Below are 144,179 nucleotides of genomic sequence, written 5' to 3' on the forward strand. Positions count from 1 at the left end.
CATGGTAGTGGACTTGATTATCCTGTAGGTGGCGGTAATACACCAGTTGGTGTCTAATCTGCCATATTAAACTCCGAAGAAGAAGAAGAAGAAGGAAGTGCGAGTTCTTCAGCCAGTATCTCACTGGGCTGCGACAGTCTGCGACTAGTTGGAGACACAGCAATGGCGATAAAATATGTGAATATCAATTCAGTGTGATTCCAAGTGAAAATTGTCGCTAATTCATATATTTTATCACAATTGTTGTGTCTCCAACTAGTCGCAGCCCAGTGAGATACTGACTTAACCCTCACACACTTCTACTAATAACAATTATAATGTAATTTTAAAAAGTGTAATGTTGCATGCCTGGAACCATTTGGTTGTTCTGAACATGTCTGGATTGTTTTTTTGTTTGTTTGTTTGCTTGTTTGTTTTCTGCCAGAAGCTAAAATTCTGTGGGGCTGGAATAATAAAGACTCCTCTGGGGCACATAAAGCCAGCATCTTTTTTTTTTTTTTTTTTTTTTGTCACAATATATAAATACAGTTACAATAAAATGAAACAAGAAACAGGTAATGATAAAATTTCTAAAACTAAATCTTGTGACAGGTGGAAGCTACAGGACTTTCGTCCCAATTGATAAACTTTTCTCCTATATATATATATATATATATATATATAGGCAAGGCAAATTTATTTATATAGCGCATTTCATACACAGTGGCAGTTCAATGTGCTTTACAGAGGTAAAAGCAAAACAGTAAACAATAGAAAATAAAATTACATAAAATAAAGGGGGAAGAAGAGAGAAAAAATAAGAATTAAACAATAGTAGAAATAAAATAATGAAATGAAGTAAAAGTTCAGTAAAAACAGCAGAATAAAAGTTAACTAAAGTTTAAAACATGCAGAGACTGTAAAAGTTAAGTAAAGTTTAAAATGTAAAGATGATATTTATCAGTTAGCAGAAAGCATCTGAGAACAGCTTGGTCTTTAGTCTAGGTTTGAAGCTGCCAACAGCAGGAGCATTTTTGATGTCCTCTGGGAGTTGGTTCCATAGCTGTACTGCATAGTAGCTAAAAGCTGCTTCACCACACTTTGTTTTAACAACAGGTTTTACCAGTAAATTTTGCTGCTGCGATCTGGTAGATCTGATTGGGTTAGGCCGCTGCAACATATCAGAGAGGTAATTGGGCCCTGTACCATTTAGAGATTTGTACACCAGCAGCAATGCTTTAAAGTCAATTCTGTAGCTTACTGGAAGCCAGTGAAGGGACCTTAAAATTGGAGTAATGTGCTCTGTTCTTTTTGTTCGTGTGAGAACCCTAGCCGCTGCATTTTGAATCACCTGAAGTCGTTTGATGGTCTTTTTTGGCAGGCCTGTGAAAAGGCCATTGCAGTAATCAACCCTACTAGAGATGAAGGCATGTATAAGTTTTTCCAGATCATTTTTTGACATAAGTCCTCTTAGTTTGGAAATGTTTTTTAGGTGATAAAATGCCGATTTAGTGATTGCTTTCATGTGACTGTCAAAGTTTAGCTCACTGTCAATGAAAACACCAAGATTTTTAACCATATCTTTTGTTTTAATCCCCTTTGTGTCAAATATAGTGGTAATCCTGAGTCTTTCATCTTTTTTCCCAAATAGAATTACTTCTGTTTTATCTGTGTTCAGCTGAAGAAAATTTTGTGACATCCAGTTGTTGATTTGGTCGATACACTGATAGAGACATTCAAGGGGGGCATAATCATTAGGTGATAAAGCAAAATAAATTTGGGTGTCATCTGTATAGCAGTGATACAAAATTGAGTTGTTCTTAATAATTTGTCCAAGTGGGAGCATAGAAAGGTTGAATAGTAATGGTCCAAGGATCGACCCCTGGGGGACACCACAGGTCAAAGACATTGATGTTGAGGTACAATTTCCCAGGGTAACAAAGAAGCTTCTAAGTATGATTTTAACCAACTGATAACTTTACCAGTCAACCCAAACAAGTGTTCAAGTCGATATAGCAGTATGTTGTGATCAACAGTATCAAAAGCTGCACTGAGGTCCAGTAACACCAGGACCGATGTTTTGCCTGCATCAGTATTAAGACGTATGTCATTTATAACTTTAATCAGCGCTGTTTCAGTGCTATGATTGGCATGAAATCCTGACTGAAAGTTATCAAAACAGCTGTTTGATATCAAGAAGGCAATTAATTGATTGAAGACAATTTTTTCAAGGATTTTCCCGATGAATGGTAGATTTGATATTGGCCTGTTGTTGTTTAATACTGAAGCATCCAGATTATTCTTTTTAAGTAGGGGCTTTACAACGGCTTTTTTCAGGGACACAGGAACAATGGCAGTCTCTAGGGATGCATTTATGATCTGAAGCACATCTGTAATTATGAGGTGAAGAACAGACTTAAAAAAGTTGGTGGGCAGAATGTCCAATTCAGATGTTGAGGAACTGAGATTTTGTACAGTTTTTTCAAGAGTCTCATAATCAATCAAACAAAATTCTGACATTGTGTTGAAATTGTCTGTCTGTGTCACTGGTGATTGCAGCTTTTCAGTTATTTGCAACTGAGATATATTATGAGCAATATTCTGCCATATTTTATCAATTTTACCTTTGAAGAAGGATGCAAACTCATTGCATTTATTAACTGAGAGAAGTTCAGGTGCTAATTGTGGTGGGGGATTAGTTAGCTTCTCTACTGTTGAAAATAGCACACGGGCATTGTTCATATTCCTGTTGATGATGTTGGAGAAGAAAGACTGTCTTGCTTTATTAATTTCATAATTATATTTACAAAGCATCTCTTTATGGATTTGATAATGGATGTGAAGTTTAGATTTGCACCATTTTCTTTCAGTCTTCCTACATTCTCTCTTTAGCAATTTAACAGCTGGGTATTGCTTCCATGGTGCTTTCTGCTTGTCATTGACTCTTTTGATTTTGAATGGAGCAATATCATCCATAATTTGGGTCATATTTAAATTAAAAATTTCCAGTAAGTCGTCTACAGAGTCTGGCATTTTAGTTGAGATCCGAGAGAGAGCTTGCTCAAAGAGAACACGTGTTGTCGTTTATGACTCTCCTACCCATAGTTGTTGAACTGTTCTGAATGTGAGGGGACATAGAAACATCAGAGAAAACACAGAAATGATCAGATAAGGCCAGGTCAACAACAGTAGTAGAAACAGTAAGACCCTTTGTGATAACGAGGTCAAGGGTATGACCACGAGAGTAGGTCGGCCCCTGTACATGTTGTACTAGGTTGAAGTTGTCAATAAGTGCAAGTAGTTCTCTGGCATAAGTGTTTTCAGGATTATCTACATGCAAGTTAAAATCCCCAGATATAATAAGACAGTCAAACTCTAAGCAAATGACTGACAACAGTTCACCAAACTCTTCCAGAAAAACTTTGGCTGAATGTCTCGGAGGCCTGTAAATAGTTAATAAAAATATGTTAGGAGAGCATGTAACAAGTGCACATAAGTGTTCAAAGGATGTAAAATCACCAAGTGAGGACTGTTTACATTGAAAAGAGGCTTTGAATATATTTGCGATCCCTCCACCTTTCCCATATCGGGTAGCACTCATGAAATTAAAATTTGGGGGAGCTGCTTCAATAAGGGTGGTAGCACTCTTTGCTTGATCCAGCCATGTTTCAGTTAGAAGCAAAAAAATCAAGATTGTGTTTGCAAATAAGATCATTAATTAAAAATGACTTGTTTGAAAGTGATCTAATGTTCAGAAGAGCTAGCTTTACAGAAAGTCTAGAAGTAATATCCGCTTGGGCACTCTGATGTTGTTTTGAAACAGGAAGGAGACTAGACTGGTTTACCCCCTGGGTTAAATATGCTCTATGTTTTCTATTTCTTCTCAACACAGGAATAGAGAATGGCATAGGCATACTGGGTCCCAGCTTGTTTTCAAAACTACACCCAATGCAGGGACCCACAGCACATCATACAAGACTCTTTGTATATTCCATGAGGTTGGGAGGGGGAAGGATTGGAGATGTCATGTATTTTTTAGATGGTGAAAAAGATTGGTAGCCAGCTGAAAGTCCTGGGTGAACACAATTCAGTCTGTTGGTTGATTTTCGATGAACTGGATACACTGCTTGTTGCGAATGATTTGGGCTGGAAAAAGAGAGTGCAGCCATTGGCAGCAGTCTCTGCATACTTTTAGGGAAATCCATGCAGGGGGGAGATGGAACAACAAAGTCAGAAGAGCAAGACTGAGATTGGGACTTTGGTGAGGTCTTTGTGAGTGTCTCCATGACTGTCTCTGTGGTGACTGTCTCCCGGACAGTCTCTGTGATACTTGTATGGGGTTGAGATGTGGATGATGCAGCCTTGGCATGATTGTCTTTGGTCAGGTCCTCAATCTGGATGGGTGATGCAGATATCTGTGGCTGCCCATTGTTAACAACATGCTCACATTTTCCATGTGATTGTTGATGTCCTTGGCAGTCTGCCCCAGATGGTTCTTGGCAGTCTGCCCCAGATGGCTCTTGGCAGTCTGCCCCAGATGGCTGTGTGTCCTTGTTGAAGCATCTCTGCTGTGCTTGCAGTTGTTTTGACTTTGCAGAGGTATTGTTGATATCTGTAACTGGGTCAGTATGTGAGCACTTATCAGCAGTTCTGCTCAATGTTGGCTGAGAAAAGAATGCATGCTGGAGAGAGAGGCTGTAGTGATCAGCTAAAACTTTGGTCCCAATCTGGCTGAGTTCAGTGGTATTTGGCTTGAAGAATTCTCTGCGATTCCAGAAAAGGTTAAAATTGTCTATGAAGTTCATACCAAATAAAAAACAAGTTTTTCCAAGCCAGGTGTTAAGACTGAAGAGTCTAGAAGAGTCTTCCTTGCAGGGAGTGGGCCACTGATAAAAGATTGTATTCTAGTCTTATAGAGATCAGAAAAAAAGTTTTCTGAAATCATCTTGGACAAACAGCTGTTCTCTGAAAACATCATTTGCTCCCACATGCACAACAATTCGTTTGATAGTTTTATGCTCGGACATGAGTTTCAAAATGCTGTCTTTGGTGTCAGAGATGGATGCATTTGGAAGGCAGCAAATAATCATCCCATGTCCTTTTAAATGTCTTACAGTGGAATCACCAAGAACAAGGGTTGTGGGATCAGGTGGTGCTACGAGCTGCTTTTTGCCTCTTCCCACAGCTCTTTGGTTGTGGTGCGATCTCTTTCTATGATGTGCTTGTCCACCTGAAAATTCCGCTTCCACATCCCTGAGGCATTCAAATTTGTTCTGAAGCCTTATGGGCTGTGGATTTTCCATAGGATTGTAAATCCAATTGTAGTTTGTAGACCTGGCTCTATTTCTAATAGCATGGCTGTGGAGCATGGGTTGCATAGTATCAGAACGAACTGGTGTTGAGGTAATTACTCTTCTGTTTCTATTGTTGGGCCTGCCACCCATCGTGTGCCAGTTTTCTGTACTCACATTTTGCTCTGTTAGATCGATGTATTCATCCACTCGATCTGCAATGCCATCGGCCTGTCGGGGTGCAATCTCTGCATTCTCAGCCACTGTTTCTGTACTCCTTTCGTGAGATATCACTCTTAGTTCGTCCGTCTTTGGCAGAGCATCAATCTTTGATTCCAGGATAGAAATCCTCTGTTCTAGTTCTGTGCATTTTCTGCAGGATCTCCTGGATTTTTTGCCCCCTGGCATTTTGTTTTAAAAGCTAACTTATCTTGTAAAGGTGAAAAATAAAATGAAGAAATAGTGGAAATTAAGTGAAAAAGTAAAATAAAATAAAGATCAAGCAGGAGCAAAGCAAAGAAGCGTCCTACTCGCTTGAGTAGGCGGAGCAAAAAAAAAGACTTTATATACAAGTCTTTATATAATTTGATCTTATTCTTCAAAATTATCAAAGTTTATGGGATATAAAATAGGGTTCAATAGTCAAGTAAAGAGTTAATGAGGTTTGTACTGTGACAGTTGATTATGATAGTAGCTAATTGTATGTTTCTTAAATTGTGATAGTCTCAATTTCGTTGACTTAGCTTCATTTAGAAGCTTATTCCAGAGACCAACTGTTCTTGGGAGGAAGGTGGCTCTGTAGTAGGTTTGCTTGTGGTGCTGAGGCTGAATATAGTTATTTCTGTCAAAGTTCCTTGTGTTGTAGGAGGATGCAGAAGGTAGGAGGTGCTGTTTGAGGTCAGTGTCAATTACGTTGTTTCTTATCTTGTATAGGAGAATAAGCTCAGTGATGTTCCTTCTATGCTCCAATGGTTGAAGCTCAAGTACACGGAGTCTTTCAGTGTAGCACATGTCTTCTGGATAGTTCAGAATAAACTTTGTTGCCCTACGTTGAATATCTTCAATTAGCTTGATATGTTTCACAGTGTATGGTGACCATACACCGGAGGCGTACTCAAGCTGCCGTCTTTCCAGCAAGCAATATAAAGTCTTCCTCATTGCCACCTCTTTAATGTGTCTTCCACAAGTTCTCTTCACCAGTCCTAGGGTCTTATTTGCCTTCGCACACTTATCCTCGATGTGCTTGTTCCATTTTAAGTCACTTGACACAGTAACACCAAGGTCTTTTGTTTCAGTTGCATATTCAAGGACCTGATTCAAGATGTTTGTCATATACACAATAACAGACACAGCGGTTTATTATTGGGTAATGAAATTCTTATTTTGCAACTGCCCGACCAAACTATGCTTACCAATATAAAAAGAAATATATAAAGTGCATATGGAATGCAAAATATAAAAGTAGAATGAAAATGAAGATGATAAAAAAAGGAGAGGCAAACAAACAATGTGCAAATATAGAGGTAGATATACTGTGCAATGTCTTGTGCAAAATTGCTAATATAATCCATGGTTCAAAGCCTGATGGAAATATAGAGGTAGATGGTGATTATAATCCGTGGTTCAAAAGCCTGATGGCCTGGGGGTAAAAACTGTTTGTCAGTCTAGTAGTCCTTGCTTTCACACTCCTATAGCATCTGCCAGATGGTAGGAGCGTGAATAGTCTGTGTTGTGGGTGTGTTTGGTCCCTGATGATGCTCTGTGCCCTTTTTGTAACCCGGGTGTTGTAAATGTCCTGTAGTGCAGGGAGGACAGCTCCACAGATGAACTGTGCCATTTTAATGACACGCTGGAGAGCCTTTCTGTCCTGAGTTGTGCAGTTCCCATACCACACAGTGATGGAATTTGTCAGGACACTCTCCACTGTGCACCTGTAGAAGTTGCTGAGGAGTTTGGTGGACAGTCCAAATTTCCTCAGCTTCCTCAGGAAGAAGAGTCTCTGTTGAGCCTTCTTGATGGTCTGTTGTGTGTTGTGTGTCCAGGTGAGATCCTCACTAATGTGAGTTCCGAGGAATTTAAATGTTTTCACCCTCTCCACCTGTGTCCCATTGATGTGCAGCGAAGCGTGCTGGTCTCTCCTCCTCTTCCTCGGGTCAATAATCATCTCCTTGGTCTTCTCAGCATTCAAGGAGAGATTATTTTCCTGGCACCAGGAGACCAGCTGAGCCACCTCCTCCCTGTAGGCTGTCTCATCTCCGCCGGTGATCAGCCCAATGACAGTGGTGTCGTCAGCGAACTTGATGATGGAAGTGTTGCTCTGGGTGGGGGTGCAGTCGTAGGTGAAGAGGGTGTACAGGAGTGGACTGAGCACACAGCTTTGGGGGGTCCCTGTGCTCACTGTCTTGGTGCCGGATGTTCTGGTACCGACTCTGACAGCCTGGGGTCTGTTTGTGAGAAAGTCCAGGACCCAGCAGCAGAGGGAGGATGTCAGTCCAAAGGTGGAGAGCTTCTCTGTCAGTCTGCTGGGGATGACGGTGTTGAAGGCTGAACTGTAGTCCACAAACAGCATTCGAACATAGGTGTCCCTGTGTTCCAGGTGTGACAAGGCTGTGTGGCTGGCTGCATTGACGGCATCATCAGGTGAACGGTTCTGACGATATGCAAATTGAAGGGGGTCTATTGTGTCTGGGATGCCCTTTTTGATGTATGACATGACTATCCTCTCAAAACACTTCATTACAACTGAAGTGAGTTCAATTGGGCGATAGTCATTCAGGCATGTTATATTGTTTTTCTTTGGGAGGGGCACTATGGTGGTGGTCTTGAAGCATGTGGGCACAGAAGACATGGAGAGGGACAGGTTGAAAATGTCTGAAGACCTCTGCTAACTGTGTGGAGCAGGCCCTCAAAGCACAGCCAGGGATGTTGTCAGGGCTGGCTGCCTTTTGGGGGTTAGTCCTCCTGAAGACCTTGCTCACCTCGGTTATGGTCACAATAGGTGAAGAGCTCTGTGCTGCCTCTGTTGGTAGAATCCCTCTGTGTTGGTTGGTGTTGAGGGTGTCGAAGCGAGCATAGAACTCGTTCAGCTCATCTGGTGATGTGTTGTGGTTGGCTGTGACCCTGCTGTTTATTCAGCTTTTCCGCTCGCTCGCGAAGAGAGAACTGGCTTTTATTCAGCTTTTCCGCTCACTCGCTCACACCAGTCATCTGGTTGGGAAGAGAGCCCCCTCTGCTCTCGCGCTCTCTCCTTAAATAGGGCACGGTCACTAGGAAGACACACAAACACATTAATTGACGACAGGTGTAGTGATTCTGCCACTTACCTTCCCTGACTCTGCCCTCCTGTCCCAGACCGATGCTTGACCATGCCCCCGCTGCCACAGTAGGTTATTATGCGCACGCGTGGCTCATTGGAGTTGCCTATGGATAATGTGGTAGATTCCCCCCCAAAAAAAAACGAATTTGCATGATTCACGAGGGTCGCATTTTTATGCCTGAAAATCCGGAATTCCGGAAAAATCCGGAAGAATCACATCCTCGTTCAATTTCTTCATTTATTTTTTTTGCTTTGTAATTAAGTCCCTGTTGAATAAATGTGGCTACTCCCCCACCTGTTCCTAGGCTTCTATCTTTGCGTACTGCTACATATCCGGATATAATCGATTATAAAGTAAAGTGATGGCTTTAACCATGTTTCTTGAAAACAAATATTAGGTTTAACCTGCTGTTCTTCAAGGTCCCATGGCATCGTTTTTTTCATTAATTGTGCGGTGGTCTCTAGTATGAATGAATGCCCTGTGAGCCGGTTTTGGTGAACAAAATGCTGTGGTTCTCCTGTTTCAGGCTGTTCTAGTTTGGTGGAGGAGTGGGTGGCGGGAGAACGACAGGATTTCAGCTCTTATCATTAATATTCATGACATGTAAACTTGTTACCTCTGATTGGCTAACAGCACTGTGACGCTACCTCCAGTGGGTCAGAACAAGCGGATGTGGGTGTCTTACTATGGCGAGAGAGAAGGAACAAACCGCGAAGGGAAAAATACCACTCGCTGACGTCATTAAGGTGCGACGCGAGGAAATAAAAAAATTCAACAAATGTTTGGGTTTTTACTGAACAAACAAATAAAATGAACAAGTGACTTAAAAAAAAAAAGAATGTGGGTGTCTTTGTAAAAACTGTTTTGATTGGCTATTATAACCGAGCATGCTGCATGCTTTTTGGTTTTGTAGCGCAGAGTACCTGGCTAACTGCAGGAAGCGGTTAGCTGCACAGCTAATGTAGCCATTGCAAGGCTAACGCACCGATTTTAAAACACGGCAAAACGACTTAACAGTTATACACTTACTTGTTCACTGTTTGTGGCTGATGCGGCAGGGATGCTTGGTACGAACCCAGGCTTCAGTGACAGTTGATGTGCAAAACCTGCCCTGTACTGTCCCAAGTTGTGGAAACATTCATCAGGAAAATGCTTCCGACAAACATACACCGTCTTAGGTAGACTCGACGGCGTATTATTGGAGTAAATAAAATTAAGCCACTGCGTCTTCAGGGGCTCTCCTGTCGGCAGTAAAAAAAGACTCCTTTCTGTGTTGTCACATCCATGTACAGCGCAACTTCCATGTTTGGTGGCAACTTTTGAGCTGGGCGGGCAATCCATACAGTGGGTGGGAATCATCTCCCTTGCTGACGTAGTAAAGGGAAGAGCTTATCAATGCGCCGTTTTGACGCGCCATTTTCAAATGTTGGGCATAGTTTGGTTTACACATTATGAAATTTCTAGCCACTGGGGTGACTTAAGAAGGTCAGAGGAACTCATTTTAACGTTAAAAAACCTCAGAAAGTGAAAATTTCATGCCATGGGACCCTTCAATAAACTGTTTAAATTCTTGCCCATTGGCAATTAGACTCCTGGCATTCCACTGTAATATGGACAGTACCATTATAAAACACCACTACATGACTGCTGACTTTCAGACACTCTGGTTGCTTATACTGCATTTACAGACTCGACGGATAATTCCCCTATATCCAGGTACTTTTCTGCTGCTCTTGTGATAATCTTTATTCTCTCTGTTCTGCTATCTGTCTGAGCTGAGCAACTGATAACTTCCACTATGAAGGCAACAAACTTTTTCTTCTCCACAATCGAGGTGTCTTCAGAAACTTTATAATTCAAAGATTGTGCAGCTCTTTGAGTAGGAGGTTGAGACACAGGTTGAGACACAGACACTGCTTTAGCATCAGATCGTACTTTGCTATCTATCTTTTTGATTGCATCAGCATAGGTAAGCTTCTCCTTCACCCTTATGTTTTGAATCTGTACTGCTCTTTTATGGACCTCACATCCTTTATAAGCAGCGCTGTGCTCCCCTCCACAGTTACAACACTTTTAGTTCCTACAGCACACTTTCCATATTCATGTTCCCCCCCACACTTGGCAAACCTGGCTTTAGCCCTACAGGCTGCAGCAATATGCCCAAACCTTTGGCATTTAAAGCACCTTGTTGGTGGCGGAATGTATGCTCATACTGCATAACTGACATACCCAATCTTAACTCTTTCCGGTAATCGCTCTTCGTCCAGAGCTATCATAACTGACAAACTAGGACTTGTAACTGCATCTCTTGTAATAGGCAAACGTTTCACCTTGGTTACTCTAACCCCTTTCATGTTAACTCGGATCTGTTCCTCTGTCAACTCAGTAGATACTCCAGATATCACACCTATACACTTCCCCTTTTCCTCCCACACTTGCGGCTTTATCGCTTTCCCCAATAGTGTTTTACACTTCATTAACCCCCTGCTGCTGGTCTCTATCTCTACACACAATCATCAAATTGCCATCTCTTAAAGTTTTGACTGTTTGTACTGCACCTACTAACTTGTATACTGCCTCACTAACTTTTAAAGGATTTAAAGTACACGGGGATTGGAATCGAAGGATAACTTGAATTTCATTCCTTTTACCTTCCTCTCTCCATCGGGTTCTATTTCTTTCCTTACTTCCTCGATTGACTCTCTGCCATTCTCCTGAGTATATATTTCTCTCATTGTAGTCGCTTGACGCTAGATCACCACCTTCATCTGCCTCCTCAATCCCCTCCATCTCACTCACTTCCTGCAAATCCTGGATCACACCTCCAGCCCCCCAAAAATCCACTCAGCCGAAATCTCGAAGATTTAAATTCGGCTGTCGCAGCCCAGTGAGATACTGGCTGAAGAACTCGCACTTCCTTCTTCTTCTTCAGGATATAATGGCGGATTGGACACCATCCGGTGTATTACCGCCACCTACAGGATAATTAAGTCCGCTACTAGTCCATCAGTCTCTTAGACAGGGCTGCCAACTTTTCGAAATTCCTTGGAGTGAGATTTTTTTTTGGGGGGGGTCGACGGCAAAATTTTTCCGCACACCATGCAGTAAGTGGGAATTTTGTATTCAGTTTGATATTCACTTGTCCCCCTGCATTCTGGTGTTTTGTTTGTGGGTCGTCCAGCTGGAGATGGACAATGGGGGGGGGGGGGGGGTTGAGATTTTGGATTTAGTAGATGTTCCTGCATTCTGGTGGATTTTTGGAGTGGCCTGCTGTGCCATACCTACATTCTTACACACCCTGACTTGCCAGGCCTTCAGCTTGTGGCCAACAAAAGCACCAAGTTTTGGCTTAAAAGCCCCCACACTAGAAAACTACAGATGACTGCCAATGTTCCTGTAGCCCTATAGACCTGTGTTTCAGATTTAAAGGCAAGTTCATGTTTGAAAATATTTCATCAGCTAAGCCTAAACACCTTCTGAATTGAAACTAAATGTTAAGTTTTTAATAACTGTTGCAAAAAATAAGATTGTCCCTCACTGACTATTCATTATGCATTTAAGGGCTTTCCCCACCACTGGGTTCAGCAGAAGATTGGCATGGGGAAAAATATCAACAGCAAAAGAACAAATAAAATGCTTAAACAGTAAGCAAAATGTGCATGTGGTACAAGAAACTAGTCTGGCTAACGCGACTTCAAAGCTCTACGAGCTATTGGTCTGGCCAAGATATTAAGCCCAACCGTTTCCCAGAGCCTGTGGTTGACCCGCCTCCCTGAAATGCCTCAGTTTGCTACTGGTTGAAGCCAGAAAAGGCTGTGACAAAGCTTAAACCAATCACATCACTCTTTCCTCTGACGTATGTGACGTGACGGGGCTAACTGGTAGATTAAACTCTTACCGAAGCCGGTCGGGAGCAAGGCGAAAACGTCCTTCCTTTCAATAAATACCTCCAGGGCTGTTCTTTGCTCCGTTTTCAATGAGAACTTCCCGTTGAATGCTTTCAATACAGCATCTACCGCTGTGTTAAAGGCTTGCCGCTGCTCCATGTTCGTGATGTGAATGAAGCGCTTCCGGCATAGATTCTGTAAACAATCTATGGCTTCCGGTCGCAGTTCTACTACGTCACTGCCTTGAACACGCCTCTACCCAGGGCCGTTGGAGATGCTCAAAGTTGATTGGTTCCTGATTTTTCGGGAGCTTGGAAGAGCTGTAGATAGCTTGCCTGGCCAGACTTAGCTCGCAACAGGCCCTCGTGTTGCGTCACGCTTAGCATGGGCGGGCCCAGGCTAACAAGAAACATTAAAATGATTAAGTTTGAACAGTATTGAAACACAAAAAGCTGAACCTTGGCCATAGGTGGGAATGTGCACACAAAGTTGGGCTTAAAAAATTGTCATACTTAAATAAGCTATATTAATATATTTCTTATTAATTTATTTCTATGTTTCTTATTAGTAATAGAGCATTCGTCAGGGCCTGTTATCTGACAAATATTCTCTACCTGTCTTGCCCCCTTTGAAACCCTGTCTCCTCAGTATATTGTTCCCGGTCTTTTTTTTTTTTTTTAATTATTCACAAGTTCAAGTTCTTTGATATTACAGGTGACCATGCTTTATTTACTTTAACTGAGCAATTACATACATCATAAATAATTAACCACCCACAGAGGTAGCAGTAGGGGTTTGGTGCAGTGTGGATTGGGTGGCAGTCGAAGGCAGGGGCCTCGACGACCTGATCCCCGGACACAGCGGCTGGCTGTTGGGACATGGAATGTCACTTCGCTGGGGGGGAAGGAGCCTGAGCTTGTGCGGGAGGTTGAGAGGTACCGGCTAGAGATAGTCGGGCTCACCTCCACGCACAGCTTGGGCTCTGGAACCCAGCTCCTCGAGAGGGGCTGGACTTTCCACTTCTCTGGAGTCGCCCGTGGTGAGCGGCGGCGGGCTGGTGTGGGCTTCCTTATAGCTCCCCAGCTCAGCCGCCATGTGTTGGAGTTTACCCCAGTGAACGAGAGGGTCGCCTCTCTGCGCCTTCGGATTGGGGAGAGGGCTCTTGCTGTTGTTTGTGCCTACGGGCCAAATAGCAGTATAGAGTATCCGGCCTTCTTGGAGTCCCTGGGAGAGGTACTGAGGGGTGCTCAGACTGGGGACTCCATTGTGCTACTGGGGGACTTCAATGCTCACGTGGGCGATGACAGTGACACCTGGAGGGGGATCTCCGTTGGGAGGAACGGCCTCCCCGATCTGAACCCGAGTGGTGTTTTGTTATTGGACTTCTGTGCTAGTCACAGTTTGTCCATAACGAACACCATGTTCGAGCATAGGGGTGTCCATAAGTGCACGTGGCACCAGGACACCTTAGGTCGGAGGTCGATGATCGACTTTGTAGTCGTGTCATCTGATCTCCGACCCTATGTCTTGGACACTCGGGTGAAGAGAGGGGCTGAGTTGTCAACTGATCACCACCTGGTGGTGAGTTGGATCCGCTGGCGGAGGAGGAAGCTGGACAGACCTGGCAGGCCCAAACGTATGGTGAGGGTCTGCTGGGAACGTCTGGCCGAGCACTCTGTTGGGGAGGTCTTTAACTCCCACCTCCGGGAGAGCTTTTCCCAGCTTCCGAGGGAGGCGGGGGACATTGAGTCTGAGTGGACCATGTTCTCTACCTCCATTGTGGACGCAGCTGTTCGGAGCTGTGGCCGCAAGGTCTCCGGTGCCTGTCGTGGCGGCAATCCCCGAACCCGGTGGTGGACACCGGAAGTAAGGGATGCCGTCAAGCTGAAGAAGGAGTCCTATCGGGCCATGTTGACCTCCGGGACTCCTGAGGCAGCCGACGGGTATCGGCAGGCCAGGCGTGCTGCAGCTCGGGCAGTTGCAGAGGCAAAAACTCGGAACTGGGAGGAGTTCGGGGAGGCCATGGAGAAGGACTATCGGTCGGCCTCGAAGAAATTCTGGCAAACCGTCCGGCGCCTCAGGAGGGGGAAGCAATACTCTGCCAACACTGTTTACAGTGCGGGTGGGGAGCTGTTGACCTCGACTGGGGACATTGTCGGGCGGTGGAAGGAATACTTTGAGGATCTCCTCAATCCCACCGTCATGTCTTCCACTGAGGAGACTGAGGCTGATGACTCAGAGGTGGACTCGTCCATTACCCAAGCCGAAGTCACTGAGGTGGTTTGCAAGCTCCTCGGTGGCAAGGCACCGGGGGTGGATGAGATCCGCCCTGAGTATCTCAAGTCTCTGGATGTTGTGGGGCTGTCTTGGTTGACACGCCTCTGCAACATCGCGTGGCGGTCGGGGACAGTGCCTCTGGAGTGGCAGACTGGGGTGGTGGTCCCTCTTTTTAAGAAAGGGGACCGGAGAGTGTGCTCCAATTATAGGGGAATCACACTTCTCAGCCTCCCAGGGAAAGTTTACTCCAGGGTACTGGAGAGGAGAATTCGACCAATAGTCGAACCTCGGATCCAGGAGGAACAATGCGGTTTTCGTCCTGGTCGCGGAACACTGGACCAGCTCTATACCCTTCATAGGGTGCTCGAGGGTTCATGGGAGTTTGCCCAACCAGTCCACATGTGCTTTGTGGATCTGGAGAAGGCATTCGACCGTGTCCCCCGTGGTATTCAGTGGGGGGTGCTTCGTGAGTATGGGGTTCGGGGCTCTTTGCTAAGGGCTGTCCGGTCCCTGTACGAACGGAGCAGGAGTCTGGTTCGCATTGCCGGCAGTAAGTCAGACCTGTTCCCAGTGCATGTTGGACTCCGTCAGGGCTGCCCTTTGTCACCGGTTCTGTTCATAATTTTTATGGACAGAATTTCTAGGCGCAGCCAGGGGCCGGAAGGAATCCTGTTTGGGAACCACAGGGTTTCATCTCTGCTTTTTGCGGATGATGTTGTCCTGTTGGCTTCTTCAAACCAGGACCTTCAGCATGCACTGGGGCGGTTTGCAGTCGAGTGTGAAGCGGCTGGGATGAGAATCAGCACCTCCAAGTCCGAGGCCATGGTTCTTGACCGGAAAAGGGTGGCTTGCCCTCTCCAGGTTGGTGGAGAAGTCCTGCCTCAAGTGGAGGAGTTTAAGTATCTCGGGATCTTGTTCACGAGTGAGGGAAGGATGGAGCGTGAGATCGACAGGCGGATCGGTGCAGCCTCCGCAGTGATGCGGTCGCTTTACCGGTCCGTCGTGGTGAAGAAGGAGCTGAGCCAAAAGGCGAAGCTCTCAATTTACCGGTCGATCTACGTTCCGACTCTCACCTATGGTCATGAGCTTTGGGTAATGACAGAAAGAACAAGATCGCGGATACAAGCGGCTGAAATGAGTTTCCTTCGCAGGGTGGCTGGGCGCTCCCTTAGAGATAGGGTGAGAAGCACAGTCACTCGGGAGGAGCTCGGAGTAGAGCCGCTGCTCCTCCACATCGAGAGGAACCAGCTGAGGTGGCTCGGGCATCTTTTTCGGATGCCTCCTGGACGCCTCCCTGGGGAGGTGTTCCAGGCATGTCCCCCTGGGAGGAGGCCCCGGGGAAGACCCAGGACACGCTGGAGGGACTATGTCTCTCGGCTGGCCTGGGAACGCCTCGGTGTTCTTCCCGAGGAGCTGGCCGAGGTGTCTGGGGAAAGGGAAGTTTGGGCTTCCATGCTTAGACTGCTGCCTCCGCGACCCGGTCCTGGATAAGCGGAAGAAGACGAGACGAGACGAGATAAATAATTAAAAATAAATACCCTGTAAATAAACAATAGGTATGGTGGCTAATGGCTCTTCTTGCATTTGTAATATCTCTTACTTGCTTTATTTTACAACATTTCCAGTATGGCTTCAAATAAAGTCATAAAGTATGATAACATACAGTAAACAAACTAAAAATGCGCCTTAATAACCGTGTGCTAAGGAGGTGCTCTCCCGTGCTGCTTGTTGGGGAAGATAGAGGCTGTGGCACGGCAGGAGGCCTATAATGATTTAGCATGCCTAGTACCAGGGGCGCCACTAGAAATCTTGGGCCCTATGAAAGATTACAATTTAGGGGCCCCCCCCGGTAAAATTTTCAAGCTCAAGCAACTGAATTTGAAGTCTGTTTTTGGCTGGCACTTCTACTTTACTATGCATGTGATCAGCTACCTAGCAAGTTTAGGTGATACAATTATTTGGTATATGAACATTTTAAATGCAGAACCGTCAGAATTAGACTGAATAGACTGTTGCCTTAAAATGAAAATTCCATGATATATATGGAAGATATATTATATTTCTTTTATGAGCAACTATTATTAGGCCACTCAGTAGCCTATGGAGTTCATTCAATCCAAATGTTTGTGTTGAGAGAAACTGCATGCATCACTGTATCAGTATGGATTTATAACATTCTGTATGCACATTATGGATACTCCAGAGCCCTCCAGCAAACATCAATAATCAGGATTACAAAATGTATTCCTTTGTTTCCTCCATTTATTGACTTATTGTATGTGATCAAATGTATGCCTTGATGAATAACTACACTAGTTTTTTGATACAATTACAGAGTGCACTGCAAGAAATCCACTAAGTGTTTTTGGTTTCTTTTAGGCATCACGCATTTATTAGAAAACACAGCAAATGCTCGAATATTTAAGTTAAATACTTAGCAACAGTATCAATAAATCCACACATGAACAATGGCAAAACATCTAGACTTAATTATACAATAAAGATACCTATGAAAAAAGGTGATTTTTTTTCACACACAGTGTGACATCCGGACTTCATAATTCATCACACCTGCTCCTGCTTAGCAACTTCTAGAATGTTCACCTCTGTTGCGCACATAGAAAAACTGACAGCTGATCTAAGCTGAGCTAATAGCTCTGTGCACACACGGAGCTACACATTTCACGTGTCCCGCGCCCAGAATCAGACTGTGCCATTAGTAAAAAGGGTGGAGGGGTGAAATGACAATATCATAAATAATTCAAGAAAAATGTTATAGCAAGTCATAACCATGTATAATTTGCTTATTTTAACAGATGAAATGAAGTTTTATTTCAAAAACTTACACAAGGCAATAATATTAAAATAATATTGATATCCCTCACAGGCCCCCCTGTCAGTGCCAGGCCCTTAGAATCGTCCTAACTTTTCCCCCCTAGCGGCGCCCCTGCCTAGTACACAGCTCTCGATATGGCATTCAATATTCTCACAACACTTATAGGCTAAAACGATTAAGAAACTTTATACAAGTTCATAATTACACCAGTAACACCACACATTGGCGTGCCTATGTACAAACCTGTCTGAGACACCCGTCTTCAACTCAGATACTGTAAGAATATAATCCTGAATACTCCTAAACCTACTCTTGTAAATGCGCGGCCCAAGGGTGACTGTCGTTTAGTGTAGCAGTTTAGGGTTTACTTTAGGCCAGCTACAATACAGTACGTGCTGCTCTGTACATTTTGCATTTCCACATGTTCTGTTCCCGTTTCATATCCTGATTTTGTCTATGTTTTTGTGTGAAACATCCTGTTGAACTGTGCATAACTCTTGTGACCTTGATACTGAGTGTGCAAAGCACATTCCGTAACTTTCCACTGCTGATACTCCCTACGAAGAGTGTATATATAAAGCCCCGACGCAGCTGCGCGTTGGGGCACGACTGAGAATAAACCAGATTGATTTAACTCATGTGGTTTGCTCTCTTTTTGTCCTCGGAGTACTCCTTGTAACGCATCTGAACAGCACGCAGCACAATCCTAACAATTTGGTGACCCCGACGTGATACTCTCAATCAGGTAAGACATGTTTGATTGACTACCTGGTTGGAAGTAGCTCCGTAGTGCCCTAAGGAGGGCTTTGTTTTCCCTGGTTCGAGTCCAGGAAGAGCGCGCTATAGAAATTTGTGTAGCGCCCTAAGGAGGGCTTGGTTTTCCCTGGTTCGAGTCCAGGAAGAGCGCGCTATAGAAATTTAGATAAATATCTGCTGTTTGTTTCTGTTCAGATCCATTTGCTTTACTGTACGATGGGGGGCTCGTATCCTAAACCTGAGGTCACAGACACCCCGGCGGAATGGATGAATAAGTGCGGTTTAGGCTATTACGTTACGCCGTGGCTGGACAATTTGGCTGGGTGGACGGAGGCAAATCCTCAGATTCCATCGTATCCCCGTGATGGGACGTTTAATCCAGGCTTCCTTGCTTCAGCGCACCGTATGATTTACGAAAGCAATGGTTTGACATGAAGAAGGTATGGGATAAATCAAAGGGTGTTTACACCCCGAGACCTGTTTTAAAGGCTATTCCAAAACCAAAACTTTCTCAGTCAACCTCCCATGTAAAAGCGAGGGAGGAATAGTTACGTCCCACTCATTCCTCATCTCATATACATGTCCAGTAAATTTGTTAGCACATGATTTAATGTGCAAATTAGAAGTAAATCTCACATCCACTCCAGATGGACTAACTATTGAAGTAAGTGAAATGTGCGGTGTGCAGTATGGGTTTGGAAGCCCTCTGTATGTGTATGTCTGGCAGCTCTGTTCAGATCAGCTCACACAAACTCCAAAACACCTTGTACAGCTCGCACACTTGAACACCTCATCAGTTGACACAGATTATATGATGAGGAGCGTTTGCTCGAAATAGTCGATGTGTTGCAACCTAGAAATGACGTCGCTGTGAATATAAAGGAAGAAATAGCTCCGGCTCAGGAAGGTGGCCGTCCGCGTCAGCGCACCGTGTCGACATTTTTTTTTTTTTGGAGGGACACACCGAATGCTTTGCAGCTCCTGCGTGAGCAGTTAACTAGGTATTTCTCCGCCTGATGTTTTTGCCCTATCCAGTTCTGTGCTGCCACATAACATTCTGAACGCTGCTTGTACGTCCCAAGCTCTTTCCCCTGTTCTCTCTGCTCTTCCTAACACCCTGTGGGCGGATCATAAGGACGATGTGGGCTCTGTGAGCTGCTCTCCGTATGAAGCTGTTATTAAACACTCTACACCTGTTTATGTTAAACAATACCCTCTGTCTCCTAGTAAGCTCAATGGTATTGACAATATTCTAAAATCTCTTTTGCAGCAAGGTGTCGTGGTTCCTTGTGTCAGCCCGTATAACACCCCAGTGAACCCGGTCCCAAAACCGGATGGCACATGGCGCCTCACTCAAGACCTACGTAAAATAAATGAACTCATCGTTCCCGTGGCTCCAGTGGTCCCTGACGTTCCTTCTCTTATGTCTTCTATTCCGTGTGACCATGCTTATTTCTCTGTGATTGATTTGTGCTCTGCCTTTTACAGTGTTCCTGTGGGCCATGAGACTCAGCCCCTGTTTGCTTTCACACACAGGGGAAGACAATACACGTGGACACGGTTGCCACAGGGTTTCATTGACTCACCGGCGGTCTTCACTGCCGTATTGCGGGACGCGCTGGCTGATCTCTGTCTTCCCCGGGGCTCCACGGTGCTCCAGTACGCGGATGATCTCCTGGTAACGGCGGAGGATCAAGACGCTTGTGCTGCCGCCACATTGTCTCTCCTCACACTCCTGGCGCAGAAGGGTTTCAAGGTCTCCCGCACGAGGTTGCAGTTTTGCCTCACAACTGTTCGCTACTTGGGACATGACCTCTCTCAGGGTTCCAGGAGGCTTAGCCCGGAACGCGTTCAAGTCATTATGGACACTCAGGTGCCTGCAACCAAGCACGCTCTCATGGCATTTCTGGGCCTCATCAATTACTGTCGTCAATGGATCCCTGACTGTTCAATCTATGACAAGTGTTTGCGTTCAGCTATAAGTCACTCAGATCCTTTGACTCAGCCCCTGGTCTGGACTGAGGACAGGCTAACGGCCTTCAAGGCTCTGAAGCAAGCTTTGTGCTCCGCCCCTGCTCTCGGGCTGCCGAACTATCGTTTGCCGTTTCACTTGTATGTGTGCAATCAGAAGGGGACCGCCTCTGGAGTGCTGGCTCAGGAGCACGGGGGGGGCATGCGACCTTGCGCGTTTCTGTCTAAAACTCTTGACGCTGTGGCACAAGGGCTTCCTGGCTGTCTTAGGGCTGTTGCTGCGTGTGCTCTCATGGTCACGGACGCTGAAAAACTTGTTTTGTCGCATCCGCTCATTTTACACACTTCACATGACGTCGTGTACATTCTGCAGAATCTTAGCACTCAGCATTTGTCTGCTCAGCGTCGCTCTGGCTATGAGTTTATTCTTTTGGCCACAGAGCATCTCACTGTTAAGCCCTCCTCGTCGTTTGATTCTGTCGCCCACGCTCTTCAGCGTCTTCTTAACTCACAGGATGACGATGTTGCGTTTGACTCACATGACTGTCTTTCTAATATCGTTTTTGAGACTAGCATCCGCCCAGACTTACACTCCACCCCTCTTTCCACAGGCGATTCTCTTTTTGTAGATGGTTCCTGTTCCCGCCCTGCGGATGGTGTGTTCCTGTGTGGTTACTCTGTTTGTCGCCTCCCTGATGAAATTGTTGAAGCTCATTCTTTGCCTTTTTCTTCTGCTCAGGCTGCGGAGCTCTATGCTTTGACTCGCGCGTGTATTTTGGCTCAAGACACAGACGTTACTATTTACACCGACTCACGCTACGCTTTCGGTGTGGCGCACAACTTCGGCCGCATTTGGGCGTCTCGGGGGTTTACGACAGCCGACGGTAAGCCCATTTCTCATTCTTCACTTGTTACTGATTTAATCACCGCCTGTCTCCTTCCGTGCACGTTGGCCATTGTTAAGACATGCGCGCACACAAGAGGGGACTCATTTGAAGTAAAGGGCAATTCATTCGCTGATCGAGTCGCTAAAGCTGCAGCCGCATCCGGTGTCCTGCCTCCAGGCTTTAATTGCGCTTTAGTTTCTACTGATCGCATGGTTAGCGCTGTCTTACCTGACATAGATCTCATTTCTATCCAGGCCTCGGCCTCTGTGGCAGATACGCAGTTCTGGGACGCCCAGGGCGCGACAGAGAAGAGTGGCGTTTTGCTTGACGCACAGGGCCGTCTTTGTTTACCTCGTCACTGTACTCCCTTTCTCGTCCGCGAGTTCCATGGTCCCACTCATCGCGGCCGAAGAGGGGTAGTGGAAGATATGAACAGAACATTTTGCATCAATAATTTGCACACAGACGCACACAACATTCTGGACAAGTGTTTAACGTGCGCCCAGAATAATCTATCTAAACCAGGCGCGGTACATCAGCACCTTCCCATACCCGACACGCCTTTCCAAGAATGGCAGATCGACTTCACTCACATGCCAAAGCAGGGCCCGTTCAAATACCTTTTGGTCATGATTGACAAATTTTCACGGTGGATTGAGGCTTTCCCGTGTAGCAAAGAGAACGCCCGAACAGCAGTGAACAAACTTACACAGGAAATTATCCCACGTTACGGTCTTCCGGTAGGAATTGACTCTGATAAGGGAACGCCGTTCACCTCTAAGGTAACGCAGGAGCTATGTAAAGACCTCAAGATCAATTGGCGTTTTCATATCCCATACCATCCACAGTCCTCTGGCATTGTGGAGCGCGCGAATAGAACAATTAAGGGTAAGTTGCGTAAGGCTATGCAAGACGCAGGCACGAAAAATTGGGTCCAAGTTTTACCGTTGGTCCTCGCTGATATGCGCATGACTGCTCAGGTCGCTCTCGACAATTTATCTCCGTACGAGCTCGTCATGGGACGCCCCTTTCCTGTCCCTTGGCGTAGAGGCATGCAGGTTATAGGAACGGGTGATCTTGAAGTACATCTCAGCGAGTACGCGGTGGGTCTCATGCGGGTGCTGGATGAGTATTGGGCGAGAGTAAATTCCAAAAAGCCTCCCATTCCAGAGGCACACACTCACCCCTTTGAGGTAGGGGACAGAGTTTTAGTAAAGAGATTCGGTAAACTAAACGCTCCCATGGAGGAGTCACCCTACAGTGGGCCCACCGATGTACTCGCTGTAACTCGCACGGCTGTGCTAACGGACCTTTTTCCACAGTGGATCCATGCCAGCAGAATAAAGAAGGCTCCAATGTAATAGAAATCTATATTGTTGATGCTTAACAGACTTTTGTGTTTCAGAAAGTTGCTGTGACAATAGCTGACGGCCTTTTCAGGGATCCCCTTCCAGCATCTGGAGCAATCCAGTTTCGGCTGATCTACAAAGAGGGGATGGTTGGTGAGTCTTGCAAAGTTCTGGGCTGAAGAGTCTGAAAAGCACGGGAGCCTGTGACATTTTTCGCCGTCTGCACCCTGTGAGCATTAGAGAACAAAGTCAGTGACCAGTATGACTTTCTTCATCATCGTGCTGATCTCAACGCTTGGGGCAGGGTTACCCGCACAAGCAATACACCGGGACCCAAGGGATAACGAGTTTTAGAAATATGTAAACTTCACTGTAAAAACATCAATGAATATGAGTAAACCCTGTTATGTGTGTTCTTTGTTACCCCATGACAGCAGCGCTCCTTTTCCGGTCCGAATAGCCCCGTCTAACTACTCTAAGGTTAATATGACATGGCTCAGCCTGTGGCCCGTTTCTTTTCCGTTGTTGCATGGATCGTATATATAATATGATGATCTCGCACACAGGTTATGTCCCTGTGTCGGCCACGACTGGGGTGTGAATAATACTCTGGGCTTGCGTCAGAGTATTAAAGAGGGGATTGTAAGAATATAATCCTGAATACTCCTAAACCTACTCTTGTAAATGCGCGGCCCAAGGGTGACTGTCGTTTAGTGTAGCAGTTTAGGGTTTACTTTAGGCCAGCTACAATACAGTACGTGCTGCTCTGTACATTTTGCATTTCCACATGTTCTGTTCCCGTTTCATATCCTGATTTTGTCTATGTTTTTGTGTGAAACATCCTGTTGAACTGTGCATAACTCTTGTGACCTTGATACTGAGTGTGCAAAGCACATTCCGTAACTTTCCACTGCTGATACTCCCTACGAAGAGTGTATATATAAAGCCCCGACGCAGCTGCGCGTTGGGGCACGACTGAGAATAAACCAGATTGATTTAACTCATGTGGTTTGCTCTCTTTTTGTCCTCGGAGTACTCCTTGTAACGCATCTGAACAGCACGCAGCACAATCCTAACAGATACCTTCTCTCTCCTCTTCCTCTTCTTTGGAGTTTTACGGCAGCCGGCATCCAAATAATTGCATTGCTGCCATCTACAGGATTGATGCCTAATTAAGGCCCAATTACACTATTGAGGTATTTCACTCACGTGACCAAGTCATGTGATGCTGCCATTTTGGACGTCACGGCTCGAATCAGTTTGAATGCGAGGAAGGTGACAAACGAAAAACATAAAAGAAAAAGGAGCGAGATGCAGAAAACACCTTCACTATCCAGCGACGTAGGGCATTTACAGGGCGAGCAGAGGGAGAGGTATTTGCAAAAATTGAGGTTAGCAGGCTTAGAGAATGACGTTTACCTGCTTCCACCAGGATTGTTCACTGACGTACGGAAGTACACGAAGCCCTCGTCTTTACCTGACTTCGGCCCACATGATCTGTATACCTATGTCGTTAAAAACCCATCGCCATACACAGGTATTGATCTGAAAGTGTATAAGAGTTTGGATGCCTACAAATATTTTGTGTCAGGCTGGGTAACATGCCTACATCAGCGGGTCGTCCCTGGAGCCGGTGGTCGCCATCTTATTATAGCTAAGGTTTGTTCACATTTTCATTTACTTTCGGTCCTCAGGATAAACAAAATGTTATTAAATGTCATTGAAATAACTTCTTAGTCTGTTGAGACATGGCCCGTTATAAATTTGCTGTTACCAGGCAATGACCAAGAACTGTATTATTAGGGTCGGTGTCTGTGTTGTAGCAGTGTACTAGCAGCTAGCTGTTAGCATTAGCTAATGTCAACAACATAGTAGCTAGTATGTTACTGTAGCAATGTTTACGTTCAGTCATTTGGATGACTGTTAAAACCTTTCAGTCTCAAGTTTTTCCTTTACTGTATTTACTAGTTTACTGTAATTACGATCCGGCAGCTATTTACACCGGATCCAGTGTAAATAGCTGCCGGAGCGCGCTCCGGCTTGCTCCCCCTCAAATTAAGCAGCGCACTCCCGGAGTGCTCCGGCCGAGGTTCCGGAGCGCGCTCCGGCTTGCTCCCCCTCAAATTAAGCAGCACGCTCCGGCTTGCTCCCGGAGTGCTCCGGCCGAGGTTCCGGAGAGCGCTCCGGCTTGCTCCCCCTCAAATTAAGCAGCGCGCTCCGGCTTGTTCCTGGAGCGCTCCAGGAGCAAGCTGGAGCGCGCTGCTTAATTTGAGGGGGAGCAAGCCGCAGCGCGCTCCAGCAGCTATTTACACTGGATCCGGTGTAAATAGCTGCCGGATCATAATTACAGTAAACTAGTAAATACCAGTACAGTAAAGGAAAAACTTGAGACTGAAAGGTTTTAACAGTCATCCAAATGACTGTACGTAAACATTGCTACAGTAACATACTAGCTACTATGTTGTTGACATTAGCTAGCTTGACCTTCAAAATGGCGGACACCAGGGCATCACGTGACAAGAACACAGACCATTCTGATGTTTTCCCAATAAAAACAAAGTGCTATTTAAAAATGTATGCCCAATTCTCAACCTTGCAAAAATAACTTCCTCCTTTCGATTACTCCCTCAGCGCTCGAAACTAACGGTGTCCCGACGTCCCGGGGACCATAAAAAATGTCATCGGGACACAAAATTATCATATCTGGGACAATCCCGGGACAATGGAAAAAAATAGATCTAGAAAAAAAGTTCTACATTAATATTGTTTACAAAGTCGTAACACATACGTAGACATTCACCTAATTTGTCAATTTTAATTTTAAAACGTTAACAGCGAAAAATACATAGTAGCTACACTTTCGATGCACCTGCATCAGTAGGCTACAGAGCAACGCATTCTGTTCGAGAATCTTCGGCTGGAGTCCGCATTATATGGGCTTGGAATGGAATTGCTAGCGCACACGCTGCGCCGACTCTTGCCAGAACAAAAATGCTGAAGTGGTTGAAGCGGACCGACCGCGGGGAAGAAACTGAAAGCCCAGACATAACGTCTCCAGGACCTTCAGGATCCAAAGTGTCATCGCCTGGTCTGCAGGCAACGCTAGCAACTGAATGAACTGAATGAACACTGTTAGACACGTTATAAAATACAACAGGAATGATGTGGATGATATTGACGGAAGATACCGTTCAACAGAATAAGTGAGTTTTCTTGGTGTCTTTCTAGTTCAGAAAGTTTAGTCAGTCAGCAGCACAACTAGGCTCGGACCTGCTGCCACTATGCTGATGTTGCTAATTTGCACCCACGTTTCGGCAGCGAAAGTTCATAAAATGGATAACGGAAAGTTCATAAAAATGGATAACGGAAAGGTCATAAAAATGGATAACGGTAATGGTGAAAATTATAAGTTGGCCTTATAAGTGCCAACAGATATTCAAGGTATAAGTAGATGAAATGAACATAAAAGGGGTCTTATTTTCAACTAAAGTGTACTGCAGATGTAGGGAGTTGAAACATTTTCTGAATGAGCTAGTTGGCCCCTTTAAATAAACGGGTATCTATTCATACAGTGAGATCGCCAAAGTTTAATAAACTGAAAATGCAATAACTGTAATTTTGAAGTGGATGATGTATAGGACATGTGTCGCTTGTGTCTTGTGACTTATTGTAAAAATAATAGGGTTCAAAATCACAGTTACAAATATAATAGTAACTTCATATGATAATATTAACCACTGGTTATTTCAGAGAGGAAAAAAATGGGGACACTATTGCTTCCATTCGGGACAATACAACACAGAATTCGGGACCACTGGGGGACACAAAGAAAAAAAGTTAATTTCGAGCCCTGTACTCCCTCTTTTACAGCCAACTGAGTCAGTTACTCTACTAGAAATTGAGAATAGATGCCTACCCTTTGTTTCTTGTTGCCAACTCTGTTGCCATTTTAAAATTGTTTCTTGCCACACAATACTTTTGCCCTCTGATTTTGATAACTTTATATTTACATCTATGGACTCTCTTTGACAAGCTTTCTTGGCTAATTTATCCACTTTTTCATTAGATGTGACACCTACATGAGCTGGGACCCATATAAACGACACCTCTATCCCGCTTCTTTTCACACCACTAATTATCAGTAAAATCTCATAAATGAGATCCTGTCTGCTTTTTGACGAACCTTTTCCAATGCAACTAATAGCTGACACAGAGTCACTACATATCAGTACTTTCTGACTCTGTATCTGTTCAACCCACTGTATTGCCATTAGGATTGCATAGAGCTCCACAGTAAATACACTTAAAAAATCTGAAGTTCTTTTAAAAGCTTGAAAATTAAAACTCTGAACAAAAAAGGCTGACCCTGTAGCTCCTGTGTCTTGATCTTTTGACCCATCAGTAAAAATTAGTATATGGTTCTTATTAGTGCTGTCAAAAATGTCGCGTTATTATCGCGTTAACTTGACTCAATTTTAACGGCAATAATTTTTTTATCGCGAGATTAACGCTCTGTGACATGATGTAGGTTTTTCATAAGCTTTTGAAACTGCCAGGAACTTGGAACAGAGACTTTGCTTAGAAAAACGATAGCAGCTAGACTGTAATGCCACGCCCCGCACAGCCAGAGTCCTCTGCCCCCCCCAAAGAACCAGCGCGGGCAGGGCGCGCTAGCCCCGCGCCTCGGGACGAAGAGCCACGGTGCTCGGCTTCGGTTTCGTTTTCCCATCGGCGGCTCCAGCCCGACTTTGCAGTGGCTGTGACAAGACGTGTTATGCTCTGCAGTAAAAAAAAAAACATTGGTACAAAGCAAGCCCATTCACTTTTTTATGCTGATAAGAGAATTAGAATGGTTTTTCATGTGACAAAAATGTGTGATTAAATTGCGATTAATCGTGAGTTAACTATGACAGTCGCGACATTAATCGCGATTAAATATTTTAATCGCTTGACAGCACTAGTTCTTATATCTTTCTCTTACATGACACTGAAATTCAAATGCCAAGTCTACCTCAGGATTTTCCATCTTAATTTCAAGCAACTTCAAGTCAGTCTCTGGACCCTCCAATTGCCATACAGGAATTAAAGGCCACATTACTACTGAACAAAAGCTCTTATTAAGAATGTTCAATTCCTGTGCTACAATTTCTCCAGACCACCCAAAACTTGAGAGTCTTGCCACCTCCCTCTCCCATGATGGTTCAATTACACATTTTACAGGGTGATCACATCTCTGACCCATCAAATTGACCCAATAGTTAGCTTGAAGCTGCCTTCTTCTTAACCCAAGTGGCATTTCACCTGTTTCCACTTGTAGCGAGCACACTGGAGAAGATCGTACAGCTCCCGTGCATATTCTCAATGCCTTAGCTTGAACTACATCTAACCCAGCTAAAATGGATTTGGCTGCAGAACCATACACTAAACACCCATAGTCAATTCTTGACCTGATTAAATAAACATAAATCTGCTTCAAGGATGCTACATCTGCTCCCCATTCTGTTCCAGCAAGACATCTCATTAAGTTCATGACTCTTTTACTTTTGTCTATTATTTTTGAAATATGATCTCTCCAGGTAAGTCTTACATCAAAAATAACACCAAGAAATTTGAAACTCTTAACCCTTTCCAATGGTCTACCATACAGCTGTAGTTGCATATTTTCAGGTACCTTCTTTCTAGTAAAAAACATTACTTTAGTCTTTTCAATAGAGAATCTAAAACCCCATCTCTTACCCCAGTCTTCTACTAAGGTTAAAGCTTCCTGAACCTTCTTCAGGGTGTACTTCACATTTTTCCCCCTTTTCCACCAACTACTATCATCAGCAAATAGAGATCTCCCTTTCCCTGGCTGAACATTAGAAAAAAATATCATTAATCATTATATTAAATAACAATGGGCTAATAACACTTCCTTGTGGAGTTCCATTCTCAACCAAACATCTTCTTGACATATCTTTCCCTATTTTCACCTGGATGCTTCTATTAGTTAAAAAGTCCATTACCCAATTAAACATGTTTCCCCCAATCCCTAATATATGCATTTTAATTAAAAGTCCCTCCACCCAAAGCATATCATAGGCCTTTTCTACATCTAAAAACACTGCCACAACAGTTTCTTTCTTTACTTGTGCTTTCCTTATTTCATCCTCAAGACATACGATTGAGTCAACAGTACTTCTCCCCCTCCTAAAACCACTCTGACAGCTCACCATCAAACCCCTTTCTTCAATAAAGTGCATTAACCTACATTTAACCATTCTTTCCATCAATTTACCTAAGTGAGAAGTTAAAGCTATAGGCCTATAATTTGCCGGATTACTAGCATCTTTTCCTGGTTTTCTAATTGGAACAATAACAGCCTCCTTCCATCCTGCAGGAATCTTTCCTTGCTCCCAAACTTTATTAAACATCTTTAAAACAACCTCAATTCCCTTATCACTTAAATATCTTAACATATTATAGCACACTTCATCTTTACCAGGAGCTGAGTTCTTACACCCATCCAGGGCATTTCTTAACTCTCTTATTGTAAAAGGAACATTATATTTATCCTCTAATTTTCCTTTCTTTTGTATAACCCCAGCATAAATACTCCTTGCTTGTTCCCTTCCCCTTCTTTCTTCTGATAAATTGATAGAACTATGTATCTTACTCAGAGTATTAACCATCATTTCTGCTTTTTCCAGGTTTGATATAGTCAACTGAACTCCATCTGTAAGAACGGGATAATTCCACTCCCTCCTATTACCCTGCATTTTTTTAATCATTCCCCATGCATCATTAATACTAACATTACTTCCAATTGAACTACAGTACTCTCTCCAATATGTTCTTTTCCTCTGTCTTATCGTCCTTTTAACTACTGCCTGAGACTTCTTATACTGAATTAGATGCTGAAAGTTATGCGTTCTTTTTAACTTCCTGAAGGCTCTGTTCCTATCCCTCACAACCTCTTCACACTCAGCATTCCACCATGGAACTGCTCTTTTTATAAATTTTCCTGAGCTTTTTGGTATTGCAGTCACTGAAGCCATATAAATACTCTGACGCACCTCTATTTCATTCCTTTCTATATCATCTGTTAACTGGACTGAACTCATGTGCAAATCACTAGTTTCCATAAACTTCTCCCAGTTTGCCTTTTTAAAAATCCACCTCCCATGACTGTCGTCTGTACTCATCCTTACATCAATGTCTAGCTTACATATAATTGGGTAGTGATCACTTCCCATAGTACTTCCTCCATGTACTTCCCACTCACATTTTGATGCCAGTCTGCTAGATAAAATTGTCAGGTCTAGTACTGACTCTTTCCCAGTTCTAATATCAAACCTTTACCATCATTCAAACAAACTAAATCTTTTTCATCCATTAACTCCTCAATCACCTGCCCATTATTATCTATCCTATCTCCCCCCCACAATGTATTATGAGCATTAAAATCACCACACCAAATATTATCTCTATCCTGCCCTTCTATTTCTTCTAACTCTTTTAACTGTATTTGCCTACATGGGTTATAGTAATTAATTACTACTATTTTCATATTGTCTGCCCATATTTCAACTACCACATATTCTTGTTCCTTCCCTATACCCAACACCCTATATGGCATATCCTGTTTTACAAGGGTAATACAGCCCCCACCACTCCCTTCCTCTCTATCCCTCCTAATAGCTATATAGTTAGAAATACCAAAATCAAACCTAGGTTTTAACCATGTTTCCTGGATACATATTATGTCTGGAACCACACTCCTGTTATCTATAAACTGTTTAAACTCTTGGCCATTTGCTAACAAACTCCTTGCATTCCACTGTAAAAGTAACATAACCGGTATGGTCATCCCACACTACTTCCCTCCTGGCCTGCTGATGCCACACTAAGGCCATCATCTTCTTCTTCTTCTTCTTTGTGGTTTTAAGGCAGCCGGCATCCAAAAAGTTGCATTGCTGCCACCTATAGAACTAAAACGCCATTGGTCTAGATCCTTCCGTACAGTCCAGTGTCCAGTAAAAACTTGAAGAAGTGACGTTTGCACTTCACACTTGTCCCCATATCCAACACGCTTTTCAAAGACACCTCTGTCATGCCATTCTGTCTCAAGTGACTGAACTATTCTTGTCTATAGCTGTCATAATTCCTACAAAACAGCAAAACATGCTGAACTGTCTCCATCTCCTGGCAAGAGCATAAGCCGTCTTGATGTTTTCCTAAAATAAATAAAAGTACTGTTTAGGCCAGTATGACCTATTCTCAATCTAGCAATGATTACATCTTCCTTATGTCTACCACTACTGCAAACTTTAACTGAGTCAGTAACACTACTAGTGATTGAGAACAGAGGTCTTCCCTTTGTGTCATTCTCCCACAGTTGTTGCCATCTCAAAAGAGACTCCTGCCACACAATACTCTTGCCTTCTGATTTTGATAGGCTCACACTGACATCGATGGATTCCCTTTGAGTTGCCTCCTTAGCTAACTTATCCACCTTTTCATTCAGTCTGATTCCTACATGGGCAGGTACCCATAAAAATGATACCTTCACTCCATGTCTTCCAACATCTCTAATCGCCAGTAAAATGTCATGTATCAAATCTTGTCTTGCCTTGGACATTCCCTTCCCAAGACTTCTAATAGCTGACACTGAATCACTGCATATTAATACCTTCTTATTCTGTAGTTGTTCAGTCCACCTCACAGCCATCAGGATGGCATATAACTCTACTGAAAACACACTTAAAAAATCAGAAGTTCTCTTCAAGGCCTGCACATTCATTCCCTGAACAATAAAAGCTGCCCCAGTAGCACCTGTGCCCTGATCCTTTGACCCATCAGTAAATATTAAGACATAGTCTTGATACCTATTTTCTACATGACAATAAAAGTTATATACCAGCTCTGCTTCAGGATCCCTTTCCTTAATTTTTAGCAACATTAAGTCAGTGTCTGGGACCCCCAGCTGCCACACAGGAATCAACGGCCACAATACTCCTGGGCAAAAGGTACTATGGTACATGGTTTTCATGTCCTGGGCCACAGATTCTACCGTCCATCCAAAGCTTGACAGATTTGCCACCTCTTTCTCCCAGCTTGGCTCAATTATTCCCCTAACAGGGTGATCAGGTCCTTGTCCCATCAGATTTACCCAATAATTGGCCTGCAGCTGTTTTCTCCTCAAACCAAGAGGCATTTCTCCTACCACAACTTGCAAGGAACATACTGGGGAAGAACATATGGCTCCGGTACACAATCTCAAAGCAACAGCTTGGACTACATCCAGCCTGGCCAGTACAGTCGCCACTGCATATGCATAGGCCAAACACCCATAGTCAATTCTTGCTCTAATTAGGTAAATATAAATCTGTTTTAAAGACGTCAAATCTGCCCCCCATTCCTTTCCAGTAAGACACCTCATTAAGTTCAGTACAGTTTTACATTTATCTACCACTCTGGAGATATGTGCTCTCCATGTAAGTCTTGTGTCAAAAAACACACCTAGGAATTTAAAACAAGGAACTCTCTCCAAGGGATGGTTGTAAAATTGTAGTTCCAGACTGTCACATATCTTCTTCCTGGTAAGAAACATTACTTTGGTTTTCTCAACTGAAAATCTAAAACCCAACTTCCTACTCCAATTCCCCACAATGGTTAGGGCTTCCTGAATCCTCTTCAAAGTGTGTCTTACATTTTTCCCCCTTTTCCACAAACTACCATCGTCTGCAAACAGAGACTGGCCAATGTCTGGTTGAACATTACAAAAAACATCATTGATCATAATATTAAATAACAGTGGACTGATCACGCTCCCTTGTGGAGTTCCATTTTCAACTAGACATTGTCTTGATATGTCTGTCCCTATTTTGACCTGAATGCTTCTGCCACCCCAAAAATTCATTACCCAGTTAAAGATATTTCCCCCAATGCCCAACAAATGCATCTTAATTAAAAGTCCCTCCACCCAAAGCATATCATACGCTTTTTCAATATCTAAAAACACTGCCACAACAGCTTCTTTCTTTACCTGTGCTTTTCTAATTGCATCTTCAAGACATAGAATAGAGTCAGTTGTATTCCGCCCCTTCCTGAAACCACTCTGATACTTTGTCATCAACCCCTTCTCCTCAATTAAGTGCATTAATCTCCCATTAACTAATCTTTCCATCAATTTACCCAACTGGGATGTCAAAGCTATCGGCCGGTAATTGGCAGGGTTACTTGCATCTTTTCCTGGTTTTCTAATCGGAATAATGACAGCCTCTTTCCAGCCTGCAGGAATCCGTCCCTCCTCCCACACCCTATTATATAATTTTAGGACTGTCTTCAAACTCTCATCACTCAGATGACACAGCATTTTATAACAGACTTCATCACGGCCGGGGGCTGAATTTCTACACCTTTCTAAAGCATTTTTAAGTTCCAACAGTGTGAAAGGAACATTATACTTGTCCTCAGAGTTATCTTTTCTTTGAACAGCCTCACCATAAACCCTCATTGTCTCTTCCCTACCCTGTCTTTCCTCTTCTGACAGATTATCAGAGCTATGAACCTTGCTCAAAGTCTTCACAAACATTTCTGCTTTTTCCATGTTAGATACGGCCAACTGGTCTCCATCTGAAAGAATTGGATAGTTCCATTCTCTTCTGTTACCCTCCATTTTTTTAATCATGCCCCATACTTCATTTATATCAACACTGTTACCTACTGAGCTGCAGTAATCTCTCCAGTAGGTCTTTTTCCTTTGTCTGATAACCCTCCTGACTATTGCTTGCGACTGTTTATATTCAATTAAATGTTTAAAATTGTGTTCTTTTCAGCCTTCTAAAAGCCCTGTTTCTACCTTTCACAGCCTTCTCACACTCATCATTCCACCATGGTACTGTACTCCTAACCAATTTCCCTGAACTTTTGGGAATTGTTTCCATCGCAGCCATACAAATCCTCTGGCGCACCTCCATTTAATGTCCCTCAATATCATCTGTGTCTGAAACTGACCTAAGATATATTAAATCACTAATTTCCACGAACCTTACCCAATCTGCCTTTTCGAATGTCCACCTCCCTGACCTCACTCCTGGTCTTAATCTTATCTCAACATCCAAGGTACAAACAATAGGATAATGATCGCTCCCTAAAGTATGTCCACACACTTCCCATTCACATCTTGGGGCTAATCTATTTGATAAGAGTGTGAGATCTAGCACTGACTCACGGCCCGTCCTCACATCAAACCTAGTTCCCCTACCATCATTTAAACAAACTAGGTGCCTATCATTTACCAAATCTTCAATTACCTGACCATTGCTGTCAGTTCTATCTCCACCCCATAATGTGCTGTGGGCATTAAAATCCCCAACCCACATCACATTTCCTCTATCCTGTCCTTCTATTCCCTCTAGATCAGTTAGTCCCAACTGTTTGCAAGGATTATAATAATTTATAATTACTATATTTCTATTACCTGCCCAAATTTCCACCACCACATATTCCTGCTCTTGCCCTACACCCAATACCCTATATGGCATCCCCTGCCTCACAAAGGTAGCACATCCCCGTCCATTTCCTCCCATTCTGTCCCTCCTTACAGTTATATAATTAACCAAAACAAAGTCAAACCTGGGTTGAAGCCATGTTTCTTGGACACAAATAACATCTGGTTTTATGATCATACCATCTATATACTTTTTAAACTCTTGCCCATTTGCAAGCAAACTCCTTGCATTCCATTGAAGAATTAACATAATGTAAAAGATCAACCTGCGCCTCCCTCTGGATTTGCTGGTACTATACTAAGACCATCCCTCACCTCCTCCCATTTCAAGCCCACCATACCCAGATGCTGGATTGCTGCCTTTGTAATAATCTGAATTCTTTCAGTCTTCGATTTGACCTCCGCTGTTGCATTTATCACACCTGCAATAAATATGACCAGGTCTCTTTTCTCCTTCCATTCATATTCCTTTGTTTTAACAGATGCTAGCCCAACCCCCCTATCTTTAGCTGCAGCCAAGTCCCCTCTGACATTTCTTCCGTCCTTTCTAGCCTGATCCACCTTTTTAACTGCTTCCGCATACATTATTTTGTTTTTCAACTTTACATTATGAATTTCAATCTCCCTTCTCATGACTTCGCATCCCCAATATGCTGCACTGTGCGCTCCTCCACAATTACAACACTTAGGACTCGTTCCCACATCACACTTCCGTATTCGTGAGCTCCCCCACATTTTGCGCATGTTTGCCCCCCCTTTACAAACTTTGGCAATATGATTGAATTTTTTGACATTTAAAGCATCTCATAGGCTTATGAATGAACTCCCTCACCTTATACCTCATGTACCCAAGATAAAGCTCAGTTGGTACTTCTCTAGTGCTAAACTGAATCAGAATTGATTCAGTCTCCTTTTTCTCAACTCCCCTGGTCAATCGAGTTGCACTCTGAACACTTTTCACACTTTTCTTTTAGATTCTTTACCAAATTGCTCATCTGCACTGACAGAGGAATGCCATATATCACACCTTTACTTCCCTCACTACCAACTCTCACCACTCGCACAACTTTTGCCTTCCCAACAACTTGCAACCTTTCAGCCTTCGCTATCTGTTCCTCAGACACACATCCAATTAATAAATTACCATCATCCAATATTCTGGCATTATTTATTGTCCCAACCTGGTTTTTAAGTATATTCGTCAGTTTTATTGGGTCCATATTTTTAACACCACCTCCTTCAAACCTCACAACAACAAAATAGCATTTCTCTCTCTCTCCCCCCTTGTCTCTAGTCATAGCCAATCTAAACCTTTTCCTCGATTGCCAGCTACCATCATCATCATCAATGCCATCCATACTAAAACACTCATCTCCCTGACTCTCCGCCATGGCAGAGCACTCATACAGGCCGTCGGCCGACACCCTCACAGAGTTCTCCAAACACAACCTAGCCCTAACCTAAACAAACAATCAATCGAACAAACAGAAAACAAAATCCGCCTTTCTCTCTCTCTCTCGCCTCACTTCACCCCGGATCAATGAGTTGGCCGGTGAGTCCACTAAGGCCATCTCTGATCTCCTCCCATTTTAAACCCAACATACCCAGATGTTGAGTCGGTGCTTTGGCAATAATTTGAATTCTCTCTGTTTTGGACTTGACTTCAGCTGTTGCATTAATCACCCCTGCAATAAAGATAACTAGATCTCTCTTTTCCACCCATTCCTTTTTCTCCTTCTCTAACAATTTCTTGTCTCATCAACCATTCTTTATTTGTGGCTAATTCCCCTCTAATGCTTCTTCCATTAGTCCTTGACTGTTCCACCCTTTTAACTGCTTCTGCATAGATAACTTTGCTTTTCATTTTCACATTCTGAATTTCTGTCTCCCTTCTCATTACTTCACACCCCCAATAAGCTGCACTATGACGTCCTCCACAACTACAACATTTAGGAGTAGTTCCTTCTACACACTCTCCATAATCATGAGCCCCACCACATTTTGCACATCTTTTCTCCCCTTTACACATTTTAGCAACATGACCAAATTTTTGACACTTGAAACATCTCATTGGCTTGTGAGTGAATTCTCTCACACTGTATCTCATGTATCCAAAATAAAGCTCTGTAGGCATCTCTTTAGTACTAAACTGAATTAAAATCGACTCAGTTTCCACTTTCTCAAATCCCCTAGTTAACCGCTTTGCACTCTGAACAGCGTCACACCTTTCTTTTAGATGCCAAACTAGCTCCTTGATCTCCACTGACAAGGGAATCCCATAGATCACACCTTTACTCCCTTGATCACCAACTCTAACCACCTTCACTACCTTTGCTTTTCCAATAGCTTGCAACTTTTCAGCCCTCCCAGCTTGCTCTTCAGACGTACATCCTAGTAATAAATTGCCATCATTTAGAATCCTAGCATATTTAACCTCTCCAACCTGATTCGTAATTATTTTTGTCAGCTTTATTGGATCCATGTTTTTAACTCCACCATCTTCAAACCTCACAACAACATTCCATCTCTCCTCAGAACCTTTAACTCTCAGTCGTTTAGCTTTATGCATTTTCCTTAATTGCCAACTACAGGGATGTGATTTGGGGCTGGTGAAATTATCTGAAAATTTTAGCCGGGGGTCTGGGGGCCACAGGCCCCCAGCTGGTCCAGGGCAGCGGCCTGGTGGGGGGACAAGGGGGGGAAGCCCCCCGAAGCTCCTGGGTTCTGGGGTTTTCTGACTTAAAAATTGTACTAAAATGGCAAGCAAACACACAAGAAAAAAACTTGTCATGATTAACAAATTCAAGCCAATTTAATGGTCAACATGCAACTCTGACACACACACACACACACACACACACGCGCACTCTCTCGCTCTCTCTCACACACACACGCGCACCCCAAAGAACCAGCGCGAGCAGGGCCCGCTAGCCCCGCGCCTTGTGACGTAATTCGCCCCGAGGCGAGCCGCGGTTTTTCTCCAACCATTCCCAGCGGAACTTTTTTTTCACTATTCTGTCGATTTCTTTAACTCGATTTGCATCTTTACGCTCGATCATGGAGGCTGCCATCTTTCAACTCTTTGTTTGAAGCGAGCATCTTTGCATCTTTCAACTCTTTGTACAGCTATCTAACAAGCGCGTTCATTGGTTGTTACAGAGCGATGAGCCAATCACGTACCTCGTTTCATCTCAATGACGTAAATGACGTAATTACGTCAATGAGATGAAACGAGGTACGTGATTGGCTCATCGCTCTGTAACAACCAATGAACGCGCTTGTTAGATAGCTGTACGTAAGCTCGCTTCAAACAAAGAGTTGAAAGATGGCAGCCTCCGTGATCGAGGCGTAAAGATGCAAATCCGAGGCTGCCATCTTTCAAACAAAGTTGGAACGAATAGGATACGAATGTGGATGAGGGAAAAATCGGAAAAAAAAATTTTTCTTCAAGTTTTGAGGTGAAAAAAGCGGAATTCCGCGAATTCGCGGAAAAATCACATCCCTGCAACTACCATCATCCCCATCTAAATCATCCATGCTCCAGCAATCCTCCTCTTCCTGACTACACGCCATGGTAGAGAATATTGTGCAAGTGTATCGTCTACCGGACCTATACAGGCCATCGGCCGATACTCCCACAAAATACCCCCTCCACTCAAACTACTATAATCCTAATAAGCAAAGAAAAGGAAAATAGAATGATACTGTATTATGTAACACCACAAACTTTCCAAGAACTGCGATTGACACCAACCACCGCCCCGTCGAAGCAGCTCTCCAACCAGGAGGAAGCTTTCTGTATCTCGCCCTCCTCTTCCTCTAAATTGACGGTAGGCAATTATCCAACTTCCAGCGAGTGCAGCATCATTAGATGTGCCACCTACCATAGGGGAGTGTGTACAGAAGGGAACGCCTCTCTGCCTGTTTAGCCGTGCGTAAGGCGTAATTGATCGATCGCAAGTGGTTGGCGCGACGCAATGGGTAGCCTAGATCAGATAGATAAACTAGATTTTTTTTTTCTAGCGTGAGAAATCGGAGGTATGGCGTGTGAAGACAATCAAATGCGTGTGTTTCACGCTCATTGCATGAGGGTTGGCAGTCCAGTCTTAGATTCTGGCGTAAAGGCCAGAGGATTTTAAAAATCTAACTAGACTGGATGCAACTTTAGAATCCTTCAGTTGAAGCAGAACAGGGAGGGAAACAGTAGTAACACCCAAGCCGGACAAGTCGTTAAAAAACGTACATCTAGACTCACAAACTCGCACTTCCTGTCTCACGGAAACTGACTTGAGAAGGGTTCGTGATGGCTTTGCGACACCAGCGATGCATTTGCGGCTATTTTGAGAGAAATTTTGTCGCACTAATTTCTTGAACATGTTCAAAATATCAGTGATGAAGGAGCGACAATTTGCGACTCATGCGAGGAAATTGAGAAGCCCCGCGAATGTTTCAAGACACTTTTGAAACTCTCTCGCGCATGACGTTCGCAATTTGTCGCAGCCCAGTGAGATCCTGGCTTTTGGGTTGAGCTGGGATAGGCGTCCTCCACCCTGAAACTCCACTCCAGTCCAGGTGGTGGCGGTAACGCGTCCAGTAGCTGCTTCTCCAACCGCCAGAAAACACTGGAGAAGAAAAAACCGCTGCTCGTCTGAGCCGCTTTAGCCCCTCGAGTTATAAAAATAAAAACACGTTATTGTGTCTGGCTCTGAGGATTTAAAACCCTGAGGTAAGTTAAACTGAACGTGTGTGGTCGAATCCCAAATATATCTCCACTTTACTGTTTCAGGAACTCCGTTCAGTATGAAATAATGCCGTGTGCACCCTAGATAGTGCACTATTTATCCACTCAGGAGAGAGTTGTAGTTTGGCTAACCTGTTTAGTTGTATATTGAAAGTATTTAAATCTTCACTTCAAGTTTATTTCCATCACGGGTTGTTTTTTTTCCTCTTTCTCTAAATTGCGACTTCCTCGCAATTCCAAGTTTTTATTTCTCAAAATTTCAACTTGATTTCTCACAGACTTTTTTTTTTCCCTCGGGGTTTTTATTTATTTTTTAAAATTATTATTATTGTTAAGCTAATCAGGCAGCCTCACCCCCTCTGTAGTGTGTTGAGAAGAAAGCTTTACACACTGAAAATGAAAATGGATGAAATCATAGGGGACTGTTTTAGGCATGGTTTCCCGAACCGGGAGGTCTGGTTAACACCAGCCATATCACAAGTGAAATATGGTCTAGAATCCGCCTATTGAATTTCTCGTAGGGGAGGTGTGGTGTACGATTGTCAACGGCCGTTTATTGGACGTTGTGAATGTCTCTCATTTGGCGTATATGTAGCCCATGGCCAATCATGGCAGTTGTACCCGGTGATGTAGTTAGAGCGACGAAGAGGCAACTCTTGATAGCATTTTCCTGCTCTGGACCAAGTTGTGCCGCAGAAATCCCGAGATCGCCTGCCTCCTTTACCTGGTCTTCCACCAAGGCAGTCAGTGGCGAGACTACCGCAACGACCAGGGTTTGGCTAAACCCCATCTGCTTAGCCACTAAGGGGGCTAGTTGGTAAATGAGACTTTTACCAAACCCTGTCGGTAGCAAGGCAAAGGCATCTGTCTTCGTGTCAACGAAAGACTGTAACGCCAAATGCTGTTCTTTTTTTTTTAAAACAAACTTTCGCTCTAAACTATTCAGAACAGTGTCTAAAGCTTGATCGAAAGTTTGGTTCGTATCGCTCGCCGCGATGTTAAATGTGATCCGTAAACAGTCCCAAATAAACTACAAGCTTCCGTTTGTCGAGTAATACGCGTCACTGTCTTTCCACCCCTCCCCACTCTCTGATTGGCTCCCTAACTCAGGCGAGCCTTTAGACCATAGTTTCTATGCTGTCTTTTCAGATCGGAACGATTGTGCAAAGCAGCATGGGATTTCCCAGGCTACGAACCGGGAGGTCTTGTTGTTGGAAGAATCGTATGGTGTTGAGCTCGAAGCCTCTGATCCCTGGAGAGAGAGAACTGTGTCTAACAATTAGCTCTGGCAGCAATGAAACCTCTTACTTTAACTCAGGGCTGGTTTTATACGCAGGGCTTTATTAGGCACTGCAAACTCTTCTTCTGCGTGTTTCTTCTTCTTAAACTTGTTCATCTTCCGTACAAATTTCGATTTCGAATAACCCAATAACTGTACATCGCACACAGACAAACAATACATCAAAATGTGTGGCTCGATTGGACTCGCTGTGCTATTACTTTGTTCAGCATTCTATGATTTTTTTTTTTCGACGTAGTCGCGAAAAAATCACGCAAAATTTCCCATTCATTTCAATGGGAATAAATGAAGAAAAAATAGCACATTTTCAACGTTTTTCAAACATCCGCTGCTCTGGCATGCTTTCACCTAGAGACATGATTCAAACTTTAAAACGGAGACAAACTTCTCCTGTGTGGATCTGGCATTCAACTTTTTTGCTAGGTTCTATACTTTTTGATCAGTCACAGATCAATCCCCATGATAAATTCTGGAGAAATTCAGACTTTGTAATGGGTGTCTATGCAGTCGAGTTAGAGTGTACACAGCTTTTTAAAAAAAATGCTCTACATTTCTCATTAAAACTGTGTTTTCAGCCACAAATTTCACTCTACCAGAGCATTTTTTAACATAGTTACTGTGAGACCAAATGGTCTCCCAGTGGCCAGATTTGGTCTCCGAGTCAATGCCAAACCAGCTTCACAGGGAGACCAAATTTTAAACCAAGTTATGTCTTATCATTTGGTTCAATCAGTTGCAATTAATTAACCAAGTACCATGTAAGTATACATTTAACAAGGAAAACGAAGATCTATGTTATAAGATATACACACAAGATCATGTTGGTTAAGAAAAACAAAACTAAAATTTGGTTACTGAGATGGCTGATGTCAGAATCCGATGTCATTACTGTGTAACTTTGAGTGTGTTTGACATAACACAAGGGCAAATACAGCCCCAATTACATACCATATAACGGTGCCCAAATTACGGGCTTGTCAAAAGGCCCAAAATAGAAGAAAATATCCTGTTTCATAAGGGTGGAGAATCCAAAATATTTTTAAATTGTCATTTTTTTGGCATATATATTTCAATTTGTTGTTCAGTCGCTTCATAACATGAAGTGAACATGAAATGCGTCTAGCGATTACCGTAAACCGTGTCTGTCTCTCTGACGTCTGAATGTCATAAAATATACTTCCTTTGTTTATGTTGTGAAATTCTCAACGATTCATGATAACGTGTGGCTGTCGGTTTGTGATACTGTTGATAGTATAGATTGACAAGTGGTCGTCATGCCGGGTCGTGGTAGACCTAAGACAACTGGTAAATCACATAATAAGAACAGCAGCTCATGTATTCATGGAAAACGCACAATCGATGGCATTATTAAGTCTACAGGCGGGGGAATGGGGAGGTTTATCACACGACAGAACAGTCAGAAGACATCAGACGATATTGTTGACAAGGTCGAGGTCATTGGCTTGTTGTCTGCAACAGCTGCCTTACAGTTGCCAGGTATGCTATGGATTTTTATTACATATTTTATGTGAGACTTTTATGTAATCTGCTTTGTACCAGCTTATTTTTAAACTTAAGTGAAAATTATTTTTATCCCATTTATGCCCAAATTAATTTATACCAAATTATATTGGAAGTTTAATTGAAATAGATGTGCGCCCAAATAGATGCTGTGATCATAATTAGGCTTACAAAATATTTTTATCTTTTTTATTTATTCAGAATGTTGGAGAAAACTTTTGACTTTTTAGATACAGCACGACTTTATACTTGCACATGATTATGTAATTTATATTATTTTTATTGCTCGATATATTTATAATTGGTTAAAAAAATTACTAAAAATGATACGTCAAAAATTTTCGGCACGCTACGCGCGAAAATAGTAAAAAAAAAAAAAAACATGTTTAAGCTCGCCATGGTGCCCAAATTAAAAACCTGTCTTTGCCCCTGTAACATTTGTGCTTGGTAATTGCTCTTGATAGCTGTGTAGTCACTCACTACGTTTACATGCACATAGAGAGAATCGAATTTCTGCCGTTGCTCGACTGAAATCGAAGTTCAAAATGCCATGTATACACCTTAATTCGGCTGAAATTGAACCGAACTTGATTTCTCGGAATCGAGCTACACGACCTAGTTTATGCGATTTCTGCCGAGCTACTTTGTGCATGTATACCCTATTGAGCTAGTTGTCGAGCTACTTCCGGAAGTGACGAGTGACGAGACCACAAGCGGGAAACACAACAGCCTCGGTCGGCATGACAACAGTGGTAGCGAGCAGCAGAAGAGGTCAGGAGGAACAAATGAAGAGAAAATGTGGATGTAGAGCTCTCTGAAGTGTGGGTGGAGCACAGAGGACGGCAGGACAAAGCTTCTGGTACTAATAGGCTTTTTATTGTCAGACTTTTCAGTTTAACAGCCTACTTTTATTCTTGAGAGAAGCACGCACGCGCGCAGTGTTCTAGTCCTGGGATGAGCTTTCCCCTCTGCTCTCCCTCTGCCTCCTTAAATAGGGCGTGGTTACTGGGAAGACACACAAACACAGGTTAATTACCGTCGGGTGTACCGTTATTCTGCCACTCACCTTCCCTGGCTCCGCCCTCCTGTCACAGACCGGCGCTTGACCACGCCCCCACCGCCACAGGCAAGCAGAAACGTGCACTTCTGGAGCAATGAGGAGAAAGAGTTCATGCTCATTCAGCTTAAGGAGTTGAATATATTAAAATTCATGGACGGGAGAAAAACGCGCAATGGAGAACACAGAACTGATAACTTTGTTTACACTCTTGAATAGCTCTTCTTCATGACGACAACTGGAAGTGTATCAACACGATGGGGCGTGTAGCGCCACCTGTGGCTTGGGTGCACAATGCACCTCACACAATAGCCCGATTTCATTGTGTGCATGTAGGATTGGATTTCTCTGGCACCCTGCTGGGACCTTCAGCTCGATTACCGACAGCAGCTCGATTTGGATGTGCATGTAAACGTAGTCACTGTAGTGTGTTTGTCTGTATGGTGATAGGTGAACCATTTTGCATCACAGAATATGCTGCAGCGGTGCAGCCGCATGGACTCTGGGGCCTGTGATTGTATTGCCCAGACCAGTTGGTCTCCTAGTGGAAAATCCTTAAAAAATGCTCTGCACTCTACACACACAATTTTCTCAGAAGTTGGAGTCACACTTGTCTTGATTCACACGATGTGTCTACCTAAACGATAGGATTTACAGTTTTCGCACAAGAAGCCTCAAAGTGACAGGTTCACAGCCCAACTGCTCCATTGACTCCCATTATAATCCCGACAGTGCTTTTACTACAAAATCAGAAATGTCAGTTGTTTTCAACTCGCTCTGTTGTCCACATTTTTTACACTAGGGACAAAAAATTACATCAATGTGTTCATGAGAGCCTTGTAGCGCTCAATATGAAAGAATTTTGTGAATACCTCCTTTCATTTTCATGTAAATCGTTGTTGTTCGAGAAGAAGGAAATCTGAGAAAAAGCTCTCTCTGCCTGTAATCTTATGTCTCTGCTTCCACCTGTGCACCGTCACCAAGGCAACCAGCTCCAGTCAGGGAGCAGATGGGGGAGGGGCTGCTCTCTCTCTCTCTCTCTCTCTGTCTCTCAAACACACGCATGATCATAGCATCGGAGCGTCATAGCAAGTCACACATTCACACAGTACAGTACAACTCCTGCAATAGCGACTGCTACGCCCACTGCATCACTCTCACGATTTCCCGAAGGGGAATTGTCTAGTTAAACTTTTTCATTCAGGGATGTGTTCTCTCTCCCTTACTTTTTATCGTTTATACAGATGTGTGTAAGATTGTCTATGAAAACGGGCACATTTTAAAATTTGCAGATGATACCGTCATTGTAAGTTTGTTACACAATAATGAATACAGCCATGGTCCAGTCTTGGAGGATTTTATTAGGTGGTGTGATCTTTCGTTCTTGGTGCTTAATACATCCAAAACAAAGGACATGATTGATTATTGATTTTAGAAATCAGGCTCCAAACCATGATCTCACAGTCATCAAGGGCCAATCTGTTGAACGCGTGGATAATTACAAGCATCTTGGGATTGTTGTTGATGATAAATTGACTTTTAACAAGAACTGCAAAGCAGTATGCAAGAGGGGACATCAGCGGTTGTTTTATCTTTGGAAATTGTTCCGTTTTAACATTGATAAAACTATGCTGACCCTATTTTATCGTGCTTTTACTGAGTCATTGTTATCTTTTGCCTTCGTGTCTTGGTTTGGTAATCTGTCACTACAGGACAAAAACTCCCTGAACCAAATAAATGGGCTGGGTGGCTAATTGGGAAGCCTCAACCCACCATGTCTTCTCTTTATGACATAGTTACAACGTAAAGCTACCTGTATTCTTAAAGATGGCTCACACCCTTTGCATGGTGAGTTCCAGCTCCTTCGCTCTGGTCGTCATTTTGGGGTCCCTAAGGGAAGGACAAAACGGTACAGAAAGAGCTTTGTACCAACAGCAATTGTATTGCTGAACAGTAAGGCCCAGAGGTAAATAATTTTGTTCATACTGAACAATTGATGAAGCACTTTTTAAATATCACACTTTTAAGGATGGTATATGTTAGGATGTGTGTACTGTTGTTGTCTTGTCTGTTACAATGTATTTTACGTAGCTGTTATTTTGTATTGGGATTGCTGAATTCCTGCCTACACAATGAATTTACCAGTACTATGGTATGGTACAAATAAAGAAACCTTGGACCCGCCCTCCATTCTCAAACTGCCGCTAGGCCATGTCCCCACTGCCATATACCCCCACCGGTCGACTCGGGCCGGGGAGCCATCCATCCTGCAGTGGACTCCCCCTTCAATGGAACAGGAAGTCTGCCACCACCGTCTGTGCCCTGGCCTGTGGACCACCTCAAATGTAACCATGTAACCTCCTGGAGGGTGAGATACCAATGGGTGATCCGCACATGGGCATCCGTCATGCGGTGGAGTCACTGGAGGGGCACGTGGTCCGAACAGAGTGTGAAAGGGCACCCCAGCAGGTAGTATTGGAAGGTGAGGACCGCCCACTTGATGGCCAGGCACTCCTTTTTAATGGTGCTGTACATACTTTCATGCATCGAGAGCTTGCAGCTGATTTACAGTTCCTTGCTCTGCACCTTCTGGTACAAAACGGCCTCCAGCCTTCTGTCCGATGCGTCTGTCTGTAAAATGAAGGGGAGAGAGAAGTCAGGGGAGTGTAAAAGTCCTCCCCACACACACACTGCAGCTTTTACCTTGGTGAAAGCCTGTTGGCACTGCTCCGTCCATTGGACCGGATCTGATGCTCCCTTTTTAGTGAGATCAGTCAGTGGGCTGGTGACATCTGAATAATTAGGTATGAACCTAGGATAGTAGCCAGCCAGCCCCAGGAACTGCCTCACCCCCTTTTTGGTCTTGGGCCTCAGGCAAGCCGCAATTGCAGCAGTTTTGTCAATTTTGGGATACACCTGCCCATGACCCAGATACCGTACTTCCACCCACCCAATTGCACATTTTTTTGGGGTTAGCTGTGAGACCCACATGCTTCAGTGACTCTAGGACAGCCCTAAGGTGTTCAAGGTGCCGAGGCCAATCATTGCTGTACGCGATAATGTCGTCAAGGTACATTGCCACATAGGCAGTGTGGGGATTGAGGATATTCTCCATGAGCTGCTGGACTGTGGCGGGAGCCCCAAATAACCCAGAAAGAAGCGTGACAAACTGGTGTAATCCAAACGGTGTGGAAAAGGCCATTTTCTCTCAGGATAGAGGAGTCAAGGGGATCTGCCAATTGAGGTATTTCACCTGACGTCTCAGGGTCACGTGACGCCCCGGTGTCCGCCATTTTGAAGGTCAAGCTAGCTAATGTCAACAACATAGTAGCTAGTATATTACTGTAGCAATGTTTACGTTCAGTCATTTGGATGACTGTTAAAACTTTTCAGTCTCAAGTTTTTCCTTTACTGTATTTACGAGTTTACTGTAATTATGATCCGGCAGCTAATTACACTGGATCCAGTGTAAATAGCTGCCGGAGCGTGCTCCAGCTTGCTCCCCCTCAAATTAAGCAGCGCACTCCAGCTTGCTCCCGGAGTGCTCCGGCCGAGGTTCCGGAGCGCGCTCCGGCTCGCTCCCGGAGTGCTCCGGCCGAGGTTCCGGAGCGCGCTCCGGCTTGCTCCCCCTCAAATTAAGCAGCGCGCTCTGGTTTGCTCCCAGGGTGCTCCGGGAGCAAGCCGGAGCGCGCTGCTTAATTTGAGGGGGAGCAAGCCGGAGCGCACTCCGGCAGCTATTTACACTGGATCCGGTGTAAATAGCTGCCGGATCATAATTACAGTAAACTAGTAAATACAGTAAAGGAAAAACTTGAGACTGAAAGGTTTTAACAGTCATCCAAATGACTGAATGTAAACATTGCTACAGTAACATACTAGCTACTATGTTGTTGACATTAGCTAGTGCTAACAGCTAGCTGCTAGTACACTGCTACAACACAGACACCGACCCTAATAATACAGTTCTTGGTCATTGCCTGGTAACAGCAAATTTATAACGGGCCATGTCTCAACAGACTAAGAAGTTATTTCAATGACATTTAATAACATTTTGTTTATCCTGAGGACCGAAAGTAAATGAAAATGTGAACAAACCTTAGCTGTAATAAGATGGCGACCATCGGCTCCAGGGATGACCCACTGATGTAGGCATGTTACCCAGCCTGACACAAAATATTTGTAGGCATCCAAACTCTTATACACTTTCAGATCAATACCTGTGTATGGCGATGGGTTTTTAACGACATAGGTATACAGATCATGTGGGCCGAAGTCAGGTAAAGACGAGGGCTTCGTGTCCTTCCGTACGTCAGTGAACAATCCTGGTGGAAGCAGGTAAACGTCGTTCTCTAAGCCTGCTAACCTCAATTTTTGCAAATACCTCTCCCTCTGCTCGCGCTGTAAATGCCCTACGTCGCTGGATAGTGAAGGTGTTTTCTGCATCTCGCTCCTTTTTCTTTTATGTTTTTCGTTTGTCGCCTTCCTCGCATTCAAACTGATTCGAGCTGTGACGTCCAAAATGGCAGCCTAATGATGCATGAGGGTCTAATTCATGCCGTGGCGGCACTTTTTTCCCACTAGTTCCATATCATGCGAATTTCCTTTACTGTCTATCTGCGCATCTCAGAATGACACAGGACAATGGGCGAACTAGATTTTTTTTTTTTTTTTTCCCCCAGCCACGGTACGCCGGAAATCCGGCGCGGTGCCGGAACGCTATCACCCCTAGGTCACGTGGGTGAAAAACCTCAATATCCCTTTGTTAAATCCAGTGTTGAATAAAAGTGAGCAGCATCTAACCGATCAAGCAACTTATCAATGCAAGGCATTGGGTATGTGTCGAATTTAGACACCACGTTGACTTTTTTCTATAGTTTACAAAGAACCGGACCGATCTATCAGTCTTGGGTACCAGGACCGCCGGGCTGCTCCAGTCACTGTGTGACTCCTCAATCACAGACGCGGAAGGAGAATACAGGAGGACACCACTGGTGCGGTGGGCCAGCTGTGGGGAGCCGGCCAGCTGTGGGGAGCCAGCCCCCTTCTCTGTCGTGGGGGAATGGGGTGGGGACGGGAAGAGAAGGGAGAAGAGGCGACCCATCCGCCTGCTGTCGGAACCGGCATCAGATGGCCCTCCACCAACCTGATGGCTTGCTCCAGGGACGCTGAGCGATGATGCTGGACCCAGTCTGCCGTTCCTTCCGGAAGTTGAGCGATAAACTGTTCCAGTGTCACCAGATCGATGATCCTGTTGGTGTCATGGTCTTCCACCCTCAGCCGCTATTGGTCGAATGCTGGCAGTTTGGCTGGCTGACCTCTTCCAACGTCCGTGTCCAGAAGCACTGGCTATGTTGTTCCGGAGAGTGGCCGACACACTGCAGGATGACTCTCTTCAGGTCGGTGTATATGAGCTGGCTGCCGGCAGCGAGCTGCTGTGTGGCTGGCTGTGCCTCGCCAGTCAGGAGTGGAAGTAGGCATGCTGCGCGCTGCTCAACTGGCCACCCCCACACTTTGGCTGCTGGCTCGAAGTGAGCAATTAAAGCCTTCCGGATCGTTGTACGGGCCCATCTTTGTGAGGGTGCTGTGGGGAGGGTCCGCTGCGGTCGAGGTCCCCGACAACACAAGCAGATGCCGGAACGCTTGGCGATCTTCCTGCTGGGCCAGTATCAAGGCTTCAAAGCATTGCTCTTGTTCCTTCCGGAGGGCGGTCAGCGCTTGATTCTGGTTCTGCTGGGCAGTAGCGAGGGCATGGATGAGATCCTTCAATGGGGAAGACTTCATGTCGTGGTTCCCTTCTGTACTCCCGGGTTTCGGCACCACTCTAATACGTCCCTCATGTGGGTGGAGTACAGAAGCATGGCAGGCGAGAGATGACGCTCACACACACCTTTTTTGTGTTGTTTTTCAGCTTTAACGTCCATTTAGGTACACAGACGTGTGCGTACACAGAGTTGTGTTTTGGTCTGGGGAAATCTCTTCTCTCTGCTCTCTCCCTCTTTTTCTGTTCTCCACAGTAGAGGTCTGCGGGGGTCGGATTTTTCAGTCCCGCTCGCTAGAGCTGTGGTCAAAAAATCGATCCACGATTTGATATCGATTCACGCGAAAAAAAAAACACGATATCGATCCAACAACATGTGAATCGATTTCTTCCAGGTGCCTATAACACTATTTTCTCGAACGCGCAAGGGACTATTTTCTCCAACGCGCAAGGAGCACTATAAAAGCGGGTGCCGGCAAAACGAAACTTATAAAGAAAACAAGAAGATGGACGAAGCTGCCCGGTTAAAAACACCGCCGGGGATGAAGTCGGATGTGTGGAAACACTTCGGCTTCAAACGGTATGAGGACAGAGACGAACTGGACAAAACGAATGCAGTTTGCAAGTTGTGCCAAATAGAAGTAAAATATCTGGGCAATACCACCAATCTAAAGAAACCATTTATCCAGGCACCACCCCGAGACAGCTAGTGCTAAACCTGACGCGAAGCAGACGGCACTTGAAAATGCATTTGGTGTGAAATTTCCCCCACAGTCTAATGCCGCTTTTCCACTACAAACGCGGCTGAGCCGTGCCGTGCCGAGTCGAGCTGAGCGGGGCTGTTGGAGTTGCATTTCGACTACAACCGTGCTGAACCGTGCTGGCTGGAAGTGGGTGGACACATTGGGTGGAGTTAGCGAAAGTGGGTGGACGTCATGTGATGTCGTTAAGCAGCGCAAACAGTGACATCAGTGACAGTGGCGGAACAAGTCAGAGCCGGGCCGGGGGCGGGGCAAATGACCGGGCCCTTTATTAAAGCTTATCATAACATCATTTTAGGCTACAAAATGTCCACAACTGCGGTGTTTACCAATTTCAACACTACCGGGTGCAACTATGTTATTTAGTACATTAAGTCCTTCAAACGAACATGTAACTCAGAAACAAAAAACATTAGGATACTGTACATGGCTCATAATAAAACATCAATAGCCTATACTGCGCACATTATTTGAAGGGCATACGAATGAGCGCTCAGAGGTTGCAACGGTGACAGGAAGAGTCAGAAATAAAAGGAGGGCGGTGCAAACCTCACTGAATGCACTGTGTTTACCAATTTCAACACTACGGGGTGCAACTATGTTATTTTGTACATTAAGTCCTTCAAACGAACATGTAACTCAGAAACAAAAAAACATTCGGCGACATACTGTACATGGCTCATAATAAAACATCAATAGCCTACTGCGCGCATTATTTGAAGGGCATACGACGAGCCTTGCGCTCCGCGAACTCGTCCACGATGCTCTGTATGTCACTGATTCAGTGATCTTTTAAGCAGTAGTCTCACGACCCGAATAGTAAACAATAAACATGGAGTCGTTAGTGTTGCTGGTCTTGGTGCTGTGGCTTGTTGTCACCGACAACGCGGACAGATACTGGCAAGAGCGTATAGATGAGGCGAGGCGCATAAGGCTTCAGGAATTCTCGTAATTCGTAATTATTCTTCTTCCGGGTTTGCGGTGTTTACAGATCCCAGCGCGCTCATGGGGCGTGTGTGGGCATGTGAGGACACGCCTCCTCACCAATCAGTGCACAGGGGAGTGTCTGCTCACGCCCCCAACCTCACTCGGCACGGCTTGGCTCGCTTCAGCCCCACTCCAAAACGGTGCGAGTTTTAGGGGCTAAGCAGGGCTGAAACGAGCTGAGTCGTGCTGGTTTTTGGTAGTCGAAACGCGAGCCGTGTCGGGCTGAAGCGAGCTGAAGTGAGCTGAAAAAGGGTAGTGGAAAAGGGCCATATGCGTGCTATGAGCCTTACAGAGGGAGTCGGGATCTTTATTTGTAAAGACCTCCGCCCCTACAGCGTAGTCGAAAATGCTGGGTTTAGGCTACTAGTAAAGAGGTTAGAGCCACGCTACGTCTTGCCCAGCCGAAAACATCTAAGCGAGACAGTAATTTCTTGACTGATGAGCTATTTTTTTTTTTTTTGTGTTCAGAAACCCAGACCTGGGTATGTTATTTAACTAAAAGAGGGCCACCAAATGTCATAGTTTGTTACACTCTGAGACTTATCAGTCAAACATAATTTCTTGACTGATGAGCTATTTTTTTTGTGGTCAGAAACCCAGACCTGGGTATGTTATTTAACTAAAAGAGGGCCACCAAATGTCATAATTTTGATTTAGACTTCAAATAAAACCTGGATATGTTTCATTCCAAAATAAATAAGCTTTCTTTCAAACTTGAACTCTTGTCTCTCTGTGTGTCCCTCTTACACATACACAGATACAAGCACAAACAGACATGGAGCTGTTTGTCAATAGGGTCAGTTTTTATTTAAAAGTTTTAAAGTGACAATACAGCAATATGTACATGAATCGATATCTGATCGAATCGGATCGTGACCTAATGAATCGAAATCGAATCGATCCAGGAAATCCCGAACGATTCCCAGCCCTACCGCCCGCGCCCGCATTGTGCAGTCCCACTCCCGCCCGCGCCCGCAAAGAATTATGATTTTCAGTCCCGCTCCTGCCCGCGCCTGCCATATTTTGTCCCGCTCCCGCCCGCAAATCCCGCATGATGCAGATGTTCGCGTTATTTCTCAGGAAAGTTCTTGTCTTGACACAGCGTGATGGTGCCCCGCCCCCTACTTTGAGTGGATTTGAGCATAAATATCTACAGCTCACGTTTGTTATTTACCTTGTTTCTGAATTCAGCATGTAGTGTCTCTAATAATAATAATTAGTGCTGTCAAGTAATTAAAATATTTAATAGCAAATCGCACATTTGTCACATGAGAAACCATTGTAATTCTCTGATCAGCATAAAGTGAATGGGCTTGCTTTGTACCAATGTTTTTTTTTTTTTTTTTATATTGCAAAGCAGAGCTAGCAAGAGAACCATGAGTGAACAACTCTAATCAGAGAGACAGGTTACACAGTGACGGTAGGCTTGACTCAATGCTATCCAAGAAATCCTTCCTGTAATATGCAAATTTGGCCGCCTCTGATTGGACAGCCAAATTTGCATATTACAGGAAGAATTTCTGGGATAGCATTGAGTCAAGCCTACCGTCACTGTGTAACCTGTCTCTCTGATTAGAGTTGTAGACTAACTCAAACAGTAAATCACTTTACTCATGGTTCTCTTGCTAGCTGGGTGTGAACGGCGAGTCATTAGAGTTATCAAAGGATTTCCCGTTAGCGTGATCAATGGCAAATTTAGGCATCTTAAAATGTTTTTATTAATGCCAAATAAAATATCCAGCACAAATTATATATGATAGATATAAATTAATAATTTATAAATTTTATTTCAAACACATTTTTAGTTAGCGGGACTGCAGCTTATCACCGCTCCCGCCCGTGCCCGCATATGTGCGCTCCCGCCCGTGCCCGCATATGTGCACTCCCGCTCCCGCCCATGTGCACTCCCGCTCCCACCCGTGCCCGCATATGTGCACTTCCGGTCCCGCCCGCGCCTGCAATGAGCTTTCAAAATTTGTCCCGCGCCGCATTGCTTTGCGGTGGGTCCCGCGAGTCCCGCGGGAGTGCAGGGCTCTACTCCACAGTCACTGCAACAAACACACACACACTTAATTGGCAACAGGTGCATTGACTTTGCCACTCACCTTCCCTGGCCCCGCCCTACATTCACAAACTGACATTAAGCCACGCCCCCACTGCCACAAATGCATTTGAAGTTCTTCATACTAACTGTCCAGGTTTTTGTGTCATACTGAGATAATCATTATAAAGAATCGCGATGCCTTCTCTGCCAGTTAGACGAGGCTGGTGTATATAACTGCAACCAGGAGGACTAGTTTCATTTAATGCTACAGACTCCTTTGGTTTAATCCATGTTTCTGTTTAAACACAGTACATTAAACTGCTGATCAGTAAGAAGTTCATTAACAGTTCGTGCTTCAGACATAAGAGAGTACATATTTAAGTCTTAGCTTTTACAGTAGGTCAAAGGTGCTGGCAGCGGCTGTACAGTCAGTATGATCTAATTTTATATTAATTAGATTATTAGAACAAACTGAGTATTTCTACTTTTTTGTATAGCTCGGGGAACAGGCACAGTCTCAATGTAATGAAACCTGTGTGATGACTCTGTGCAGGTAGCAGACACAGTTTAGCCTGTCCGTCTGCTCCCTGGCCTTGGCTCTGGATTGTCGTGGATTAACTAGGCCTGTTCTGAGACTATGAGCTATGCTGCGAGAAATGAGAGCAGCATCTTCCTGAATGGGATGGATACCGTCCTGCCCTAACAGATTTGTTTGATTTTTAGCTGTGTGAGGACATGAAAACAGAGACATCCATGGATGGAGAGACCTCAGAAGCCTGTGTGAAGAAAGAGGAGACGCTGGAGCTGAATATCTACAGCTATGGAGACGATCTCGACAACCCACCTGAAGGTCTCTCCATTAAAGTGGAAGATCCTGATGATAAAGACTATCTCTGTAAGACATTAGGCCACTCTGGCGCTCAGTAACACTCGCTGTTTATTCTACCCTGCACACTATCTGGTGCACTAAAAGTTCAATACAGTACATTTGGCATGTAGCCTCAGTCTCTCTTATAATTTTAATCAACAAATTGACATTGAAATTTAGATTTTTTATTGATTAAAGTATGAACTTTGTTTACAGAGCGTGTAACATGGTAGCGAGGAGTGAGAGAAACTTTATTTGTTTATTTATTTAAAATACTTTAGTCGTTATAAACCGAGGATGTTAACCTGAACAAAAAAAGCATGGAATATCACATGATGGGTGTGTATTAAAAAAATCTATGCTGCATGGTTTTATTTTCATGTTACAGCATGGCCCAAAATGTATGATTCCCCTCAAACCATAGTGATTTGCTTGTTATTGCAATTTTGAATTTATTAATGAATGACACATTCAATGTTTAATTTGTTTCTGTTTACATTTAATGTGGCATAATGTCTGTCATTCTCTCCAGCCACTCCTGTGTTTTATTCTGAGACAAAAAAATATATGTGGGATGTCGTGTGACTGAGAAACCAGAAAGCACAAAGTCCTCTGTCCTGAAGACTCTTCCATCTTGGGAAACTTACTGACTGATACCTGGGTCTCCTTCCATAAATGTTAAATAAATGTGTCGTAACGTCTTCACCACATTAGAAGATTATAGGTTTTTCCCCCCTCTTTCTTCCACCCATTTGTCGTCCAGTGTGGTCACCTGCTAGTATCCACCCACTAGCCAGGTCTCTCTAACCATGTGAGTGAAGGCTAACACGTACTTCCTCCAAGACATGTAAAGCCATCAAACTCCTCTTTTTCAATTGCAGCTCATGCTGTGTCACATGATAGCAAAATACACCTGGAGGACAGTGTTATGTGCTCTGTTCCCCACATGCATAAGCTCGCAGAAGATCCCAACCAGCTGTGATTTAATAGGGGACAGAAAGTATGCCCCTCATTACGCCTCTGGAATGGAATGTTCAATAAGAGACAGTGGCTGTGAGAGACAGGAGTCCAAATATACGGATTTTGGGGCATCACAGTGGTGCAGCTCCGGGGTCCTGGATTCGATTTTAAGCTCTGGTTGCTGTCTGTGTGAAGTTTTGCAAGTTCTCCTCCCCGTTGGACTATTTATTTATTTACTTTCTTACTTGCTGTGTGGACAGAAGAAGAAGAAACTTTTTATTTGTCACATGCACACTTCAAGTACAGTGAAATTCATCCTCTGCATTTAACCCATCTGAAGCAGTGAACACACACGCGTGCGCACACACCCAGAGCAGTGGGCAGCCACACCAGAGTGCCCGGGGAGCAGTCAGGGGTGATTTTCATAACAAATTTGGGAAATTCTGTTCCCCAGAAGATAAGCAAACAAGTAGCTGAATTTAAAACAACCCTGCCCAGGCAAGTCCTATGAGAATACTGTAAATACGTCATGCAGTGCCACAGTCATATGAACATTCGTTTTATTTTGCCCTGCAAGCTTCGTATCTGACCATTTGTTTACTCCCACAAGGAAGTAAAAAAAAAAAAAACCTCATACTCGTATACAGTGCTGGCACAAAATAAGGCAATGCCTAGGAAAAGATCGATTTTGCATACTTAATCCGTGCAAATGACATCAGAATCTGCACTGAAGGCAACTGAAATACATTATGAAGATACAGAGACACATTTTAACCACAATTTTATACTTTACCCATGAAAATACTAGCAGTTTTGGCCATCGTTGTGTGATAAACATCATAAAAATATTGGAAATAGTATCTCTTTTTGTTTAGTTTAGCCCCAAAAACCACCTTAATCACTCCTTGTTGGGCAATCCTACCATGATATGCTAATTATTCCACAGGTGAAAACCATTAACTAAATCATGTGGTCTCTACAAATAATTCATTAGAAAAAGTATTTATCCTCTGACTACAGCCAGGCAACAGGCAGAAATGGCATCAGAGAGAGAAACTACAGAAGAGCAGCGTATTAGGATGAAAGTTTTGCGGGAGGAGGGCCATTCATAATGAGCCATAGCAAAGAAACTGCATGTGACCCACAGTGCTGTCTGGAAATGCCTCAAGCATCACCAGAAGACTGGGAACTTCAAGAACATTTCAGGCAGAGGAAGGAAGAAAAAGTTGACTAAAGCTGATGTCCAGTACCTCAAGACTCCATCCCTACGAGAGAGGAAGAAATCCAGCAAGGAACTGGCACAGGACCTCCAAGATGCTACAGGCAAGGATGTCTCCCCACACCTGGTTAGGAAGACACTCTCAGCAGAAGGCCTCAAAGGTCATGTGTCAGTGTGCAAAACTTTTGTTGAGAGGTGGAAATAAGCAGAAGAGATTTAACTGGGCAAAAATTCACAGGAGTTGGACTTCTGAGCAGTGGACAACGGTCATGTTCTCAGATGAGAAGAAATTTAGAATTATTTGGCAACGCTATGCAACAGTAAGTCAGGTGCAGAAAGGGAGAAAGATGCAAGGCAAACTGTATTTCTCCCACAGTAAAACATGGCGGAGGGGTCCTGCAAGTATGGGGAGCCATCACCTACAATGGAGCTGGTCATCTCTACAAACTAGATGGGACCCTCACTGCTGACAAGTACAGACAAATCCTTATCCATCATGCTGTGCCTTCTGGAAGAGCTCTCATTGGCAACAACTTTATCTTCCAGTAAGATAATGACCCAAAACACACAGCTGGGATGGTTAAACAGTATTTACAAAACAAAGAACAAGATGTCAGCTTGACAATTCTTGATTGGCCAGCCCAAAGTCCTGACATGAATATAATTGAGCAAGTCTGGAACTACATGGAGCGAGAGAAGGTGAAAAGGGCTCCTTTAAACCTGCCACAGCTCTGGGAAATGTTGCAAGACATATGGAGATCAATTCCACTTGATTTTATTCATAAACTTTATGATGGCATGCCTGATCGTGTCAGTGCACTTCAGTGTCAAGGGGTTCCATACCAAATATTGATAATATTTTAGAATGATTTACTCTGGTTACTTGTAACATTTGTTTGTTATGATGAAAATGTTTAGTTTATTAAGAGAACTTGAGAACAAAAGGTCAAATTGTGGTGTTTTGTCATTTTGGTAGGTGTTTCCATATTTTTTGCCAATACTGGTACTTTGTTGTGTCCTGTTTGATCCCAGTCCTGATGGACACCTCTAGTCTCAACCAGATGCTCAGTGAACCTTACTGGCAAGCTTTCTTAGGATAATCTTTATACAGTACTAATGTACCGTATATGGTCTTAGAGAGACACACACAGATTGCACACACATTTGGGCCTCATTTCTTCCTGTTGTGTTTTCTCTACTCCTAGACTGTGAAGTTTGCAAATCCTTTTTCCTCAACAAATGCGAGGTTCATGGACCACCCCTCTTCATCCCCGATACTCCTGTTCCCATGGGAGTCCCTGACCGAGCCAGACAAACCCTTCCTCCTGGGCTAGAAATCCAGAAGTCCAGTATTCCTGATGCAGGCCTGGGAGTGTTTAATAAGGGGGAGACTGTTCCAGTAGGTGCACACTTCGGCCCCTGCCAGGGAGAGCTGGTGAACCGAGAGGAAGCCAAGAACAGTGGAGACTCCTTGGTTGTGAGTTTGTCATAAATTTTATTATAAAGATTGTATATTTTTATGTAACAAAATATGATGACTAGATGAAGGTAGCTCCAATTAATATCAATTTCTTCTTGCAGATGATATGTGGAGTAGTGGTGTAAATCGCAAGTTTGAGCACAATGCGGTCCGACATCGGTTCTTTTAGCCAATGTGGTGGAACTTGTCTGTTAATAAAAATACTAGTAACACCTCAGTGCTCAAGTTGTCTGTGTCTATGCGTCAGCCCTGTGATGACCTGGCGACTTGTCCAGGGTGTACCCCGCCTTTCGCCCGTAGTCAGCTGGGATAGGCTCCAGCTTGCCTGCGACCCTATAGAACAGGATAAAGCGGCTAGAGATGATGAGATGAGACAGTATATACCCGGTGTGCTGTGAGAGAAAGTGAAGTGTGCTGTGGAATTTTGAGCAACCCCATGCATTTTCATGCAGGCTCATGAAATAATATATTTTTTAAATACAACAATGACTGTACTTTTTCATTAAAAATGTTTGTAGGTAGTCACTTTTTTTTTTAATGTAAATGGCCTTTAATTCCATTTTGAAAATAAATTTGGCTCCAGGGAGGAGGATTATTCATGTAGCGACCAGAAAAGGCAGTCGCTTTAGTTGTTGCCAGTTCCACGGAGCCTTGCCAGAGTGCAAAGGCTCATGGGGCTGTTAATGTTAAAGCTTGGAGAACATTAGGGGCTAAATAGCAATGAGCCACCTTGACCAAGACTCCTGCAGTAATTGACCACCTCTGTCCAGTATTTCTGATAGGCATGTATCTTGTAGTAAAATAAAACAACATCTAGAACCATGTTATGTACAGAGCATAGGATGTCACATAAGTCAATCAGTCCCTATACCAGTCCACCATCCCACCCTGCCTGAAGTCCTCTACCATCTTCCATTGCCAAAAAAAGACCATTAGCAGCCTGAATGACCACTAACCAGTGGCACTTACTTCCGTCATCATGAAGCACTTTGAGCAACTGGTTCAGACTTGCATCATCTCAAGTCCCCCACCCATGTTAGACACCAGTATACTTGTAGAGCTAATGGGTCTACAGAGGACGCCATAGCAACAACTCTCCACACTGCCCTCACTCACCTTGAGCAGCAGAAGAGCTATGCTAGGCTTTTCTTTGTGGACTTTAGCTCAGCATTCAACACCATTCTCCCTCACAGACTGGTGTCCAACCTGACAGACCTGAGACTGTCTTAATCCATCTGCCTCTGGATAAAGGACTTCCTGTCTGATGGCCTCAGCAATGGCTCCCCACTCTTCACCCTCTAGTCAAGTCAAGTTTATTTGAATAGCGCTTTTAACAATAGATATTGTCGCAAAGCAGCTTTACAGAATTTGAACGACTTAAAACATGAGCTAATTTTATCCCTAATCTATCCCCAATGAGCAAACCTGTGGCAAGGAAAAACTCCCTCAGATGACATGAGAGAGAAACCTCGAGAGGAACCAGACTCAAAAGGGAATCCATCCTCATTTGGGTGATAAGAGACAATGTGATTCTAACATTTTTAACATGAAATCAGTTTTGTTGATGTTCTAACTCTTCATTGATGGAAACTTGAGTGCAAAACTGTTCATGACAACTGCAGTCCTAAAGTTAGCAAGTCAGATGTAGTCCTCAGCCATAAAAGCATTACTGTAAGAGTCCAGAGCATCTTCCGAGTGTGACTTTCAACTGTCCATATGGGGCCATCCTCCACAGGAGCGACGTGATGAGACTCCAACCAGATGTAGGGCATCAGAATGGATCAGGCAGGTCTGGGGAGCAGAAGAGGTCAGGATTGCCGTGTAACTCAGAGGGACAGATGGGGGGAGAGAAAGAGAGAAAACGCAGGTTGTTGGGTATGCCCAATGTCACCTGATGAGTAGGAACAGTATACATTTTGCACTCAGTACAAACAGGGACTCCGGCAACTAACTATGACAGCATAACTAAAAGGGGAGAGCCAGAAGGTAGCACAGGCATGAGGGAGCCCCGGGACATAAAGCAGCAGCCACTACAGGATCAACAAACTCGAGCGAGCAAGTGAGTGGGGGACTGACAGCATCCATACATCCCAGTTTACCAAAACACTCTGTCTGAGGACCCTCCAGATCTACTCCTTTACCTCATAAACACCATTAATAAAAGGCTTGACTAAACAGATATGTTTTCAGCCTAGACTTAAACACTGAGACTGTGTCTGATTCCTGAACACTACTTGGAAGGCTATTCCATAACTGTGGGGCTTTGTAAGAAAAAACTCTGCCCCCTGATGTAGCCTTCACTATGGGAGGTACCAGCAGATAGCCTGCACCTTTTGATCCAAGTAGGCGTGGCGGGTCATAGAGGAGCAGAAGTTCACTCAGGTACTGTGATGTGAGACCATTCAGTGCTTTAAAGGTCAATAGTAGTACATTATAATGAATACGATAATATACGATAATACGATATAATGAATCTACACCTTTACCTCATAAACACTCTTAACAAAAAGCTTGGCTAAACAGATATGCGCTCAGCCTTGACTTCAACATGGAATGTTTCTGATTCCCGAACACTATTTGGGAGGCTGTTCCATAACTGTGGAGCTTTGTAAGAAACGGCTCTGCCCCCTGATGTAGCCTTCACTATAGGAGGTACCAGCAGATAGTCAGTCAAGTTTATTTGTATAGCGCTTTTAACAATAAACATTGTCGCAAAGCAGCTTTACAGAATTTGAACGACTTAAAACATGAGCTAATTTTATCCCTAATCTATCACCAATGAGCAAGCCTGTGGCGACGGTGGCAAGGAAAAACTCCCTCAGACGACATGAGGAAGAAACCTCGAGAGGAACTAGACTCAAAAGGGAACCCATCCTCATTTGGGCAACAACAGACAGCCTGACTATAATATTAACAGTTTTAACATGAGGACAGTTTCATTGATGTTATAACTCTTCATTGATGGAAACTTGAGTGCAAAACTGTTCATGATAACTGCAGTCCTAAAGTTAGCAAGACAACTGTAGTCCTCAGCCATAAAAGCATTACTATAAGAGTCCAGAGCATCCTCCAGGTATAACCCTCAACTGTCCTCATGGGGCCGTCCTTCACAGGAGCGGTGCGATAAAACTCCGACCAGACACAGGGCACCAGGATGGATCAAGCAGGTCCGAGGGGCAGAAGAGGCCAGCATCTCAATCACAGGACCAACATGTAACTCAGAGGGACAGATTGGGGGGGGGGAGAGAGAGAGAAAGAAAACACGTTGTTAGGTATGCCCTAAAAATGACAAGTATTCAATCTGTGTGGTAGGCTCGCAGAGACGAGAGTCTTTACATCAGGCATAACACACAACAATGGCATGTTAATATGGTAAAAAATATATCATGACCTGCTCTGGCTTGATGCTTGATTGGGTGATGGGAGCACACTCCTCAGCAATGATGAGATGCAGATGGGACCCTTAGGGCTGGCCAAGACAATTCAGTTACATTTCACCGGGTCTGGGACATGCGACAGAAAGTCTGACGGCCGATTCCCTGCAGGCTACGATAGCCAGTCGAGGTCTCCACCAAAAGATTTCCTGTTGACTCCATGTAACTCAGAGGGACAGATTTGGGGTGGGGGGGGAAGAAAACACAGGTTGTTAGGTATGCCCAATGTCACCTGAATAAGTAGGAGCAGTATACATATTGCACCGAGTACAAGCAGGGACTCCGGCAACTAACTATGACAGCATAACTAAAAGGAGAGAGCCAGAAGGTAACACGGGCATGAGGGAGCCCCGGGACATAAAGCAGCCAGCCACTACACCGTCAACAAACTCGAGTGAGCAAGCGAGTGGGGACTGACAGCATCCATACATCCCAGTTTACCAAAACACTATGTCTGAGGACCCTCTAGATCTACACCTTTACCTCATAAACACCATTGACAAAAGGCTTGACTAAACAGATATGTTTTCAGCCTAGACTTAAATGCTGAGACTGTGTCTGATTCCCGAACATTACTTGGAAGGCTGTTCCATAACTGTGGGGCTTTGTAAGAAAAGGCTCTGCCCCCTGATGTAGCCTTCACTATACGAGGTACCAGCAGATAGCCTGCACCTTTTGATCTAAGTAGGCGTGGCGGGTCATAGAGGAGCAGAAGTTCACTCAGGTACTGTGGTGTGAGACCATTTAGTGCTTTAAAGGTCAATAGTAGTATTTTATAATCAATACAAAATTTGATTGGGAGCCAATGCAGTGTGGATAAGACAGGCGTGATGTGGTCATATTTTCTAGTTCTAGTAAGGACACTTGCTGCTGCATTTTGAACTCACTGGAGCTTGATTATGCACTTATTGGAACATCCAGACAGTAAGGCATTACAATAATCCAACCTGGAGGTAACAAAAGCATGGACTAGTTTTTCTGCGTCACGCAATGACATTAAATTTCTTATCTTTGCAATATTTCTGAGATGAAAGAAAGCTATCCGGGTGATGTTATCAATGTGAGTTTCAAATGAAAGACCGGGGTCAATAATCACTCCGAGGTCTTTTACTGCTGCACGTGAAGAAACAGAAAGGCCATCCAGAGTCACTGTGTAATCAGAAAACTTACTTCTAGCTGTATGTGGTCCTAGCACAAGTACTTCAGTCTTGTCAGAGTTAAGCAGAAGGAAATTAATAAGCATCCAGTGTCTAATGTCCTTAACACATTCCTCAATTCTATTAAGCTGGTGTCTCTCATCAGGTTTTGCAGAGGGGCAATTCCAGCGTTATGGACGTGACACTTGAACTCAAAATGGCAACAAATGACCCAGTGCATGTTTTATTGTCTCCCAGTATTTAAACAGGTGTTGCATATTTTAAGGCTGTACCATACTGGAGAAGTGATAGAACAAGAACAATTCCCATAGTACATCTAGGGCATGCCAGAAAACGCCAATAAAAGATGCGTTATGGATGTGACAGAAAAAGTATCACTTTTCTTGGGTGACTGTACATTTTTATCGAACTCTGTGAAATTGTAAACCTAATGTCGAAATGGAGATATCCATTTGATAGAGGGGTCCAAGGTGAATATTAAAAAACCTTTGTTTAAAATATTTTGTATTTCATGCAGAGTTTTGGAAGGAAAAGTCAGCGTTATGGATGTGACGAAATTCCGTTATGGATGTGACGCGTCTGAAATAGACATGGCATATGTTTAGAAAATCAGCAATTTAACCACCATAACCCTTTGAAAAACTCTCTAAATATCAGCTAAAACTATCAAAGTTCTTAAATAATATTTAGGATGGCTATTGTTTTGCTGTTTTGTGGATTTTAGCATACGTTTCTGTGGCTTGTGGCAATAATATAGAATTGTACATGATCAAAGTTGATTTTAGCTTGGGGTTTACATTATAAGAAAGACTGACAGTGACATATTAGGTTGGTTACAAATTGGTTCAACTTATTCACATCTGTAAAATACAGGCCTAGGTGATATCTCTGGGAGTGGTTTTGATGCATTACATGTTGCTTTATTTTTGCATGGTGAGGTTGACATTTACATGGAATTGCCCACAGACATACAACTGTGTGTCATCAGCATAACAGTGGAAACTAATACAATGTTTATGAATAATATTACCCAGAGGGAACATATATAAAGAAAAAAGCAGTGGACCCAAGACAGAACCTTGTGGAACACCAAAATTTACCTTGGTACGTCTAGAAATATCACCATTTATATCAACATACTGATAACGATCAGTTAGATAAGACCTGAGCCAGGAGAGGGCCATTCCCTTAACTCCCACACCATTTTCTAGTCTATCCAGAAGAATGGAATGATCAATGGTATCAAATGCTGCACTAAGGTCAAGCAACACAAGTAGTGAGACACAGCCCTGATCAGACGCCAACAGTAGGTCGTTTACTACTTTAACCAGTGCTGTCTCTGTGCTATGATGAGGTCTAAATCCTGACTGATACATTTCATGGATGTTATTCCTATGTAAATATGAGCATAACTGCTGTGCCACAGCTTTTTCAAGGATCTTGGAGATAAAGGGGAGGTTTGATATTGGCCGATAATTGGACAGCTGACAGGGATCAAGGTCAGGTTTTTTACTCAGGGGTTTGATAACTGCTAGTTTAAAGGATTTGGGTACATAGCCAATCATAAGAGAAGAATTTATTATTTTTAGAAGCAGTTCAATTACTCCAGGCATTATCTGTTTGAATAGACGTGTAGGTAAGGGATCTAGTACGCAAGTTGAGGCTTTTGATGTAGAGACTAATGAAAGTAATTCCGTTTCTTTAAGGGGAGTAAAACATTCTAACTGATGATCTGATACAGTTATATAGTTAACTACAAGGTCACTTTGATTGTCTGACCTTAAATTAGTAGTTTGAATTTTTTGTTGGATATTCTCAATTTTGTCATTAAAAAAAATTCATGAAGTCGTTGCTACTACATACTGCAGGTGTGCATGTGTCTATAGTGGACTTATTCCTGGTTAATTTTGCTACAGTATTAAATAGGAATCTAGGATTATTTTTGTTATCTTCTATTAGGGAGGAGAAATATGTTGATCTCGCAGCACTAAGAACTTTTCTATACTTCAGGAAGCTCTCCTTCCAAGCTAATTTGAACACTACCAATTTTGTTTGATGCCATTTATGTTCCAATTTTCGAGTGGTCTGTTTTAATGTGCGAGTGTCATCATTATACCAGGGTGCTAATTTTTTGTCTCTGACCATTTTCCTTTTTAGAGGAGCTATATTATCTAAAGTATGGCGGAATGTTGACTCTAAGCATTCAGTTGCCTGATCAAGTTCTGCAGGGGCTGACAGTGACCCAATCAAAGTTGACAACTCTGGGAGATCATATATAAAGCTCTGTGTAGTAGTTGACGTGAAAGTACGTTTAATACAGTAGCGTGGTGAGGTGCATATATTATTACTCAGACATAGTTTGAATGAGATGAGATAATGATCTGAGATAACTTCAGACTGTGGAAGTATGACTATATTGTCTACGTTTAATCTGAATGTTAGTATTAGATCAAGGGTGTGACCACCATTATGGGTCGGTCCTATGACATTCTGCTTAATCCCGACTGAATCTAAGATGGACACAAACGCTGTTTTTAAAGGGTCTTCTGGGTTATCGAAGTGAATATTAAAATCTCCGACAACTAAAGCTTTGTCGAAGGAAATAACCAGATCTGAGATAAAATCTGCAAAATCAGAAAGAAACTCAGAATATGGCCCCGGGGGCCTGTAAATAATAAGCAATGGAATTAACTGGGTAGACTTATTTTTTGAGGCTACATACATTATATGAGTATGAAGAACTTCAAATGTATTAAATTTATAACCAGGTTTGTGTGTTACACCTAGATAATCGTTATAAATAACCGCAACGCCTCCTCCTCTGCCAGTTAGACGAGGCTGGTGTATATAACTGTATCCAGGAGGACTCGCTTCATTTAATGCTATATATTCATTTGGCTTAATCCATGTTTCAGTTAAACAAAGTACATTAAACTCCTGATCAGTAATGAGTTCATTAACCATTAGCGCTTTAGATGTAAGAGATCTAATATTTAATAGCCCCACCTTTAGATCAAAGGTGCTGGCAGCAGCTGTACAGTCAGTATGATCTAATTTTATATTGATTAGGTTACTGGAACAAACTCTCTGAACATTTTTTACCTTTTTGTTGAGCTCGAGGAACAGACACAGTCTCGATGTAGTGGACCCTGAGTGACGACTCTGTGCAGCTAGCAGACAGTCGGTTTAGCCTGTTCGTCTGCTCCCTGGCCTTGGCTCTGGATTGTCAGAAATTCACTAGGCCTGTTCTGAGACTATGACCTATGCTGCAGGAAATGAGAGCAGCACCTTCCCGAGTGGGATGCAGCCCACTCGGGATAGCCTGCACCTTTTGATCTAAGTAGGCGTGGTGGGTCATAGAGGAGCAGAAGTTCACTCAGGTACTGTGGCATGAGACCATTCAGTGCTTTCAAGGTCAAGAATAGTATTTTACAATCAATGTGAAATTTGATTGGGAGCCAATGCAGTGTGAATAAGACAGGGATGATGGGGTCATTTTCTAGCTCTAGTAAGGACTCTTGCTGCTGCATTTTGAACTAACTGGAGCTTGTTTATGCACTTCTTGGAACATCCAGACAGTAAGGCATTACAATAATCCAACCTGGAGGTAACAAAAGCATGAACTAATTTTTCTGCGTCGTGTAGTGACATTGAATTTCTTCTCTTAGAAATATTTCTGAGATGAAAGAAAGCTAACCGGATAATGTTATTGATTTGAGTTTCGAATGAAAGTCCGGGGTCAATAATCACTTCGAGGTCTTTTACTGCTGCACGTGAAGAAACAGAAAGGCCATCCAGAGTTACTGTGGAATCAGAAAACTTACTTCTAGCTGCATGTGGTCCAAGTACAAGTACTTCAGTCTTGTCAGAGTTAAGCAGAAGGAAATTAATAAGCATCCAGTGTCTAATGTCCTTCACACATTCCTCAATTCTGTTAAGCTGGTGTCTCTCATCTGGTTTTGCAGAAACGTGCAACTATGTGTCATCAGCATAACAGTGGAAACTAATATCATGTTTATGAATAATATCACCCAGAGGTTGGTTTTATATATATATATATATATATATATATATATATATATATATATATATCTCAGGGCTTTACATTAACTTTTTTGCTCACCGGCCACTGTGGCTAGTGGTTTTCCTGAGTCACTAGCCATTCAGCCTTTTCACTAGCCACAATTTTGTTGCCAGGAAATCGCAGTTTTTTTCTTCACCATGATATGTTAAAGTTGGGAAGATCTAGGTTTAATTATGAATGGCAGCGTATAATGTATCTGTACAGTAGCACTCAAGTATTCAGTGCTGTTAAGGTAGCTCCCTCTATGAAAACATGGAACCAATTCAGACAAAAATATAAGCAGAGTATTCTGTTTATTGAACTCAAATTCAAGCCCCTTTCAATATGAAATCGTATATGAAAAATAACATTCAGTACAACTGAACTGATTCTAATATTAAAAGTCCAATTCAAAACATTTATCATTGAAAAACATTTGATGTTTTGATATGCAAGTATTATGTGTATTATCAAGTATTATTATGTATATTATGTATTATCTATTAATTGTGTGTGTGTGTGTGTGTGTGTGTGTGAGAACATGTGTAGAGAGAGACATTAAATGTCCTCATTACATTCATCATCAGATGAGTCTGAATGGTCCATGAAAAATGGTCTTCGTGACCTGAGGCTTCCAGCAGGTCATAAGTTGATAGCTGGGGCGGGATCAACTTCTTTACAATCATGTGAACGTTTCTAAACGGCAGCTCCATCCTCTCCAGCTCAGCCGACTTCATGACAGCCAGGGACTGAAAGCAATGCTGTCCTGTAGTGAACCAGCCGTCTTCGCCGGTTTTGATGTTATAGTACCGATGTGTGCATTTGACTTTTCGTGGTCCTTTTTATAGTTTCGAGTTTAAAATTACTGGTGCCTGTCTTTGCCAGACTTTCTGCAGTCTTCGCAGTACATGGTATTTTCGGTTTTGCTATGAACGAGCCAATCTGGGCGGCATGGTGGTGTAGTGGTTAGCGCTGTTGCCTCACAGCAAGAAGGTCCGGGTTCGAGCCCTGTGGCCGGCGAGGGCCTTTCTGTGCGGAGTTTGCATGTTCTCCCCGTGTCCGCGTGGGTTTCCTCCGGGTGCTCCGGTTTCCCCCACAGTCCAAAGACATGCAGGTTAGGTTAACTGGTGACTCTAAATTGACCGTAGGTGTGAATGTGAGTGTGAATGGTTGTCTGTGTCTATGTGTCAGCCCTGTGATGACCTGGCGACTTGTCCAGGGTGTACCCTGCCTTTCGCCCGTAGTCAGCTGGGATAGGGTCCAGCTTGCCTGCGACCCTGTAGAACAGGATAGAGCGGCTAGAGATAATGAGATGAGATGAGATCTCGTGTGGTGTGTAATTCACCCCTCTCATTTAAATATGGGGAACTTTTTTCAGCGCGCGCTTTGCGCATCACGGACCTCGGTGATTTTAAAATGCTGCTCCGGCCCTGCTCATTTCTGCCCCTTTTTTCCTGAGCAGCAGGGTTTGAAACTCCAGCTATATGCTGCCACACAGTGCGCTTGTCAGTCGTCAGCAACTTTGTTGCTTTGTTCATTAACCGCAGGTTACCGTATCATTTGATTTTATCTGAGACGTTAACGAACATTCTAAACAATTCTAACATGTTGTCAGAATGTTTACGCAGGTGCTCATGGGAGTTGTAGGCGTGTAATATTACATTGCAATGTGTTTATTATATCAGATGCCTTCAGAGAAAACTACAATTAAAATATATTGTCATACCACAGAATAAACCACCCGCCAAAGTGGCTAGTGAGACTAAAGTTATTACCCGCCAAAGCCGAATTTTACCCGCATTTGGCGGGTGCTAATGTAAAGCCCTGAGATATAAAAAATGCAGTATGTCTAGAAAAATCACCATTTACATCAGCATACTGATAGCGATCAGTTAAATAAGAGCTGAGCCAGGAGAGGGCCGTTCCCTTAAAGGAACAGTCCACCGTACTTCCATAATGAAATATGCTCTTATCTGAATTGAGACGAGCTGCTCCGTACCTCTCCGAGCTTTGCGCGACCTCCCAGTCAGTCAGACGCAGTCAGACGCGCTGTCACTCCTGTTAGCAATGTAGCTAGGCTCAGCATGGCCAATGGTATTTTTTGGGGCTGCAGTTAGATGCGACCAAACTCTTCCACGTTTTTCCTGTTTACATAGGTTTATATGACCAGTGATATGAAACAAGTTCAGTTACACAAATTGAAACGTAGCGATTTTCTATGCTATAGAAAGTCCGCACTATAATGACAGGCGTACTAACACCTTCTGCGCGCTTCGACAGCGCATTCATACCTGTCGAAGCACGCAGAAGGTGTTAGTACGCCTGTCATTATAGTGCGGACTTTCTGTAGCATAGAAAATCGCTACGTTTCAATTTGTGTAACTGAACTTGTTTCATATCACTGGTCATATAAACCTATGTAAACAGGAAAAACGCGGAAGAGTTTGGTCGCATCTAACTACAGCCCCAAAAAATACCATTGGCCATGCTGAGCCTAGCTACATTGCTAACAGGAGTGACCGCGCGTCTGACTGACTGGGAAGTCGCGCAAAGCTCGGAGAGGTACGGAGCAGCTCGTCTCAATTCAGATAAGAGCATATTTCATTATGGAAGTACGGTGGACTGTTCCTTTAACTCCCACAACGTTTTCTAGTCTATCCAGAAGAATGGAATGATCAATGGTATCAATGCTGCACTAAGGTCAAGCAACACAAGCAGCAAGACACAGCCCTGATCAGACACCAACAGTAGGTCATTTACTACTTTAACCAGAGCTGCCTCTTTGCTATGATGAGGTCTAAATCCTGACTGATACATTTCATGGATGTTATTCCTATGTAAATATGAGCATAACTGCTGTGCCACGGCTTTATCTAGGATTAAACAAGTTGTTGTTCTACACTTACAACTGCACCCTGCTCGCTCCTGTAATGGCATCATCATATTTGCGGATGATACTACCATAGTGGGGCTCATTTCTGGGGGGAAGGAGTCTGCTTATCAGCACAAGGTTGAGCAGCTGTCTGGGTGGTGCTGAGACAACAAACCTGGTCCTCAACCACCAAAACCAAGGAGCTGATCATAGACTTCAGGAAAAAGAAAACGGACTTTCAGCCTATTCTCATCAGTGCGCAATATGTGGAGAGGATCCTGGACTTCTGGTTCCTTGGGGTGCACATAGAGGAGGAGCTGACCTGGAGCTCTAATGCCACACAGTGATAAAGAATGCACAGCAGAGACTTTACTTCCTGATGATCCTCAGGATGAACGACCTCCCTCAAAAACTGCTTGTGTCCTTCTATTGTTGCTCCATGGAGAACATACTTACATACATACTGCATCAGTGTGTGGTTTGTCAGCTGCACAGGAGCAGAGAGAAAAGTGCTCCAGAGGGTTGTCACCACCACCCAGATGATCATCGGATGCCCTCTTCCCTGCCTGGAAGAGCTTTACGGTTCCTGCTGCCTCAAAAGAACCCTCAATATATTAAAAGATCCGTCCCACCCCAGAAATTCTCTGTTTGAACTGCTGCCCTTGGGCAGGCAGTTCAGGTCAATTAAGAGATGGACAAATAGACCCCTTGCACATGACGTTACGCATCACGTGATAATTGACCCCCAGGTGAAAAGACACCAGTTTTCGTGTAAGCAAGGCTTAACCAGTCTTAAATATGGTTCATTTTTGCGCTGTTTTTGGTTGTTCCAATCATTTAAATCGAGGAATAGATAAAAGATATTACCATTTCCCTGCTATGAAGAAAATTGTTAACAAAGAGAAGCAAATGCTTCAAGAACAATGAAGAAATGAGTGGTTAAAGAGAATACAGCGAGAGGAGTTAACCCTGAAAACTCCAGAGAAATTTGTGACTATTTAAAAGGGTTTTTTTTTAAAATAGACAGGCGCAACAGAGTATGGAAGAGTTTGTTTAAGAATCTCCTTTTATTTCTGCTCACATTTGAATTAGCTTCTTCATGAAAGTGTTCAGACAAAATCAAATGATTTTCTTCCAGATGAACCAACTTCCTCATTCGACATGGAAAACCCAGATTGGGTACCAAACAAACAACGCTGACATAATTCGTTAAAAAACCCAACAAGGAGCGACATGCTCCTGATGCATCCTGAAAGAACAGAAAAGATTAAGAGCAAAAAGTGCTGAAGCTTTGCTTCTGTTATCAGAGGAACTCAGTCCTATGCAGAATGTCAACCTGGAGCCAGAGTGTAGTAATGAACCTACAGTTTGAGAGAGTTCTACACAAACGCACTGAACTTTACAACAGCTGCAGGCATGTGAAATGGAAATAAACCGACTAAGGCAGGAAAAACTATTTTGGATAAAATTGTTACTGTCTGTTGCACACTTATCAACCTGTGTAACTCAGTTGTGCCTTTTTGAATAGAGAATAAATGAAGAGGGAACTGAACATGAACAGTTTATTGAAATTATTATTACAAGGGTGATTATAGTTAACTATATGATTATAGTTAGCTATATGACTACAGCTACAACTGGAATGTGCCGATTCTGTTTGCATTTATAATTATTGTACCATCCACTATTAGATAAAATTTAAATAAAATCTTACAACATTGTTTGAAAGTCTAGAGCAAGATAACGTTAGTTTACAAATAATACTACTTCAGAGATTTGTTTCTTTTTTAACAAATCATAAATATCAATGTATAAATTTAGACTTCTTTTGTCCATTAAACTTGCATGAAATGGAAATTTCTCTTTAGTAGTGGCATAAAAGACACACAGAGACAAACACACATCACAGTCAGCATAATACTCAATAAATAAATAAATGGGGAAGAAAAAGTGTTCTTAAGGAACAGTTACTCTGTCCATTTCACTCAGTTAAATATTAAAAAGTTAAAAGAAAAAGATGTAGAAACACCATACTAATACTAAAAACTTTTAAGATGCACAACCTAACTATAATGTGTCACTATCGCTTAGGCAGTTCTTTGTTGAGAATGGTCACAGCTGATGGAATAAATGACCGCTTGTAACCATTCTTCCTAGTCATTGGGACTTTAAGTCTCCGTCCTGATGGCAGCATCTGGAAAGCACAGTGTAGAGGGTGAGTGGGGTCCTGGTAGACTTGAAATGCTTTTTTTGTTAGAGCCTGTGTATATAGGTGTGAAAGTTGCAATTGTTTGTGTCCAATAATTTTTCCAGCCTGGTTGACGATCTGTATCAGTGTGGTTTGTTTGTTTGTTTTTTGACAGAGAGGTGCCCATACCATGACACGATGTTAAATGTCAGCACACACTCTGTCACTGATTTGTAGACCATGGTCATTGTCCGCTGACTAGTGTTCAGGTTCCTGAGTTTCCTCAGAAGAGCCAGGTGCTGTCTCCCTTTTTTGAATGTATAGTCCACATGTTCTTGAAATTGTAACTGACTGTCTATTATTGTTCCAAGGTATTTGAATTGAGTGACCTGCTCCACTTCCTGACCCTTCATGCTGATTGGCCTGAAGGCATGCCCAGAATCTTTGTTGCCTCCCTTCTTGCTGCTTCCCAGCCACATCTCCTTGGTCTTGGTGACGTTGAGATCCAGGAAGCTGCTATCAAACCATGCAGCTAGGGTGTTGATGTACTGCAGGTAGGGGGAGCTGTCTGTGTCCCGCAGGCAAGCAATTAGGGCCATGTCATCTGCATACTTGATGAGGGAGAGGTCATCACTGTTGCATTGTATCTCGTTTGTGTATATGGAGAAAAGCAGGGGTGATAATACACATCCTTGAGGAACACCGGTGTTGAGGACTAGAGAGTCAGAGAGGCAGTTGTTAATACACACACGCTGGGGCCGGTTTCTCAGAAAGTCCCTGATGAGAAGGACTAGGCCACTACTAACTTTCAGGTCACAGAGGCGCTGTAAGAGGAGGTGTGGCTGCACAGTATTAAAAGCTGAGGAGAAATCCATGAAGAGAATGCGGGCATGAGTTTTTGGTTTATCCAGGTGACCTATGTATGTTGTGTAGGAGGGTGTGTGGGGCGTCCTCCACCCCTCTGTTGGTACGATAGGCAAATTGCATAGGGTCCAGTGATCCTGCTACCTGGCGGGTCAGATCATTGCGAATTAGACGCTCCATGCATTTGCTGAGGATGGGTGTGAGAGCAATGGGTCTGAAGTCGTTATTTGTTTTGGCATGGGGAGTTTTAAGTACAGGGATGATAGTCGCTGTCTTCCAAGCTTGAGGATAGAAGTTGCAGTCCAGGAACAGCTGGAATACTTTGGTGATAGTTGGACCTAGTTGGGCCGCACATTCCTTTAACACCCTCCCCTTGAGTCCATCTGGACCTGGGGCTTTGTGAGGGTTAAGCCTCTGGAGTATGGAAGTTACTGTGTGTTCTTGAATAATCATTGGGTCAGAGATCAGACCAGTGCAGACAGCGTCACACTCTTTTTGAAAATCATGTATATCGAATCTAGAGTAAAATCTGTTTAGATTGTTTGCTAGCTGGACAGGGTCCTCGTCACACTGGCAAATGTGTTTTTTCTCCCTACCCATCATTTTGTTCAACCCTCTCCATGCATCTCTAGCATTACCAGTCTTCAGTTTTCCTTCAACCTTATCCTTGTAATCCAGTTGGGCCTTTTTTATTAGCCGTCTGACTTCCTTGGTCAGTTCTTTTGTTTTTTCTAGGTTACTCTCCATGAAGGCTATTTTCTTCAGATTTAAATGGTGTTTCAGTTCTTTAGGCCAAAAAAAAAAAAGTGTGTTTCCGGTTACGTAGATTTCAAAACTAGGGTCGGTAGGCAGGCTTTTTTTTTTTTTTGAATTTTTTTTTCAAGATGGCTGCCATAACCTATATTTAGACAGGAATAATTTCACAAAATTTAATGAATTTCCTTGCAGGTCACCTAAGTTACCACCTTCTGATGAATCTGATGCAGCATGAGACACCTTTTAACATGAATATTTCTGTAAATATAACAGCTCAATGGAGCACTTGCATGTGACGTCACAGCCAATCCAGATTGTGACTGACGCCATCTTGTCGGTCAAACGCCATATTCCGCCTTCTACTTCTGCTTCTGGTTCTACTTCTGCTTTTACTTCTACCTTTTCTTCTGGAAAACCCTACTATATACAATTCTACTACAACGGCTGCGGCTACAAGCTCTCCCTACCTGTGCACGTTTTTTATGTTTTTTGTATGTATTTTTGCGTGTTGTTCGTCTGTACCGGACTTCAATATCCACTACAAACGTATGGACTTACTGGGCATTGGTTTCCAGCAGAAAATGACGGTTTGTAGCGATTTCCATCGCATGCACAACATTCCGGATGAGATAGCGAGACCAGCGGGGTCTCCGTGGATTGTTATTGGAAGCAAAGCGAAGGAGGCGGCGTCGGGAGCGGAAGCAAAAGCGAGGCTGCAGGCAGAGCCGACCTGTTGACTAAGCTCAGAAAACAGCCACTCAAACCTCCACTGCTAAGCCCCTACCTCTCCAACACCAGATCCATGTAAACAAGACGGACGATTTGGAATCACAGCTGGAATTACCTTATTCTATTCTATAATCGGCTGGTCAGTGCTATACTCAATACTTAAGTGACTTACCCATCCAATGAGGATTCTTGTTTACAATATGCCACATCTGAGTCGCTGACAAATCCTGAATTTCTGTAAAGATAACTGTCCAGAGATTTATAGGCACGCAGTGCTTCACCACTGAACAGCAAGGGAAAGTTAATGAGGTAATTATACACGTCCGGGTATTCCGCTGGCAGTTCAAAATCCGGTCGTGAAAACTCCGTCCGGTAAGCCATAAGGGTCACTAATCTGTAGATCATTTATTTTAGACATATATCTAGTTACAGTGGTGCTTGAAAGTTTGTGAACCCTTTCGAATTTTCTATATTTCTGCATACATATGACCTAAAACATCATCAGATTTTCACACAAGTCCTAAAAGTAGATAAAGAGAACCCAGTTAAACAAATGAGACAAAAATATTGTACTTGGTCATTTATTTATTGAGGAAAATGATCCAATATTACATATCTGTGAGTGGCAAAAGTATGTGACCCTTTGCTTTCAGTATCTGGTGTGACCCCCTTGTGCAGCAATAACTGCAACTAAACGTTTGCAGTAACTGTTGATCAGTCCTGCACACCGGCTTGGAGGAATTTTAGCCCATTCCTCCGTACAGAACAGCTTCAACTCTGGGATGTTGGTGGGTTTCCTCACATGAACTGCTCGCTTCAGGTCCTTCCACAACATTTCCATTGGATTAAGGTCAGGACTTTGACTTGGCCATTCCAAAACATTAACTTTATTCTTCTTTAACCATTCTTTGGTAGAACGACTTGTGTGCTTAGGGTCGTTGTCTTGCTTCATGACCCACCTTCTCTTGAGATTCAGTTCATGGACAGATGTCCTGACATTTTCCTTTAGAATTCGCTGGTATAATTCAGAATTCATTGTTCCATCAATGATGGCAAGCCGTCCTGGCCCAGATGCAGCAAAACAGGCCCAAACCATGATACTACCACCACCATGTTTCACAGATGGGAGAAGGTTCTTCTGCTGGAATGCAGTGTTTTCCTTTCTCCAAACATAACACTTCTCATTTAAACCAAAAAGTTCTATTTTGGTTTCATCCGCCCACAAAACATTTTTCCAATAGCCTTCTGGCTTGTCCACGTGATCTTTAGCAAACTGCAGACGAGCAGCAATGTTGTTTTTGGACAGCAGTGGCTTTCTCCTTGCAACCCTGCCATGCACACCATTATTGTTCAGTGTTCTCCTGATGGTGGACTCATGAACATTAAGATTAGCCAATGTGAGAGAGGCCTTCAGTCGCTTAGAAGTTACCCTGGGGTCCTTTGTGACCTCGCCAACTATTACATGCCTTGCTCTTGGAGTGATCTTTGTTGGTCGACCACTCCTGGGGAGGGTAACAATGGTCTTGAATTTCCTCCATTTGTACACAATCTGTCTGACTGTGGATTGGTGGAGTCCAAATTCTTTAGAGATGGTTTTGTAACCTTTTCCAGCCTGATGAGCATCAACAACGCTTTTTCTGAGGTCCTCAGAAATCTCCTTTGTTCGTGCCATGATACACTTCCACAAACATGTGTTGTGAAGATCAGACTTTGATAGATCCCTGTTCTTTAAATAAAACAGGGTGCCCACTCACACCTGATTGTCATCCCATTGATTGAAAACACCTGACTCTAATTTCACCTTCAAATTAACTGCTAATCCTAGAGGTTCATATACTTTTGCCACTCACAGATATGTAATATTGGATCATTTTCCTCAATAAATAAATGACCAAGTGTAATATTTTTGTCTCATTTGTTTAACTGGGTTCTCTTTATCTACTTTTAGGACTTGTGTGAAAATCTGATGTTTTAGATCATATGCAGAAATGTAGAAAATTCTAAAGGGTTCACAAACTTTCAAGCACCACTGTATCTGTTCATTAGAAAAATGAGCCGTGTAGTCCGTCGGTTGAAATTGATCCATTCTGTACACGAGTGCAGCAGTATTCAGCGGTGTTTTTGACCGACAAGATGGCGGTTGTGTACTTTCTGGTCACGTGACTGCAAGATCTCTATACACCCTGGGTGCCCACTACGTCGATCGCGATCGACCGGTCGATCTCGAAGGCAGGGATGGTAGATCTCATGATTGATATGTAAATATTAATATATTTGTTATGAAATTAAAAAAAAAAAAAAAACATTGTGGTCATTTTTACATGTAAACAAATTCGCTTTTTCCCTGAAGCGAAATGTCAGAGCGCTGCGTCAAAAAAATTGTTACATTAGGTTACCATGACAACCAGCAAAATGAAACTGCTGGTTTCAAAGATGCAGCGCCGTGATTTAGGAAACTTCTGAAACCTCGCCTCGGAGCTGGAGATGCAAGGGAGGGCGTTTGCGCAACTTAACAGTGCACGCTACACTGAGCAGATTGAAATTCTCCAGTCAGAGTTTGAGAAGCGATTTCAAGACTTTGCTTTGCTCAAGCCACTAGCTACATTCATGTGCCACCCATTCGGGGAAGATACTGAGGTGGATTCCCTCGCCTCAAAAGTTGCGGCACTGTTTCAGCTGAACACGTCTGCCGTGGAAGACGAGATGCTGATGCTGCAGTCTGACATCGAGTTGAAGTCCAGGGCGCATGGGCCGTTTTGGAATTTACTCACGGAGGCGAAGTACCCGAACATGCGGCAATGTGCCACCTCCTTAACCGCATTGTTCGGCTCCACTTATTTCGCATATGAAGATCATTAAGTCCAAATACCGCTCCAGTATGTCCAACGATCATCTCGAGGCCTGCTTGAGGCTCGCTACCAGCAGCTACTGTCCGGACTATGCAGCCCTCTCTGACTCCCTCCAGTGCCGATCATCATCGGATTAAGATCTGATTTAGGGCCTACATCAGTATGCTATGTATTAAAGTTGTGCTGTTGCTAAGTTCCACGGTTAAAAAAAAAAGAAAAGAAAGAAGGAAAAAAATATAAAAGAAGGAAAAATGTTTTTATATAAAATTGTTGTAAATGTCAAATCTCTGTCTAGCAGGCTATACAAAAGTCAATTGATGTGAACAAAAATGTTTTGGGGTTTACAATGCCTGTCTGGATGCATTTAACTTTTTTTTCTAAACATAGCCCATTTTTTTTTTTACAGTGGGCTTGTTCCATGTTTACATATTAGTAGTTTGCGGTTTATAAAAGTTAACAGTGATTTGAACAAAAATACGTTTAGGAGTACAAAGCTTATGCATTTAACATAATTTGAATGTAGATTTCAGTCACCTTTTTGTATGCATGTTTGCATATTATTAAACAAATTGCATGTGAATGTTTATAAATCAAAACAAGTGTCATTATTGTTATTATTATTATTATTATTATTAGTAGTAGTAGTAGTAGTCCTAGTAGTAGTAGTACTAGTAGTCATAGTAGGCCTAGTAGTGGTAACAACCTAGTCCGAGTAGATCATATTAACATGGTCATTTTAAAAGTAGCTCGCGAATCAAAATATTGTGGGCACCCCTGCTATACACCATGAGAGAGAGAGAGAGAGAGAGCAGCCCCTCCCCTCTCTGCTCCCTGAGTGGAGCTCGTCGCCTTGGTAACGGTGCAGGGAAAAGACACAATATAACAAGCAAAGAGCGCTTTTTCTCAGAGTTCCCTCTCCTCGAACAACGCTGATTTACACGGAAACGAAAGGAGCTATTCACAAAATTCTTTCACACTGAGTGCTACAAGGCTCCCATGAACACACGTATTTATTTTTTTTTGTCCCTAGTGTAAAAAATGTGGACACTAGAGCGAGTTAAAAACAAGTGACTTTTCTGATTTTGCAGTAAAAGCGCTGCCACGTTTATAATGTGAGTCTATGGGAGAGCGCGGCTGTCCTCTCCTTACTTTCAGGCTTCTCATTCAAAAACTGTAAATCCTATCGCTCAGGGAGACACTTGTCTTGATTCACACAATGTGTGACTACAACTTTTGAGAAAGTTGTGTGTGTAGAGTGAAAATTGTGGCTGAGAAAACAGTTTAAATGAGAAAGTCAGAGCTTTTTTTTTCAAGCTGCCTACACTCTAAACTCCTGAGCTCCACTGGTGTGTAACGCCATAGACACCCATTATAAAGCCGGAATTTCTCCAGGTGTGATCATGGTGCTTGATCTGTGACTGATCAAAAAGTATAGAGCCTAGCAAAAAGTTGAATGCCAGATCCACAGAGGAAAAGTTTCTCTACGTTTTAAAGTTTGAATCATGTCTCTAGGTGAAAGCATGCCAGAGCAGCGGATGTTTGAAAATGTGTGTAGTTTTTCAAATAATTCCATAGAAATGAATGGGAAATTTATCTAGGTCAAAGAAAATGAAATTAAGCACTGTAAATAATGTAAATGATTTATATGACTAAAGGTTACAATAAAAAAAAACTTGGATTACATTGCTTTGTTTGCACTTATATGATATGACACTTTTATCCAAAGTGACTTTACGGTTTTTTACAGTGTTACAGTCCCTGTAGCAATGTTGGGGTAGGTGCCTTGCTCAAGGGCATTTCATCTATTGATGGTATGGCTGATGGCTTTCAAAACATCTCTGAATGGGGCAACAGGTATATTACATAAAAATGGATAACGGTAATGGTGAAAATGATAAGTTGGCCTTATATATGCCAACAGATATTCAAGGTATAAGTAGATGAAATGAACATAAAAGGGGTCTTATTTTCAACTAAAGTGTACTGCAGATGTAGTGAGTTGAAACATTTTCTGAATGAGCTAGTTGGCCCCTTTAAATAAACGGGTATCTATTCATACAGTGAGATCACCAAAGTTTAATAAACTAAAATGCAATAACTAATTTTGAAGTAGATGATGTATAGGACATGTGTCACTTGTGTTTTGTGACTTATTGTAAAAATGATATAAAAGGTTCAAAATCGCATAGTTACAAATATAATAGTAACTTCATATGATAATATTAACCACTGGTTATTTCAGAGAGGAAAAAAATGGGGACACTATTGCTTCCATTCGGGACAATACAACACAGAATTCGGGACCACTGGGGGACACAAAGAAAAAAAGTTAATTTTGAGCCCTGATCACCTGGCTTCATTTTACAAACTTACTACAGAAAATAAACAGACAAAGACAAATTCGCCACACGCCACTACCGAGGGTCAGCACATACGGATGCGCCCCTCTAGCACGTTGCACATTGTTGAGTGCAAATAGCTCTGTAACTTGATGTCCTTGAGGTTGTTGAGACATGGCGGGCCGGGAATACCATCTAGCCCACAGTTCAAGTAGTAGTCCTTTGAGAGTAAATGCTCAGGCTTTTGCAGCATTCTGTTCCCTAAAGCTGATGTCGGTAAAAATTCTTTACACAAAGGTTTTCTTGTTTATATAGTAGGGTGTGCAGTTTTTTGTTTTTTTTTTTGAACTGTTCTTCCATGTCCGGATTCTTCCGGAAAAGGAAAGTACATTCCAACATGTAGCCAACACTAGGCCACAAATCTGCACCGTCACTCCATTGGTTTTGAGGAATTTTGTACAGATCATAGCCACTAATAAACTCTAATTTCCATGTATCCTTCACTTCTTTAAGATTATCCAAGTAATCCGTTAGTAGAGCTTTTTTAGCTGTCTGAAGAAAACTACAACAGCAACGGACGTCTGACATCTTTGCTTGGCTTCAGTATGTAAACAAAGTTTGCTTGTCCTACAGGTATAGGGTAGGGTAGTAACCATTGCTAACGTAAATGTGATGTCAGTGTAAGGGGTCTATAGACCGAAAAAGAGCTTCTACCCAAGAGCCATAACTGCACTAAACAGTGCTTGTTTTAAAGGGACCGTGCAATTTAAAAACAAAAAACAGCAGTGTGAATGTTTTGTGCGTGTATGTCTTTTTAGAGTTTTTGAGTTGTTAATATATATTATATGGACATATTTCTTTATTTTTAATAAGCAGATGTTGCACTGGTAGGATGGCATCCAATTTCGTTGTACGATATGCAGTGACACGTTTTTATATTCAAAAGTGGAGCTCTCCGTCTCATGATTTCTCCTTCCACACACACTTGCCACATTAGTTCGCTACCTGTCAAGTTAAACGTGTAAAAACAAAAATGTCCAAGTCTATTGCAATACTTCATAAAACTAAACACATTCCAAGCCAAAAATCATTGCACGCACTTTATAATTCTCTGCTTGTTCCATACATAACTTATTGTGTGGAGGTCTGGGGAAATGCAATCACAAACCCGATCTTCATATTGCAGAAAAGAGCTATTGGGATCATACACAACGTATGTTATAGTGAACCAACCAATCAGTTTATAAACTTGAATGGCCTTAAATTTCGTGATTTTGTGGATTACAAAATTGCTCAATTTATGTTTAAAATCAAAAACAAAACTATCCCTGACTGTATTCAGAGTTTTTTTCAAATCAGAGAGAATCATTATGAATTGAAAGGAACTCATATGTTTGTTAAAACAAAGTTCAGAACAAATGTGAAATAGAGGTGTATATCTATAACAGGAGTTAATTTATGGATTGGTCTTGAAAATGAAATTAAACTGTGTAAAGGCCTTAAAGCATACAAACATAAGATTATCAGTAAGTACAAAACTGAGATATGAAATATGTTTGGAAAAAAATGGTTTGATTTAAATTTGATCCAGCTACTTGATATGTAACGCTACAGAATACGAACACGGCAAAATCCAATATGTATGTTTTGGTGTTCATTTGAAATTAAAAGCTGTAAAATTGTATTGAACAAAATGTAACAGATACTATTGTTACTATTATAATTTTAGGGTTTTTTTTCCTTTTTATTTCTTTCCTTAATTCCTTTGGCATAAAAAAAAAGATTTATTAATTTATGAAATGTGATGAGGGTAGACGCATTAAGCTTTTGCTTCAGTCTAATCCTTTTTGGTCTTTCTTGCTGATATGTATGTAACCAGTGTGTGTTATTGAAAGTTGAAATGACCGAAATAAATAATTAAATCTAAAATAAGCAGATGTTGCACTGGTAGGATGGCGTCCAATTTCGTTGTACGATATGCAATGACACACTTTTATATTCAAAAGCGGAGCTCTCCGTCTCATGATTTCTCCTTCCACATACACTTGCCACATTAGTTCACTACCCGTCAAGTTTATTTTTGAACATCAACATGCTTCAGGATATGTTGCATAATCACGATCACCTACTTCTATGTTTGAGTTGAGAGAGATTTCTTTCACAGCTACCCTAACTTGCAAAAGAACAGGTAGCTTTTCCACTGGCAGTAGTTATTTAAAAAAAAACAGACAGAATAATAGTGTTTCCCTCAGGATTTTGTGAAACTAGGGTCAGTGGCCCTCGCTCTGGGGGCATGCTCCCCTGTGAGATAATTTTGTTTATTTTAAAGTTAAATGTATCAAACTGGTGCACTTTGAGAGCAAAATTAAGAGTTTTAGATCTATGAAGAACTTGTACAAAACAATTTTGTGCTTTAGTAATTTAAGCATAAACACACTGATTGTATCGATATGAATGGTGATGCCACAGCAAAAAGGCCAAACCCGCAAAGCATGGTTAAGGAGTTTCACAGTTCATAAACAGTTAAAAAAATGACTAGAGCATACACTTCAGCCCTCAAAGAAATGAAGCAGAAGTGGTTACCTGTGTTCAACCGGTTTATTTATTTTTTTAGAAAATTTAAAATATTGAATAGAGAACATGCAGAATAATTTCATTTTAGCCAAAAATAAACCTATTTTGAACTCTGGTTAGAGCATGCACTTGTGTTTTGAATGACGAATACATGCTACCGGATGTGTTGGCAGCTTTTCTGACTCAAATAAGCTAAAACTCTACAAATTTAACCGTGCACTGTTTTCAAGCGAGGAGATGAGATTCGGACATGCTGATGTTAACGTTCTCTAAGCTCAAGTTTGATGAATGCTAATTATCAATGCTAACTTCTCCATTGATGTTATCTGTTTGCTGTTTTAAATTGATAACCATTGTATTGTGTTTGGACTAGTGGATGACTGGAGTGGACACTTCATGTTATCAGTCTCAAATCAAATGGTGTTTGTGTTCTGAAAATGCTTCCGTCACTACAGTCTAGGTAACTCATGGAAAACACTGTAATGAGCGTTGCCTCACGTTTTTAATAAATGATACAATTGCCTGTCTGATTTACCTATCTGTTTTAATAATTATTTGACAATCTGCTGTCATGCAATCTGGGTCAAATTTTGCAAATGACCTTCTAGCCCATCATAATGTGTGTGACATTCTTCATAATCGATAGCCAACTTTTAATTTGGTGTGCCTTGACATTCTGATTTGACCTTTAATGTGCTTCAGCCCCAACAAGCTTGGAAATCTCTGGTACATATGATAATCAGTTATGGTTGGGCAAGTTACAGCAGTTTTAAGTGAACATGCAGCCTAGCCCATCTGTAAAGTCCTTCCCGCTCCATGCAGTCAGGCACATTGGGCGGCGCTGACCTTCGTTTCCATAGCCCTCGGCCTCTCACCTATACAGCTAGGGTTACAGGGGGGCTAGTCCTCTGGTAACCGCGAGAGGCAACAGCCTAGTCTATAGCTATGTTTTAATGTCCATTTTAAGCTCTTCATTCTGGTCCTTGAAAATGGCATTGCAGGCCAATTCAGGGTGCTGATGCCCAAACAGTTTGTAGATTTATTTATTTTTTTAAACATTTGGAAGCCTATGCCTCTAATGCCTGGTTTGTTTGTTTTTTTAGCTCCTCCTTAAATTTTTGACCTTTCCATGGCTTTTGTTTCACTGCTGCACACTGCTTTTGCATTAGTGTAGAATGTTAATGTGCATTAGCTAACTTGGTTGTGATTGACCGGTGAGAACACGTATGCTGTCATGTGAACCTGAAATGACAGGCCCACAGAGAGGGCCGGTAAAAGCATGGCAAAACAAAATCTCTGTTCATTATGCCCTGACGAATAAATGTGACCCAAGATAGCTGGTTCTGTTAACACAGTCATCCTAGCTTACTTCTCAAGGGAATTTTTACAGCTAGGGGAAATATCCTGAGCAAAATCCATTCCAGTATGTTGCCTTCCCTCTTTTTCACATTCCTGACCGTAGTTGGGAAGCGGGAGTGAATCCGGTTTGCTAGACTCGCTCACTTCCCTGCTCGTATGGCTTTCATAATGCTCCTGGATTCTAACGGGTATATGAGTCAGGACACACACACGACATTGGTCTGAACAAACATCTTCATATGAAAATAGGGCTCATCACCATTACAGTCATGGCTAACTCCACATACAGTGCTCAGCGTAAATGAGTACACCCCCTTTGAAAAGGAACATTTTAAACAATATCTCAATGAACACAATTTCCAAAATGTTGGCAAGACAAAGTTTAAAATAACATCTGTAATTTATAACGTGAAAGTAAGGTTAATAATATAACTTGGATTACACATTTTCAGTTTTACTCAAATTAGGGTGGTGCAAAAATGAGTACACCCCACAACAAAAACTACTGCATCTAGTACTTTGTATGGCCTCCATGATTTTTAATGACAACACCAAGTCTTCTAGGTATGGAATGAACAAGTTGGCGACATTTTGCAACATCAATCTTTTTCCATTCTTCAACAATGACTTTTAGTGACCGGATGCTGGATGGAGAGTGATGCTCAACTTGTCTCTTCAGAATTCCCCATAGGTGTTCGATTGGGTTCAGATCAGGAGACATACTTGGCCACTGAATCACTTTCACCCTGTTCTTCTTCAGAAATCCAACAGTGGCCTTAGATGTGTGTTTAGGATTATTGCCATGTTGGAAAAGTGCATAACGACCAAGGGCACGGAGTGATGGTAGCATCTTCTCTTTCAGTATAGAGCAATACATCTGTGAATTCATGATGCCATCAATGAAATGCAGCTCCCCGACACCAGCAGCACTCATGCAGCCCCACATAAGGACACTGTCACCACCATGTTTCACTGTAGGCACCATGCATTTTTCTTTGTATTCCTCACCTTTGTGACGCCATACAGTTTTGAAGCCATCAGTTCCAAAAACATTTATCTTGGTCTCCTCACTCCAGAGTATAGAGTCCCAGTAGGCTTCATCTTTGTTAGCATGGGCCCTGGCAAACTCGAGGCGGGCTTTTTTGTGCCTGGGCTTTAGGAGAGGCTTCTTTCGTGGACGGCATCCATGCATGCCATTCCTCTGCAGTGTACGCCGTATTGTGTCACCGGAAATAGTCACCCCAGTTTGGCTTTCTACTTTAGGTAACTGCAGTGAACTTGCATGCCAATTTTCTTCAACCCTTCCCATCAGAAGACGCTCCTGTCGAGGTGTTAACTTCCGTGGACGACCTGGACGTCTCTGTGAGATGGTTGCAGTTCCAGCTTTCTTAAATTTTTGTACCACTTTTTCTACAGTATTCTGACTGATAAGCTTTGCTGATCATCTTGTAGCCTTCACCTTTGTGGTGTAAAGAAATTTATTTTCTTTGGGGAATTCTGAAGAGAAAAGTTGAGCATCACTCTCCATCCAGCATCCAGTCACTAAAAGAGGTCATTGTTGAAGAATGGAAAAAGATTGATGTTGCAAAATATCACCAACTTGTTCATTCCATGCCTAGAAAACTTGTTGATGTCATTAAAAATCATGGAGGCCATACAAAGTACTAGATGTAGTAGTTTCTGTTGTGGGGTGTACTCATTTTTGCACCACCCTAATTTGAGTAAAACTGAAAAAAAAAAAAACGTGTAATCTAAGTTATATTATTAACCTTACTTTCACGTTATAAGTTAAACAGATGTTATATTAAACTTTGTCTTGTCAACATTTTGGAAATTGCTTGTGTTCATTGAGATTGTTTAAAATGTTACTTTTCAAAGGGGGTGTACTCATTTATGCTGAGTACTGTAACTTCTGCATAGTGACAAAACCAGCCATATGCTGGGGGGGAATCCGGCTAAACCCCTCCTGCAACAGGTCCTCTTAAAACTGCAGGGCATATTTTACAAGTACCATGCAACTATCTGAGGAAATTATGATTAAAACATTGATAGAATTAGACTAAAATTAAAATTGAGTTCCATTGATGAAATCTTGACCAAAAAAAAAGACTAAAATGTAACTACTATTTTCAGGACACAAGACTAAAAGTAAATTTAAAATAATTTAAATTAAAGATGAACACTGCTACACTGAACTAAAACAACATTGGCGCCCAAATAAATATTACTTGTACAGATAAAAAAATATTTTATATAAAACCCATTTAGAGACAGAACTGACTTTTAAAGTTGTGTATTTTTGTAGCTGTCTGTTTAGAGACCAAAACACAAGGGACAGATGGATATTTATCAGAGAGGTCTGAGTCACAGCACAGCTTTGCCATGTCAGAAGTAAAGGCTTTTATGAGAAACCTTTCCTTTGGCTAAATTCTGATAAAGCCTTGCCTGCATTTTCCTATAGTTACTAAATTCATCTCGGAGCTTGTCAGCTGTTTTGTGAATCTTACGATACAGTCAAAAACCTTTAATTCAGCCTTTGTGAGGCTTAATAATTTTGGCATGAGTCATTGTTCTTGTTTCTGTAAACCTCATTTAAAGCCATATACAGTGGGGCAAAAAAGTATTTAGTCAGTCACCAATTGTGCAAGTTTTCCCAAAGATGAGAGAGGCCTGTAATTTTCATCATAGGCATACCGCAACTATGAGAGACAAAATGAGAAGAAAAAAAAATCCAGAAAATCACATTGTATGATTTTTAAAGAATTTATTTGCAAATTATGGTGGAAAATAAGTATTTGGTCAATAACAAAAGTTAATCTCAATACTTTGTTATATACCCTTTGTTGGCAATGACAGAGGTCAGACGTTTTCTGTAAGTCTTCACAAGGTTTTCACACACTGTTGCTGGTATTTTGGCCCATTCCTCCATGCAGATCTCCTCTAGAGCAGTGATGTTTTGGGGCTGTCACTGGGCAACACGGACTTTCAACTCCCTCCAAAGATTTTCTATGGGGTTGAGATCTGGAGACTGGCTAGGCCACTCCAGGACCTTGAAATGCTTCTTACAGGGATGAGAATTTTCCACCGATTGGCGGATTTCTGACTTTTTCAGACCAAAATGATCGTTTTTGAGATCGATGTAAATCCGTTGAGAAAAAATTTTTTTTTTGGGGGGGGGGGTATGATTAATGATCTGTGGTCACCTTATAACACAGACATCCCAAGTCTACCGGAAGTTCTGGGAGTCTCCTGCATATTGATAGAAGCGAGCAAGAGCGTGCGCGCGCAACATTAAGGTCTGCATCACGCATCTTAGAATGTGCGCGCGCGAGGGGGTGCGTGAGGGAGACTGTGTGCAGTGTTGCCAGATACTGCTGATGTTTTCCAGCCCAAAATATGTTCAAAACCTGCCAAAAGGCACTTAAAACCACCCAATCTGGCAACACTGCCTGTGTGCCTGTTCATGTAGCGCATGCCAGACAAAGAGCATCTTGATTGGGTTACTCAGCAAAATAAGCCAATCAGCTTTCAGTGTGGGCGGGCTTTTATCTTTTTTTTTTTTCCTCGAGGACCGGAGTTTTCAGTTGTATTGAGTCAGTGCAGCCTACAGGATCGGCATGACAGAGAGCGCGCGCCCCCAAAAATATATATCAATTACATGTCATATATGTGTGTATCTTTTATAAATGGGGTTAGCTTATCTAATGTAGCATGTTGGGGAGAATCATAGTATCATATCTATTGCCGCTTTTCCACTACAAACGCGGCTGAGCCGTGCCGTGCCGTGCCGAGTCGAGCTGAGCGGGGCTGTTGGAGTTGCATTTCGACTACAACCGCGCTGAACCGTGCTGGCTGGAAGTGGGTGGACACATTGGGTGGAGTTAGCGAAAGTGGGTGGACGTCACGTGATGTCGTTAAGCAGCGCAAACAGTGACATCAGTGGCGGAACAAGTCAGAGCCGGGCCGGGGGCGGGGCAAATGACCGGGCCCTTTATTAAAGCTTATCATAACATCATTTTAGGCTACAAAATGTCCGCAACTGCGGTGTTTACCAATTTCAACACTACCGGGTGCAACTATGTTATTTAGTACATCAAGTCCTTCAAACGAACATGTAACTCAGAAACAAAAAACATTAGGATACTGTACATGGCTCATAATAAAACATCAATAGCCTATACTGCGCACATTATTTGAAGGGCATACGAATGAGCGCTCAGAGGTTGCAACGGTGACAGGAAGAGTCAGAAATAAAAGGAGGGCGGTGCAAACCTCACTGAATGCACTCTGTTTACCAATTTCAACACTACGGGGTGCAACTATGTTATTTTGTACATTAAGTCCTTCAAACGAACATGTAACTCAGAAACAAAAAAACATTAGGCGACATACTGTACATGGCTCATAATAAAACATCAATAGCCTACTGCGCGCATTATTTGAAGGGCATACGACGAGCCTTGCGCTCCGCGAACTCGTCCACGATGCTCTGTATGTCACTGATTCAGTGATCTTTTAAGCGGTAGTCTCACGACCCGAATAGTAAACAATAAACATGGAGGACATGGAGTCGTTAGTGTTGCTGGTCTTGGTGCTGTGGCTTGTTGTCACCGACAACGCCAACAGATACTGGCAAGAGCGTATAGATGAGGCGAGGCGCATAAGGCTTCAGAAATTCTCGTAATTCTTCTTCTTCCGGGTTTACGGTGTTTACAGATCCCAGCGCACTCGCGGGGCGTGTGTGGGCATGTGAGGACACTCCTCCTCACCAATCACTGCACAGGGGAGTGTCCGCTCACGCCCCCAGCCTCACTCGGCACGGTTTGGCTCGCTTCAGCCCCACTCCAAAACGGTGCGAGTTTTAGGGGCTAAGCAGGGCTGAAACGAGCTGAGTCGTGCTGTTTTTTGGTAGTCGAAACGCGAGCCGTGTCGGGCTGAAGTGAGCTGAAGTGAGCTGAAAAAGGGTAATGGAAAAGGGCCATATATTTCTGATGAAATTTTAAGTATGATAGCATGTATAACTCTCCTACTTATTGCTCATTTCATGGGGGGGGGGGGGGGGGGGAAATGCTGGTGTGTGCCGCGCGGGAGCATCTGCCCAAATTTTTTAGGCCGAGATGAACTTGTAGTTTTTGATTTAAAAAAAATTTCCAATATGTAATTCCCATTGTACATGCCTGTTCTTTAATTCAAAATCACCATCTCGATCTTCAGATTGACCACATGGTATATGTATTACATTACACAACATCCTGTCCAGATAAAACCTAGTTAGTCCACACAACAGTTGAAAGGGAAGTGATAAGTGATGTTGAATGTTGCCTGCTTAATATGCAAGACCTCCTGATAATATCAGAAGAAAGCTTAAGAGAATTATATGATAGAACTTTTTTCTGGTTTGCACTTCATTTTAAAGGATTAGAGTATTCAAAGACATGAATAGCTAAAATGCAGAAATATAATACTGTAGAGCTCGTTTATATTAAAAGGTGCATTGATTTTTTTGAAATCATCAAATGTGAATTGATTAAAAACAAGTCTCTTGTACCATATTAATCATTTTCACCTGGGAGTCCACCAAGAAGGGGAATTTATTTCCAAATAAATTGCAAATTTTTGCTGATAAAATTAATAGTTTTGGGGTTAAAAAAAAAAAAAAAAGCCAAAAATCATTAGCTCCATGGGCCCCCCCGGGCCCTGCCTCGCCCCGCCCCGCCCCGGTTTTTTCAGACTTTTAAAATATTTTTCATTCTCATCCCTGTTCTTACGAAGCCACTCCTTCGTTGCCCGGGCGGTGTGTTTGGGATCATTGTCATGCTGAAAGACCCAGCCACGTTTCATCTTCAATGCCCTTGCTGATGGAAGGAGGTTTTCACTCAAAATCTCACGATACATGGCCCCATCCATTCTTTCCTTTACACGGATCAGTCGTCCTGGTCCCTTTGCAGAAAAACAGCCCCAAAGCATGATGTTTCCACCCCCATGCTTCACAGTAGGTATGGTGTTCTTTGGATGCAACTCAGCATTCTTTCTCCTCCAAACACGACAAGTTGAGTTTTTACCAAAAAGTTCTATTTTGGTTTCATCTGACCATATGACATTTTCCCAATCCTCTTCTGGATCATCCAAATGCTCTCTAGCAAACTTCAGACGGGCCTGGACATGTACTGGCTTAAGCAGGGGGACACGTCTGGCACTGCAGGATTTGAGTCCCTGGCGGCGTAGTGTGTTACTGATGGTAGCCTTTGTTACTTTGGTCCCAGCTCTCTGCAGGTCATTCACTAGGAACCCCTGTGTGGTTCTGGGATTTTTGCTCACCGTTCTTGTGATCATTTTGACCCCACGGGGTGAGATCTTGCGTGGAGCCCCAGATCGAGGGAGATTATCAGTGGTCTTGTATGTCTTCCATTTTCTAATAATTGCTCCCACAGTTGATTTCTTCACACCAAGCTGCTTACCTATTGCAGATTCAGTCTTCCCAGCCTGGTGCAGGTCTACAATTTTGTTTCTGGTGTCCTTTGACAGCTCTTTGGTCTTGGCCATAGTGGAGTTTGGAGTGTGACTGTTTGAGGTTGTGGACAGGTGTCTTTTATACTGATAACGAGTTCAAACAGGTGCCATTAATACAGGTAACGAGTGGAGGACAAAGGAGCCTCTTAAAGAAGTTGTTACAGGTCTGTGAGAGCCAGAAGTCTTGCTTGTTTGTAGGTGACCAAATACTTATTTTACCGAGGAATTTACCAATTAATTCATTAAAAATCCTACAGTGTGATTTCCTGGATTCTTTCCCCCCCATTCTGTCTCATAGCTGAAGTGGACCTATGATGAAAATTACAGGCCACTCTCATCTTTTTAAGTGGGAGAACTTGCACAATTGGTGGCTGACTAAATACTTTAAAAAAATAAATAAATAAATAAATGTGGTATTTTTCTACAGGTATGCAGGAGCATGCAGTGTGAAGAATACATCAATGCCAAAAGAGAGACGCATGTGAATTGGATGAGGTGAGCAGTACACTAGCTGTTGGGTCGTTTTTGTGATTTGATTTTACAGCTCTTCATTTGTTGGAAGAACTTTATCTTCATGTCATTGATATCTCCACCATGCTTTCTCCAAGTCTGTAACTCTGATCTGATTTTTTACCTTTTTCTGAAACGTTGCCTCACTCTTTTAGGTATGTGAATTGTGCCCGTAATGAAGAAGAACAGAATCTTGTGGCATTTGAGTATCAAGGGAGAATTCTGTATCGTTGCTGTCAATCCATTAACCCAGGACAGGAGCTCTTGGTGTGGTATGAAGAGGAGTACACCAAAGAACTCAGTCCTGCACCTACAGGAACAACCAGACAGCAAGGTGTTACTTTTGTTTAAGAGGTTATAGAGGTTATTTTCTGCATCATTTCGTGACGTTTCTGAGCCTACCAGTGTTTCTGGGATGAAAGCTGTTGTACAATGCAGTCTGCAATAACTAGAGCATTCCCCAGAGAACTCATTTTGGCCTGTTCCACCAACCAGATAGGTCTTCTCGATCATATGACCATGACCAACCAGAGAGGGTGAAGTCTATCAGCTTCCTTTGAGACACGTGAAGTCCGCCCACTGCATATCTTGCTATTGCAAAACTGAATACAGTGTTGCTGGAAAGTTTGTGAACCCTTTAGAATTTTCTATATTTCTGCATAAATATGACCTAAAACAACATCAGATTTTCACCCAAGTTCTAAAAGTAGATAAAGAGAACCCAGTTAAACAAATGAGACAAAAATATTATACTTGGTCATTTATTTATTGAGGAAAATGATCCAATATTACATATCTGTAAGTGGCAAAAATATTGCCGCTTTTCCACTACAAACGCGGCTGAGTCGAGCTGAGCCGTGCCGTGCTGAGTCGGGCTGAGTCGAGCTGAGCGGGGCTGTTGGAGTTGCATTTCGACTACAACCGCGCTGAACCGTGCTGGCTGGAAGTGGGTGGACACATTGGGTGGAGTTAGCGAAAGTGGGTGGACGTCACGTGATGTCGTTAAGCAGCGCAAACAGTGACATCAGTGAGCTTTTAAGCGGTAGTCTCACGACCCGGAGAGTAAACAATAAACATGGAGGACATGGAGTCGTTAGTGTTGCTGGTCTTGGTGCTGTGGCTTGTTGTCACCGACCACGCCAACAGATACTGGCAAGAGCGTATAGATGAGGCGAGGCGCATAAGGCTTCAGAAATTCTCGTAATTCGTAATTCTCCTTCTTCCGGGTTTGCGGTGTTTACAGATCCCAGCGTGCTCGCGGGGCGTGTGTGGGCATGTGAGGGCATGCACAGGGGAGTGTCTGCTCACGCCCCCAGCCTCACTCGGCTCGGTTTGGCTCGCTTCAGCCCCACTCCAAAACCGTGCGAGTTTTGGGGGCTAAGCAGGGCTGAAGCGAGCTGAGTCGTGCTGTTCTTTGGTAGTCGAAACGCGAGCCGTGTCGGGCTGAAGTGAGCTGAAGCGAGCTGAAGTGAGCTGAAAAAGGGTAGTGGAAAAGGGCCATATGTGAACCTTTTGCTTTCAGTATCTGGTGTGACCCCCTTGTGCAGCAATAACTGCAACTAAACATTTCCGGTAACTGTTGATCAGTCCTGCACACTGGCTTGGAGGAATTTTAGCCCATTCCTCCATACAGAACAGCTTCAACTCTGGGATGTTGGTGGGTTTCCTCACATGAACTGCTTGCTTCCGGTCCTTCCACAACATTTTGATTTGATTAAGGTCAGGATTTTGACTTGGCCATTCCAAAACATTAACTTTATTCTTCTTTAACCATTCTTTGGTAGAACAACTTGTGTGCTTAGGGTCGTTGTCTTGCTTCATGACCCACCTTCTCTTGAGATTCAGTTCATGGACAGAGGTCCTGACATTTTCCTTTAGAATTCACTGGTATAATTTAGAATTCATTGTTCCATCAATTTTGGCAAGCCGTCCTGACCCAGATGCGTCAAAACGGGCCCAAACCATGATAGTATCACCACCATGTTTCACAGATGGGATAAGGTTATTATGCTGGAATGCAGTGTTTTCCTTTCTCCAAACATAATGCTTCTCATTTAAACCAAAAAATTCTATTTTTGGTCTCATCCGTCCACAGAACATTTTTCCAGTAGCCTTCTGGCTTGTCCATGTGATCTTTAGCAAACTGCAGATGAGCAGCAATGTTCTTTTTGGAGAGCAGTGGCTTCTCCTTGCAGCCCTACCATACACACCATTTGTTGTTCTGTGTTCTGCTGATGGTGGACTCATGAACAGTAACATTAGCCCATGTGAGAGAGGCCTTCAGTTGCTTAGAAGTTACTCTGGGGTCCTTTGTGACTTCGTCGACTGTTACACGCCTTGCTCTTGGAGTGATCTCTGTTGGTTGACCACTCCTGGGGAGGGTAACAACGGTCTTGAATTTCCTCTACTTGTACACAATCTGTCTGACTGTGGATTGGTGGAGTCCAAACTCTTTAGAGACGGTTTTGTAACCTTTTCCAGCCTGATGAGCATCAACAACGCTTTTTCTGAGGTCCTCAGAAATCTCCTTTGTTCATGCCATGATACACTTCCACAAACGTGTTGTGAAGGTCAGACTTTAATATATCCCTGTTTTTTAAATAAAACAGGGTGCCCACTCACACCTGATTGTCATCCCATTGAAAACACCTGACTCTAATTTTACCTTCAAATTAACTGCTAATCCTAGAGGTTCACATACTTTTGCCACTCACAGATGTGTAATATTGGATCACTTTCCTCAATAAATAAATGACCAAGTATAATATTGTTGTCTCATTTGTTTAACTGGGTTCTCTTTATCTACTTTTAGGACTTGTGTGAAAATCTGATGATGTTTTAGGTCATATTTATGCAGAAATATAGAAAATTTTAAAAGGTTCACAAACTTTCAAGCACCAGTGTATATAGTAAACCACAAGATATTGTTGTAGTTTTATTCATCATGCCCAGCTTAACTAGAAGTAGTGTGAAATGCATGTCCTGTGGATCCCGAGTGGCACAGCAGAAAAGTGTCATCCTCCCCATCATCCAGATATTGCCACTTTCAAATCCTGATGACGCCACAATCATCTGTGGTTGGGAGCTCAAGAGAGCAAAATTGTCTGGGCTCTCTGGGAGGGAGAGATGGCATGCTCTCTCTTCTCTGCCCTGTCAGTTACACTGGCCAGTCATGGGTGTGAGAGAGCACATTTAATAGGAAGTAAGTGGATTGGGCTTTCGTCCGAGTGTGCTTTGCAGCCCCCTGACATTGTATGAGTAAAACATGGTCAACTGGTGTTTCTTGTCTTGGAGGAAGCACATGATAGCCCTCCCTGGTTGGTAGCTGTTATGTGATACTGGAGAGGAGTCTGATGGGTGGGAATTGGCCATGGCTAAATTAGGGAGAAAATTGGGGAGAAATCGGGGGGGGGCAATGCCCTGTCACAGCAAACACATAATATAGGATAATGTTAGACCTCCCCATATTACAGAAACACTGGGGGCGGCATTATAATACCTTCAGTGCAATATAACCAGCTGGCTGGAAAGAAGTTAGTTGAACACGCACATGCAGTGTGTCTGAACCAAGCGAAGTTGTTAATTGGATAATGCAGATGTCAATCAAACCCATCAACCATTATAAAAATCAATTGCAACACATTTGCTTTATTTCAGGAGCATATGTGATGGTTATATTATCAAGCAATAACAGTTTTAGTATTTTTATGGAATTCAATAATTCCACAAGAGTCATACCATGGAGAACTTATCTTTTTAATTATGTTAAATTTTAGCTCCTTAAAGTGCATATCACGGGTAAATTCAGGAGCAAGATCAATGTAATTCTCCTATTTTATATTAAACTTTGGTCAAATATCTATAACATTCTGCATTCTCTTAAATTTTTTTACCTTGCGCAATACCAGAAAAATTCAGTTGAAATCAAGCCATTTGAGGCAAGTCGGTCTGCCTCTGGAAAAACTTGACATTTGAATTTCCCGGCAAACACTGATTTTCGTGATGTCGCGTGCGGAACGCCTCCCTCTGAATCCTACATCAGCGCTGGTTTGTTTATGAGAAAACGACCTGGTGGTTTTCTGCAAATTTCTTCAACGTTATCACGTAATTATTAAAATGGTTAATAGATGTATCGTAGGAGGGTGTAGCAACACCAATCATGATGGGATTAGTACTTATCGTTTCCCAAAAGACTGGACAATGAGAGAGAAATGGGAGCGCTTGGTCTACACAGGCTGTGCACTTAAACCGTGCAAGCGCTCGCAGCCTACTGACGCTTCCGCAGGTGACGTCACGAATCTGGCTCCAGACTCCCTTGGGATTTTTCCAGACGCATTTTGTTATTTGATTTTTTTTCTGCTGTCAACAGATGGTCTTGTGCAAAATTACCCTTCTGGATGAATGTGTAAAGGGACATACTTTTCATATATAAAATAAATAAATTGGTCCAGGATATGCACTTTAAACTCTTGCAGCTGAAGAACTTCAACATGTTAAGGAACAAATAGTGTCTGATGAATTAACGAACAATTAAACACATGGAGGTTTGGTTGCTTTACTACTACAAATCACACAGTGGCATTCTTCAAATACTGCAGTAAGGAAATTCCTACTGCTGCAGACCTACTTGAATGCCATCTGAACCGATGCAGTGTGTCCCTTTTTTTTTTTATACGCCTACATTTAAATTAAATGACTATTGTTATATGTCTTAATTTATGGATGTTGGCTTGCTTTCATCATTTACATTAATATGAATCATGGGGCTTCACAAAATCCCACAAAACTTAATTTCATGAAATTAGTGTGTAATTGAAATTAATAAGTGTTTTTAAACTTGACAACCTAATCCATATAAAAAAATCCAGATAGAAAATACATATTTGCTTGTGTAAATGCTACTAGAAACTATTTGCAAATAAATCTATCCATATCCAGTTTGATAAGGCCCATTTTTGGATCTTTCAGAACCTTGAGTGTGAGGGCTGAATTTCCTTCTCAATCCTGGATGAGATGTAAATAAGGCATTGCCATTACCTAGACTTGACATGATGTCGAACAGGAACCAACAACTCCCCTTTGGTCGCTCAGACCCATGGGGCTATGGCCAATGCTGTGCATAGCTGCTGTTCCAGGACCTTATTGAATCTCCCAGTATTCCAAGCTAGAGGCTGCTATATCTTAGTACGCAACCTTTTGTTTTTGTCTCCGTCTTAATTCATGTAGAATCTTGATTAAGTTTCAGTAAAAACACTCCTTACATTGGGTTAGTGTTGTTATATTTTACAATCTTGTTGCATTTCATGTTCAATTTGTTATTGTTGTCCTTTCATTTCTCCAGAAGTAAAGAACGCTCTGCTGCAAGTCTTTTCATGCTCCACATGCTCTCGTTCCGATGCATCTCCAATTTACCTCGACAAGCATATCAAGAGATGCTACTATGAAGAGTACGTGAGACTGCGAGAATCAGGAGAGATTAAATATAAGCTTCAGATCCCCTCCAAATGCTCCAGTCGTCAACCAACATCAACTGATATTATCCATTCTGATACTTCCCATAATGATATACAGAAGGAAATTCACCACTGCTCAGATTGTGGAAAGAGTTTTAGTTCTCAGAATGCACTCAAGACACACCAGTGCAGTCACACAGGAGAGAAGCCGTATCACTGCTCACAGTGTGGGAAGAGTTTTACTCAGCAGAGGAATCTCCAAACACACCAGCGCATTCACACAGGGGAAAAGCCGTATCACTGCTCACAGTGTGGGAAGAGTTTTACTCAGCAGAGGAATCTCCAAACACACCAGCACATTCACACAGGGGAAAAGCCATATCACTGCTCACAGTGTGGGAAGAGTTTTACTCAGCAGAGTAACCTCCAAACACACCAGCGCATTCACACAGGGGAAAAGCCGTATCACTGCTCACAGTGTGGGAAGAGTTTTACTCATCATAGTAATCTCCAAACACACCAGCGCATTCACACAGGAGAGAAGCCGTATCACTGCTCACAGTGTGGGAAGAGTTTTACTCATCAGAGTCATCTCCAAAAACACCAGCGCATTCACACAGGAGAGAAGCCGTATCACTGCTCACAGTGTGGGAAGAGTTTTACTCAGCAGAGTGATCTCCGAATACACCAGCGCATTCACACAGGAGAGAAGCCGTATCACTGCTCACAGTGTGGGAAGAGTTTTACTCAGCAGAGTCAGTTCCAAATACACCAGCGCATTCACACAGGAGAGAAGCCGTATCACTGCTCACAGTGTGGGAAGAGTTTTACTAATCAGAGTGCTCTCCAAAAACACCAGCACATTCACACAGGAGAGAAGCCGTATCACTGCTCACAGTGTGGGAAGAGTTTTACTCAGCAGAGTGATCTCCGAATACACCAGCGCATTCACACAGGAGAGAAGCCGTATCACTGCTCACAGTGTGGGAAGAGTTTTACTCAGCAGAGTCAGTTCCAAATACACCAGCGCATTCACACAGGAGAGAAGCCGTATCACTGCTCACAGTGTGGGAAGAGTTTTACTAATCAGAGTGCTCTCCAAAAACACCAGCACATTCACACAGGAGAGAAGCCGTATCACTGCTCACAGTGTGGGAAGAGTTTTACTTATCAGAGTGATCTCCGAATACACCAGCGCATTCACACAGGAGAGAAGCCGTATCACTGCTCACAGTGTGGGAAGAGTTTTACTCATCAGAGTAATCTCCAAACACACCAGCGCATTCACACAGGGGAAAAGCCATATCACTGCTCACAGTGTGGGAAGAGTTTTACTTATCAGACTGCTCTCCAAAGACACCAGCGCATTCACGCAGGAGAGAAGCTGCATCACTGCTCATAGTGTGGGAAGAGTTTTACTCATCAGAGTGATCTCCAAATACACCAGTGCATTCACACAAGAGAGAAGCCGCATCACTGCTCATAGTGTGGGAAGAGTTTTACTTATCAGACTGCTCTCCAAACACACCAGCGCATTCACACAGGAGAGAAGCCGTATCACTGCTCATAGTGTGGAAAGAGTTTTACTCGTCAGAGTGATCTCCAAATACACCAGTGCATTCACACAGGAGAGAAGCCGGGTCATTCCATGCCAAATCAACAAGAGGTTATGCTCAACCATCTCAGATTTCAATGAAATTTGGAGGGCTCAGAGATACTATTAAAAGAAGTTAATCCCCAAAACTTGAGCTTCCTATCACCAATAGTTTCAGAGATACAGGCATTTGAATTTTTCAATTTTTTTTGCATTTTGCTCAAAACATACATATTTCAAAGTGCAGTATAATCTTTATTATGCAAGATAGAAACCTAAAATTTTGCACAGAGAGACTCAATGTCTTGTACTACAAGCTTCAACTTAGAATTTCAATGGTCATTGTATATTAGATGGTGATTTTAACAAGGAAATTAAAAAGACAAATTTGCATTTTTTGCATTTTTAATTCATTCTGGAAGCTTGCCTGTGGCAGTAATGCTTAAACTAAGAATGTTATTCAAATCTACACAGAAATATCTACCAATTTCAGTTTTACCAAGTCTCCACTATTCCTAGTTTGTCTGTAATAAGGTTTTGAAATTCAACGATTTCTAAAACATGCCATTTTCAGTAGCAAGAAATCCAATGTGGGATAGCAGTTAGGAACTTGTAAATTTTTTTCAGTAATCCCCAAGACCCATATTTTATATTTCCTAATTTTTGTTCTGTGTCTCAAGTATTTTTAAACTACAGGGGTTTAAAAAATCCATTTTCACCAAATTCGAATTTTTGATATATTTTCATATAACTGATATTTGAGGGTTAATAAATGCTTCAATAAGGCTCAAGTAGGTTAGGAGACATGTTTCTCCCTCAATTTTAAATACAATTTCAATTAATGCTCAGTATTAATTATTTGTAAATTGATTTTAATCTAAGACTGTGCAACATTAGCAATCAATGACCAGCTATTGTGTACCAGTCAACAGCCAGCCTTATCAGTATCAACACAGCACAATAGGTGACCTTTGATACCAGAACAGGTGGCTCATATCTTATAGTTTTAGAGTCTGTAAACTGCATACTTGTTCAGATAACATTTATATTGCTTGGATTATATTAAATACATTGTAATACAGAGCACTGAGAAAATTTACCAGTGTTATTAACTGAATGTGTTTCTTTGCAAGGATTGGATATTTTGAATAGTTGACTAGGGAATTTAATTGTAGTTGCTTTCAATTTGAGATCAGTATAAATGAGTTTGTTCTTAGACATCTAGAAATGGCTGAACTTCCTCCCTGTTCTATAGGAGTTGGACTAAAGAAAGATTCTGACTGCCACAAAGTAACATACAACAGAAATTGTAAGTTAAGTGATTTATCTGAAAAATGACTGACTTCTTTAGTTTTTATATATATATTTACTGAAAAATGTGAAATGTTCATATATTATTTAGCTTATTTCAAAATGATATTTTTAAAGCCATATTTCTGTGACATGAACACAAGTAAAATGTTTCCTTATCTATACAAATCATTTAGTTGTATTTATCAGTCCTTAATCATCAATAAAATGGAAATATCAAAAATTTGAATTTGGAAAAAATGGATTTTTTAAACACCTGTAGCTCAGAAATATTTGAGACACAGAACAAAAACTTGGAAATATAAAATATGGGTCTAGGAGATTACTGAAAAAGATTTACAAGTTCCTAACTGCTATCCCACATTGGAATCCATGCTACTGAAAATGGCATGTTTTAGAAATCGGCGAATTTCAAAACCCTATTACAGACAAACTAGGAATAGTGGAGACTTGGTAAAACTGAAATTGGTAGATATTTCTGTGTAGATTTGAATAACATTCTTAGTTTAAGCATTACTGCCACAGGCAAGCTTCCAGAATGAATTAAAAATGCAAAAAATGCAAATTTGTCTTTTTAAATTCCTTGTTAAAATCACCATCTAATATACAATGACCATTGAAATTCTAAGTTGAAGCTTGTAGTACAAGACATTGAGTCTCTCTGTGCAAAATTTTAGGTTTCTATCTTGCATAATAAAGATTATATTACACTTTGAAATATGTATGTTTTGAGCAAAATGCAAAAAAAATCGAAAAATTCAAATGCCTGTATCTCTGAAACTGTTGGAGATAGGAAGCTCAAATTTTGGGGATTAACTTTTTTTAATAGTATCTCTGAGCCCTCCAAATTTCATTGAAATTTGAGATGGTCGAGCATAAATTTGTCAGATATTTGTTGATTTGGCATGGAATGACCCAGCCGTATCACTGCTCACAGTGTGGAAAGAGTTTTACTCAGCAGAGTAATCTCCAGACACACCAGCGCATTCACACAGGAGAGAAGCCGTATCACTGCTCACAGTGTGGAAAGATGTTTGCTTGTTTAGTTACATTGAAGACCTTCAAGTGCACTAACTCAGAGACATTGCATGATTTAAAGTTGTCAAATTAAATATGGTTATTTAAGTTTTGACTGAAAATGACCTGTACTTTGAACTTTATTTTTCATGTTACACTGGTCAACAATTTTTCAGAAGTTGTCTGCTTCAGAGACGAAATTGGCTATTATGAAATTTGGTGTGTTGAATTAGAAGTGACAGCTAATCAGCTGATTGGCTGTGGCTTCCAAGATATTTAAGATTTTAAATGTTATACTTATGTACATTGTGTAGATCGTAATGTTTTAAATATAAATTGTAAAACTGGGTATCTTCATGTGTTTATGGTCGGTTTACATGATATTTCACCTGTTCTCTTTATGTAACACTAGAAAATCAGCAAAAAGTTTATATAAATAAAATGTATTATGAACCAAATTGCAAAAACCAATTATGTATTAGTAATGAATAGGTTTTGTCCTTATTCTGTGTGTACGCAGTGGGGTTTTTATTTATTTATTTATTTATTGTCAGCTTGTATTCATGAAACGGAGCATCTCTTGTCGAGCAAAGACTTGATCTCGAGTGCATAGCACTGTATGAATTTTTTTTTGAGCTGATATAAGACCAGTTTGTTCAGCGGAGTGATGTCAGTTGACTTATGATTGCATCATCAGTGACTTCTAAGAATAACATAATGTCATGTATGATGCAATACCGGCTTCAGATTGCATCATTCATTGTTTTGCCAAAAAAGTAAGTACTGTCCAAACCCACTCATAGATTTATTCATAGAGCCAATCTTGAAAACGAGCCAATGAACAATTTTAAGTTTCATTTTCGTTCTCAGCGATCCAGAGTTAGTAAAGTTTGACTATATTTATTTCAGAAGCATTTTGGCTGTAGACCAGTGTTTTATGACTGTTTTAAAATATGTAACCTTATAGTGATGTTTAAAATGAGACTGTTAATGTTTTGCTCTTAAGTAGTCATTAATTACCAACATACAAATAATGATTTAACTGTAACACTTATCAGTGTAGTACTGCAGCATGAGACTAATTGTTCATGGAATTATTACTGATCAGGATTTTAATGTTTAATGGAAATGTCGATCAAACCAAATGAGTACGGAGCACTTAAATGAAGCTCGTCCAACTATATACATCCACCTCGTCTCACTGGTTGAGGAGAAGGCATCAAAGTTGTTTATAATAATGTAGGAATTGTACAAAAACCTGAACAAAAATTCAGTATGCTTGAAGTTCTTTATCCTAATGTATGTAGCTAAAAAAAAAATCTACGCAGTTGATTCAACTAATTATTTACAGATCCGTGGTTTAAATTCTGAAGTTGTTTCTGAATTTGCGGAATTTCTCAAACCTGGTTGTATCTTTAGACAACAAATTAAGTGTTAGAGACATTATTTGTTTTGATCACCTGGAAGACTGAGAACAGCATCCGTGTCCATTCTAGATTCAGTAGGGGTAAATCAGAATGTCATAGGACCTAACCCTATTTTTGTTCAGGTTTTTGTATGATTCCTAGTGGTCACACTCTCAATCTAGCACTTGCATTTGTATTAAATATAGAAAATATAGTCATACTTCCACAGTCTGATGCTCCCTCAGACCATTACCTCATCTTTTTTGAAATGTCTTAACAATAATATATGCACCCTGCACACCATCACATCAAAAGTACATTCACAGCAACTACTGTATAAAGTTTTATCAGTAGTTTCCCAGAGTTATCAACTATGATTGGACCTCACAGAACTTGATCAGACAACTGAATGCTTCGAGTCAACATTCTGCTTTACTTTCGATAATGTAGCTCCACTTAAAAGAAAATAATTCAGGAGAAAAAAAAAACCCTAGCACCTTGGTATAGCAATCACACATGTAAAATTAGAAAATGGTGTCAAACAAAATTGATAGTATTCCAATTAGCATGGAATGAGAGCCACTGGAACTCCAGAGACAAGCTTCTAATGCTGTTTGTTCAATGTTTCTCTCCACCATAATAGAAGATTATAAAAATAATCTTACATTTTTATGGAATGCTTTTGCAAAATTAACTAGGAATAAGACCACCACAGAAACATGCAAACCTTCAATATGTAGTAGCGATGGCTTAATGAAGTTTTTTTCAATGGCAAAATTGAAAATATCAGGCAAAAATATCAAACTATTAATTTGAAACGACAATTTGATAGGTATCCAACACTATGAGCAATGATTTGTGTTTTACACTCCTTAAAGAGACCGAACTAATTTCACTTATTCAATCCAAATCTTCAACTTGTGTACTTGTGGGGATTTTTTTCACCCCTTACCTATATGATTCTTTAAACAAATAACACCAGAAGCAATCAAACCTCTTTTTGAAAAACAATCAGTTATTCTTTTAGCAATGGCTATGTACCTAAATCCTTTTACCTAGCAGTTGTCAGACTCTTGATTAAAGAACCTAACCTCAACCCTTGTCAGCTGTCCCATTATAGGCCAATATCAAACCTCCCTTTTATCTCCAAAATCCTAGAAAAAACTGTGGCATAACAGTTATGCTCATATCTACATGGGAATAACATCCATAAAAGGTATCAATCAGGATTTAGATCTCATCATAGCAGAGCCACAGCACTGGTTAATGTAGTAAATTACCAACTAATGGCTCCTGATCGGGGGTGTGTCTCCTTGCTTGTGCTGCTTAACCTTGGTGCAGCTTTTGACACCACTGATCATTCCATTCTGCTGGATAGGCAAGAAAATGTCATTGGAGGTAAAGGAATGGTCCTCTGCTGGCTCAGGTCTTATTTAACTGATCATTGTCAGTTTGTATATGTAAATGGTGACTTTCGTATGCATGCTAAAGTAAAGTTTGGTGATCCAGAAGGTGCTATCTTTGGCCCACTCCCCAAAATAGGCTACCTCTGGTTAGGATTAGGGTAGGGTGAAAGTTTTCCATTGCCCCAGCAAAAGCTGGGGCCTGCGTTCTGCACGGGCCTGTCCAAAGTCCATCTACTCTCTCACCCCCCACAGCCCAGACACCACACTCCCAAGCAAACAATCTTTCTGTACCTTAATCTGGATGTTGGTCGAAGGGGTTGGTGATCAGTCTAATGGTCCTCAACCAGGGTTCGGGAACGGGATCAGGGGAAGGTCTAGATCCAAGATTTGATTTTAGTAGTTGAGATTAGGTTTAAGGGTTGAGGGGTTGGGGTTAGGGTTGGGTACTGGGATCACGGCTAAGTTTAGGTGTAGAGGTTGTGGTTAGGTTCGGGGCTTGTGGGGAATAGCCCTTAAAACAAGTCTGATTGACTGGATACCCCCACTTGGCTTGATTGGCTGCTTACACTCAGAGCCTTCTAATTTTGTATACAATACCTTGACCCTTTTACTAGCAATGATTGCTGTTTTAACCTCAAAACCCTCTAATTCTTGACCCATGACCTTAACCACTTAACTAGCCATAATTGCGTTCTTAAACTCTAAATGTTCTGCTTCTTAACCCAAAACCTTCACCACTGATCAGCAATGATTGTGATTTTTGACCTCAAAATTCTCCGTTTCCCAAGCCAAGCCCTTGCCCAATGATGGATACAATTTAGATAGATAGATAGATGCCTGCCCACCCCCCTTTCTCTGGTGGGTCCAGAGTTGGAATTTGTACTCAAAAGAATAATCCCTGAATCGGGAAAATTCAGTGTCAAAAAATTATGTTCTATAGCAATTTAGTTTCTTGTGATGTTCTTGGGGATTCCTACGCCATCCCCTATGTCGTGCATTGACCATTTCTAAGATGAACCAAGCCTTCTGTTGCAACATAGGCTCCAGCTTGCCTGCCACCCTGTAGAACAGGATAAAGCGGCTAGAGATGATATGAGATGTTGGCCTTGGCCTTAAGTGGAGCCCGGTACATGAAAGGGTTAATTGGTTCACCTGCGCTAATCAGCGGAGCGCGCATGAGTGGTCAAGTGTGTATGGAAAGTTTAGAAGCTTGGAGACGCCAGCAGGCACACGGTTTTGGAAGATTGGAAGCTGCGTTGTCGCACGCTTGTGGATTACTTGTCAGGAGTTCGTGGATGTGGATTTACGTGCTTGTAGGATTGACTGACTTTTCTGGTTGGTGAGAATAAGGCTGAACTGCTGAACGGGCCACCGTGCTCGCATTTGAACTTGAGCCGCCGCGCGCACTTTACAAACTGAACCGGCCTGTGCGCGCGCTGCCTTTCGCTTTTCCTACTGCGCTGTGTTCAACCTTTTTAAGTTAGTAACGAACTTTTGTGTTTAAAGCTTTTGAGTTAAGTTTCAATATGACTGAGGAAGAGACTGAAGACCAGGATTTCTCAAATGAACGAGAACTGTTTAAGTTAATTGTAACACGCAGAGGGAAGCTTGGTGTTCTAACACATAAACGTAACAAAATCAACAGCCTTATTGAATCCGGCCAAGATAAAGAAACTGTTGAGAAACAAATGAAGTTATTTGAGGCATTTTTCGTTGAGTTTAATAACTTGCAAGCATCAGTACAGAGATCGATAAAAGAGGACTCTGAAAGAGAGGCCGATCATACAGACTGGTACGAACCAAAATTTCAGTTTTACAAAGACTTCTGGGATGGCGTTATAAAATGGGTTCAGTGCGAACAAAGTGATGAAAAGGAGGAAGCGGGTGACAAGGAAGAAGAGGGACAGTGTGAACGTGCCTTCAATATTAAACCCCAGGATAGCGCATCTCAAACAGCTCCCAGTGTTCCGCAGAGCTATAAAGCAACACGCGTTCTCATGGTGCGTTTACACGTAGCCGGATATCTATGAAGACATTTATTTATGCGGTTGCACCTCTCATTTACACATAAACAGAGGTTTCAGTCACTGAAAACGGATATCTTTGAAAACTCCGTTGTCATGCCTGCGTGTAAATAGTGGAAAACGGAGTTTTAGGTTTTCCCGACGTCACGATATGCGTCACAGAACAATATTTGCGTCAGGCGCTCAGTATTTTGGTTTGATGGTCTCATGGATGCAACACGGGTGGTCGTCGTTTTTACATATTTGCAAACACTTTTGGTTTGTTTGCATTTGCAAATAGGACTACAACTGCTTTATGAGGAGCAGAGGAGAAGAACTGCGAGGAGGGTCGCAGTTTTTCAGGCACTTTTCCTCCCACCAAGACAAAGGCTTGCTGCTTACCAATGTCACCGCCGCTTTTGGATCCGACCCGGGCGAACTGCTGCCTGGTGGCTAAACTTCACAAATGAAGTTGTTCTCCCGGAGGAATGGCACGAGAACTTCCGAATGTCGCAATCATCGCTGCTCTCGCTTGCGGAGTTACTGCATCTCTACATTGAAGGCCAGACGACTGTCATGCAGAGCCCAGTCAGTGTATTGACAAAATTAGTAGCCTGCACCCCATATTATTTAGCTGATGAGGGTAGAATACGGAAAACGGCAAATACATTCGGGCTCTCTAGGTCGATGGTTTCCATAATAATCAGACAAGTGTGTAAAGCGATTACTGTGCATCTTGGTCCTAAGTACATACGACTGCCGACAACAGAAACTGCTGTCCAACAGCTTGTGCACGGATTTCAGCAAGCGCACGGCCTCCCCCAGTGTCTAGGTGCTGTAGACGGTGCACACACACAGAGATAAAACAACCTTCAGCCAGTTCTACAGATTACATTAACAGGAAAGGCAGGTATACTTTAAATATTCAAGCTACCTGTGACTACAAATAATGGACGTGGTGGTGAAAGGTTCAAGGTATTTTTAATGTCCCCTGAGGGCAATTAATTTTGCAGCCAGCAGAAAAAACACGCACCAACAATTAATACAGTCACAATTGAGACATTAACCAACCATAAATAATTAGAACAATAAAAACATTCATCAAGAAGTGTTTAAAAGGACGGTTACAGTAGGTAAAAAATGAGTTTTTGAATCTGTTGGTTCTACAACCTTTTAAAACAAATCTGCGTCTGGATGGTAAAAGGGAGAACTCTGAGAACAGGGGGTGACTGGGGTCAGCTAAAATTGCCTGTGCTTTTTCGAGTGACCTGATTTTATGGTGAATGGAGATATTGTTCAGGGGAGTATTGGCAATTTTGCTACAGAGACTGATGTTAAAAATACGGTTCTTGTTTTTCTGTGTCAGCAACCCAAACCAGCAGATAAAAGAAAAAGTAAGAACAGATTCAATAAAACAACTGTAAAACATTCTCATAAAACTGCTGTACATGTTAAAATTCCTTAGTTTATGATAAAAAATGCATACGTTGGTGAGCTTTCTTGCATACAGTGTCCACATGTTTGTCAAAAGTAAATCTGTAGTCGATTATGGTACCCAAGTATTTATACTCCTCCACAACTTCAATTACCTGATCACTAATATATGCAGGGGAGATGACATTTGTTTTTTCTAAAATCAATGATCATTTCTTTAGTTTTACTGACGTTTATGTCTAAAAAGGATGACTTACACCAGTTAATAAAATCAGACACCACTGAGCAATGATCAGGATCATCTGACTTTAAAAGAGACACAATAACAGAGTTGTCAGCAAACCTTAAAATATGCCATCCTGTGTGCTGGCTTTGACACAAATTTGTGTATAAAACAAATAAAAGGGGGGAGAGAACACAACCCTGCAGTGAACCAGTGGAGGAGAGCAGAGCATCAGATAAAACATTGTTGACCCTGACACGTTGGGATCTGACGGTTAAAAAACCCATCAACCAAGAAATAAGACCAGGGTCAATGTTATGTGTGTTCTTTAACCTTTTAGCTAAAATATGTGGCTGGATACAGTTAAAAGCAGAGGAAAAATCAATAAAAACAAGACGTGCAAAGGTGTTAGCTGCCTCAAGGTGTGAGAGCACCAAGTTCAGTAAAGTGCATATGGCATCGTCCACCCCTCTACCTGGCCTATAGGCGAATTGCAATGGGTCCAAGCCGGTTTTCACAGTGGATAATAGTGCATTCTTTATCTTCTCAAATGACTTCATAACAAGGGATGTAAGGGCAATAGGCCTTTAGTCATTCAGCTGTTTTGGAGCTCTGTTTTTAGGGACGGGGACAATAATGGAATCTTTCCATGAGCAAGGGACCTTATTGAGATGGAGGGAGCGTCTAAAAATATAGCAAAAAATATCAGACAACTGATCTGCACAATTCTTGAGTAAGTGGCCACTGATACCATCAGGGCCTGGACTTTTCCTCTCCTTCACACCCTGGAAAAGTCTCCGGACCATACCTTCCTCAATGTGGATGGGATTTTGGCCCACTATCACAGCCTTAAAATGGGATTGTTCCACTGCAAAGTTGTGTGTATTAAAACGATTATAAAAAACATTCAGTTCATTGTCAGACATGTTGCCATGGGAAATAGGACATTTTTTGGTTTTCATACCCATCATGGATTTCACCCCTTCCCATGCAGGGCAGGAGCAACTGGCACAAAGCAGGTTCTCCACTCTATAGCTACACTTGACAAGCTTAAGTTCTTTCTTAACTTGTTTTTGTAGCTCTCTATACTTAGTAGTGTCCCCCTGATTAAAACAAATGTTACACTGATTTATTAAGTTTTTAACTGATTTTGAAATCCATGCTTTGTTGTTCGGAAAGAAAGAAACCTGTTTGAGTGGAATAACCAAGTCCTCACAGAAGATTACATATGCTGACACAGTCTCTGTGAGATCATCTAGATCAGTACAGACCTCCTTAAACAAGGCCCAGTCTGTACAGCTGTAGCAGTCCTGTAGACTTTGGATTGATTCCTCCGACCAAACCGGAACCAAATGTTTCACTGGCTTGTGTTCCTTCAGGACTGGTTTATAGGACGGAAGTAAATACACGGCATTGTGATCCGACAAACCAAGTGGGGCTCTGCGCAAGGACTTGTAAGCACCCTTCACAGAACCGTAACAGAGGTCCAGACATTTTCCATGGCGAGTCGGACAAGTCACATACTGGTAAAAATTACACAGGGACTTCCCTGGTTTACAATGGTTAAAATCGCCCATGACAAGGACCGGCGCATCCGGGGAAATCCCTTGTAGCCGCTGCAGCACCTTGACTATAACCTGGGTTGCTAACTCGGCGTTAGCTTTTGGGTGAATGTAGACAAGTGTTACAAATAACTGTGGAAATTCCCTTGGTAAATAAAATGGACAAAGGGACACAGACAACAGTTCAATGTCGGGGGTACATAGTGACTCTCTGATTATCACCGTGCTGCACCAGTTCTTATTAACATAGAGACATAAGCCTCCCCCCAGTGATTTACCTGTCACCGAGGGATCTCTGTCCAAGCAAACAGGCTCCCCAAAGCTGTCGATCCCCAAATCAGACTGGGGGTCATGATCTTTGAGCCATGTCTCAGTCAAGGCAAGGAGACGAGTGTTCTTATACTCAGGTGAAAACTTGACGTTTGCCTGGAGCTCGTCGATCTTGTTGCGAAGTGACTGGATGTTGGCTAAGATGACAGTGGGCAGAGGAATCTGGCGGTGGCCTTGCCTCTTCAGTCTCTGGCGCACACTACCCCGTCTCCCCCTCTTCCTCAATGGCCTGGGACCCCAGCCCTGGTTACCGCTGATGTATACTGGACGGATGATCTCCATGGGGAAGCTGGATGAGGGATCCACACTGCCAGTGTTGTTGTCCGGCAGAAGCAGCAGGAAATCGCGGCCACATAATCCACTCAGTAGGTGACAGAAGAAAGTGATGAGAAATAGAAGGCCCAACATACCGTGGTAAGTCATTGTAATTGTTGCAGTAAATAGTAATGATAGTCCGAACTTGTTAGTAATGACGATAAAGACAAAAAACAAGGAGGTTAGAGCTTTAAAAAAGTGCACTGACATTCATATGCTCACAACGCTCACGCACCACTGCTGCTGCCTGTCACCATTACCAGCGCCACCATCATGTTAAAATAAATGGCTGGTGAGCATCCATGATGCTCGTATGTTTGCAAATTCTAATCTAAACACATACCTGAAAAATGGAAATATTCCACCCTGTCCCAGGCAAATTATTGATGAAGAGGCCATACCAATTTACCTACTGGGCGACCCCGCGTATCCACTGCTCCCATATCTGATCAAAGAATATGCCAATGGGGGGAGCACTGCCCAAGAGCAGTACTTTGGAATGTCTTTGGGCTATGCACGGATGGTAATAGAATGTGCGTTTGGTAGGCTAAAAACCCGGTTTGGAGCCCTGAGAAGGTCAATGGACATCAATCTTGATGACCTCCCTTTTGTCATTTTCCTGGCATTACCGGTAATCTGCCACCACCATATGTAGCCCCCGGTCTGTAGGCCAAATTGAATTTAAAGTGCTGAAGGGTGATACCCAGAGTGATCCGCGTGGTGGTCCCACTGGTCAGAACAGAGGGTGAACGGGTGTCCGAGAAGGTAGTACCGGAGAGTGAGGACTGCCCACTTGATGGGCAAACACTTTTTGTCCATCGATATTTTCCACTCATCCAGCATTCAAGAGTGACCTGGAAAAAGCAGTGTTGTCACACAGATTCGAACTGGAGCTGTTGCGACCACAGTCCCATAAGAGCGTCTGCTAAATGCCTGTAACATATTCTAATGTAATCTCAAAACAAAATTTCGGCTTGCTGTATGTATTTGACGAGGGACAAATTTTGTATCCAGCTGTTTGGATAGAGCCATGACGTAATTGCCCCAGGAGTTGCTGAAATAGCTCAGTTGGGAGTGTGTTAGACTGAAACTCTAAGCATCTTTGGTTCAAGCCCAGATTTCAGCATCAAGGACTGTGGCTTGTGTCCATCTTGGTCTGTGTTTTTTTTTTTTTTTTTTTGCCAGGTCGATGCTAGTAATTTGATGGTTAAAACAATCACACTGTTTGACTTGGGTTCCATGGTGCAATGGTTAGCACTCTGAATCCGGTGATCTGAGTTCAAATCTCAGTGGAACCTGTGAATCCTTCATTTGCAGCTTCCAAACTAAGGTGGGGTTTACATTAGACCATATCAGCGGATCATCAGATTAACGTTTTTAAAACGATTAGTGTGCACACAGCAACGCCAATACACGATTCGCGTGCACACAGCAACGCCAATACACGGATATGCTCGGCTCCGCAGGCATCCTGCGCTCCAAATCACTCTGCCCTGAAAAGCGAGTGCCCTCTGGAGGGTGCGCACTCCGGCCCTGCGCAGCTCACAGAGCACGTGAGTGAAGTGCACAAGCAGTGATTCGGACTGAGCCGCTGTGTGTGTGATCTCAGTGCATATCGGGCATGCGCGTCACTTACCACTTGCAAGTGGAAGGATGGCAAGCCTAAAGACAATCATAACTATTGAATACGTGTTTGAATACGTGGACCCTGGCGGATTCCCGTTTCCCGGCATTTCCAGGCGTTTTAATGTAAACGGACAGTGCAGCCGCGAAGAAAACGAGACAGATACGGTCTAATGTAAACTTGGCCTAACATGCACAGACTGTCTCAACAGAAGACTCCTTTTGGTCAAGCCAGCTTTTATGTCCCAAACCCTTTGTGTCCATCACCATGAAACAACTTCTTTTCAAGATGGGTACGGGCCAGTTCTGCAATTTTGAATCTGGGCTTTATTGCAATATCATCGCAGCTTCAATGGTATTGGCCACTATATGTCTGTATTGATCTTCCAAAAAGCACAAGTGCTGAATGATTTGGCTCCATGGTGTCATGGTTAGCACTCTGGATGGTGAATCCAGGCATCTGAGTTCAAATGTTGGTGGAACCTGTAAAAGATTGTGCCTGCACTGAATGATGGATAAACAAGACAATTTTGTTTCGGTGAGGAAAATCCCACTTTTTATGCAATGCATGATCAAAATACATGAAAAACAGAAATGTACCCCCTTTTAATTACAAAGTTGTACTGATCGGTCAGCATTTTCTCCAATTTGGACAGAGAAATCCTGTTTGTTGTAGAAGAAAGAAACCGTTGCTCCAAGTTGTCATTGTTTCTAGTCAGTGGCCCACTGATGACCCATTCCAGCAATGTCTTAATGGCATATGGACCATTCCTACAGCTGTTGATGACCTCCCAAGGTTCCATTATCTTGGGAGCATTGATACCAATTAACAGCACAACATTTGCCTTAATGCTTGGGATGTACACCTTTGACAAATATGGCCAATTAGTCAGGTCTTCAGGAGTTACCAGATCATTTACAGTGACAGGCATTTCCTTCTGTGTAAAAACCTTGAGAAGGATGTGAAAATCATTGCTGTCCAGACCAGTTATCTCTTAACCAGTCAAAGAATAGGCTGGAACAATCTTTTCTTACCCATAGTCCGCAACAGGAGGCTAGTTCTTCTGCCTGTTACCGGCCCCTGTTGGGCTACATGTTTTGAGTGGGGTCAACTGATTATTGGATGGTTCCTTTGATTGTTCCAGAGTTGCAAGATGCCCCTTAATATGAAGCACGGTAGGATGAGTGTTAGGGTTTTGCTGGGATTCGAACCTGGTTCGTTGGTGTGATAATCCAGCAAACCCCCACTAGGCCACCAGGGGGATGACTCAAATGCAGAGGCGTGAGGCGGAAGTAGAAAAAGAATCAAAAGGTTTATTTAAACTATATACACTATATACAGGGCAAAACAAAAGACAAAAAAAAACCAAAGAGTAAAATCCAAAAGAAAAGCAAAGTGCAAAAATACAAAAGCTAAGAAGATCAAAAAACACAGTACAAAGGAAACTGGAGATAAACATAACAGCACAAAGACTCCGTGACAAGAGGACTGAACTCAGGGGTATAAATAGACAAACTAATTAAGGACACAGGTGAAGATAATTAGGCAATTAACACAAACACAAAACACAGGAACAGTGGCGGCCTCTAGAGGCCAAAATAAACACGACATGAAAAGGAAATAACAGCGGCCTCTAGAGGCCAAAACAGTCCTAGTCCTAACAGGACCCCCCCCTCTAGGAGCGTCTCCTGACGTTCCCAGGGCGATCCGGATGGGCCGAATGGAAGTCCCGACATAGTTCTTTATCAAGGACATCCCGAGCAGGAACCCAGCAGCGCTCCTCAGGACCATAGCCCTCCCAGTCCACCAGATATTGCAACCCGCCGCGGACCCGGCGGGAGTCAAGCAGGCGATTCACAGTGAACACAGTCTGCCCCTGGAAGATGCGGGGGGGTGGGGGGTTCCTAGGGGCAGGGGCATACGTAGACGTCAGTACGGGCCGTAACAGGGAAACATGGAAAGTGGGGTTGATCCTCAGAGTCCGGGGCAACTGGAGCCGGTAGGAGACAGGGTTCACCCTGCGCACCACCTTGAAGGGGCCAATGTAGCGAGGAGCAAGCTTGCGGTTCTCCACCCGCAGTGGAAGGTCCTTAGTGGACAGCCAAACACGCTGCCCAGGGCGGAAAGCGTGTGCAGGTCTTCTATGGCGGTTGGCCTGAGTCTGGTTGGTTCTGGAGGTCTGTATGAGGGTCTTCCTGACCTTGCTCCAGGTCTTGCGACACCGTCTCACATATTGGTTGACCGAGGGCACCCCCGCGTCCTCCTCCTGGTCCGGGAACAGAGGTGGCTGGAACCCGAATTGGCACTGGAATGGCGACAGCTTGGTGGCCGATGACTGCAGGGTGTTGTGGGCGTACTCCGCCCATGGCAGCCAGGTGCTCCACGATGTCGGGTTATCCATAGCCAGGCCTCGCAGGGTGGTTTCCAGGTCCTGGTTGAGCCTCTCCGTCTGACCATTGGACTGTGGGTGAAACCCAGAGGAGAGGCTGGCAGTGGCTCCGATGACCTTGCAGAACCCGTGCCACACTCGGGAGGAGAACTGGGGCCCTCGGTCTGAGACGATGTCCTGTGGAAGACCAAAGACTCGGAAGACATGATTAAACAAAAGTTTCGCAGTTTCAAGAGCAGAGGGGAGTTTGCACAGTGGTATGAAGCGGCAGGCCTTGGAGAATCTGTCAACTAAGACCAAAATGACCGTGTTACCTTGTGACTCAGGGAGACCCGTGATAAAGTCGACTGCCACGTGGGACCAGGGACGCCGGGGAATGGTCAGAGGATGCAGGAGACCCTGGGGACGCTGTCGTGGGTTCTTGGTTCTGGTGCAAACCTCACAGGACAGGACAAATGACCTTACTTCCTTCTCCATGTTAGGCCACCAGAAGCGTCTTTTCAGGAAGTCCAGGGTCCTCCGAGCTCCCGGGTGGGCGGTGAGAGGGGAAGAGTGACCCCACTGGAGAACCTTGGCCCGGGCTTGATGTGGGACGTACAAGAGGCCTGGTGGCCCCGTCCCAGGACCGGGGTCCTGGCGTTGGGCTCGTCGGACAGCCTCCTCAATACCCCAGCGGACAGGGGCCACAATCCGGGACACAGGGATAATAGGCCCGACTTCATTCTCCCTGTTAGTGGCAGAGAACAGTCTGGACAGTGCGTCAGGTTTGGTGTTCTTGGAGCCGGGGCGGTATGAGAGGGTGAAGTCAAACCGACTGAAAAACAGGGCCCACCTAGCCTGTCGAGGGTTCAGTCTCTTGGCTTGCTGGAGGTACTCCAGGTTCTTGTGGTCAGTCCAAACCAGGAATGGATGTTGTGCTCCCTCCAGCCAGTGCCTCCACTCCTCAAGGGCCAGTTTGACCGCTAGCAGTTCTCGATCCCCCACATCGTACCGGGACTCAGCAGGACTCAGGCGGTGGGAGAAGTAAGCGCAGGGGTGCAGCTTTCCTTCCGAACGTTGAGAGAGCACCGCGCCGACACCACTGTCCGAGGCGTCCACCTCCACGATGAATGGTTGGGAGGTGTCCGGGAGAACCAGAATGGGTGCCGTGCAGAAGCGGTCCTTGAGGTCTTTGAACGCCTTTTCTGCCTGAGGAGACCAGCCATAAGATCCACCTGTCCCTTTGGTGAGGTCTGACATGGGTGCTGCCACAGAACTGAAGTTCCTGATGAACTTGCGGTAGAAGTTAGCGAATCCTAAGAACCGCTGAACCTCCTTAACGGACTTGGGAGTAGGCCAATCCCGGACGGCCAGGGTCTTGGCAGGGTCCATTTGGAGTTGGCCTGTCCGTACAATAAATCCCAGAAAGGAGACCTCGGGAACATGAAATTCGCATTTCTGGGCCTTGGCGAACAGATTGTTCTGTAGCAGCCTCTGGAGAACCTGGCGGACATGGTGGCGGTGCTCCTGCACGGTCTTGGAAAAGATAAGGATGTCGTCGAGGTAGACAAAAACGTATAGGTTAATCATGTCCCTTAAGACGTCGTTGATTAGGGCCTGAAAAACAGCTGGTGCGTTGGTGAGTCCGAAGGGCATCACCTGGTATTCGTAGTGCCCAGACGGGGTGTTAAAGGCAGTCTTCCACTCGTCTCCCTGTCGGATACGGATGAGGTGGTATGCGTTCCGTAGGTCCAACTTGGTGAAGACGGTGGCGCCTTGGAGCAGGTCGAAAGCTGTGGACATCAGCGGAAGGGGATATCGGTTGCGCACAGTGATCTTATTCAGGCCCCTGTAATCAATACATGGTCGGAGCCCCCCATCCTTCTTACCGACAAAGAAGAAGCCGGCTCCAGCAGGTGAAGTGGAGGGTCGAATAAACCCAGAGACCAGGGCATCTTTGAGGTATTCCTCCATGGCCTTGCGTTCTGGCTGAGAGAGTGAAAACAGTCTGCCACGAGGAGGGGTAGTCCCAGGGAGCAAGTCGATGGCACAGTCGTAGGCCCGGTGCGGAGGAAGAACGGCGGCCCTGCTCTTGCTGAATACCTCCTTGAGATCCCAGTACTCTGTGGGAACTTGAGATAACTCGGTGAGATCAGGGGGCTCGGCAGGAGACACAGGAGAGCTAGAGAGCAGACAAGAGGCATGGCATGCAGGGCCCCATTCCACAACCTGGCTTGTTACCCAGTCTATGCGAGGGTTGTGGCGAGTAAGCCAAGGAAGGCCTAGAATAACTGGGAACTCAGGTGAAGGAATCAGGTGCAGGGATATTTCTTCCTTGTGACCTTGAGACTGGAGGAAAACTGGAGAAGTAACTTGAGTGACTCTTCCATCACCTAACGCTTGGCCATCGAGGGCAGACACAGACAGAGGGACTTCAAGAGGTGCAGTAGGTATATTGATGCTTTGGGCGAAGTGAATATCCATAAAGTTCCCAGCCGCCCCTGAGTCTATCAAAGCTTGACAAGAGTGGACAGACTCACCCCAGGAGATGGAGACCGGGATGTAGATTCCTTGGCCAGGGAGTCCGGGAGAGAGGGTAGGCCCCGTCACAACCCTCCCTCGGCTGAACGGGGCGGTCCTTTTCCCAAGAGTTCGGGACATGATGCTCGGAAGTGACCAGGCTTGCCACAGTAGATGCAGCACTTGTCCCTCCTTCTGCGCTCCCTCTCAGATGCGGAGAGGCGAGTACGACCCACTTGCATGGGTTCTGGACAGTCACTGAAGGAGGTAGACGGTCTCCAGGTAGAGGTAGGGAGGCTGGGGGGGCTCAAGGCTTGGTGGCGTTCTCTCATCCTGTTGTCCAGACGAATAGCATGTGAGATGAGGGTTTCGAGGTCACTTGGGCATCCAATAGAGGCCAGACCGTCCTTGATGGGGTCAGACAGACCATGGTGGAAGGCTGACACCAGGGCAGTCTCGTTCCATCCACTTACTGCTGCGAGTGTTCGGAACGAGATGGCGTAATCTGCGACGCTTCCTCCTTGCCGGATGGACATGAGCTTTCGGGCTGCGTCGGTACTGATGTCTGCCTGATCGAAGACCCGAAGCATCTCTTCAGAAAACAGCTGGAAATCAAAGCACTCAGGTCCCTGTCTTTGCCAGATAGCAGTAGCCCAGGCTCGCGCCTTACCAGCTAATAAGGTGATCACAAAGGCAATCTTGCGGCGATCCGTAGTGTAGGTGGTAGGCTGAAGCTCAAAGGTGAGTTGACACTGGGTAAGGAACTCTCGGCACTCACTGTGCTTGCCGTCATACCTCTGTGGTGCAGGAAGGCTGGGTTCGCGAGGTGAAGAAGGCAGCATTGCAGGAGGCACTGGAGCAGGAGTGGGAGCTGGATCAGGAGCAGGAACTGGATCAGGAGCAGGAGATGCAGGCAGAGATGTCAGCTGTGCCAGGGTTTTCCCAATTTGCTGAAGCAGTTCCTCGTGGTGAGCGAGGGCCTCACGTTGGCTGGTGAGCGTACGTCCATGAGCGTCCATGGTCGCTCCGAAGCGTGTCAAAGCTGCCATAATTCCCTGAAGGTTGGCCGGGTAGACAGTTGAAGCAGCCTCTGCTGAGTCGGTCATGACGGAGTCTTTCTGTTAGGGTTTTGCTGGGATTCGAACCTGGTTCGTTGGTGTGATAATCCAGCAAACCCCCACTAGGCCACCAGGGGGATGACTCAAATGCAGAGGCGTGAGGCGGAAGTAGAAAAAGAATCAAAAGGTTTATTTAAACTATATACACTATATACAGGGCAAAACAAAAGACAAAAAAAAACCAAAGAGTAAAATCCAAAAGAAAAGCAAAGTGCAAAAATACAAAAGCTAAGAAGATCAAAAAACACAGTACAAAGGAAACTGGAGATAAACATAACAGCACAAAGACTCCGTGACAAGAGGACTGAACTCAGGGGTATAAATAGACAAACTAATTAAGGACACAGGTGAAGATAATTAGGCAATTAACACAAACACAAAACACAGGAACAGTGGCGGCCTCTAGAGGCCAAAATAAACACGACATGAAAAGGAAATAACAGCGGCCTCTAGAGGCCAAAACAGTCCTAGTCCTAACAATGAGTTTGACTGCATGCTTTAGACATCAAGCACTGCTGGCAATTATGGCTACGTTTACATTAGACCGTATCTGTCTCGTTTTCTTCACGGATGCACTGTCCATTTACATTAAACCACCTGGAAAAGCCGGGAAACGGGAATCCGCCAGCGTCCACGTATTCAATCCAGATCGTGTCAGCTCCGGTGCTGTGTAAACATTGAGATACGCGAATACGCTGTGCTGAGCTCTAGCTGGCGTCCTCATTGGACAATGTCACTGTGACATCCACCTTCCTGATTCGCTGGCATTGGTCATGTGACGCGACTGCTGAAAAACGGCGCGGACTTCCGCCTTGTATCACCTTTCATTAAAGAGTATAAAAGTATGAAAATACTGATGCAAATACTGCCCATTGCGTAGTTATGATTGTCTTTAGGCTTGCCATCCTTCCACTTGCAAGTAGTAAGTGATATGCGCTGGGATCACACACACAGCGGCTCAGTCCCGAATCGTGGCTTGTGCACTTCACTCGCGCGCTGTGTGAGCTGCGCAGGGCCGGAGTGTGCACCCTCCAGAGGGCACTCGCTGTTCAGGGCGGAGTGATTTGGAGCGCAGGATGCCTGCGGAGCCGAGCGTATCTGTGTATTGGTGTTGCTGTGTGCACGGCTAACGGTTTTAGTGTAAACGCAAATCGTTTTAAGAACGTTAATCTGATGATCCGCTGATTCGACGTAATGTAAACGTAGCCTATGACTCAGAAGCCCAGAATGTAAACATGCAAAGCAAACTCCCCTTTCCTTCAGGAAGATTATCTTTTCCTTGTGCCCCTTTCTCTGAAACTTCTTGCACTCATCCAAAGTGTGACTATAAGCACAACAAAGACATTCAACTCCTTTAGATGTCTCTAAATCTGAAGTTGGTTCAAGAACTCCCTCAGACAAATCCATAGATGTTACTGTTGTGGTGACAATATTTCCTTTTATTCTATCCCTGGGCTGCAATTTAAACTTGTTGGGATTCTTTTCCCCTACGGCACCAAATGATGGATCTTGTATGTCATCAAACAAAGGATCGGAGAGAATTTTGACTTGTCGTTCAATGAATGTAACCAGATCACTGAAACAAGCTCTATGGTTACTTGTTTCCATTATTTCATGTGCTTTAGTCCTCCATTGCTCCCTCATCTTAAAAGATAACTTTGAGATGATGGTCCTCATATTCACTGGCATGTCCTGCTCTTGCACATATGGCAGCTCCTCTATTACATTTACAGCAACCATGCAAGAATAAGGAGTAGGCTCGAAGTGATTTAACATCCTCAGATTTTATTGTTTGCCGTGCCAGAGCTCTTTCCATATAGGCAGTTGCAATTTTCTATGGATTCCCAAAGCATTCCTGTAAAAGATCCCTTGCCACTATTGAGGTATTTCACTCACGTGACCAAGTCATGTGATGCTGCCATTTTGGACGGCACGGCTCGAATCAGTTTGAATGCGAGGAAGGCGACAAACGAAAAACATAAGAAAAAGGAGCGAGATGCAGAAAACACCTTCACTATCCAGCGACGTAGGGCATTTACAGGGTGAGCAGAGGGAGAGGTATTTGCAAAAATTGAGGTTAGCAGGCTTAGAGAACGACGTTTACCTGCTTCCACCAGGATTGTTCACTGACGTACGGAAGTACACGAAGCCCTCGTCTTTACCTGACATCGGCCCACATGATCTGTATACCTATGTCGTTAAAAACCCATCGCTATACAGGTATTGATCTGAAAGCGTATAAGAGTTTGGATGCCTACAAATATTTTGTCAGGCTGGGTAACATGCCTACATCAGCGGGTCGTCCCTGGAGCCGGTGGTCGCCATCTGATTACAGCTAAGGTTTGTTCACATTTTCATTTACTTTCGGTCCTCAGGATAAACAAAATGTTATTAAATGTCATTGAAATAACTTCTCAGTCTGTTGAGACATGGCCCGTTATAAATTTGCTGTTACCAGGCAATGACTAAGAACTGTATTATTAGGGTCGGTGTCTGTGTTGTAGCAGTGTACTAGCAGCTAGCTGTTAGCACTAGCTAATGTCAACAACATTGTAGCTGGTATGTTACTGTAGCAATGTTTACGTTCAGTCATTTGGATGACTGTTAAAACCTTTCAGTCTCAAGTTTTTCCTTTACTGGATTTACTAGTTTACTGAGCTAGCGCGCTCGGCCGAGCCGGGAGCCATCGCGCGCTCTCCGGCCGGGCCGGGAGCCATCGCGCGCTCTCCGGCCGGGCCGGGAGCCATTGTGCGCTCTCCGGCCGGGCCGGGAGCCATCGCGCGCTAGCTCAGTAAACTAGTAAATCCAGTAAAGGAAAAACTTGAGACTGAAAGGTTTTAGTCATCCAAATGACTGAACGTAAATATTGCTACAGTAACATACTAGCTACTGTTGTTGACATTAGCTAGCTTGCCGTCCAAAATGGTGGACACCGGGGCGTCACGTGACCCTGTGACGTCAGGTGAAATACCTCAATATACAGTGCTCAGCGTAAATGAGTACACCCCCTTTGAAAAGTAATATTTTAAACAAACCAATTTCCAAAATGTTGACGAGACAAAGTTTTATATAACATCTGTTTAATTTATAACGTGAAAGTAAGGTTAATAATATAACTTAGATTACACATTATTTTTTTTTTTTTAGTTTTACTCAAATTAGGGTGGTGCAAAAATGAGTTCACCCCACAACAAAAACTACTATATCTAGTACTTTGTATGGCCTCCATGATTTTTAATGACCGCACCAAGTCTTCTAGGCATGGAATGAACAAGTTGGTGACATTTTGCAACATCAATCTTTTTCCATTCTTCAACAATGACCTCTTTTAGTGACTGGATGCTGGATGGAGAGTGATGCTCAACTTGTCTCTTCAGAATTCCCCAAAGAAAATAATTTCTTTACACCACAAAGGTGAAGGCTACAAGAAAATCAGCAAAGCTTTACTTATCAGTCAGAATACTGTAGAAAAAGTGGTACAAAAATTTAAGAAAGATGGAACTGCAACCATCTCACATACCCCTTTTCCACCAAATCAGTTCCAGGGCTGGTTCGGAGCCAGTGCTGGTGCTGGTTCACAACTCGTTCAACTTGCGAGCCGGCTGAGAACCAGTTTGCTTTTCCATCGCTCGCGGTGCTAAGCGGAGCCACGTCATTACGTTGCTGTATACGTCAGTTACGTCGCTGTATACGGAAGTTACGGCGCTACGTTTACATAAACCTTGGCGCGAATATCAAAGCAAAAACAACACGGAAGAAGCAGCAGCGGCAACAACAACAACAACAATAATAATAATGGATGACTTCACGTTTGTACAGCTGCTGCTTTTCGTCGCTTAAAAATGGCGATCTTTTACGGTCTTGTTATTGATGTTGGTCTTAACAACTCTGCCCCCCCGCTGACGTAAGTGGTTCTTTCCTCTGGCCCAGCAGAGAGTTGGTGCTAGCCTGGAACCGGTTTTTCTGTCCCCAGAGCCTTTGTCAGTGGAAACAGAAAACCCAGTTCCAAACCAAGCACTGGCCCCGAACCAGCCCTGGAACTGCTTTGGTGGAAAAGGGGCAACAGAGACATCCAGGTCATCCATGGAAGTTAACACCTCAACAGGAGCATCTTCTGATGAGAAGGGTTGAAGAAAATCGGCATGCAAGTTCACTGCAGTTATCTAAAGAAGTAGAAAGCCAAACTGGGGTGACTATTTCCCGTGACACAATACGGCGTACAGTGCAGAGGAATGGCATGCATGGATGCCGTCCACGAAAGAAGCCTCTCCTAAAGCCCAGGCACAAAAAAAAGCCCAGCTAGATTTTTCTAGGGCCCATGCTGACAATGATGAAGACTACTGGGACTCTGTACTCTGGAGTGATGAGAGCAAGATAAAAGTTTTTGGAACTGATGGCTTCAAAACTGTATGGTGTCACAAAGGTGAAGAATACAAAGAAAAATGCAGGGTGCCTACAGTGAAACATGGTGGTGGCAGTGTCCTTATGTGGGCCTGCATGAGTGCTGCTGGTGTCGGGGAGCTGCATTTCCCATCACTCCATGCCCTTGGTTGTCATGCACTTTTCCAACATGACTAAACACACATCTAAGGCCACTGTTGGATTTCTGAAGAAGAACAGGGTGAAAGTGATTCAGTGGCCAAGTATGTCTCCTGATCTGAACCCAATCTAACACCTATGGGGAATCCTGAAGAGACAAGTTGAGCATCACTCTCCATCCAGCATCCAGTCATTAAAAGAGGTCATTGTTGAAGAATGGAAAAAGATTGATGTTGCAAAATGTCGCTAACTTGTTCATTCCATGCCTAGAAGACTTGGTGCTGTCATTAAAAATCATGGAGGCCATACAAAGTACTAGATGTAGTCGTTTTTGTTGTGGGGTGTACTCATTTTTGCACCACCCTAATTTGAGTAAAACTGAAAAATGTGTAATCTAAGTTATATTATTAACCTTACTTTTTCCCGTTATAAGTTACTGATGTTATACTAAACTTTGTCTTTTCAACATTTTGGAAATTGTGTTCATTGAAATATTGTTTAAAATGTTACTTTTCAAAGGGGGTGTACTCATTTTTGCTGAGCACTGTAGCCTCGTTCAGGAGCTATCTGCTGACAGCTGCGCACTAGTTCTTGTGGTCGTCCTCTTGTAAACTGCTCCAAATGGTACAAGCAGTCTGCCTTTCCTGCCTTTTGCTCCACTCCTTGTTCAAAGGCTTTGATAAATGCCCTTTACTGGAGTGGATTCCTTTCAAATATGGGAATTTCTTGGGGTGGCAGGGACAATGTACTGTTGTCACACTCAAGATGCAGCCGTTTTGTCTGTGCATGATGGTAAGGAGGTCACTAGATGAATATTGACCATTTTGCTGCTTTGAGAATTGCCTCTGCTCACCCTCCATTGGTGCCATTGTTGGCTGGCGACAAATTTGTTATAATGTTCCCATAGTATTGGTTTCTTGCTGTTGCTCATTGGGATTGTCTCACTGCTTTGAGGCAGCCTCAGACCACTGTTCCATTTCCTTTCTTTGCACATCCGGTAATTGTGGGTCATTAGATGGAAATGATCCCTTCATCACACTTTTTGTTGGCTTCCAGAATCACAGATTGTATTCCTTCACTATAGATAGTTTTCACATGACGTCACAGAGTCGGGGATTCCCTAGTGGTGGCCATCTTGTGGGTCAAGCTTACCATACGGGTCACTGAGCACACATTGTAACGCGCAAGTACAAAGTCTTCAAAAGAACCCAAGCAGGCTATTTAAAGCTAGCAATGGTGCACACCTGTTGTATTCACGGCTGTCGTAATAGGTCAGATGATGACGTCAAGCGGAGCTTTTATGAAATTCCCACTGTACGGGAGCACGAAGGTGAGCAAACAAAGAAGCTCAGCATACAAAGGAGAACTCTATGGCTTGCGAGAATCAACCGCAAGGATTATCAGCCTTCCAAACACAGCAAAGTCTGCTCCGATCATTTTATAAGTGGTAAGTTGTTTAAATAAGCAATCAGTTGTGTTTAAGTTTGTTTTTGGAAACCAAAACATCATGTAAACAATCTCTGGAGAATGCCTAACTGGAACCGCTGAGTGTACGTTTACATTGTAATGTACACTTAATATCGCTTGTTTGTCACGTTTCTATTTGACACTTGTCACTTCACTCACGCAAGGGTCATTTTTGAAAAACATTTTAGGTCTATGGGATGCAAACAGTGCGCCTTTTGACGGATGCTGCCTTTTTCATGGCTGAATCGCGCAGATCCGATTTTTTTTTTTTTTAGGGGGGGCGTTGGAGTGTCTGATTATAATTTCAAAGTAAATTCTGTATTAAAATTACTAAATAAGCAAATCCGTTACAGTCCATGAAACAGGAAGTATAAGGATGAGAAAAAAACAGTTTAAATCGGAAAGCTGCGCACATGTGCGCAGCTCGCGCAAATGTGCGCAGCTTTGATTTAAACTGTTTTTTTTCTCATCCTTATACTTCCTGTTTCATGGACTGTAACGGATTTGCTTATTTAGTAATTTTAATACAGAATTTACTTTGAAATTATAATCAGACACTCCAACGCCCCCCCCCCCCCCAAAAAAAAAAATTGGATTTGCTGTGAAAAAGGCGGCATCCGCCAAAAGGCGCGCTGTTTGCATCCCAATGCATAACATTCAACAGTCTATTTAATGCTAGAATATATAAAGTTGTATATATCAGACAGCCTTTAAAGTTTGATGAAGTCAGTTTCAGGCTTTGGTAGCCCTGCACAGTCACTTGAAAATGCATCTTTGTCCACTTCGTAGGGGTCAATTCTCCCAATCAAGGCCAGTTTGGCTGCATACCGTTGTCGTGAGATGTCGTCTAATGTATCTATATACTTCTGTTTGCTTGATTTTGCCAACATTGATCTTTATTTTAGAAAACTGACTATATAACTTCATAAATTCGTCCGAGATAACGTAGCCGGTTATGGCGATGGTCCATTTTGTTTGACCCACAAGACGGCGGCTGGAGGGCGTTCCCTGGAATGCCGTGACGTCAGTGAAAACTATCTATAGGATTTAAGATGTTGATGGATTGCCATTTCCATTTTTCCCTTTCGAGATAGGAGTTCATGCCATCTGAGGGTGCTTGAGAAGAACTTTACAGATCTGAGGCCTGCAATACAGCCAGTTTAGCAGTTGATGCAGCCAGTTCAGTCTCATCTCAGTTAATTCTATGATAAATTGGACATAAACATTATCCTTCACAATAAAAGGAAATATTTTAAAAATATCAGCATTTGCCCAGAAGACTTTAAGTTTATCAGTCATTCATTTATTTACTTATTTATTAATGTGTTTGTTTATTTTACTGAGACATGCTCAAGTCCCAGGATGAGACAAAGAATGCAAAGGAAGCCAGTATTAAGTAGAAGGAACTTGGAATTTTGCATTCGTGATCTGCATCCAAGACCCTCCAATTTCCCTCTTCTGGTACATGGCTGAATAGGATTGCTCTTGGAAGGTGCATTTCCTGAACGTCAAGTCAAGTTTATTTGTATAGCACTTTTAACAATAAACATTGTCACAAAGCAGCTTTACAGAATTTGAACGACTTAAAATATGAGCTAATTTTATCTCTAATCTATCCCCAACGAGCACGCCTGTGGCAAAGATGGCAAGGAAAAACTCCCTCAGATGACATGACGAAGAAACCTCGAGAGGAACCAGACTCAAAAGGGAACCCACCCCCATCCGGGCAACAACAGACAACATGACTATAACATTAACAGTCCGAACATAAAGTCAGCTTTGCTGATGCTATAAACCCCCCCACCGACGGAGACCCGAGTGCAAAACTGTTCACAACAACCACAGTCCCAAAGTCAACAAGTCAACTGCAGTCCTAAAGTAAGCAAGTCAACTGCAGTCCCCAGCCACAAAAGCACCACTGTAAGAGTCCAGAGCGTCCTCCAGGCGCGACCCCCAACTGTCCATATGGGGCCCACCCTCCACAGGAGTGATGCGATGAGACTCCAACCAGACACAGGGCACCAGGATGGATCAGGCAGGTCCGAGGAGCAGAAGAGATTCAGCATCTCGATCCCAGGACCGACATGTAACTCAGAGGGACAGATTTGGGGGGGGGGGAGGGAACTGAGAGAAAAACACAGGTTGTTGGGTATGCTCAATGTCACCTGAATAAGTAGGAACAGTATACATATTGCACTGAGTACAAGCAGCGACTTCGGCAACTAACTATGACAGCATAACTAAAAGGGGAGAGCCAGAAGGTAATACAGGCATGACGGAGTCCCAGAACATAAAGCATGTTAGTTATGCTGTCATAGTTAGTTGCCGAAGTCGCTGCTTGTACTCAGTGCAATATGTATACTGTTCCTACTTATTCAGGTGACATTGAGCATACCCAACAACCTGTGTTTTTCTCTCAGTTCCCCCCCCCCCCCCCAAATCTGTCCCTCTGAGTTACATGTCGGTCCTGGGATCGAGATGCTGAATCTCTTCTGCTCCTCGGACCTGCCTGATCCATCCTGGTGCCCTGTGTCTGGTTGGAGTCTCATCGCATCACTCCTGTGGAGGGTGGGCCCCATATGGACAGTTGGGGGTCGCGCCTGGAGGACGCTCTGGACTCTTACAGTGGTGCTTTTGTGGCTGGGGACTGCAGTTGACTTGCTTACTTTAGGACTGCAGTTGACTTGTTGACTTTGGGACTGTGGTTGTTGTGAACAGTTTTGCACTCGGGTCTCCGTCGGTGGGGGGGTTTATAGCATCAGCAAAGCTGACTTTATGTTCGGACTGTTAATGTTATAGTCATGTTGTCTGTTGTTGCCCGGATGGGGGTGGGTTCCCTTTTGAGTCTGGTTCCTCTCGAGGTTTCTTCGTCATGTCATCTGAGGGAGTTTTTCCTTGCCATCTTTGCCACAGGCGTGCTCGTTGGGGATAGATTAGAGATAAAATTAGCTCATATTTTAAGTCGTTCAAATTCTGTAAAGCTGCTTTGTGACAATGTTTATTGTTAAAAGTGCTATACAAATAAACTTGACTTGACGTTCAGGAAATGCACCTTCCAAGAGCAATCCTATTCAGCCATGTACCAGAAGAGGGAAATTGGAGGGTCTTGGATGCAGATCACGAATGCAAAATTCCAAGTTCCTTCTACTTAATACTGGCTTCCTTTGCATTCTTTGTCTCATCCTGGGACTTGAGCATGTCTCAGTAAAATAAACAAACACATTAATAAATAAGTAAATAAATGAATGACTGATAAACTTAAAGTCTTCTGGGCAAATGCTGATATTTTTAAAATATTTCCTTTTATTGTGAAGGATAATGTTTATGTCCAATTTATCATAGAATTAACTGAGATGAGACTGAACTGGCTGCATCAACTGCTAAACTGGCTGTATTGCAGGCCTCAGATCTGTAAAGTTCTTCTCAAGCACCCTCAGATGGCATGAACTCCTATCTCGAAAGGGAAAAATGGAAATGGCAATCCATCAACATCTTAAATCCTATAGATAGTTTTCACTGACGTCACGGCATTCCAGGGAACGCCCTCCAGCCGCCGTCTTGTGGGTCAAACAAAATGGACCATCGCCATAACCGGCTACGTTATCTCGGACGAATTTATGAAGTTATATAGTCAGTTTTCTAAAATAAAGATCAATGTTGGCAAAATCAAGCAAACAGAAGTATATAGATACATTAGACGACATCTCACGACAACGGTATGCAGCCAAACTGGCCTTGATTGGGGGAATTGACCCCTACGAAGTGGACAAAGATGCATTTTCAAGTGACTGTGCAGGGCTACCAAAGCCTGAAACTGACTTCATCAAACTTTAAAGGCTGTCTGATATATACAACTTTATATATTCTAGCATTAAATAGACTGTTGAATGTTATGCATTGGGATGCAAACAGCGCGCCGTTTGGCGGATGCCGCCTTTTTCACAGCAAATCCAATTTTTTTTGGGGGGGGGGGGGGGCGTTGGAGTGTCTGATTATAATTTCAAAGTAAATTCTGTATTAAAATTACTAAATAAGCAAATCCGTTACAGTCCATGAAACAGGAAGTATAAGGATGAGAAAAAAAACAGTTTAAATCAAAGCTGCGCACATTTGCGCGAGCTGCGCACATGTGCGCAGCTTTCCGATTTAAACTGTTTTTTTCTCATCCTTATACTTCCTGTTTCATGGACTGTAACGGATTTGCTTATTTAGTAATTTTAATACAGAATTTACTTTGAAATTATAATCAGACACTCCAACGCCCCCCCTAAAAAAAAAAAAAATCGGATCTGCGCGATTCAGCCATGAAAAAGGCAGCATCCGTCAAAAGGCGCACTGTTTGCATCCCATAGACCTAAAATGTTTTTCAAAAATGACCCTTGCGTGAGTGAAGTGACAAGTGTCAAATAGAAACGTGACAAACAAGCGATATTAAGTGTACATTACAATGTAAACGTACACTCAGCGGTTCCAGTTAGGCATTCTCCAGAGATTGTTTACATGATGTTTTGGTTTCCAAAAACAAACTTAAACACAACTGATTGCTTATTTAAACAACTTACCACTTATAAAATGATCGGAGCAGACTTTGCTGTGTTTGGAAGGCTGATAATCCTTGCGGTTGATTCTCGCAAGCCATAGAGTTCTCCTTTGTATGCTGAGCTTCTTTGTTTGCTCACCTTCGTGCTCCCGTACAGTGGGAATTTCATAAAAGCTCCGCTTGACGTCATCATCTGACCTATTACGACAGCCGTGAATACAACAGGTGTGCACCATTGCTAGCTTTAAATAGCCTGCTTGGGTTCTTTTGAAGACTTTGTACTTGCGCGTTACAATGTGTGCTCAGTGACCCGTATGGTAAGCTTGACCCACAAGATGGCCACCACTAGGGAATCCCCGACTCTGTGACGTCATGTGAAAACTATCTATAGTGAAGGAATACAATCTGTGATTCTGGAAGCCAACAAAAAGTGTGATGAAGGGATCATTTCCATCTAATGACCCACAATTACCGGATGTGCAAAGAAAGGAAATGGAACAGTGGTCTGAGGCTGCCTCAAAGCAGTGAGACAATCCCAATGAGCAACAGCAAGAAACCAATACTATGGGAACATTATAACAAATTTGTCGCCAGCCAACAATGGCACCAATGGAGGGTGAGCAGAGGCAATTCTCAAAGCAGCAAAATGGTCAATATTCATCTAGTGACCTCCTTACCATCATGCACAGACAAAACGGCTGCATCTTGAGTGTGACAACAGTACATTGTCCCTGCCACCCCAAGAAATTCCCATATTTGAAAGGAATCCACTCCAGTAAAGGGCATTTATCAAAGCCTTTGAACAAGGAGTGGAGCAAAAGGCAGGAAAGGCAGACTGCTTGTACCATTTGGAGCAGTTTACAAGAGGACGACCACAAGAACTAGTGCGCAGCTGTCAGCAGATAGCTCCTGAACGAGGCTACAGTGCTCAGCAAAAATGAGTACACCCCCTTTGAAAAGTAACATTTTAAACAATATTTCAATGAACACAATTTCCAAAATGTTGAAAAGACAAAGTTTAGTATAACATCAGTAACTTATAACGGGAAAAAGTAAGGTTAATAATATAACTTAGATTACACATTTTTCAGTTTTACTCAAATTAGGGTGGTGCAAAAATGAGTACACCCCACAACAAAAACGACTACATCTAGTACTTTGTATGGCCTCCATGATTTTTAATGACAGCACCAAGTCTTCTAGGCATGGAATGAACAAGTTAGCGACATTTTGCAACATCAATCTTTTTCCATTCTTCAACAATGACCTCTTTTAATGACTGGATGCTGGATGGAGAGTGATGCTCAACTTGTCTCTTCAGGATTCCCCATAGGTGTTAGATTGGGTTCAGATCAGGAGACATACTTGGCCACTGAATCACTTTCACCCTGTTCTTCTTCAGAAATCCAACAGTGGCCTTAGATGTGTGTTTAGTCATGTTGGAAAAGTGCATGACAACCAAGGGCATGGAGTGATGGGAAATGCAGCTCCCCGACACCAGCAGCACTCATGCAGGCCCACATAAGGACACTGCCACCACCATGTTTCACTGTAGGCACCCTGCATTTTTCTTTGTATTCTTCACCTTTGTGACACCATACAGTTTTGAAGCCATCAGTTCCAAAAACTTTTATCTTGCTCTCATCACTCCAGAGTACAGAGTCCCAGTAGTCTTCATCATTGTCAGCATGGGCCCTAGAAAAATCTAGCTGGGCTTTTTTTGTGCCTGGGCTTTAGGAGAGGCTTCTTTCGTGGACGGCATCCATGCATGCCATTCCTCTGCACTGTACGCCGTATTGTGTCACGGGAAATAGTCACCCCAGTTTGGCTTTCTACTTCTTTAGATAACTGCAGTGAACTTGCATGCCGATTTTCTTCAACCCTTCTCATCAGAAGATGCTCCTGTTGAGGTGTTAACTTCCATGGATGACCTGGATGTCTCTGTTGCCCCTTTTCCACCAAAGCAGTTCCAGGGCTGGTTCGGGGCCAGTGCTTGGTTTGGAACTGGGTTTTCTGTTTCCACTGACAAAGGCTCTGGGGACAGAAAAACCGGTTCCAGGCTAGCACCAACTCTCTGCTGGGCCAGAGGAAAGAACCACTTACGTCAGCGGGGGGGCAGAGTTGTTAAGACCAACATCAATAACAAGACCGTAAAAGATCGCCATTTTTAAGCGACGAAAAGCAGCAGCTGTACAAACGTGAAGTCATCCATTATTATTATTGTTGTTGTTGTTGTTGCCGCTGCTGCTTCTTCCGTGTTGTTTTTGCTTTGATATTCGCGCCAAGGTTTATGTAAACGTAGCACCGTAACTTCCGTATACAGCGACGTAACTGACGTATACAGCAACGTAATGACGTGGCTCCGCTTAGCACCGCGAGCGATGGAAAAGCAAACTGGTTCTCAGCCGGCTCGCAAGTTGAACGAGTTGTGAACCAGCACCAGCACTGGCTCCGAACCAGCCCTGGAACTGATTTGGTGGAAAAGGGGTATGTGAGATGGTTGCAGTTCCATCTTTCTTAAATTTTTGTACCACTTTTTCTACAGTATTCTGACTGATAAGTAAAGCTTTGCTGATCTTCTTGTAGCCTTCACCTTTGTGGTGTAAAGAAATTATTTTCTTTGGGGAATTCTGAAGAGACAAGTTGAGCATCACTCTCCATCCAGCATCCAGTCACTAAAAGAGGTCATTGTTGAAGAATGGAAAAAGATTGATGTTGCAAAATGTCACCAACTTGTTCATTCCATGCCTAGAAGACTTGGTGCGGTCATTAAAAATCATGGAGGCCATACAAAGTACTAGATATAGTAGTTTTTGTTGTGGGGTGAACTCATTTTTGCACCACCCTAATTTGAGTAAAACTAAAAAAAAAAAAATAATGTGTAATCTAAGTTATATTATTAACCTTACTTTCACGTTATAAATTAAACAGATGTTATATAAAACTTTGTCTCATCAACATTTTGGAAATTGGTTTGTTTAAAATATTACTTTTCAAAGGGGGTGTACTCATTTACGCTGAGCACTGTATATTGAGGTATTTCACCTGACGTCACAGGGTCACGTGACGCCCCGGTGTCCACCATTTTGGACGGCAAGCTAGCTAATGTCAACAACAGTAGCTAGTATGTTACTGTAGCAATATTTACGTTCAGTCATTTGGATGACTGTTAAAACCTTTCAGTCTCAAGTTTTTCCTTTACTGGATTTACTAGTTTACTGAGCTAGCGCGCGATGGCTCCCGGCCCGGCCGGAGAGCGCACGATGGCTCCCGGCCCGGCCGGAGAGCGCGCGATGGCTCCCGGCCCGGCCGGAGAGCGCGCGATGGCTCCCGGCCCGGCCGAGCGCGCTAGCTCAGTAAACTAGTAAATCCAGCTAGCTGCTAGTACACTGCTACAACACAGACACCGACCCTAATAATACAGTTCTTAGTCATTGCCTGGTAACAGCAAATTTATAACGGGCCATGTCTCAACAGACTAAGAAGTTATTTCAATGACATTTAATAACATTTTGTTTATCCTGAGGACCGAAAGTAAATGAAAATGTGAACAAACCTTAGCTGTAATCAGATGGCGACCACCGGCTCCAGGGACGACCCGCTGATGTAGGCATGTTACCCAGCCTGACAAAATATTTGTAGGCATCCAAACTCTTATACGCTTTCAGATCAATACCTGTATAGCGATGGGTTTTTAACGACATAGGTATACAGATCATGTGGGCCGATGTCAGGTAAAGACGAGGGCTTCGTGTACTTCCGTACGTCAGTGAACAATCCTGGTGGAAGCAGGTAAACGTCGTTCTCTAAGCCTGCTAACCTCAATTTTTGCAAATACCTCTCCCTCTGCTCACCCTGTAAATGCCCTACGTCGCTGGATAGTGAAGGTGTTTTCTGCATCTCGCTCCTTTTTCTTATGTTTTTCGTTTGTCGCCTTCCTCGCATTCAAACTGATTCGAGCCGTGCCGTCCAAAATGGCAGCATCACATGACTTGGTCACGTGAGTGAAATACCTCAGTAGTGGCAAGGGATCTTTTACAGGAATGCTTTGGGAATCCATAGAAAATTGCAACTGCCTATATGGAAAGAGCTCTGGCACGGCAAACAATAAAATCTGAGGATGTTAAATCACTTCGAGCCTACTCCTTATTCTTGCATGGTTGCTGTAAATGTAATAGAGGAGCTGCCATATGTGCAAGAGCAGGACATGCCAGTGAATATGAGGACCATCATCTCAAAGTTATCTTTTAAGATGAGGGAGCAATGGAGGACTAAAGCACATGAAATAATGGAAACAAGTAACCATAGAGCTTGTTTCAGTGATCTGGTTACATTCATTGAACGACAAGTCAAAATTCTCTCCGATCCTTTGTTTGATGACATACAAGATCCATCATTTGGTGCCGTAGGGGAAAAGAATCCCAACAAGTTTAAATTGCAGCCCAGGGATAGAATAAAAGGAAATATTGTCACCACAACAGTAACATCTATGGATTTGTCTGAGGGAGTTCTTGAACCAACTTCAGATTTAGAGACATCTAAAGGAGTTGAATGTCTTTGTTGTGCTTATAGTCACACTTTGGATGAGTGCAAGAAGTTTCAGAGAAAGGGGCACAAGGAAAAGATAATCTTCCTGAAGGAAAGGGGAGTTTGCTTTGCATGTTTACATTCTGGGCTTCTGAGTCATAGGCTACGTTTACATTACGTCGAATCAGCGGATCATCAGATTAACGTTCTTAAAACGATTTGCGTTTACACTAAAACCGTTAGCCGTGCACACAGCAACACCAATACACAGATACGCTCGGCTCCGCAGGCATCCTGCGCTCCAAATCACTCCGCCCTGAACAGCGAGTGCCCTCTGGAGGGTGCACACTCCAGCCCTGCGCAGCTCACACAGCGCGCGAGTGAAGTGCACAAGCCACGATTCGGGACTGAGCCGCTGTGTGTGTGATCCCAGCGCATATCACTTACTACTTGCAAGTGGAAGGATGGCAAGCCTAAAGACAATCATAACTACGCAATGGGCAGTATTTGCATCAGTATTTTCATACTTTTATACTCTTTAATGAAAGGTGATACAAGGCGGAAGTCCGCGCCGTTTTTCAGCAGTCGCGTCACATGACCAATGCCAGCGAATCAGGAAGGTGGATGTCACAGTGACATTGTCCAATGAGGACGCCAGCTAGAGCTCAGCACAGCGTATTCGCGTATCTCAATGTTTACACAGCACCGGAGCTGACACGATCTGGATTGAATACGTGGACGCTGGCGGATTCCCGTTTCCCGGCTTTTCCAGGTGGTTTAATGTAAATGGACAGTGCATCCGTGAAGAAAACGAGACAGATACGGTCTAATGTAAACGTAGCCATAATTGCCAGCAGTGCTTGATGTCTAAAGCATGCAGTCAAACTCATCCTACCGTGCTTCATATTAAGGGGCATCTTGCAACTCTGGAACAATCAAAGGAACCATCCAATAATCAGTTGACCCCACTCAAAACATGTAGCCCAACAGGGGCCGGTAACAGGCAGAAGAACTAGCCTCCTGTTGCGGACTATGGGTAAGAAAAGATTGTTCCAGCCTATTCTTTGACTGGTTAAGAGATAACTGGTCTGGACAGCAATGATTTTCACATCCTTCTCAAGGTTTTTACACAGAAGGAAATGCCTGTCACTGTAAATGATCTGGTAACTCCTGAAGACCTGACTAATTGGCCATATTTGTCAAAGGTGTACATCCCAAGCATTAAGGCAAATGTTGTGCTGTTAATTGGTATCAATGCTCCCAAGATAATGGAACCTTGGGAGGTCATCAACAGCTGTAGGAATGGTCCATATGCCATTAAGACATTGCTGGAATGGGTCATCAGTGGGCCACTGACTAGAAACAATGACAACTTGGAGCAACGGTTTCTTTCTTCTACAACAAACAGGATTTCTCTGTCCAAATTGGAGAAAATGCTGACCGATCAGTACAACTTTGTAATTAAAAGGGGGTACATTTCTGTTTTTCATGTATTTTGATCATGCATTGCATAAAAAGTGGGATTTTCCTCACCGAAACAAAATTGTCTTGTTTATCCATCATTCAGTGCAGGCACAATCTTTTACAGGTTCCACCAACATTTGAACTCAGATGCCTGGATTCACCATCCAGAGTGCTAACCATGACACCATGGAGCCAAATCATTCAGCACTTGTGCTTTTTGGAAGATCAATACAGACATATAGTGGCCAATACCATTGAAGCTGCGATGATATTGCAATAAAGCCCAGATTCAAAATTGCAGAACTGGCCCGTACCCATCTTGAAAAGAAGTTGTTTCATGGTGATGGACACAAAGGGTTTGGGACATAAAAGCTGGCTTGACCAAAAGGAGTCTTCTGTTGAGACAGTCTGTGCATGTTAGGCCAAGTTTACATTAGACCGTATCTGTCTCGTTTTCTTCGCGGCTGCACTGTCCGTTTACATTAAAACGCCTGGAAATGCCGGGAAACGGGAATCCGCCAGGGTCCACGTATTCAATCCAGATCGTGTCTGGTCCGGTGCTGTGTAAACATGGAGGATACGCGGATACGCTGCGCTGAGCTCTAGCTGACATCATCATTGGACAATGTCACTGTGACATCCACCTTCCTGATTCGCTGGCGTTGGTCATGTGACGCGACTGCTGAAAAACGGCGCGGACTTCCGCCTTGTATCACCTTTCATTAAAGAGTATAAAAGTATGAAAATACTGATGCAAATACTGCCCATTGTGTAGTTATGATTGTCTTTAGGCTTGCCATCCTTCCACTTGCAAGTGGTAAGTGACGCGCATGCCCGATATGCACTGAGATAACACACAGCGCCTCAGTCCGAATCACTGCTTGTGCACTTCACTCACGTGCTCTGTGAGCTGCGCAGGGCCGGAGTGCGCACCCTCCAGAGGGCACTTGCTGTTCAGAGCAGAGTGATTTGGAGCGCAGGATGCCTGCGGAGCCGAGCATATCCGTGTATTGGCGTTGCTGTGTGCACGCGAATCGTGTATTGGCGTTGCTGTGTGCACGCTAATCGTTTTAAAAACGTTAATCTGATGATCCGCTGATATGGTCTAATGTAAACCCCACCTTAGTTTGGAAGCTGCAAATGAAGGATTCACAGGTTCCACTGAGATTTGAACTCAGATCACCGGATTCAGAGTGCTAACCATTGCACCATGGAACCCAAGTCAAACAGTGTGATTGTTTTAACCATCAAATTACTAGCATCGACCTGGCAAAAAAAAAAAAAAAAAAAAACACAGACCAAGATGGACACAAGCCACAGTCCTTGATGCTGAAATCTGGGCTTGAACCAAAGATGCTTAGAGTTTCAGTCTAACACACTCCCAACTGAGCTATTTCAGCAACTCCTGGGGAAATTACGTCATGGCTCTATCCAAACAGCTGGATACAAAATTTGTCCCTCGTCAAATACATACAGCAAGCCGAAATTTTGTTTTGAGATTACATTAGAATATGTTACAGGCATTTAGCAGACGCTCTTATGGGACTGTGGTCGCAACAGCTCCAGTTCGAATCTGTGTGACAACACTGCTTTTTCCAGGTCACTCTTGAATGCTGGATGAGTGGAAAATATCGATGGACAAAAAGTGTTTGCCCATCAAGTGGGCAGTCCTCACTCTCCGGTACTACCTTCTCGGACACCCGTTCACCCTCTGTTCTGACCAGTGGGACCACCACGCGGATCACTCTGGGTATCACCCTTCAGCACTTTAAATTCAATTTGGCCTACAGACCGGGGGCTACATATGGTGGTGGCAGATTACCGGTAATGCCAGGAAAATGACAAAAGGGAGGTCATCAAGATTGATGTCCATTGACCTTCTCAGGGCTCCAAACCGGGTTTTTAGCCTACCAAACGCACATTCTATTACCATCCGTGCATAGCCCAAAGACATTCCAAAGTACTGCTCTTGGGCAGTGCTCCCCCCATTGGCATATTCTTTGATCAGATATGGGAGCAGTGGATACGCGGGGTCGCCCAGTAGGTAAATTGGTATGGCCTCTTCATCAATAATTTGCCTGGGACAGGGTGGAATATTTCCATTTTTCAGGTATGTGTTTAGATTAGAATTTGCAAACATACGAGCATCATGGATGCTCACCAGCCATTTATTTTAACATGATGGTGGCGCTGGTAATGGTGACAGGCAGCAGCAGTGGTGCGTGAGCGTTGTGAGCATATGAATGTCAGTGCACTTTTTTAAAGCTCTAACCTCCTTGTTTTTTGTCTTTATCGTCATTACTAACAAGTTCGGACTATCATTACTATTTACTGCAACAATTACAATGACTTACCACGGTATGTTGGGCCTTCTATTTCTCATCACTTTCTTCTGTCACCTACTGAGTGGATTATGTGGCCGCGATTTCCTGCTGCTTCTGCCGGACAACAACACTGGCAGTGTGGATCCCTCATCCAGCTTCCCCATGGAGATCATCCGTCCAGTATACATCAGCGGTAACCAGGGCTGGGGTCCCAGGCCATTGAGGAAGAGGGGGAGACGGGGTAGTGTGCGCCAGAGACTGAAGAGGCAAGGCCACCGCCAGATTCCTCTGCCCACTGTCATCTTAGCCAACATCCAGTCACTTCGCAACAAGATCGACGAGCTCCAGGCAAACGTCAAGTTTTCACCTGAGTATAAGAACACTCGTCTCCTTGCCTTGACTGAGACATGGCTCAAAGATCATGACCCCCAGTCTGATTTGGGGATCGACAGCTTTGGGGAGCCTGTTTGCTTGGACAGAGATCCCTCGGTGACAGGTAAATCACTGGGGGGAGGCTTATGTCTCTATGTTAATAAGAACTGGTGCAGCACGGTGATAATCAGAGAGTCACTATGTACCCCCGACATTGAACTGTTGTCTGTGTCCCTTTGTCCATTTTATTTACCAAGGGAATTTCCACAGTTATTTGTAACACTTGTCTACATTCACCCAAAAGCTAACGCCGAGTTAGCAACCCAGGTTATAGTCAAGGTGCTGCAGCGGCTACAAGGGATTTCCCCGGATGCGCCGGTCCTTGTCATGGGCGATTTTAACCATTGTAAACCAGGGAAGTCCCTGTGTAATTTTTACCAGTATGTGACTTGTCCGACTCGCCATGGAAAATGTCTGGACCTCTGTTACGATTCTGTGAAGGGTGCTTACAAGTCCTTGCGCAGAGCCCCACTTGGTTTGTCGGATCACAATGCCGTGTATTTACTTCCGTCCTATAAACCAGTCCTGAAGGAACACAAGCCAGTGAAACATTTGGTTCCGGTTTGGTCGGAGGAATCAATCCAAAGTCTACAGGACTGCTACAGCTGTACAGACTGGGCCTTGTTTAAGGAGGTCTGTACTGATCTAGATGATCTCACAGAGACTGTGTCAGCATATGTAATCTTCTGTGAGGACTTGGTTATTCCACTCAAACAGGTTTCTTTCTTTCCGAACAACAAAGCATGGATTTCAAAATCAGTTAAAAACTTAATAAATCAGTGTAACATTTGTTTTAATCAGGGGGACACTACTAAGTATAGAGAGCTACAAAAACAAGTTAAGAAAGAACTTAAGCTTGTCAAGTGTAGCTATAGAGTGGAGAACCTGCTTTGTGCCAGTTGCTCCTGCCCTGCATGGGAAGGGGTGAAATCCATGATGGGTATGAAAACCAAAAAATGTCCTATTTCCCATGGCAACATGTCTGACAATGAACTGAATGTTTTTTATAATCGTTTTAATACACACAACTTTGCAGTGGAACAATCCCATTTTAAGGCTGTGATAGTGGGCCAAAATCCCATCCACATTGAGGAAGGTATGGTCCGGAGACTTTTCCAGGGTGTGAAGGAGAGGAAAAGTCCAGGCCCTGATGGTATCAGTGGCCACTTACTCAAGAATTGTGCAGATCAGTTGTCTGATATTTTTTGCTATATTTTTAGACGCTCCCTCCATCTCAATAAGGTCCCTTGCTCATGGAAAGATTCCATTATTGTCCCTGTCCCTAAAAACAGAGCTCCAAAACAGCTGAATGACTAAAGGCCTATTGCCCTTACATCCCTTGTTATGAAGTCATTTGAGAAGATAAAGAATGCACTATTATCCACTGTGAAAACCGGCTTGGACCCATTGCAATTCGCCTATAGGCCAGGTAGAGGGGTGGACGATGCCATATGCACTTTACTGAACTTGGTGCTCTCACACCTTGAGGCAGCTAACACCTTTGCAAATCTTGTTTTTATTGATTTTTCCTCTGCTTTTAACTGTATCCAGCCACATATTTTAGCTAAAAGGTTAAAGAACACACATAACATTGACCCTGGTCTTATTTCTTGGTTGATGGGTTTTTTTAACCGTCAGATCCCAACGTGTCAGGGTCAACAATGTTTTATCTGATGCTCTGCTCTCCTCCACTGGTTCACTGCAGGGTTGTGTTCTCTCCCCCCTTTTATTTGATTTATACACAAATTTGTGTCAAAGCCAGCACACAGGATGGCATATTTTAAGGTTTGCTGACAACTCTGTTATTGTGTCTCTTTTAAAGTCAGATGATCCTGATCATTGCTCAGTGGTGTCTGATTTTATTAACTGGTGTAAGTCATCCTTTTTAGACATAAACGTCAGTAAAACTAAAGAAATGATCATTGATTTTAGAAAAAAACAAAGATGTCATCTCCCCTGTATATATTAGTGATCAGGTAATTGAAGTTGTGGAGGAGTATAAATACTTGGGTACCATAATCGACTACAGATTTACTTTTGACAAACATGTGGACACTGTATGCAAGAAAGCTCACCAACGTATGCATTTTTTATCATAAACTAAGGAATTTTAACATGTACAGCAGTTTTATGAGAATGTTTTACAGTTGTTTTATTGAATCTGTTCTTACTTTTTCTTTTATCTGCTGGTTTGGGTTGCTGACACAGAAAAACAAGAACCGTATTTTTAACATCAGTCTCTGTAGCAAAATTGCCAATACTCCCCTGAACAATATCTCCATTCACCATAAAATCAGGTCACTCGAAAAAGCACAGGCAATTTTAGCTGACCCCAGTCACCCCCTGTTCTCAGAGTTCTCCCTTTTACCATCCAGACGCAGATTTGTTTTAAAAGGTTGTAGAACCAACAGATTCAAAAACTCATTTTTTACCTACTGTAACCGTCCTTTTAAACACTTCTTGATGAATGTTTTTATTGTTCTAATTATTTATGGTTGGTTAATGTCTCAATTGTGACTGTATTAATTGTTGGTGCGTGTTTTTTCTGCTGGCTGCAAAATTAATTGCCCTCAGGGGACATTAAAAATACCTTGAACCTTTCACCACCACGTCCATTATTTGTAGTCACAGGTAGCTTGAATATTTAAAGTATACCTGCCTTTCCTGTTAATGTAATCTGTAGAACTGGCTGAAGGTTGTTTTATCTCTGTGTGTGTGCACCGTCTACAGCACCTAGACACTGGGGGAGGCCGTGCGCTTGCTGAAATCCGTGCACAAGCTGTTGGACAGCAGTTTCTGTTGTCGGCAGTCGTATGTACTTAGGACCAAGATGCACAGTAATCGCTTTACACACTTGTCTGATTATTATGGAAACCATCGACCTAGAGAGCCCGAATGTATTTGCCGTTTTCCGTATTCTACCCTCATCAGCTAAATAATATGGGGTGCAGGCTACTAATTTTGTCAATACACTGACTGGGCTCTGCATGACAGTCGTCTGGCCTTCAATGTAGAGATGCAGTAACTCCGCAAGCGAGAGCAGCGATGATTGCGACATTCGGAAGTTCTCGTGCCATTCCTCCGGGAGAACAACTTCATTTGTGAAGTTTAGCCACCAGGCAGCAGTTCGCCCGGGTCGGATCCAAAAGCGGCGGTGACATTGGTAAGCAGCAAGCCTTTGTCTTGGTGGGAGGAAAAGTGCCTGAAAAACTGCGACCCTCCTCGCAGTTCTTCTCCTCTGCTCCTCATAAAGCAGTTGTAGTCCTATTTGCAAATGCAAACAAACCAAAAGTGTTTGCAAATATGTAAAAACGACGACCACCCGTGTTGCATCCATGAGACCATCAAACCAAAATACTGAGCGCCTGACGCAAATATTGTTCTGTGACGCATATCGTGACGTCGGGAAAACCTAAAACTCCGTTTTCCACTATTTACACGCAGGCATGAAAACGGAGTTTTCAAAGATATCCGTTTTCAGTGACTGAAACCTCTGTTTATGTGTAAATGAGAGGTGCAACCGCATAAATAAATGTGTCTTCATAGATATCCGGCTACGTGTAAACGCACCATGAGAACGCGTGTTGCTTTATAGCTCTGCGGAACACTGGGAGCTGTTTGAGATGCGCTATCCTGGGGTTTAATATTGAAGGCACGTTCACGCTGTCCCTCTTCTTCCTCGTCACCCGCTTCCTCCTTTTCATCACTTTGTTCGCACTGAACCCATTTTATAACGCCATCCCAGAAGTCTTTGTAAAACTGAAATTTTGGTTCGTACCAGTCTGTATGATCAGCCTCTCTTTCAGAGTCCTCTTTTATCGATCTCTGTACTGATGCTTGCAAGTTATTAAACTCAACGAAAAATGCCTCAAATAACTTAATTTGTTTCTCAACAGTTTCTTTATCTTGGCCGGATTCAATAAGGCTGTTGATTTCGTTACGTTTATGTGTTAGAACACCAAGCTTCCCTCTGCGTGTTACAATTAACTTAAACAGTTCTCGTTCATTTGAGAAATCCTGGTCTTCAGTCTCTTCCTCAGTCATATTGAAACTTAACTCAAAAGCTTTAAACACAAAAGTTTGTTACTAACTTAAAAAGGTTGAACACAGCGCAGTAGGAAAGGCGAAAGGCAGCGCGCGCACAGGCCGGTTCAGTTTGTAAAGTGCGCGCGGCGGCTCAAGTTCAAATGCGAGCACGGCGGCCCGTTCAGCAGTTCAGCCTTATTCTCACCAACCAGAAAAGTCAGTCAATCCTACAAGCACGTAAATCCACATCCACGAACTCCTGACAAGTAATCCACAAGCTTGCGACAACGCAGCTTCCAATCTTCCAAAACCGTGTGCCTGCTGGCGTCTCCAAGCTTCTAAACTTTCCATACACACTTGACCACTCATGCGCGCTCCGCTGATTAGCGCAGGTGAACCAATTAACCCTTTCATGTACCGGGCTCCACTTAAGGCCAAGGCCAACATCTCATATCATCTCTAGCCGCTTTATCCTGTTCTACAGGGTCGCAGGCAAGCTGGAGCCTATGTTGCAACAGAAGGCTTGGTTCATCTTAGAAATGGTCAATGCACGACATAGGGGATGGCGTAGGAATCCCCAAGAACATCACAAGAAACTAAATTGCTATAGAACATAATTTTTTGACACTGAATTTTCCCGATTCAGGGATTATTCTTTTGAGTACAAATTCCAACTCTGGACCCACCAGAGAGGGGGGGGCGGGCAGGCATCTATCTATCTATCTATCTATCTATCTATCTATCTATCTATCTATCTATCTATCTATCTATCTATCTATCTATCTATCTATCTATCTATCTATCTATCTATCTATCTATCTATCTATCTATCTATCTATCTATCTATCTATCTATCTATCTATCTATCTATCTATCTATCTATCTATCTATCTATCTATCTATCTATCTATCTATCTATCTATCTATCTATCTATCTATCTATCTATCTATCTATCTATCTATCTATCTATCTATCTATCTATCTATCTATCTATCTATCTATCTATCTATCTATCTATCTATCTATCTATCTATCTATCTATCTATCTATCTATCTATCTATCTATCTATCTATCTATCTATCTATCTATCTATCTATCTATCTATCTATCTATCTATCTATCTATCTATCTATCTATCTATCTATCTATCTATCTATCTATCTATCTATCTATCTATCTATCTATCTATCTATCTATCTATCTATCTATCTATCTATCTATCTATCTATCTATCTATCTATCTATCTATCTATCTATCTATCTATCTATCTATCTATCTATCTATCTATCTATCTATCTATCTATCTATCTATCTATCTATCTATCTATCTATCTAAATTGTATCCATCATTGGGCAAGGGCTTGGCTTGGGAAACAGAGAATTTTGAGGTCAAAAATCACAATCATTGATGATCAGTGGTGAAGGTTTTGGGTTAAGAAGCAGAACATTTAGAGTTTAAAAACGCAATTATGGCTAGTTAAGTGGTTAAGGTCATGGGTCAAGAATTAGAGGGTTTTGAGGTTAAAACAGCAATCATTGCTAGTAAAAGGGTCAAGGTATTGTATACAAAATTAGAAGGCTCTGAGTGTAAGCAGCCAATCAAGCCAAGTGGGGGTATCCAGTCAATCAGACTTGTTTTAAGGGCTATTCCCCACAAGCCCCGAACCTAACCATAACCTCTACACCTAAACTTAGCCGTGATCCCAGTACCCAACCCTAACCCCAACCCCTAACCTCTCAACCCTTAAACCTAATCTCAACTACTAAAATCAAATCTTGGATCTAGACCTTCCCCTGATCCCGTTCCCGAACCCTGGTTGAGGACCATTAGACTGATCACCAACCCCTTCGACCAACATCCAGATTAAGGTACAGAAAGATTGTTTGCTTGGGAGTGTGGTGTCTGGGCTGTGGGGGGTGAGAGAGTAGATGGACTTTGGACAGGCCCGTGCAGAACGCAGGCCCCAGCTTTTGCTGGGGCAATGGAAAACTTTCACCCTACCCTAATCCTAACCAGAGGTAGCCTATTTTGGGGAGTGGGCCAAAGATAGCACCTTCTGGATCACCAAACTTTACTTTAGCATGCATATGAAAGTCACCATTTACATATACAAACTGACAATGATCAGTTAAATAAGACCTGAGCCAGCAGAGGACCATTCCTTTACCTCCAATGACATTTTCTTGCCTATCCAGCAGAATGGAATGATCAGTGGTGTCAAAAGCTGCACCAAGGTTAAGCAGCACAAGCAAGGAGACACACCCCCGATCAGGAGCCATTAGTTGGTAATTTACTACATTAACCAGTGCTGTGGCTCTGCTATGATGAGATCTAAATCCTGATTGATACCTTTTATGGATGTTATTCCCATGTAGATATGAGCATAACTGTTATGCCACAGTTTTTTCTAGGATTTTGGAGATAAAAGGGAGGTTTGATATTGGCCTATAATGGGACAGCTGACAAGGGTTGAGGTTAGGTTCTTTAATCAAGAGTCTGACAACTGCTAGGTAAAAGGATTTAGGTACATAGCCATTGCTAAAAGAATAACTGATTGTTTTTCAAAAAGAGGTTTGATTGCTTCTGGTGTTATTTGTTTAAAGAATCATATAGGTAAGGGGTGAAAAAAATCCCCACAAGTACACAAGTTGAAGATTTGGATTGAATAAGTGAAATTAGTTCGGTCTCTTTAAGGAGTGTAAAACACAAATCATTGCTCATAGTGTTGGATACCTATCAAATTGTCGTTTCAAATTAATAGTTTGATATTTTTGCCTGATATTTTCAATTTTGCCATTGAAAAAAACTTCATTAAGCCATCGCTACTACATATTGAAGGTTTGCATGTTTCTGTGGTGGTCTTATTCCTAGTTAATTTTGCAAAAGCATTCCATAAAAATGTAAGATTATTTTTATAATCTTCTATTATGGTGGAGAGAAACATTGAACAAACAGCATTAGAAGCTTGTCTCTGGAGTTCCAGTGGCTCTCATTCCATGCTTTGGTTTGATCGACATTTCCATTAAACATTAAAATCCTGATCAGTAATAATTCCATGAACAATTAGTCTCATGCTGCAGTACTACACTGATAAGTGTTACAGTTAAATCATTATTTGTATGTTGGTAATTAATGACTACTTAAGAGCAAAACATTAACAGTCTCATTTTAAACATCACTATAAGGTTACATATTTTAAAACAGTAATTGAACACTGGTCTACAGCCAAAATGCTTCTGAAATAAATATAGTCAAACTTTACTAACTCTGGATCGCTGAGAACGAAAATGAAACTTAAAATTGTTCATTGGCTTGTTTTCAAGATTGGCTCTATGAATAAATCTATGAGTGGGTTTGGATAGGACTTACTTTTTTGGCAAAACAATGAATGATGCAATCTGAAGCCGGTATTGCATCATACATGACATTATGTTATTCTTAGAAGTCACTGATGATGCAATCATAAGTCAACTGACATCACTCCGCTGAACAAACTGGTCTTATATCAGCTCAAAAAAAAAATTCATACAGTGCTATGCACTCGAGATCAAGTCTTTGCTTGACAAGAGATGCTCCGTTTCATGAATACAAGAGACAAGCTGCCAATAAATAAATAAATAAAAAACCCACTGCGTACACACAGAATAAGGACGAAACTTATTCATTACTAATACATAATTGGTTTTTGCAATTTGGTTCATAATACATTTTATTTATATAAACTTTTTGCTGATTTTCTAGTGTTACATAAAGAGAACAGGTGAAATATCATGTAAACCGACCATAAACACATGAAGAGACCTAGTTTTACAATTTATATTTAAAACATTACGATCTACACAATGTACATAAGTATAACATTTAAAATCTTAAATATCTTGGAAGCCACAGCCAATCAGCTGATTAGCTGTCACTTCTAATTCAACACACCAAATTTCATAATAGCCAATTTCATCTCTGAAGCAGACAACTTCTGAAAAATTGTTGACCAGTGTAACATGAAAAATAAAGTTCAAAGTACAGGTCATTTTCAGTCAAAACTTAAATAACCATATTTAATTTGACAACTTTAAATCATGCAATGTCTCTGAGTTAGTGCACTTGAAGGTCTTCAATGTAACTAAACAAGCAAACATCTTTCCACACTGTGAGCAGTGATACGGCTTCTCTCCTGTGTGAATGCGCTGGTGTGTCTGGAGATTACTCTGCTGAGTAAAACTCTTTCCACACTGTGAGCAGTGATACGGCTGGGTCATTCCATGCCAAATCAACAAATATCTGACAAATTTATGCTTGACCATCTCAAATTTCAATGAAATTTGGAGGGCTCAGAGATACTATAAAAAGAAGTTAATCCCCAAAATTTGAGCTTCCTATCTCCAACAGTTTCAGAGATACAGGCATTTGAATTTTTCGATTTTTTTTGCATTTTGCTCAAAACATACATATTTCAAAGTGTAATATAATCTTTATTATGCAAGATAGAAACCTAAAATTTTGCACAGAGAGACTCAATGTCTTGTACTACAAGCTTCAACTTAGAATTTCAATGGTCATTGTATATTAGATGGTGATTTTAACAAGGAATTTAAAAAGACAAATTTGCATTTTTTGCATTTTTAATTCATTCTGGAAGCTTGCCTGTGGCAGTAATGCTTAAACTAAGAATGTTATTCAAATCTACACAGAAATATCTACCAATTTCAGTTTTACCAAGTCTCCACTATTCCTAGTTTGTCTGTAATAGGGTTTTGAAATTCGCCGATTTCTAAAACATGCCATTTTCAGTAGCATGGATTCCAATGTGGGATAGCAGTTAGGAACTTGTAAATCTTTTTCAGTAATCTCCTAGACCAATATTTTATATTTCCAAGTTTTTGTTCTGTGTCTCAAATATTTCTGAGCTACAGGTGTTTAAAAAAATCAATTTTTTCCAAATTCAAATTTTTGATATTTCCATTTTATTGATGATTAAGGACTGATAAATACAACTAAATGATTTGTATAGATAAGGAAACATTTTACTTGTGTTCATGTCACAGAAATATGGCTTTAAAAATATCATTTTGAAATAAGCTAAATAATATATGAACATTTCACATTTTTCAGTAAATATATATATAAAAACTAAAGAAGTCAGTCATTTTTCAGATAAATCACTTAACTTACAATTTCTGTTGTATGTTACTTTGTGGCAGTCAGAATCTTTCTTTAGTCCAACTCCTATAGAACAGGGAGGAAGTTCAGCCATTTCTAGATGTCTAAGAACAAACTCATTTATACTGATCTCAAATTGAAAGCAACTACAATTAAATTCCCTAGTCAACTATTCAAAATATCCAATCCTTGCAAAGAAACACATTCAGTTAATAACACTGGTAAATTTTCTCAGTGCTCTGTATTACAATGTATTTAATATAATCCAAGCAATATAAATGTTATCTGAACAAGTATGCAGTTTACAGACTCTAAAACTAAGATATGAGCCACCTGTTCTGGTATCAAAGGTCACCTATTGTGCTGTGTTGATACTGATAAGGCTGGCTGTTGACTGGTACACAATAGCTGGTCATTGATTGCTAATGTTGCACAGTCTTAGATTAAAATCAATTTACAAATAATTAATACTGAGCATTAATTGAAATTGTATTTAAAATTGAGGGAGAAACATGTCTCCTAACCTACTTGAGCCTTATTGAAGCATTTATTAACCCTCAAATATCAGTTATATGAAAATATATCAAAAATTCGAATTTGGTGAAAATGGATTTTTTAAACCCCTGTAGTTTAAAAATACTTGAGACACAGAACAAAAATTTGGAAATATAAAATATGGGTCTTGGGGATTACTGAAAAAAATTTACAAGTTCCTAACTGCTATCCCACATTGGATTTCTTGCTACTGAAAATGGCATGTTTTAGAAATCGTTGAATTTCAAAACCTTATTACAGACAAACTAGGAATAGTGGAGACTTGGTAAAACTGAAATTGGTAGATATTTCTGTGTAGATTTGAATAACATTCTTAGTTTAAGCATTACTGCCACAGGCAAGCTTCCAGAATGAATTAAAAATGCAAAAAATGCAAATTTGTCTTTTTAATTTCCTTGTTAAAATCACCATCTAATATACAATGACCATTGAAATTTTAAGTTGAAGCTTGTAGTACAAGACATTGAGTCTCTCTGTGCAAAATTTTAGGTTTCTATCTTGCATAATAAAGATTAT

At 42.9% G+C, this 144,179-nt stretch overlaps 3 protein-coding genes across 3 annotated transcripts in view; 2 read left to right on the plus strand and 1 right to left on the minus strand.

The window, feature by feature from the left end:
• The first annotated feature begins 38,642 nt into the window (after positions 1-38,642).
• LOC132867696 (zinc finger protein 883-like) lies at positions 38,643-96,095 on the plus strand. The gene is made up of 6 exons (XM_060900706.1): positions 38,643-38,770; positions 52,937-53,108; positions 56,466-56,737; positions 88,862-88,929; positions 89,100-89,278; positions 94,286-96,095. Exons 2-6 carry the CDS (start codon positions 52,949-52,951, stop codon positions 95,797-95,799), a joined length of 2,193 nt encoding a protein of 730 aa, XP_060756689.1. The 5' UTR covers positions 38,643-38,770; positions 52,937-52,948; the 3' UTR covers positions 95,800-96,095.
• Positions 96,096-98,150: 2,055 nt separating this feature from the next.
• Positions 98,151-98,777, plus strand: LOC132867783 (gastrula zinc finger protein XlCGF42.1-like). Its single transcript, XM_060900786.1, has one exon. It carries the CDS (start codon positions 98,168-98,170, stop codon positions 98,411-98,413), a length of 246 nt encoding a protein of 81 aa, XP_060756769.1. The 5' UTR covers positions 98,151-98,167; the 3' UTR covers positions 98,414-98,777.
• A 42,865-nt stretch (positions 98,778-141,642) lies between these two features.
• The window catches only part of LOC132868103 (zinc finger protein OZF-like), a 4,874-nt gene continuing 2,337 nt past the window's right edge, over positions 141,643-144,179 (minus strand). Inside the window, 1 exon segment of the mRNA XM_060901055.1 lies at positions 141,643-142,200. Within this exon segment, the coding sequence (XP_060757038.1) occupies positions 142,007-142,200 (194 nt within the window). The 3' untranslated portion in view covers positions 141,643-142,006.

Source organism: Neoarius graeffei, chromosome 19 (assembly GCF_027579695.1).
Source record: "Neoarius graeffei isolate fNeoGra1 chromosome 19, fNeoGra1.pri, whole genome shotgun sequence".
Lineage (NCBI taxonomy): Eukaryota > Metazoa > Chordata > Actinopteri > Siluriformes > Ariidae > Neoarius > Neoarius graeffei.

Bases quoted from the DNA above. Each gene is read 5' to 3' on its own strand.
- LOC132867696 (XM_060900706.1), top strand. From the start codon at position 52,949: ATGAAAACAGAGACATCCATGGATGGAGAGACCTCAGAAGCCTGTGTG. The intron at 88,930-89,099 runs GTGAGCAGTACA...TCACTCTTTTAG, and splicing joins ACGCATGTGAATTGGATGAG to GTATGTGAATTGTGCCCGTA. The intron at 89,279-94,285 runs GTGTTACTTTTG...TCATTTCTCCAG, and splicing joins AGGAACAACCAGACAGCAAG to AAGTAAAGAACGCTCTGCTG.
- LOC132867783 (XM_060900786.1), top strand. From the start codon at position 98,168: ATGGTCGAGCATAAATTTGTCAGATATTTGTTGATTTGGCATGGAATG.